The sequence below is a fragment of the Nelumbo nucifera genome, chromosome 1, assembly GCF_055504915.1.
Source record: "Nelumbo nucifera cultivar China Antique chromosome 1, China Antique-T2T, whole genome shotgun sequence".
Classification (NCBI taxonomy): Eukaryota; Viridiplantae; Streptophyta; class Magnoliopsida; order Proteales; family Nelumbonaceae; genus Nelumbo; species Nelumbo nucifera.
Window position 1 is genome coordinate 211096803 of NC_142649.1, and position 144179 is coordinate 211240981.

Genomic DNA, 144179 nt, shown 5'->3' on the forward strand with positions numbered 1-144179 from the left:
ACTTCAGATTTACTTTCCATTCTTCTTATCCTGCTCCAATTATATGGGTTACATCTTTTTTTTTTTTTTTGTAATTTCTCTTTTGTCATGAATTACCAACCAAAACTAAAGAATGAGGTTACAATTAGTTGCTTCTTTATCTCCAAGTCTTACTCTTGTTATCATCGAAGCGGGTAATTTACAAACACTCTGTACTTAGGGGTCATGGCACACACCTAATCCGTTGTGTATCATTCTGCAACAAAGATCTTATATTTCTAGACTCCAGCACTTACCCATTGCTATTACCTTTCCTTAAATTAACCATGTGGAATATTGCACTTGGTAACCGCTAGCTACTTGTGGCGGAGACTTGAGATCAAATCCCTTTGCCACCACCATGATTGGGGTTTGCTACCCCCTGTTGTGAAACCCTATGAGCTACGAAACCCCCCTAAAAAAAGTATGGAATATTGCAATTAGATTGTCATGTGCAGGTTTATACATTTTTAGAACCCTAAATTGTTCTTGCAGCATAGATTTTTAGAACCCCGCTAGATACTTGCACCTAACCCCTTGGGAGAACCCTAAATTCTCCCTCTCCCTGATCATTGCATTTGGTCTCTTACCTCCACTGGAACCTTTTCCACTTTAATTTGGCCATCGCATCTAACACTAATGCAAATCCTTTCCTTTCCTTGAGAGAAGACTAGCTTTTGTCGATTTCACCTAGAGTGTTCTTTTTGTTTGGGTAGCTTTATGTAGGTGAACCAAAAATTTTTGACAATAAAGTAGCTTCCTTTTAAGCATTGGTGGTGGTGGTGGTGGTGGGGGTGCTACCCAACATTAATTCTTGGATCTGGCCACCAAGAAACATAGAGATATTTCTGCAATGGCCTTAGAAAAAGGAACTACCTAACATTCTGCTATTCCCCCATCGAAGTAGAAGAGAAAAAACATATCACTTCCCAGGATTAGGGTTTTCTCACCACTCACCTTACAACTAACAACGATCCAGCACCGGACGTGGGAGGGAGAGAATTGGAATAAAGAGTACAACGGTCGCGGTAATTCTTACAGGATGAAATAAGACAGATGAATCTCGTTGCGAATACAGAAGATCTCTCACTTATCAAAGGAATTAATAATATGGTACAACCACATCAGGATAAAACCGTAGGACATTTCATGGTTTACACCAGGACCGTTGATCTCTTTCAGCCCCAACAACGTCTCATTACCTATTATCAGTTTGGCCCACCCCGAAGTGCTAAACTTAAAGAGGCTTAGATGGTTGAGAGAGTTACTGTAAAATGGGCCAGAGTTGTCAATGGGTCGGGTCTGGTTCAAGATAGCGTGTAGATTGTACAAGTTCAAAAACCATAATTTCTACATGAATCAGTTTATAAAATACTAGCAGAAAGGGCACGGGCTACACACGTGTATATATATAATTATTAATGTGAAAGATAATTTCTTAAAATAAAATCAATAAGTCACAATGTAGTGGTTTTATGATGACACCAAGTATTGTCCGATATGCTTTTTCTGATCTATATTTAATTATTATTTTAATTTTTTTAGGAAAAAATTTCGTTTATTACAACTCTGTACTTTTGGCCTAGTGCTACTTTGATTCCAAACTTTAAAATATGATAATTCAGTACCCAAACTTTAAAAATGTATCAATTCTGTACTTGTCATTAACTAGTTCGTTAATCAGCTATTAATTGGCATTTGAAAAGACATAAATATCCTTCGAGTGTCATCTAATTCTCTTTATCAACTATTCAAACTTGACAAAAAAACAATACAGTCCAAAATTCTTATATTTTCTATTCAAGAAAGTTGGGGTCATGTCTCAATGGGCATTCTGGTGACCCAACTTTTTTAATAGAAGATGCAAAGATTTGGGACTGATGATTTTTTATCAATGTTTGGATGGTTGATAAAGAAAATTAGATGACACTCAAATGGCATTTATGTCTTTTCAAATGCTACTTAACAGCTTGTTAATGGCAGGTACTGGATTGACACTTTTTGAAAGTTTGAGTGTTGAATTATTGCATTTTAAGGTTTAGGGACCAAAGTGTCATTAATCCCAAAGTACAGGGTACTAATCGGGATTTTCCCTTTGTTAATTGAAAAAAGATGCAGAAGACAAAAGCTTATTCTAACATGCTCTGCCAAAATAGTTTACCTTGGACAGTTGGACTACGTTTGGAAAATATCAGCATTTCCTTGAAAATCTTTGCCTCAAAAAATTTCAGTTACATTGCCTCCATATTACACGTAAACAACCTCAGCTAATAACAATGCAGTTTAAAGGAGGGTGTTCGCCTATGTGAATGAATGGTTTTAGTTTTTACAAAATGAAATTATTAAGGATCGGGAAACAAAGTCTATCAATATTACACAGATTTAGTCTTCATAAAATCTGTCCTCACACCATCTTTACAGCCTTTGAATTAGGGATGTTCATGTGAATCGCATAATCCTAGTCTGAAGGGTTTTTATTTTGGATCTTGGGATTTCAATTTAAATAACAAAGTTTTTGATGAGGGGTAATCTGGTCCTCCCAATCGCATAGAGACACGTGGCCTCCGACTGACACGTTGACGCTGAATCAGCAGGCCGGCTCAAAAAGTTGGCTCGAAGCACCTCGCCCAAGTTGGTTGACCTTCGTCTCGGCAAGGCCGAACTGATAGATCTTGTAAGATTACGACGACCTGCCTTAGGAGTTGGCTGAGCTGAGAGGACCTAAGGCGACCTATGGAGAAGAGCTCGCCAACTGTTCCTGGCAGCACGCTACCAGGAGCGTTGAGGTCTCGACCGTTATAACAGCCCGCCGTGCCGCATGCCTCGACCTCGCTCGGGAATCATAACCTCCGTGAGGATCTCGCAACTAACAAATTAACACGCTAGGCAAAACGGAAACAGCTTCGCAAAGAGCTCAAACCCGTTACCAAGAAGACCTTGAGTGCTGGTGCCTATAAAAGGCACCAGTCTCCACTCTGAAGAAGCCCTGGGATCAAGGTCCGAGCTGTTCGGGAAGAAAAAGCGAACAGAGGAAGAAGCAAGTAGCAGCAAGACCAAGAGGAGAAGCAAGTCACCAAAGAGTAGATGCAACAACTCGCCGTGAAGGAAGAGCAAGTCACCAACTAGGGGTTCAAGCAAGCGATCAGGGACCCCATCTTTGTACACCAGAACCTCCACTCCCTAAATGCAAAAAGGGGGGAAATGTTAATGCAAATAAAATCTAACAATTATGTAAAGTGGCCGCTTAGGATGAGAGGCGGCCCAACTACCAGAAATCCTAACAAATAATGCCACTTCCACAGGGATGTTGACCATGATATAGAGAATTGTTGAAATCCCAAGAATGAAATTGAAGACCTCATCAAAAGATGATACCTGAGGCAATTCATCAAGGACGAGCAACGACCCGAAGAAGAGTCGAGCAGGGATGCACCCCAAGCCAGCAGGGAGCAGGAAGTGGCTCCCAGAAATCAACAGCAGCAAGAGACACCTGTCCTGGGGACCATTAACATGATCACCGGGGGGTCAATCATCGCCGGATGCACCACCTCGACAAGCAAGAATCCAGTCAGAGAGTTGGAGAAAGAGGATAACAATCCGTTGAAGCGTCCCAAAAGAGAAGAGGTAAACTATTTTACCGAGGACGACATGAGCAGGATCCAATACCCACATGACAATGCCTTAGTAGTTAGGTTACTCATCAATGATTTTAGGGTGAAGAGAATTCTTGTTGACTCTGACAGCTCGGCTAACATCTTATTTTTGGAGGCCTTTGAGCGCATGGAGCTCGGCAAGGCAGATTTACAACCTGCCGATATTCCCCTGATAGGCTTTAGTGGAGAAGTAGTTCGGCCCGTTGGCAAGGTAAGAGTTCTAGTCGAGGTGGGCTCTCCTCATACAATGTGGTTTGAGCATGACTTTCTAGTAGTCACCACCCCGTCTCCATATAATGCGATATTAGGCCGACCTATCTTACATACCCTCTGAACTGTGGAAATGGGATCGGCTACGAACATAGCGTGCTCCACTGCCCATCTCCTCCATGCATTGGAAATATCTCCTCATCACAAGCCAGTTTGAGTTGGGCTTCAGTTAGGGCAAAGCCCGTTTGAATAGTCTTTACAGCCTTGTATTAAGAATACCTCCATACTTGTGTGATTTATTTTATGAAGAGATATTGTGCATGGAGGGGATGGGTTGTTGGGTGTTTGTGGGGCACGCTTTGTAGGAAGCCAATCCCGATCACATATGTTATTGACCAACATCTCAACAAAAGACCTTACCACTTGAGACAATTTTTTTCTTTTTTTGATAACTAAAGAAAATACATTAAATGACCAGAATAAAGTTTGGTACAGGAGGTAACCAAGAAGGAGAGTAGTTCATACCTACAGACACAACATTTTTTGAATATTGACAGACATTAGTCACATTACCAAGTGAGTCGGTTGGAACCATCAAATATTTATGGAAAAGCTTTGATTGTTTGGGAAACTTAGCGTTGACTGTTTGGAAGCTTACTATGCAATATGCATGATATACGTTCCCATGAGTGTCAGGCAGAAGAGTATTTGCAACCAATTTTCTTTTAACCAAGAAGACAAACAAGAAATTGAATGGGATAATGTGATGTCATGTGCAAGAAGCTTCTTGATGATGCACAATCCGGCCGGTCTTAGCTGTCAATGACCTTGCCTCTGAATCGAGTAGTGGGGACCTGAAACGTAGGAGATGAAGAAGCTCCGGGGAGAAGCCGGTGTAAAGGCTCCGAAGCTTAAGTTAGGATCTTTCAAAGGCAAGATAAACCAGATAGCGCAAGGTTTGCATACCTCCTCTTTGGGGGTGGAGCGCCTTTTATAACCACCTCGCGCACTCACTCCTAGACTCCTGTCAGGTCGGGAATGAGTATTTCCGTGCTTCTGTCAGTCCGGGCGCCATCGCCTCTGCTGAGGCAGAACCGTCGCTGCTCCTTTTGTCAGAGCCGTCTCTGTAACTGGAGGCAGTGGTGACAGGTGACGGTGGCAGGTGTCCGTTGGAAATGCGGCCGTCAAGCGTCAGATCCCAAGTCAATCAGTGCGCCGCCCCTGGATACGGACTCCTTCGGTGTCAGGTACGGCATGGTTCGTCCAGTTCAATGCTCCGGAAGCGACGTGCCTGGAGTCATGCGTAAGGCAAAGTCTCGAGTTTGGAGAAGGGGAGGCCCCAAATTGTCATAAGACGGGCCCGTTCGGGTCTCTGCTTTGTGTGACGGGGTCAAAAGGGAGAGTTCGGGCTCCTCGCAGGGAGTCCGGTCACTAAGTAGAGAGTTCGGGCCTCTTACTAGGGAGTTCGAACTCTAGGTAGGGAGCTCGGGCCTCTTGCTAGGGAGTTCGAGCTCTAAGTAGGGAGCTCAGGCCTCTTGCCAGGGAGTTCGAGCTCTAAGTAGGGAGCTTGGGCCTCTTGTAGGGAGTCCGAGCTCTAAGTAGGGAGTTCGAACTCTAGGTAGGGAGCTCGGGCACTAAGTAGGGAGCTCGGGCCTCTTGCTAGGGAGTTCGAGCTCTAAATAGGGAGCTCGGGCCTGCTGGTCCCTTCCCTTTGGTGTTTGTACCCTCGGTATGCTGTCTTGAGTTCCGAGCTGCTTGCCTTTTTTGCCACGTGCCGTGATTTTCGAGGTCGGGCCAAATCTTCCTTCATCAATTGCCCCCCACTCCTCGTGCTAAGGTCTTGCCCTGGCGCGGGGAGTTCGCAAGGTGTCAGGTAGATTTGTCCTGCACTCTGAACCTTGGTTCTGCTGGCGCGAGGTGCATTTGTCAAGGTTTCTTGGGTTTCTTCGAACGTCCATTTATGCGGGAAGCGTGTTGGCCTGTCTGAATGTTGCTAGATGTGGCGGTGCACGCGCTTTGCTTCGAATTTTGAAAAAAAAGGGGGGCGCGCCACTTGGGGGCGCGGAAGCGGGCGCTTTTTCAAATTTGAAAAGACATGCCGCTGCCGCCTTTTCTGAGATGTGCGCTGACGTTCCGTCAGTTTCGAAAAGATGCGCGCCGTCGCTGTCAGTTTCAGAAAGACGTGCGCCAATCACATCTCGGTTTCGGGCGACGTGCGGTCAGGGCGGTCGTAGGCCATCGGATTGGCCTTGATCTGAGCCGTTGCCTTCTGGTCACTGTGTGCCTAAATAGCGGGGGGGGGGGGGGGGGAGGGGACCCCGTTTCGTTGTCGCTTTTGTATCTCTCGAGCTCGCGTCTGAGTTTCAGCTCACATCCAGTTCGCGTCCAAGTTTTTTCAGTTCGCGCTCAAGGTCTTCCGTTCGTCCGAGCTCCTGTGGTCTACAGCTTTCGTCCGGGTGAGTACTTTCCTGGTCTACTCCCAATGTCTAGCTCGGATGGCTCAGATAGTCATTTCAGCGGGTCTGATGCAGGTTCTACGAACCAAGTTGCATCCCCCGATAGCCATAGCGAGCCAGAGGTAGAGCTCGAGGAAGAGTTCGAGCCTGTAGGCCGTGGTGCTTCGGGTAGTTTGGCGTCCACCTCTCGCCGGGGTCGGATGTTAGACAAGTTCGGCCCTTCGACCATGACGCCTGAGGGGCTCCAATCCCTCATTACTTACTATAACTTGCCCGAGGAGTATGCTTATTTCATACCATCGCGTAGCTTTCCTTGGGAACATGGTCCTGATGAGATCATAATATTCCAGGAGCAGCTCGCCGCGGGGCTGCGATTGCCTTTCCACCCCCTCTTCGTCGAAGTCTTGAACTACTTCGGCGTGACAGTCGGTCAGCTTCACCCGAACTCTATTCGGAACTTGGTGGGGACAATCTCCCTTTTCTGTGACGAGAGCTTTCCGTTGGACTTGGAGATTTTTTCTTCAATCTTGATGCTCAAGAAGCAAGCGGGTCCTCTCCCCGGGCGCAGGCGGGCTTACTACCTGTCTCCTTGCCCGGGTTTTAAGCTTTTACACGAGCTCCCCAACAAGGTCCCAGCATGGAAGCGGGACTATTTCGGGGTGCGAAGTGTACTGGGGTGGCCTTTTCAGACCGGGTGGGGAATGACCGCTTCCGACTCCGGGGTTACGCTTGATAAGGAGACGGCGAAGGGCCTCCGGCAATGGGCGTGGCTTGGGCTGAAGTGTGAACAGTATCTGACGGAGGCCAAGCTTATTGTGGCCGGCCTGAGCTCGGGTAGGTCCTTCACTTAGAGACTCTTATCTTGCTGTCTTTCTTGCTTTTTTATTGATGGCGAACCTCTTTTCGCAGGTGTGATGGATTCGCGAGGGACCCGAGGTGGACACTTGTTTCAAGGTATGAAGAGGAGAAAGCGGGTTGCCAAGCGAACTCGCACCGAGGTGCCTCAGGATGTGGAGCCCGAGGTGCCGGGCTACCAGCCAGAAGATCCGCACAGGGGGCCCGAGATGGTCCCTCTGATGCAGAAGCCAGCGGGGGGCCCTTATGCTGAGACTACATACACAGGGGCTCCTACATACTCCGGTGCTCTTGCTTACTCCGGGTCTGCTCATACGCGAGCTGGTCCTTCGGGCTCGGGGGCCCCGGGGGATTTCAGGAGCGTGTTGACGCCGACCTACGCTCTTCAAAAGAGTAAAGAGGCCATCTTCCCCGAGGAGGTCGCGGCATGGACTGATCTCCCTCTGCATCAAGTGGCCTGCCGTGCTGTTACCCACGCTATGGTGGTAAGTGTTCTCCTTTTTTAGCTCTTTGGCTTTTGTTTTGTTGGTTCTTTTGATCATTCAGTCTCTCTTTTGGCAGGTAAATTCTTCCATTCACGCCTTGGCGGCTCAGGTGGAGAGGAACTCGAGGCAGGCGCGAGCTTCCGAAGAGGCTCGTCGTGCAGCCGAGGAAGCTGCTCGTGCTGCTGAAGAGACTGCTCGTGCTGCTGAAGAGACTACTCGTGCTGCTGAAGAGACTGCACGTGCTGCCGAAGAGACTGCTCGTTTTTCCCAGATTAGGCAGGCGAGGTCTCAGAGAGATGCCGAGGCCATGGGTGTGGTGGTGAAGCACATGGCGGACTTGAGGCTGGATCTGTAGCATCAGGTCGAGTATCTTCAGGAGGACATCAGGGAGAGGACGCAGATCTTCTCCCAAGGTATTGAAGATGCCAAGAAGAAGGCCGTCGAAGAGTACATCGCTTCGCCGGGTTTTGACGATCTGATGGTGGATTCATATAGGAGGGGTTTTAAGCTAAGCCGGTGGATGATTTGGAATACATACCCCGAGCTCGATGTTAGCGCCATATCCACTTCGCGCATAACTCAGGAGATGGCTAATGCTGTTGACGCCGAGCCAGACTCCGAGGGTGAGGCGGGGCCTTCGGGTTTTGTCGAAGTGCCTTCAGACGATGATGAAATAGCTCCTGGTTGTAAATATTTATTTTTTATTTTTTATTACCCTACTTTTGGAATAGAATGATTTGTTTAAGTGCTTGTTGTTCTCTCCTAAACTGAGCATATTTGCTGAACTGAATGTATTTGCCGAACTGACTATACGTCCGGTCTGTTTTCTTTGCTTGTGCCGAGATTCCTTCGTTAGCTCGACATTCTAGCCCGTAGGCTTTGGTGGTGATTTTACCCATTTCGCTTGGCGTTCTATAGGTAGTATCGCCTTAGGTTGACAATGTTCCATGCTCGGGGTACTTGTTTTCCCTCTAGGGTTTCGAGCTCGTATGCCCCCCCGAGTGCTTTCTTTACTCTGTAGGGTCCTTCCCAATTTGGTCCAAGTTTCCCTACGCCGGGTTCGGGCACCATGACCTTACGGAGAACCAGGTTGCCGACGCGGAAGTTCCTCTTCTTTACTCGCGCGTTATAATACCGAGCTACTTTTGCTGGTAGGCCGCAGCTCGGATGTGCGCGAGGTCTCTCACCTCGTCCAGTTGGTACGTAACTCGTCTTCGTTTGTCTGTTCGTCGTATGCTTCTAGTCGTAGCGTAGGTACTTCGATTTCTGCCGGGATTACCGCCTCGGTGCCGTAGGTGAGGTTAAAGGGGGTTTCTCCTGTGGCGGTTTTTTCTGTGGTTCGGTGAGCCCATAGAACACTTGGTAGCTCGTCTGCCCACAACCCTTTAGCTCGGTCTAGTCGTGCTTTCAGTCCACGGAGGATGGCTCTGTTCATTACTTCTGTCTGACCGTTTGCCTACGGGTGTGCGACCGACGTGAAGTTCTGACGAATTCCCATATTTTGGCACCATTCTTGGAACTTGATATCCTCGAATTGTTTGCCGTTGTCGGAGATCAGTATCCTTGTCGAAGTGCTTTTTGGGCAAGGGCTCTGCCCCCCAGGTGTCCGCCGCACAAGCCTCCATGAGTGTCACGGAGTACCAGCTCGGCTTCGGCTGGGCGCAAGCATCACAGGTAGGTGAGCGTGTAGGATCGTCGGTACAACCGTTCGTCTATCATGACGTATTTGGCTGCCTGGCGCTGCACCATCTTGGCTGCGTTGCGGTCCGCGGGGAGGGTTCCATTTAACAGGAAGCTCGCGAGTGGGTCGATCTAGCTCGGCTCTGCTTCAGTGACGGGAGCGACCTCTTCTGCCCCATCGAGAATGCTGGGCCGAGGTAAGTTCTCTACATACACGGTCCTCATGGCGTTGTGGCTCGTGCTGGCTAGTCAGGACAGGGCGTCGGCCTCAGTGTTCTCCGACCTCGGGATTTGCTTGATGAAGTGTGACTGGAAGTTGAGCAGAGCCTCCTTTACCTTTGCCAAGTATGCAATCATTGTGAGCTCGCGCGCTTCGTATTCGCCTGTAACTTGGTTGGCCACGAGCTGAGAATCATTGCAGATAACTACGTGCTTTGCTCCAACCTTGTGCGCTAGGTTCAGCCCGGCTATCAATGCCTCGTACTCCACCTCGTTGTTGGATGCCGCGAACTCAAAGTGTAGTGCGTATTCCAACTTTGTTCCACTCGGGCCGCGTAGCATTATTCCAGCCCCGCTGCCTTGCTGGTTCGAGGAGCCATCTACATGAAGGATCCAGGGCTCCTCATCCCAGTTCGCGCTTGGTCTAACCAGGAGGGATGCTACACTGGCTGCTACTTCACGGGGTTCAGACTCGATTGGCTTGGGAGCTCCGAGCTCGCCCGAACTAGGGATCTCGGGCTCATCCGGCTCGGGGGCTTCGAGGCTAAACGTGCATTCTGCGATAAAATCTGCCAAGGCTTGGGCCTTAATGGCAGTTCTTGGCTTGTACTGGAGATCCTACTCGCTGAGTTCGATGGCCCATTTCGTCAGTCGACCGGAAACCTCGGGTTTGAGTAAAACTTGTCTTAGAGGTTTGTCGGTCAGGACAATGACAGTGTGAGCCTGGAAGTACGGGCGGAGTTTCCGAGCTGCTATCACCAGTGCATAGGCTAGCTTTTCTATCTGCGGGTATCTTGTCTCTGCTCCCTACAAAATTTTACTAACATAATATATGGGTCGCTGGACCCGGTCTGTTTCCTTTATTAGTACCGAACTGACCACCTTGTCGTTTGCCGATAGGTATAGTTCTAAGACCTCACCCTCCTCGGGCCGAGCTAAGGTTGGCACACTGGCGAAGTAACCTTTTAGCTCGTCAAGCGCGAGCTGGCAGTCTTGGGTCCACTCGAACCCTTTGCCTTTGATTGCTGTGAAGAAAGGTAGGCAGCGGTCTGCTGATTTGGACATGAAGCGGCTTAGGGCGGCTATGCGGCCGTTTAGCCTCTGAACTTCTTTTACTTTCCGAGGTGATTTCATATCTAGGATGACTTTTATCTTGTCCGGGTTGGCCTCAATACCGCGCCGATTGACAATGTAGCCTAGGAATTTACCCGAGGTGACGCCAAAGACGCATTTGTTGGGGTTCAATTTCATGCTAAACTGACGCAGGATTTGGAAGACAGAATCTAAGTCTTGTATTAATTCTTGTGAAAACTGTGTCTTGATGACCATGTCGTCTACATAACATTCTATCTTCGTGTCAATCAGGGGCCAAAACAACCTATTTACAAGTCTTTGGAAGGTCGCCCCGGCATTCTTTAATCCAAAGGGCATGACCTTGTAACAGTACAGACCGAACTCGGTTATGAAGCTGGTTTTTTCCTCATCGGACTGGTCCATCTGGATTTGGTTGTAGCCTGTGTAGGCGTCTAGGAAGCTTAGCAACTCATGTCCCGAGGTCGCGTCTAGGAAGCTTAGCAACTCCTCGCAGGGAGTCCGATCACTAAGTAGGGAGTTCGGGCCTCTTGCTAGGGAGTTCGAACTCTAGGTAGGGAGCTCGGGCCTCTTGCTAGGGTGTTCAAGCTCTAAGTAGGGAGCTCGGGCCTCTTGCTAGGGAGTTCGAGCTCTAAGTAGGGAGCTCGAGCCTCTTGCTAGGGAGTCCGAGCTCTAAGTAGGGAGCTCGGGCCTCTTGCTAGGGAGTCCGAGCTCTAAGTAGGGAACTCGGGCCTCTTGGTAGGGAGTTCGAGCTCTAAGTAGGGAGCTCGGGCCTGCTGGTCCCTTCCCTTTGGCGTTTGTACCCTCGGTATGCTGTCTTGAGTTCCGAGCTGCTTGCCTTTTTTGCCACGTGCCGTGATTTGCGAGGTCGGGACAAATCTTCCTTCATCACTTCTCAAACAACCAAAATTTTTCAATACTAAGGGTTCATTAGTTTCATGGACACTTGGAATTGAGTCAGGGGATGGCCATGTTGTCCCAAAACACTGGATTGTGGATTGAAGCAAGACCCCTATCTCAGACCCAAATAGGTATTGGAATCATCTTGAATTTGTTAATTGACAAATTGAACTGCAAAACATATGTTGGGAATGATCCCTATGTTTTTTCTTGTGCAAAACAAATAGATTTTAACAACAAATAGCAAGCATGCAGTAATGAAACAAATAGTCAAACACAAAGCAAGCAACAGTAGTAGACACCAAAATTTATATGGAAAACCCCTCAATGTGAGGGTAAAAACCACGGGACCGAAATCCAAATCATCCACTATCAACAATGAAAATAGGATACAATGTTTTTCTATCTAGCCATGACTAGGTGATAAATATCAAGAAGGTTCTTGGATTCCAACAACAAAACCATCAACAAAATGGATAGCAAACAAGATGTTTCTCACCAATAGTGGAAGCACAACAAGGAAGCAAGAAGAGATGCTGAAAAACGGATGTCTTCTTTGTTTCAGCCCTTGTAAATCTTTTTCCCAAAACCTTTTTTCAATACCCTTTTCTTTCTCTAATATTTTCCCTTAGAGAGCTGTTGGAGTTTAAAGAGTTATAAATAAGCTATTCCAATTCGTTAGGTAGCCAAAGCCGTGTTGGCTTTGTGTTTATTGATTTATGGGTCCTTTTATACCTTTTCTATTTCCCTTTTTTGTCCTTTTATACCTTTTCTCTTTTTTTGTGTTTATTGATTTATGGGTCCCACCTCATGAGAAGGACAACCCAACAAATCTCCCCCTCCGACTCATGAGGAGGTCTTCTTCATACTTAAACCCGCCAAGCCTATACAGAAATCAAACTTGTTATTGGGTAAACATTTAGTCATCATATATGAACCATTCTTTTCCGTATGGATTTTCTATAGTTATAATTGATTCTCAAGAGCATCTCTAATCCAATGATACCTGACATCAATGTGCTTGGACTTGAAATAAAAATTTGGATTCTTAGCTAAGTGGATAACACTTTGACTATCACAAAGAACATCATATTCATCTTGTTGTATACCCAATTCTTTAAAGAATCGCTTCATCCATAAAATTCCTTGCAAACTTCGGTTGTTGTAATGTATTCAGCTTCTGTAGTGGATAAAGCAACACATTTCTGTATTTTGGATTGCCATGACATTGCTCCCCTATAAAAGTAAGTAAAAATCCTGATGTGGACTTTCTAGAGTTATTGTCCCCTGCCATGTTTGCATCAGTATAGCATTTCAACACCATTTTACCATTACAAAAACATAAACACAAGTCAGAAGTGCCATTGTGATACCTAAAAATCCATGTAACTGCTTTCTAATGCTCTTTGCTTAGATTAGTAGGAAATATGCTAACTACACCAACTACATATGCAATGTCAGGCCTAATACAAACCATAACACACATTAAACTTCCTATGACTGAAGAGTATGACACATTCATCATTTCTTCTTTTTCTTTCTCACTTGAAGGACTTTGTTTAAGAATCAACTTGAAGTGACTTATAAGTGGAGTGCTAACTAATTTGGCTTTGTCCATGTTGAGTCTTTCCAATACTTTCTCAATGTACCTTTCTTAAGATAGCCATAGCTTTTTAGCTTTCCTATCACAAGAGATTTGAATTCCTAATATTTGTTGTGTTGAATCCAAGTCTTTCATAGCAAAACATTTGCTTAACTCCTTCAACTTGTTAATCTTGCTTATGTCCTGCCCAATAATTAACATATCATCAACATAGAGCAAGAGAATAATAAAATCATCATTAGAAATTTTTTTAATGAATACACAATGATCTGTAGTTGTTATCTTGTACCCATTATCCACCATGAAGGACTCAAATTTGTTGTACCATTACCTAGGTACTTGTTTTAACCCATACAAGTTCTTTCTTAGTTTACAAACCATGTGTTCTTTTCCCTTGACTTCAAACCCTTTCGATTGCTTCATGTAAATGTCTTCTTCCAAATAACCATGAAGAAATGTAGTTTTGACATCAAGCAACTCAACCTTTAAATTCATACTTGCTTCTAGGCCCAACAATACTCTGATTCACAACTAGAGAGAAAATTTCATTAAAATCAATGCCCTTTTTTCTAACCAAAATCTTTCACAACCAACCTTGCTTTATACCTTGGTTATGAGCCTTTTTATTCTGTTTTCAACCTAAATACCCATTTATTCTTGAGTGTCTTTTTGCCTTTTAGTAAATCTACTAAGTCATAAGTGCAGTTCTTATGCAATGAATATAGTTCTTCTTGCATAGTTTTCAACCATTTTTCTTTTTCTTTATTTTCTACAGCTTCCTCATAATATTGTGGTTCACCTACATCATTGAGCATAACATAATCATGATGAAAGTATTTTTTTGATGATACCCATTCCCTAGTAGACCTTCTCAATTGTGGTTCTTCTTCTTGAGTTTGAAGTTGCTCTTGTGGTACTTGAGGAGCTTCTATGGGCTGCTCCCCCTCTTCTTCATGATCATCATCACCTAATTTTTCACTTGAAGTGCTACCATCATTAACCGTATTGTATTGCAAATCTTCTTGTTTTCACTATGCACAACAGAGGAAGGAATCGGATCCAAATCAGTAAAGCTTTCAAATTTTGATTATGACTTTATAATGTTCTCAAGCTAAACTATTTGATCTTCAAGAAAGATTACATCTCTATTTCTTATTAGCTTCCTAACAATTGGATCCTGTAACCTGTACCCAAAATTTTCATCTGCGTAACCCAAGAAAATGCATTGCTTGGACTTTCCATCAAGATTGGACCTTTCAGCTTTGGGAATATGCATAAATGCATTGCAACCAAACACTCGTAAGTGGTCATATGAGACATCTCTTCCTGTTCATACCTTTTCTAGTACATCTCCATCCAAAACAATTAAATGAGACAAGTTAATTAAGTAACAAGCAGTACGTATTGCCTCTCTCCAAAAAGATTTTGGTAATTTAGCATGTGAAAGCATATACCTAACTCTTTTCTTAATGGTGCGGTTCATCCATTTATTCACACCATCATGTTGTGGAGTATTGGGAATTGACTATTTATGGCGAATACCATAGTTTTTGCAATATTCCTCAAATGGACCAATGTACACCTCCATTGTCTATACGGATGTATTTGAAAAATTTTCCTGTTTCTCTTTCAACTCTAGTATGAAAATGTTTGAATATCTCCAAGACCTCATTTTTATGTTTATACTTTTTTAGATCCATCATCAATGAATGTAACAAAGTAAGAGGCACCGACAAGAGACTTGGCTTTTATGTCACATACATTGGAATGAACCAATTCTAAAACATTTTGATTCTTATGAGGGTTTCTTTGAAAAGAAATTCTATGTTGTTTATTAGCAAAGCAATGAACACATGAATCTAAATGTGTATCTTAGCTCGGGAGGAGTTATTTTTTGGCAAGAACTTGAAGTCATTTCTCACTCACGTGAATAAGCCGCTTATGCCATAGATTGGAGGAGTCTTTTTCTATAAAATTCAATTTCTCTTTGCATAACTAAACATTCATTTTGTAAAGAGTACAACATATTCACCCCTTTGCCACTACAAGAAATCATTTGGTGAGCTTTCATTTTCCTTCACCAAAATTATTGTTGTAGCCTTATTTATCTAATTTTCCTACAAAAATTAAGTTGAAGAGAAGATCTGGTACATGTCACACATCTTTGAGAACCAATTTAAAATCAACACCGGTCTTTATTTGTACATCACCTAACCACACAATTTTTTATGTGTCAATATTACCCATTCTTACAACTCCAAAATTACATGATTTGTAAATAACAAAGAATTCCTTGTGTGGAGTAGCATGGTATGAAGCATTGGTGTCAATAATCCAATTTATGTCTTGGCATGTAAGGCTAAAATAAGATTCTTCACATCCTGCAAAAATCATAACCTCACCATTTAAAACAACTGCAGTCGTCTCCTTTCCTTATTTTCACCTTTTTCTTTCTTTTTGTCACTTTTTAATTTTTTGCATTCTCTTGAAGTGTCTTGGCTTATTGCAATAATGGAAAGTGGTATCCTTTCCTGACTTGGATTTACCTTTGGACTTGTCACGGTTGTATGGACCTCGGCTTTGACTTTTACCCCGACTTTATGTAAGAAGTGCATCTAATTTGCTAGTGTCCAATTATTTCCTTCTTATTTCCTCATTGAGCAAACTGCATCTTACCATACTCATTGTGGCATTTCCTTCAGGTGTAGAGTTGCTAAGAGACACCACAAGTGTCTCCCAACTTTCCGGTAATAAACTCAGTAATAATAAGGCTTGGAGTTCATCAACACCATTTTCATTGAAGCCAATTGATTTACAACATCTTGCATCTAGTTCAATTGTTCGGTAATGGACGAACCCTCCTTGTACTTTAAATTTATGAGTTTTCTTATTAAGAAAGCCTTATTACCGGTGGTTTTCTTCTCATACAACTCTTTCAACTTGTTCCAAATCAGAAATTAAAGTTACATTTGCCACAAGATGATAAATACTATCATCCAACCATTGTCGAATGTTTGTAATGGTTTTCAAGTCAATAATTTCCCATTGGTCACTTGATATATCCTTGGCTTTCCTTGCCACAAGATGATTCCTATGTTTTTCTTTGTGCAAATCAAATAGATTTTAACAACAAATAGCAAGCATGAAGTAATGAAACAAACGGTCAATCACAAAGCAAGAAACAGTAGTAGACACCGAGATTTATGTGGAAAACCCCTCAATGTGAGGGTAAAAACTACGAGACTGAAATCCAAATCATTCATTATCAAAAATGAAAATGGGATACAATGTTTTTTTATTTAGTCACAACTAGATGATGAACATCAAGAAGGCTCTTGGATTCCAACAATAAATCATCAACAAAATGGATAGTAAACAAGATGTTTCTCACCAAGAGTGGAAGCACAACAAGGAAGTAGGAAAAGATGCTGAAAAATGGATTCGTCTTTCTCAAGGCCCTTTTCTTTCTCTAATTTTTTCCTTAGAGAGCTATTGGGGTTTAAAGAGTCGTAAGTGAGCTGTTCCAATTTGTTGGGTAACCGACGTATTGGCTTGTAAGACAAGCCAAAAATACAAAGTCATTTTTTTTTCTTTTTTTTGTCATTTTACACCTTTTTCTTCTTTTTGTGTTTATTGATTTGTGGGTCCCACTCCATAAGGATGACAAACCAACAACATAGGCTTAGAAGGCTAGCTGTTAGTTTGATACTCATTCTAGGACCCAAATTGCGACTTCGTAACCTCATTAACAATATATATTACAAGATATATAACAAATATTACAAGTTAAAACAACTTGGTAGGGGTGCAAGTTGGGCGGGTTGGGTCGGGTTTATGGTCAACACGGGCTCGACCCTAAAATTTGGACTTAAGGCTCGAGCCCAATCTTTCCAACCTAAGCCTAGCCCACACTATAATTTGATGCACTCGGGTTGGGCTCAGGCCTAGGCCCGGCTCAGGCTGGTCAATGAACCCACTCTAAATTATACATGCATATATATATATATATATATATATATATATTTGTATGTATGTATGCATGTATATGCATGTATGTATGTAAATATGAACGCAAAATGTACATATATATACATATGTATGTATTAATGTGTATCTGACTACCTGAGGGCTAAGCTTGGGCCCAACCCAAAAATTAAAAGCTTGACTTCTTGCCTTCTTCAGCCCGAACCCGATCCAAGAAGTAACTTATTCTACATTTACCACCTTAAAACTAAAAGAACAAAGCACCTGGTAAATCATAGACAAATAAAATCCCAAGACTATACAAAGATATTTACAAAATTTTAGTCAATTAGGATCAACCCATGTGCAAGTGCAGGTTTGGAAGGCTCCTCACCTGATGCAGCTTCTAGTGACTCAAAGAGGTGAACCCAACCAAGCATAGTCCTCCATAATTCCTCTTTTATGTTCCTCTTCAACCATGCCAACCTTCTTTCTTGCTTTTTTACACCTCTCCTGCTTCCTTAGCAACTTTATTGAAAGCACCAGTTACCTATGAAGCCCTAGTTAACACATACCCTGTGTCCATGTTCTTTGTCATGATAGCAGATCCTACACTACTGCCTTTTTACTTAGAAGTTGCAAAGGCAGATTTAGTCTTCTCTGAAACCTAGAACTTCTGGTTACTGGAGTTGGAGCAAAAGCAATAAGTGGCAACTGGTAATCTGGGTCTGGAGTTAATGTGACAAACATATCAACAATTGTTTCTCCTTGTGATTTAGGAAAGATAGAATTATATCATAAGATGAACTATCTAATGATCCATAACCAATCATCCAAAAAATCCTGAATGCTAGATAATTTTCAACCAACTAACTATATCATCCAATAAATAGAATTTTAAAGAACAACTGCATCAAACTTTAGCCAACGACAATAAGATTAGATGGTTATGATAATCTAATCGGATAACATTTGAGATAGTAGATCTCATAGCTAGAAGAACTCAAATGGACGAACCTGATACCTGAGTGCAACATGAGGAAGACAAAACTTCTTAATTCTCCTAATGCGAGGAACAACATTGGAAGCTAACTAGACAATGATTATGGTTTCATTATATGACATATTGGGAATATTAATTCAAATATAACATTTCTTATTGCAATTTTAGTGGTAATATAAAAGGAGTCAAATAGTTAATGGATTTAATTAGAGCAAAGTATCTAAGAGGCAAGGATTTTTTGAATGATAATTTTCCAAAGAGAGGCTCCTGGAGTTGGCAAAGGTTGCTTGCAGGAAAGGGCATTCTTAGACTAGGTGCTTGTTGGGATGTTAATACTGGTGAAAAAGTCAAGATTTGGAAAGATCCATGGTTAGGGGATATCCCGAGCTTCAGGTTAATGGGCCCAGGACCTTTGAGACCCAACCCAATCTTTGTTAGTGATCTCATTGATCAAGATAGGAGATGCTGTAATGTGAATTTAATCAGAAATGCTTTCTCGGAATTTATTTCAAACAAAATTCTGAAGATTAATCTAGCTCAAGGTAACTGGGAAGAAGGCTAATTTGGGAAGAAAGCTCATCTGGCAAATTCTCAGTTAAGTCAGCTTACTTTTTGGCCAAGAACTTCATAAATCAAGATCCAAACTCTTCTCTAGAAAGTCAAAATAGCCTAAACAAGAAGCTATGGAAAGAAATTTGGAAAATAAAAATTGATCCAAAAATTAAAATGTTTGTTTGGAAGAGTTGTTGGAATGTTGTAGCTTTGGGAGAAAATATTGCATCTGTTTGGGTTATTGTTGAGCTAGCCCCGGGTGCCATGTGTTACCTCCGCAACCATCTTATCTCTTCGGTCACGTTAGCACCACGTCATTTGGATAAGCGCAAGCAAGACAAGAGAGGATCGTATGGATAAGGAGACAGCTTCACCAGGGATTAAGTCTTATTTCGAAGACCTCATCGAATAACCTCATCTCGACAACCCAGAAGCCTCATCCAATCAAGATATGGATCTTCGGCTATAAAAAGGTAACCCCCGCTCAAAGTAAGGGATTCAAAATTTTGACTTTCTAACACTCTGTTACTCTGCTCTGACCAACATTGTCTTCAACTACTCGGTCCGACCACCCACCATTCTTGACTAACTTGAGCATTGGAGTACCTACCCGGGGAATAACTCCTCGGGCCTTTGACCAGTTTCTTGTTTCAGTTCTTGGAGCATGACTTCATCCTTCCACCTCGGCTTTGCCAGTTGGCAGGATTATCTGACTATGGCCTTGGTTCGGGACATCTCGGATCGAACAACATCAAATTGGCGCCGTCTGTGGGAATCACACAAAAAGCCAATCCAAACCCTCTTTCTGTGCAATCAAGAAAGATGCCAAGAAACACATCCGATTGCTCCATAGGCCAATCCCCATCTCGAGGATCCTGTTCTCACCACAACCCTCTGCATCGCGAATCCCAGCAACAACCTCAACCATAGACTACAATCGACCATGCCCAGTTCCAAGTGATGCAACAGAAGGTTGACCAGATCTTGGCGATGATGTAGACACTGGGATCTATAGTGCAACCTACTCAGACTATCCCCCCTCCTTCCCTAACGCTTACCATGACCGATCCTCGCCTTGAGGACCCCGAAAAGCACGGTCAAACAAGGATAGGGTACGGTCTAACCAAGAAAGGCAGCAACCATCAAGAAAACCGGACTCCTCAACCCGGTCCCGTGAACGCGATGACCGCAACAAAATACACTGATCTACCCGAGTACTAGCCAAAGAAAGGCTCGGCAAATGGGCACTGCATTAGTCGGTCTTAGTCTAGTTCAGTCAAGACTGCCCAACAGTTCCCAAGAAAGAAAAGGTCATGCCCATAGTACCAAACAATAGGGATGCAGAGATTAGGGAACTCAGACAACGCCTGACCGAGTTGGAGCGTAGCCAGGTTGACAGAAGTGCGGCTCCTCCTGCGGTCCGAACCACTGAACCAAACAACCAGCCTGCCAAGGAGCTCCCCCCTAGCCGGCTGGCGACCTCTGCAGTTTGAAAAGTATGACAGAGCCATGGACCCCAACGATCACATTGAAGGCTTTGATGATGTTGCACGGCTCGTCCGAAGGCTTGATGTGCAAGGCTTTCATAGTGACCCTCAAGGGAGTTGCTTGGACATGGTAATCATCCCTTTCCCCGCGTTCCATCTCCTCTTGGGATCTCAGTTGGAGAGCCAGTTCCTGGTACACAGTTCATGGTCATCCAGAGACATTGGAAGACTTCGGCAAGTCTCATGCAAGTGCAGTAGAGGAAGGGAGAGTTCCTTACAGAGTACTTGGTGAGTTTAACGTCGAGGCCCTACAAGTCCGAGACCTTAACCAATTGGTGGCAGTCACATTCGTCATGCAGGGCTTGCGTTCCTCCCCTTTCAACTTCTCATTATCAAAGAACCCCCTCAGATCGTGGCCGTGCTGAAGATTCATGCCTAAAAGTACATCAACGCTGAAGAAGAACAAGCACAACTATCAACACACGATTTTTGCTCGGTTCGTCACCTGAACCTCCAACTCATCCTGAACCACTGATCAGACCCTTATGATCCTTCCGAAACACCCAAAAACCTAAAAACCTCAACTTTCAGCCCTAAAGCCCTTAGATCCATCGTCAAACCTACCCGATACCTATGCGATGGCCCCAATCGCCCCCTACTTACGCCTCAACCATTAGATCAGACACAACCATCAGACCCAAAACCTCCCAAAACACCTACCCATGAAATTTGAACTCAAGGTTCCTCCGTTCACTCATCCATCAAACAAAGATTCCATTTCGCCCCTTCTCACACCCTCAACTCGTATCCACTTGATCCGAACGCATCTAAACCAATCAAACCTTTCCAATCACCTCAGACTGCCTAAGAACCCTACCCTGTGAAAATTTTCTCAAAAATGCCTTTGTTTGCCCCTTCATCGCACAAAGATTCCATTTCGAGCCATCAAATCAACCGAATCGAGCCCTTTCCAGATCTGCCCAATCTGGACCTCATTGGGCCAATCTGACCCCACCAATCAACTCAGAATGTCCGAAAACCCCATCCTATAAAATGTTAGCCAAACATACCCTCATTTGCCCTTCCATCCAAAAATATTCCATTTTGGCTAATCTTGTTAGCCCATATACGCAAACCCACCCTCTGTGGTCAGACCCATCTCAACCCTCCATTTTTTACCCAAAATCGCAGCCATCCATCCAGAACGCCGGTTTGAGCATCCGTCGAACCGGTTTGACCTGACTTTTTCGAAAATACAAAAATGCCCCTCCGATTCCCCAAAATTACGATATTGACCCTTCCTCCCATATAAATTCAAGGAATCGACTATTCACTGTCCCTTCGAACGAAGAAACCAGCAGCGGTAGCCCTTTCAGCTCCGGCGTTTCCTCTCCCCTCTCTAGTTGCCTCCTCTCCCATTCACTCCCTCGGTCCCTCCCTCTCATTCTCTCTCTCCGACGAGATAAATCAAGCGAGAACCGCTGTTCATCGTCTTCAACCTCTTGACAGAGGCGGTGAATCAGTGGCGATTCTCTCCCCTCCGGCCTCTCTCCTCTTCCATTTCGTCAACCTCTGCGCTCCTCTCTCTTTCTCCTCAATCCCCTATTCTTTTTAATGTATCTCCACCACTGAACCACCGATCACCATTGGTCACCACTGTCGACTGAAGAAATCAGACTACGGTACCCCCTGTTGCATCATTTGAATTTCGGCCAACATCTCAACTCAGGTAAATCCTGTTTTACTTGCGATTCTTCTTTCTTTCTTTCTTTTTTTTTTTATTATTGTATTCGCTCTCTGCTGGTTTTGGGGATGACAATGAAGCTCTACGGAGTCATCCACTGCATCATCCCTTACCAGCGACAAATGTGGTGATGGAAGGAGTTAACGAATGGATCGTCTCCTAAATATCTTGTGGATGGATCAGCTCTTTAATTATTTTGTTTGATTTAACTTTCTCTGTCGCTGATGTCTTTCATTGATAAATTTCTTCAATAACGAAGCATTCGTTTGTTAGGCAGTAAGCTCCTAATTTCCGTTTTCTTTTTTTTTTATTCCTTATATTCAAGACAATGTTAAATTCAATGCTCGATTAGTTCAGTTGTGGTTTGACCTATGCAGGCTATTGGTTTTTTTTTTCTTTCTTTTTTTTTTTTAACTTCATATTACCTGAGTTCGGACTGAACAAACGTTGAATCGGGTCTCTAGAGTTCAAGACCGAAGACCCTCTTTCCCTTTATTTTATTCTTCAATATCTTTGATGCCGATGTTGGAGAAGACGACCGGCCCGATCTTTCCCGCAAAGATTTCTTGTTATAGTAAGTAAAATTTTGATTTAGCATGAGATTGTGTGAGATTTTGGGTGGCTTACATTCTTGAAGGCATGACATGATGAGGTGATAATGGGATACTTTTACATGCTAAAAATTTCAGGTTGCACACTGTTTTTGGAATCTAATATTTGATGAGTTTGAATGGTTATAGTAATGGGTCCATGTGAGAATGTCATTTGCTTTGTGTGGATTGTCAACTCAATATGACGAATTTTATCTTTTTTGGAAGCACACCCTTGCCGATTTTTTTTCCTGATTTTGGGATTTTCTTTGGACCCCAACATGTGAAAATGTTGATTCTAAAAGCTTCTCTAGTGCTGAAATTTCTGATTTTGGGGTTTCCTTTGGGTCTTAACATGTGAAAAGATTGATTTTAAAAGCTTTCATAATGCTGGATTTTTTTCTGATTTTGGGATTTCCTTTGAACCCCAACATGTGAAAATGTTGATTCTAAAAGCTTTTCTAGTGCTGAAATTTCTGATTTTGGGGTTTCCTTTGGGTCCTAGCATGTGAAAAGATTGATTTTAAAAAGCTTTCTTAGTGTTGAAATTTCTGATTTTGGGACTTCCCTTTGGACTCCAATATGTGAAAAGATTGATTTTGAAAGCATCCTCATTGCTGAAATCTCTAAGTTTTAGGGACTCTTTTGGTCTCAAGAAAATGATAGTTTGGAAAGCCTTTTCATTGAGTATTTTAACATTATCTATTTATATTGCTATTCTTCTACACCACTAATAGATCTAAAAGGAAGCAATGCTACATAACTAAGATATGTTTGAGCAACTGAAATTGATTACAAGTCAGTTACTAGACTAATCATTACTATGAAAGAATGAATTGTATAGAAAGAGGTAACAGATTTCTAGCCATATCTTCTGTTGTTAGACTAGCCTCAGTGTTGTCTTTAATTCTCCCTCTCCCTGATCATTGCATTTGGTCTCTTACCTCCACTGGAACCTTTTCCACTTTAATTTGGCTATCACATCTGACACTGATGCAAATCTTTTGCTTGAGAGAAGACTGGCTTTTGTCGATTCCACCTAGAGTGTTCTTTTTGTTTGGGTAGCTTTATGTGGGCGAACCAAAACTTGTGAGTTGTGCGTTGGTAAATAAAAAGGATCTGACGATCTTTCATTGTGGTGTATTTGGGAAGAAAGGAATAGAAAATTTTTGACAATAAAGTATTCCTTTGAAGCATTGGTGGGGGGGGGGCTGGGGGGTGCTACCCAACATTAATTCTTGGATCTGGCCACCAAGAAACATAGAGATATTTTTGCAATGGCCTTAGAAAAAGGAACTACCTCACATTCTGCTATTCCCTCATGTGAATCATTCCTTGAGGGTCCCATGGCTTCCCTGAATTTTTGGCAGGGATAGGCTTCAACTTGATGTCAAGAGGGAACCATGACCCGTTGGGATTGGTTGGTTGTTTTGTAGAGCAGATGCAACTATGGATTTGGTGTTCAGTTGGCTAATAGTGGATGCCAATTCCATAGAAGCAGGGCTTTGTTTTTGCGGAGTTTGTATGGATAAACAATTCCATATCTCTTACTAAGTAATTCATGGTGTACTCTAAAATTGCAATTATGTGGTGCCAATAGGTGGGCAGCCAAGCAATCCAGGTTGGGACAGGAAACACTGACTTGATGAAATTTGAGAATTAATGGACATGATTAATACCCATACTAGCTGGATTCCTAGAGAACTTGGTGCCAAGGCCAATTTTGCTTGCCAAATCAATGATTGATGAGGTCCTTTTGTATGGTGACAGCACCTTGATGTTTAGATGGGGCTACCTTTATCCACGTTCTGTGCAATCCATACATCAACTTATCTACATCTTTTATTATTTCAAATACAAATTTTTTATTCTTCTAAAAAATTATATTCTCTGGGATCAAATTGGATTTCTTTATTTTCAAAGATACGATTCATCTAGATGTGAATTGCAGCTTTATATATTTATTTGTATATTTTCTTTTTAGGGACTGATAAAACTTAGTATGGTTGGGTACATGCCTTGGTTGTTAGACTCGTAAAAAAGGTTGGGGGCCTACGAGGAAATTGATTGGACAGGCAAAAGAGTGGAATGGTGGAACAAGCTTTAACAAACATCCATATAGTTGGGACAAGGCTTACTTGAGCTGAGCTGGGTTGAATTTTACACATTAATAAGCTCAACTGATTTTATTTTGGGTTCTTAAAAGTTATACAAAGAGTGTTTGAGTGGTTCTCAGGAAACAAATCGTTAGAGAGAAATGATAGATGACCTAACCAATTGTGCCCTCAATAGATTTGCTTTTATTATAATGACTGATTGACTAACTAATGAAACTAGTAGATTTAGTTGCCTTAGAAACAGTCACTTGGTCTAACATGTAGTGATGTAGTATTTATCTGCCACGATTTCTCTCCCAAGCATCCTCCTGGTGGTCAAATGGTCAAAAACACAGGAATCAAGAAGAAAAGATACACAATAATTTAAGGATTTTTTAATGCTAATGATGAGAGGAGATTAATAGGAAGTTTTGGAGATGGGACAAAGTTATTGGATTAGACCAAGAGGGAGAGAGAATACTCCTTGACCAGCAATGGTGGACAATGAAACAGCTAATTTCACTTTTTCTTTACTTGATAATAAATGATATGAAGATAAAATGCTAGACTTTACTTTTTGAGGGCTTTGCCAGTTAGTAGTAGATAGCTGAATATTGATGTTGGCTTACAATTTACGTTTTGAGGAATTTGCTTCATGAACTTGAAGCATTTGTATTTGGCCTTGGTAATATTGATTAACTTGTAAAATAGTAATAATCTAATTAAAAATATTTGACTTGTTCTTTGTTTACACCTTGCAATATTCATTTCTTTTTGTGGTAGTTTGTTTACAAGTACTATGCTCTAGATAGAAATTCCTTGGGGAAATGTTAGAGGAAAGATGTAGGGAACTAGGAGAGATGCGATTGTTGCAGGTCTGTGACAAGTTATGTTTAGAGTAATGAGCCATATATTGCTGATTTTTTGTAGAAACCCATGTTCGGGTCAACCCCTTTCCCACCCTAATTTTTATGAGATCTTCAACACTGGAGCAGAATGGTATTGTTAACAAAAGAGAAAACAGAATAATAAGCTCCACTTTGGCATAGTTTGTCCTTATCCTTTCTATCTTGGGGATAACTTAAATGATACAAATTTTCAGTTCTATGATTAATTTTTTCCTCTTATATTTTCTAGAATTTTATGAAGTAAATGACTCACATAATTTTTTCTATAGGTGAAGACTATAAATAACACCATGGAGTTGGCAGACAGGGCAGTAGGGTTTCTGTTATCTGTTATCAGCTTATCTATATTCACTTATTATACATTTTGGGTCATCATCCTGGTTAGTTCCCCAATTTCCGTTCTATTTAGGTTATGTATTTTAACCATATTCCTATTTGTAATTTTCTTTGGTTCTATTATTTTGCAGCCCTTTGTAGACGGTGATCATTTTATCCACAAGTACTTTCTCCCTCGAGAATATGCTATATTGATACCTGTGGTTGCTGGTGTGGCACTTCTCTGCTTCTTATGTGCCTTTATTGGACTTGTGATGCTTAAATCGAAAAAGAAGGCTTGAGGAATTTACAATTTCCTTCCTCGTTAACTAACATGAGCCTGGATTATTTATTTCTGGTTGGTTGTATACATATCGTAGCTGCTTTGAAGTGATAACAGATTACACATTTTATATTCTTTGTCAATTATTGACACCCTGCTATTTCTGTTCCTTTGAGACATTAAATCTTAAATTTGCCCTTGTGGTTTTTGATATTTAGCTTGTTGCCTTGTTGGTGCATGAATTGGATATGATTGTAATTTGTGAAGTTGTTCTTGTAAAGAGGAAAATCTTTCACCCAATTCTACTTCTTATGTGGCATTCGGGAAACATTCTAATGGGATATCTGATGTTCCAGGAACAGAACATTTCTTGTCTGCTCCCAGAACAGTAGAAACATTTCTTGTTATGCCGAATATTGTTGTAACTTTAGGCAACACCCATGATAAGCTGGATCATATGATGTCCTTGGTCCTCAATGGAGCTGCTTCCCAATTATCGAAATTTGCATATTTATTTGAACTACCTTTCTCCATAAACTTTACTTTTCCCCATTTCTCTATGACCACTTGCTGAGGAGAGCTTGATTCATCTTTTCTAGGGAGCGAATGCAAAATGCCACCCAGCCTTTTCAGTTGGCAGACCTTGGACCATGCCACAAAGATTAATACTTTGAATGCCAACCTTGGAGGTGAAACCCAAATTCATTATCCAGTCTTTTTGTTGATGATCTCATTGACGCAAGAAGCCAAGCCAAAACTTATCGCAGAAGTGGCACAGGTTGGTCTAATTCGTAATTAACAGCTTTATATCCTCCACATTTAGGTTCTACTTTTTCTCTTGATCCTCCATTTTTTTTTTCAGTTTGCAAGTTGATGATACTTCTGGTCTGTTCCAATATTCTAGGTCATGCTTCAATGGGAGGAAGCGGGACCATGATCTGTTCATCTACATTAGATTTGATAAGCACTGTGGATCGAAAGGAATACTTCAGTTATTCCACTCAAGTTTTGTATTTGATCCTCATCTACGTGATGAACTGATGATGTGGTGCTAGCAACTTTGCAAGGGATAGAAGAGTTGTTCCAGCAACCTGCCCTGCTTGGGTTAGTAGTAATGCCCGAGAGAACTGGCTATTGATTCTATATGATTATATTTATAAATCCTAAAACGCCCATATTTATTTGGGAGAATGACTTCAGCCCACTCTCAGAATTCTTAGTCCTATCGCACAGTTGGGGTAGGTACCAGCTTGGAATTGATGTCAACATAGGGCGGGTATTAGTGTTTAGGGTGGGGGTGTTTGACATTTTGAATTGTTGTAGGTCTGCAATAGAATTCAGAATTCTGCAGTGGATTGCAGTGCATTTTTTTATATTCATTTTGGTGAAAATACTGGATATAAGTGTTCTTGGGTGGAGATTTCACCCAATGATGGATTTCATGTCAAAAGTTAAAACAGACTCGAAACTAAACCAGGAAGGGAAAGGGATACGATTGGAGCCGTTAATGGGTTTGGTTTATTAGAAAGAGCCAAACCGAAAACCAAGTGGGTGTTTGGCACTGGTGCATTTCACAAGCAATTCGTTTTTGCTGATGTGGCATGAATCACACATCAGCAAATAAATGGAACCGGTACGAGTGTTTGGCACCGTGTTTTTCTTAGAAGCAATCAAAACATTTTTGCCTCGGAATTCCCAATTTCACCTTTTAATTCGAAACACCTTTTTGACGTTTCTTGAATCGACAACGTAATCCAATATGGCTCCAACTGCTATCCAAATTGGCAATTTGCCACACCGGATAAACTTGATCAACCTTGTCGGCTGTTCAGCTTTCTCTTCCACATTTCTTGCTGCCGTTGAGGGCTCCTCTTCATCGACATTCGCTTTAGTGAGACCACTGTTTGAACACCATTTTCTTCTCATGACACTGTTTTTTTAGCCTCCAATGCATCCCATTGCAGACGGTCACCGGAAGGGATTTCTTCTTGCTCTTGCCTTCATCGAGCAGTGTCCAGTGTTCTTGCAAGGTAAATGACGAGATCTGTTAGCAGATGAACCCCTGTTAAAGTGTTTTCTAGCTTTTTGTTAATAAAATATTGCTTTACAAAACTAGTTTATTCAGTAATTAAGTACCAAGGGTTAGGTTTTTTGGGTTAATAGGCATGCGCCTCTTGGTATTAACTTTCGGCCCACCTATGTAAACATATATGTCAATTGGAACTCATGTGCAAAATAGTTTGTATGTATTAGCAGAATTATGTTTTATTTTTTATGAATTATTTAAGTGCTACACTATCCCATGTTAAATCTAAGGATGTTACTTATTTAGAATTCTTAAAAATTTTTTAAGTTTTTAAACCTTTTTTTTTTTTAATTTTCTATTCTTTAAACTATTAATATAGTTATTTATTTGAAATTTTGTTTATATTTAATGTGGATATTTGAACCCATGTCCAAGTTATTTTTAATAAAATAATGTCTTTTGAATAAACTTTTTCTATGTATCTATAATTGAATGAAGTTTTTTTTTTTTTCTAATTTTCCATGCCGTAAAATTATGTTTTATTTACTTCAAACTTTTTAATCCCACCTCTTTATTTGTAATTTTAATGTTTGTGGAAGTATTCATGCAAATAGAAGTAATTTTTTTTATGTGCTTATTGCAAAAGGTTTATGCTTGTTCCTTTTAGTATTATTTTAATAAAATAACTTTTTTTTATTTATTTTAAGCTATTTTTGTGTATCTTTAAATCTAGTTTGTTTCTAATTTTCTATGATTTAATTCATATTTAATTAAGTTTATGTTTTATTTGCTCACAACTTTTTTAAACATTGCTATTTATTTGCAAATATTTATTAAATTATTTATTCAGATTTTGAGTTATGTTATATATATGGCGTTGGATTATAATAAAATTATGCATTTTTATTCAGTAAATTTATATGTATTAAATCATGCCTTTTTTCTAATTTTCTATGCCCTAAATCTATGATGTTGGATTAGAATAATAGCGTGCATCATATGCACATGCATTGCATGAAGTCATGTTAGAGACAAATCGCTATGGAGAAACACCACACTGCCAAAATACATTTATGGGAAAAACGTTTTTTCTTGATGAATGTGGCATGAAACAGAATCAAATGCATTTTTCTGTGAAACGATGATAGAACATTTTTCAACCGTTAGGTGATTCTCTGAGAAACGAATCCCTAATGAAACACACCGGTGCCAAACACCATCCAAACTAACCAATTATGTCAGTTTTGGTTATGAGTTTTGTGTCTCAATTTTAATTTGTTGGAACCTGTTTTTGCTGTTCAGAACCAGTTAAGTCCTGAGCCGATTATGTAATTAATATGTAAAGGTCTATTTTTTTTTTTGTAATTTTTGTTATATTTTATATTTAAAAGGATGAAATCATAGGCATAACAAGATAACTTTGGTTAAAGACACTTGTTTTATCAATATATAAACTAGTTTATTATTTACTGTCATTTTCATTAACAATATATTTATAAAAAATGGAAATTCCAAGTAATATTTCAAGTCTAATCGGATCCTGATTAATAACTGATTTGGATTTAGGTCTATTTTATAGCACTCCGGATCTGTTACCTACAAGCTATTCCCACATCACCACCCACAGAATATCACCATTGTGTATTGCAAACATCTCTCCATGAATGATAGAGTCTTACGGTCTAACACGGGCTTAGCCTTGTCTACGCTTGGCGGGCTTACGTTAAGGGACACCTCTAAAAGCTTGTAAAATAGACCTAAATCCAAATCATTTTCGCCTGTAAGATTTTTGGGAGAATTGATGTCATCTTCAGGCAGACCTCTAAAAGTTTGACGTATTCTTTGAGGAGGGGTGGTCGACCTCCTTGGGTGCCTAACCTTGGCACTCCTAGATCAACTTCCCTTGTGAGGTGGCCCTGGTTAATGGCTAGCATGACTACCAGGGTTCCTCATGGGGACAATGCATGGATTGACACTGCGCTACCGACACTCAAGGGAGGCTTGGCATGCGGGCCTGGCTCAAGCATGACCCTTCACCACGCCAACCCCTTGCCCAAGCTGAATGAGCTATCCCGTTGCCCCTAACGCATGGGTGTGTTCTGACCCAAGTGGTTGCCTATCATCATGGCACACAGGTACCTACATCATCGGCATATAGGAGACCCTTCACATTGGTGCCAAGTCACCTCTCATCGGCGCCTAGGCGCCTCTCATTATGGCCGTCCCCCTTTACCATGTAAGAGGTGCCTCCCATGGGCCGGCCAGAGCCATCTCATCGGGCAACTCCTAGCCTCCAAGCATACAAAGGCTTGTCTTGGCCTACCTTGGCCTGGACGCCGTACGGGTTTCTTCCGCTATAGAACCACCCCCATGACAAGAGGCTCCCATGCTCTGCTTAATTGTCCCAATTGGTTCAGGACTGGTCCCATTGAAAGATCTACGCAGGATCTCTTCATGTCCTTAATGACAACTCCGAGGGATTAACTAACCCCTTGTTTGATGAAGCTGGTCGGAAATTCTCATGGCAAGACACAGACACGGAGCATTTAGTAAATAGATTGGATTTTGGATTGTATTTCTTTTAAAAGAAACCGTGACATGAATAAGGCTCTATTTAAGAAGACTGCAAATACAAATGATGTAGAATGCATTTTAAGAGGCTCCATTTGGAAAGAGTGCAAATACAAGTATGTAGAGTGCATTCTGGTCCATACAAATGCAAAATTGATTTAATATTGCAGTGATAGTGATAGATTGAAATGGATATAAACACAAATTCTTAGATTCCAATGTACCTTTTTTTTACATTGACCAACTTTATATCCATTTTTTGGATGCAAACTTTGCTCTCATTTTAGATGCAAACATGCATCGAAATTTGTGAAAGCTGTCACTTTTTGATACATAAATGCATTCTTACCAGAAACCAACAAAACTGAATCAGAATACATATAAACTACACAATTAATAGAAAGCATAGATTTGGCGGAGAGCACAAACTGGTAAATTTGATCTACATAAAAGATATTATGGTGGAAATTGGTAGTATTGTTTCTTAACTTCGCTAGGGATTCTCACAAAGAAAAATTTTGGTACTAGTTCTCCCAGTGTGGGAAGTTGGTAGCATTGTTGTTAGTGATTATTGAAAATAAGAAAAAAAATCAAACCTGGGGTAGATTCTAGTATAACTTTTCCGCATGATATTGTTTTCAATGGGAATGGTTGTTTTGAAATTTCTGTTCTTCTGGATGATTCATATTCCTCTTTCACCATTAAAAATAAAGAAAAGAATAATGTAAAAGCACATTGGTCCGTAATGAAAGTTTTTTCTGTTGCATTTTTTTTATTACACCAATTTGTGCATAAGAAAATATTAGAGAATCCTGTTGTCATTTTCAAAAACGAAAACAACATAATCCAACATCAATACAAATGCAATGCATTGATTTTTTTTTTCCAGTTCGGATCTGTAAATGTTCAACGTTGGCTTCACACCTAGATGCTCCTCTAAGTATATAACCTTGAAATCAACATTGAAACTTGAAAGTTCAAACATCCATTTGTGTGATCTTCAACATTGAAACTTGAAAGTTCAAACATCCATTTGTCTCTGCTCAACAACAACCGATCGACTCTTGGCCGATTCCAGGCAATTTCACAGAGAACCCGAATGATTGTACGCTTGAAACAAACAATAGAGGAAAGAAAAGAACGGTGTGAAAAGGGGGAAGGAGAGAATGATGAGAAGAAGAACACACACCAGCAACGTCAAATGCTTTCAAGTCCATGAGTTGTCAAAAGCGGCAGCAGTGATAGCCTGAGAGAATTCCTGGAAGTTAATACGGCCATCGCCATTAGTGTCGGCCTCCTTAATCATTCCTGTCAATTCCGTTGCCGTAAGGGCATGACCAAGCTTGGCCATGGAATGGGCCAATTCTGCCGCTGTAATGTATCCATTGCCATCACGGTCAAACATCCGGAATAGCTGCCGGAGTTGCTCTTCTGTGTACGGAGATTTCGTAGTGAGGAGCTCCGGCGACACCAGGGCGACGAATTCAGAGAATTCAACAAAACCATTGTTGTTCATATCAGCCCTCTGGATTAGAGCGTCGAGCTGTTCCTGACTCGGTTTGAGTCCAAGTGATCTCAATAATGACCCAAGCTCAAGCTGGGTTAGGCTGCCATCATTGTTCCGATCAAATGATCGGAAGATCTCCCTCAGTTCTGCAATCTGCTCATCATCGAGTTTCAACGGTTCGTCACCGCTCATTTTTACACTGTATCTTCCTATAAATCCAATCAATCCTCTATCTCCCTCAGAATCCCTACTTTCAAACTGCAATTATACGAAAATCCGGCTCCTACTTTCCATCGGATTCACAAGCTTGTATTCACCTTTTTCTCCATGCGTCTTTATTTCCCGTCAACCGATTCCGAGTTCTCTTCTCTAACTACCAAAATTGAACGCTTTTACAAGATCGTGATCAAATCTTTGTTTCCTGTGATCGATCACCAAACCATTTCTCTCAATCCCTAAGAACTTACATAGAAGAACTTCGAATTCATCTATTGATCCTTTCCTTTCTTGCCTTCCTCTGCTTCTGGGATCAAAATCTATCTTCCTGGGTTTCGACCTTCATGGATCCGGAGCTCATCTCTCCCCGCGGATTCTCCTATCAAGGACGAAGAAGAAAACTAGAATCCGTGTGAAATGCCCTCGTCAACCAAAACACGCGTAGAATTTGTTTAATTATTTTTTTTTTAATTTATCTCTTGCACCATTAATGGAGACGGTCGGCCTTTAGGTCGCGCGTCAACAACAAGAACAACTTGCTGCTACTTGATTCTTCATCACCAAAAACCTAACCCTAACCCTAATGACTAATCCCGTCTATCCTCCAAGCACCGAAACCGGCGGGAGATCCGTGACAGTTGTTTCCTCTCTGGAGGACTTCGTCAACAGCTTTTTGAAATTTCACATAAGCCTTATAATAAAATGCAACGCGCTGCATGATCTCTGTGCGGTCCTCTTCTTCTTTGACCGAACGATGACCTGGGTCCCACGCATTTGAGCATCTGACGCTTTATCAAAGCGTGAATTTGGCTGTGAAAGCACCATATGCACAACGCTTGTGATAAAAAAACCTGTGGGGCAGTAGGGACTTGAGAGTTGAGACGAATCCGGATTTCTTCCTTACACAATTTTCCTCACAATCATCACTTGCTTGCAGCCGTGAATTGGGAACATCTAAACATAAGATGTTACGATGTGCGGCTGCAACGTAGCCTGTGACAGTGAGGTGGGTGTTCGAAATATTTATGAGAAGGAAATCTGAATTCGTGAGCCGGCGATATTAATGACGTGGCGAGAGTTGTTTTTGGCTAAAATATTTTGCGCTAATTTAATATCTGTAATATATCTAGTATATATATATTAAAGAAACTATTCAGTGGCTTTTTCAAATTTAGTCATATCGTATTCTTTGAGAATCCATAACTGGTAATTTATGAGAAATTCCTAAATCCCACAATCCATTACTAGGCTACAACTTCTCACCATTTAGACACATGGTCTTTTCATTTTTTTTTGGAAAATTAGACACGACATTTTCTGAGAAGTTAATGTTAAAGTCCACAATCCACTACCACCATTTTCAATCTATTCTTAAAAAAATGCATAAAATACAAAAGTGGTTATCCACAAACACTTTCAATCAATATTTTAATAATTATTGAAAAATTATTTTTTGAAATAAATATTTCTTGAAATTTTAATAATTATTTAAAATATTAATAAATATAAATTTAACATTACTAATTTCCCGTACTTAGTACGGGGTCATTCACTAGTATATATTAGAAGAAGGTTTTCAGGATACAATCCCCACCATTCAGACACGTGGCTTTTCAAATTTAGACATACGACATTTTCTAAAAAGTTGTTATTAAAGCCCAAAACCTATTATCACCATTTAGAAAAGTGGCATTCTTATTTTCTAGAAAGCTAGACACATGACAATGAGAAATTCTTGGTAAAGCCCACAACCCACTACAGGCTACAGCCTCCTACCATTCAGATTTTAGACACATGGCCTTCTCATTTTTATGGAAAAAGCTAGACACATGATATTTTTGAGAAGTTGCTGCTAAAGCCCACAACCCACTACCGCCATTTTCAATTCATTCCTAAATAATGCAAAAAATGAAAAAGTGGTTATCCACAAACCCTCTACGTATCATAACAAAAGAAAATTATCCATATTCTAATAATTATTGAAAAACTATTTTTGAATATAAATATTTCTTGAAATTTTAATAATTATTTAAAATATTAATAATTATAAATTTAACAGCATTGATTCCATAATGTAAATTTAACATTACTGATTCCCCATACTTAGTACGGGGTCATTCACTAGTGAATATTGATATCGGGAAGAGAACACGATATCGAGAAGATAACACATCAACTGGATGGGGTTGATGTGTTCATTCCTTTTGTTATTTTTATTCTTCATGTGAAGCAGTCTGAGTGAGCCATGTCCATGATGCAAGTGGCATCGAGGTTGATACGTATCATATTCAGGACTTTTCGATACGTTCTTACAGGGGTGTTTTGGGGTCTTGACCAGTTCAAAGGGTGGATGGACCTTAAACTGACCCCTTCTGAACCAATGTATCGGGTGTATCGATATTTTGAATCTTGGGTGGCATGAAAGAAAGTTAGGGTCTCTTTATTTCCTCTGCTTTCTTAAGAAAATGCTTTCAATTTTAAGAAGAAAATGGGTGTTCCTTTCCTCTTATTTCTTAAAGAGGAGTCTTAAATCTTTTTATTTTTTAATGGTATCTTCAAAATATGAACAAAAATTTTTGAATATGAAATTAAAATAAATATTTAATAATTTTCAGAATTCAAAATTCAAAATTTAAAATAACATAATACCTTTTAATGTAATTATATGCCACTCTCAGAACAAATGAACAGAGTTTTAGTGTTTAAACAATCAGAAATCAGAAAATGGAAAAGAAATAATCTTTTTCCCTAAAATACAAAAAATTGCCTTTATACCTATTAGATTTTTCATCTTCCATGCACTAGTGTCTAGTGGCTAGTGGGCTTGAGAACGTAGTAGGTTGAAATCATCTGTTGACAGTAGGCATAAACATTGTTCATGACAACCAGTCCCATTAAACGAGAGAGAGAGAGAGACAGAAAGGGACAAAGGGTAGGGGCATTTTGGCAATTCTTCTCGTGGGACCTTTTCGGCTGTTCAGAGCTTGATAGACTAAAAATTTGGTCTTTCTCCTTTCGCTAAAATATGCCAGAAAACCAAAAAGATCCATAAAGCTTACAGATGCCCAAAATGATGAAAATCATAAAGCTTCCACTAAAAAGATCCATAAAGCTTACAGATGCCCAAAAATTCGATATTGCCAAACAGCTCCATCCATATATATTATTTTCTCCACCCACCAATACCGAGTGATAATAAATATTAAATTATTTTGGTGTAAGCATCCATTTTTTTGCTCCATGTTCCATACTGATGAGAGTAGAATTTATCATATTTTTATCCCCAATTATTCTGTCTTTTATACTAAATTAACATCTAATTGGACTCATATCTCTTGTATTTTGGTCCAGGATATGAAAGAAGGCATCAAGAGCAAAGAAAGACAAATCGGATGATTTTTCACAGTTTCGACAATGTTCAGTGATTTGGGTCTAACTCGCGTCTCCGAATTCCGAATGGATTGATACAAGATCCACTGGAAAGATAAGAGAAAAATCCACAACTTTCATGTTTTGGGCTTTTGCAGATTCGGCCTGCATCGAAGTCAATTCCGGGACCGAAGTCGGGGAAATTTCGTAGGAAGGCCCAATCCGCAGCTGAAGCCCAACTCGCAGAAAAGTCTGGCTGAAGCCCAATTCGCAGAGGAGGTCTATTACGAATCCAAGAACAAGAAACTAAGAAGAATCCTTCTAGATCTAAATTCTTGATGTGATCTTAGAGTGAAAAAGGGATTGAGTTCAAGAGATAAAAAGATAGGATTAGAATTAGGATAGGACTTTTTATTTCTTGTAAAGATCAACTTCAAGAGAAAGTAGGAGACCACCCCCTTCCCTTTAATCTATATAAAGGAGGGGGCGGACCAGCTTTAGGCATCACTTGATCACTGACTCATTCAATCATTCAACTTCTGATCTGAATCAAGAAGCAAGGAGCAATCAGTCAAGAAGGGTTCAAGAAAGGTTCAAGAATTCAAGAAACTTGAAGAAGAAGAGATCTCAGCACTATGGGTGAATTCAAGAGTTCTTTCTTCCCCTTTGTTTGTTTTAATTCTTCCATTATGAACTGATTTGTTTCTTGTTAGGGCTGTGGAAAGCCTAACCATGTTAATGAATATATTTTTATCTTCTTGATTTATCCAAGATTGTGATTTCCATATAGTCTATGAATTATTGTGCTTAATGCAATTAAGAGCTTGGCCACCTCTTAATTGATTTGGGTTATGTGAATGAATTGAGAGAGGAATTCACATAATTGACAAAATAATTCATAGTGTGAATTGAATGGTATATAGAGATATATATACATGATTCATCTGAATTTAATGGTTTTCTTGGACTTAATGCACTTCCATCTTGAGAGCTCTACTCGAGAGATCGAAGGGTTACCTGATGGGCGTAGGTTTAGTATATCTCGAGAGAGAATATTAAATAGATTTGTGAAAATCTCAGCTTATGGGAATAACAATTAGTCTTGGATAATTGGACCCATCAATATTCATTACATTGGTTAGGTGGACCTAAAGTCCTAGCGATTCCATCCTTTGCAGATTCGATTAGTGATCACCTTCGCTTTTATTTTCTTATGCTAATTTTTATTCTCAATAGTCCTTGCTCAATTCTGAATTTTGGTTGCCCAAATAATTAAGGAAGACTGTGGTTCTAATACTTATTTTGTTAAATCCTCGTGGGAACGATATTTTATACTACTTGATAACTAGTGCACTTGCTAGGGTTATATATTCATAGCTATCAAGTTTTTGGCGCCGTTGCCGGGGATTTAATCCTAAAATAATATTAGAATTTGTTAACCTTGATTAATTTGAACCTTTTATTTCTGTTATTATTTTTTATTCTTTTTCCTTTTATTTCTGTTATTATTTTTATTTTTATTTGTTTGTTCAAATTTTTTTTTGTTGGTTTAGATTTACTAGTGCATGACACGCACTAGACAGGAAGGGTTAGCTGAATTCGATCCAGAAATTGAAAGGACCCTTCGTTTGTTGCAAAGGGCCAAAAAAGGAAAATCAAGAGAAGATGTTGTTATTTGCGAACCAGCCATAAAGATAGAAGGAGAGATGGCAGAAGGAAATCGCACCCTCTTGGACTATGCTTGTCCAAACATTGATGGGGTGACATCCAGCATTTGCAAGCCTACCATCCACGCCAATAATTTTGAAATAAAACCTGTAATAATTCAAATGATCCAAACTAGTATTCAGTTTAGTGGGTTACCAAGTGATGACCCTAATGCACACATCGTTAACTTCCTTGAAATATGTGATACATTTAAACACAATGGAGTTAGTGATGATGCAATTAGGTTAAGATTATTTCCTTTTTCATTGCGTGATAGAGCTAAAGATTGGCTCAACTCACTCCCTGCAGGAAGCATCACCACTTGGAATGATTTAACCCATAAATTTTTGGCTAAATATTTCCCACCCTCCAAAACAGCAAAATTAATTAATGATATTACCACTTTTGCTCAATTTGAGAGGGAGTCCTTGTATGAAGCATGGGAACGATTCAAGGAAATGCTTAGGAAGTGTCCTCACCATGGGATACCAACTTGGCGACAGATTCAGACTTTTTACAATGGCATTAACCCCTCTAATCGATTTATTATTGATGCAGCTGCAGGTGGTACGATCATGAGGAAAACACCGGAAGAAGCTTATGACCTAATAGAGGAGATGGTGTCAAACAGCTACCAGTGGAGCAATGATCGAACCAATCAGAGGGGAGTACACCATATCGATTCCCTTGTAGCCATATCTGCACAACTTGCTAGTCCGAATAAGAAGTTTGATGCTTTTAATATTGCAGCCATTAATACACCATCTAGCATCTCATGCGATTTATGTGGTCAAATAGGACATACTAATTCTGATTGTCAATTAAATAGTCCTTGTATTTCCCATGAAAATGCTAATTTTATCTCTCATGCTGGCAGGTCAAACTTCAACCCATACTCCAATACATACAACCCAGGGTGGAGGAGTCATCCCAACTTCTTTTGGAGCAACAATCATCAAAAGGCACCCATGGGATTCCAACCACAACCGCCCCCACAAGAGAAAAAGAGCAATCTGGAGGAGATGATTTCTAAGTTCATCAACACTGCTGAAGCAAAATTCCAAAGCCATGAAACAACAATTAAGAACTTAGAAGTTCAAATGGGGCAGGTTGTGAGCATGTTATCAGAGAGGAAAGAAGGAAGGCTGCCCAACAACACAGAAAAAATCCCAGAGAACATGTGAATGCCATAGCCCTAAGAAGCGGGAAGACAATCGGTGAAACCCAAGAAGACGACAAGGAAGCTGAATCGGCCAATCTGCAAAAGGAGAATGAGGGAAGTACCCCTGAACTAAATTTACATGAAATCCAACTCCCTATTCCCTACCCAAGAAGAGTTTTGAAGGCCAAATTAGATAAACAATTTGAAAAATTTTTGGAAGTGTTTAAAAAGATTCACATTAACCTTCATCTTCTTGATGTGTTATCGCAGATGCCCAAGTATGCAAAATTCCTGAAGGAGGTGATGTCCAACAAAAGAAAATGGGAGGATTGCGAGATGGTAAAATTAAACGAAGAATGTTCAGCCATTCTTCAAAATAAGCTACCACCAAAACTGAAGGATCCAGGGAGTTTCTCTATACCTTGCACCATAGGAAATGCTGAATTCGATAAAGCCTTATGTGATCTTGGTGCTAGTATAAATTTAATGCCCTATTCTATTTTAAAGAGACTTGGATTACATGAACTAACATCTACCACCATTACCCTACAACTGGCTGATCGAAGTATCAAATACCCTAGGGGAATAGTGGAAGATGTCTTAGTTAAAGTAGGGAATTTCATCATCCCTGCTGATTTCATTGTGTTGGATATGGAGGAGGATAGATCGATACCATTAATTCTAGGGAGACCCTTTCTTGCAACCGGTAATGCTTTAATTGATGTACAAAATGGTCAACTTACTCTTAGGATTAATGGAGAAGAAATGATATTTAATGTTTTTCAAACCCTGAAGTATCCTAACACTAAAGAATATGAAGTTTATGTAATCGAATCCATTGATGTGGTGGCAGCAGAAATTAATAAAACAAAGATAGATGACCCACTTGCAAACTGTCTCATTAATTTTGGTAATAAGATGCAGGTAGTGGAGGACGAAGTAGATGAGGTAATAAACTATTTAGAGGCCGACCAAGAAGAATGCAAGCCAAGAAAAGGGAAGTTTCTACCATTAGATGTGCCGATCCCCTCTAAACAACTATTATCCTCCATCAAAGCACCTCCAGCTTTGGAACTCAAACCCTTACCTTTTCATTTAAAATATATGTTTTTGGGAGACAGTTCCACCTTACCTGTAATCATCTCTTCTGATTTGACAGGCCTCCAAGAGGAAAAGCTTGTGAGGGTACTCAAAAAACACATATCGGCCATAGGATGGAGCATTGCAGACATAAAAGGAATCAGCCCGTTGGTATGTACACACAAAATTCTGATGGAGGAAGGCTGCAGTCCCAAGGCACAACCACAAAGGAGGCTAAATCCAAAAATACAACAGGTGGTAAAGGCAGAAATTCTGAAATGGCTCAAAGCAGGTATTATTTATCCAATTTCAGATTCATCATGGGTAAGGTCCCGTTCAAGTCGTACCAAAGAAAGGTGGGATGACTGTAATCATAAATGAAAATAATGAATCAACTCCCACAAGAATAATAACTGGCTGGAGGGTGTGCATAGACTATCGAAAATTAAATGAGGCCACCAGGAAAGATCACTTTCCACTACCATTTATTGATCAGATGATAGAGAGACTTGCAGGGCACGAATATTATTGCTTCCTGGACAGCTACTCCGGGTACCTTCAAGTACCCATTGCACTAATAGATCAGGAAAAAACCACTTTTACTTGCCCTTACGGGACCTTTGCCTTTAGGAGAATGCCTTTTGGACAGTGTAATGCCTCTGCCATTTCCAATGGTGTATGATGTCATTATTTGGTGACTTCATGGAAGTCTTCATGGACGATTTCTCTATTTATGGATCATCATTCGATGAATGCTTGATTAATTTGGAAAAGGTACTCCAAAGGTGTGAGGAATCTAACATTGTTTTAAACTGTGAAAAATGCCATTTCATGGTTAGAGAAGGAATCGTTCTAGGGCATAAGGTGTCCTCCCGGGGCATCGAGGTTGATAAAGCTAAAATAGAACTGATTGAAAAATTAACTCCACCACAATCAATAAAAGATGTTAGGGGCTTTCTCGGGCATGCCAGTTTTTATAGGCGGTTCATCAAAGATTTCTCCAAAACCGCCAGGCCCCTAACAAATCTGCTAGTTAAGGATGCGCCTTTTGATTTCACTGATGATTGTTTGCAAGCATTCAAAATAATGTGTGATGCAAGCAATGATACCTTAGGCGCAGTTTTAGGGCAAAGAAAGGATAAGAAATTTCATACCATTTACTATGCAAGTAGGACCATGAATGAAGCACAAAAAAATTATTCCACTACCGAAAAAGAACTACTTGCAGTAGTATTTGCTATTGAAAAATTCAGATCCTATTTACTCTTATCTAAAGTCATCATATTCACTGACCATGCTGCCCTGAGGTATCTGCTTGCTAAGAAGGATGCAAAACCTAGGTTGCTACGATGGATCTTGCTGTTACAAGAATTTGATTTAGAAATTAAGGATAAGAAGGGTAGTGAGAATACGGTAGTTGACCATTTATCAAGGCTGGATGAAAAGTATGTTGAAAACATTGATAATTCAGCCTTATATGATGAATTCCCAGATGAGCAACTCTATGTGATTAATGATAAAAATGAACCTTGGTTTGCTGATTTGGCTAATTTCTTGGCAGGGAATGTGATGCCTCTTCACCTGACATATCAACAGAGTAAGAAATTTTTCTCTGATGTGAAATATTACTTGTGGGATGAACCCTACTTGTATAAAATCTGCAGGGACGGCTTGATAAAAAGATGTATTCCTGAGGAGGAAGTACAAAGTGTCATACAATTCTGCCATGACAAAGAAGCTGGAGGTCACCATGGAGCATCAAGAACTGCTTCAAAAATTCTTCAAAGCAGTTTATATTGGCCATCACACTTCAAGGACGTATTCAAATATGTAAGTGCTTGCGATCATTGCCAAAGGACAAGTAATATCTCCCGAAGAAATGAGATGCCCTTGAGCAACATACTTGTCTGCGAAATGTTTGATGTGTGGGGCATCGATTTCATGGGACCTTTTCCAAAGTCTGTTAATAATTCTTATATGCTTGTGGCTGTGGACTATGTGAGCAAATGGGTGGAAGCATGTGCCTACCCTACTAATGATGCTCGAGTTGTCATTAAATTCATGAAAAATCGTTTTGGAACACCTCGAGCCATCATAAGTGATGGGGGAAAGCACTTTTGCAATAGGCAATTTGAACAACTGTTAAATAAGTATGGTGTTACACACCGAATTGCAACCCCTTACCACCCTCAGACCAGCGGCCAAGTAGAGGTTTCTAATAGGGAATTAAAGCAGATTTTAGAAAAAACGGTTACCACATCCAGAAGAGATTGGTCCTTAAAGTTAGATGATGCACTTTGGGCTTACCGTACTGCATTTAAAACCCCAATTGGTATGTCGCCCTACCAACTAGTTTTCGGCAAAGCATGCCATCTACCCATTGAGTTGGAACATAAAGCTTATTAGGCTACCAAATTTCTGAATTTTGAATTAAGCAATGCAGGTGAGGCAAGGAAACTTCAGCTCAAAGAGTTAGTATGAGATGGAGCATAAAATGCACTCATCCCTAGATCCCAAACCCTAATTCACCTTTTGATGCATTGCACTCATGATAAGTGGTGGAGATGTGATACATGAGCAAGCTTATGGTAATAACATTCATTGTTTCGTTCTGAAGAATCATGAGAGGGTATTTTTTTGAATCTTGCCACATGTGATTATGAAAACAAAAAGGGCTTACTCTAGCCCTAAATTATTCATGCGAAGAGATGCCTGCTTCCCTTAATTGTCGATCTCACTTGGGGACATGAGAATTGACGATTTAAGATTATTCCTTGACAAGTTAAAAAGGAAAAGAAGTGGATGAATGGGAGGACCATTAATATTGAATCAAGGCATGCGGGAGAACAAATACCCTATTGAGAGAATTCCAAAACAAATCTTTTAGTTAGTTTGTTCTTGTTTTAAGTTTGTTTTGAGTTTTGTCTTGCTCGAGGACGGACAAGAGTTTAAGTGTGGGGGATTTGATGAGAGTAGAATTTATCATATCTTTATCCCCAATTATTCCGTCTTTTATACTAAATTAACATCTAATTGGACTCATATCTCTTGTATTTTGGTCCAGGGTATGAAAGAAGGCATCAAGAGCAAAGAAAGACAAATCGGATGATTTTTCATAGTTTCGACAATGTTCAGTGATTTGGGTCTAACTCGCGTCTCCGAATTCCGAATGGATTGATACAAGATCCACTGGAAAGATAAGAGAAAAATCCACAACTTTCATGTTTTGGGCTTTTGCAGATTCGGCCTGCATCGAAGTCAATTCCGGGACCGAAGTCGGGGAAATTTCGTAGGAAGGCCCAATCCGCAGCTGAAGCCCAACTCGCAGAAAAGTCTGGCTGAAGCCCAATTCGCAGAGGAGGTCTATTACGAATCCAAGAACAAGAAACTAAGAAGAATCCTTCTAGATCTAAATTCTTGATGTGATCTTAGAGTGAAAAAGGGATTGAGTTCAAGAGATAAAAAGATAGGATTAGAATTAGGATAGGACTTTTTATTTCTTGTAAAGATCAACTTCAAGAGAAAGTAGGAGACCACCCCCTTCCCTTTAATCTATATAAAGGAGGGGGCGGACCAGCTTTAGGCATCACTTGATCACTGACTCATTCAATCATTCAACTTCTGATCTGAATCAAGAAGCAAGGAGCAATCAGTCAAGAAGGGTTCAAGAAAGGTTCAAGAATTCAAGAAACTTGAAGAAGAAGAGATCTCAGCACTATGGGTGAATTCAAGAGTTCTTTCTTCCCCTTTGTTTGTTTTAATTCTTCCATTATGAACTGATTTGTTTCTTGTTAGGGCTGTGGAAAGCCTAACCATGTTAATGAATATATTTTTATCTTCTTGATTTATCCAAGATTGTGATTTCCATATAGTCTATGAATTATTGTGCTTAATGCAATTAAGAGCTTGGCCACCTCTTAATTGATTTGGGTTATGTGAATGAATTGAGAGAGGAATTCACATAATTGACAAAATAATTCATAGTGTGAATTGAATGGTATATAGAGATATATATACATGATTCATCTGAATTTAATGGTTTTCTTGGACTTAATGCACTTCCATCTTGAGAGCTCTACTCGAGAGATCGAAGGGTTACCTGATGGGCGTAGGTTTAGTATATCTCGAGAGAGAATATTAAATAGATTTGTGAAAATCTCAGCTTATGGGAATAACAATTAGTCTTGGATAATTGGACCCATCAATATTCATTACATTGGTTAGGTGGACCTAAAGTCCTAGCGATTCCATCCTTTGCAGATTCGATTAGTGATCACCTTCGCTTTTATTTTCTTATGCTAATTTTTATTCTCAATAGTCCTTGCTCAATTCTGAATTTTGGTTGCCCAAATAATTAAGGAAGACTGTGGTTCTAATACTTATTTTGTTAAATCCTCGCGGGAACGATATTTTATACTACTTGATAACTAGTGCACTTGGTAGGGTTATATATTCATAGCTATCACATACATAATACGTGTATATACATGGGCACTGTAGTTTAAGCTCGTTCAATTAAACCAAAGATCCAAAACATACAGATCCAGATCCAGCTCAACAAAAATCAATTGGGGCTCGTTTGGCTTATGGGAATAGGGTCTAGGATTAGGATCGAAACAAACCATTCCAATTCTAGTTGTTTGGTTGAGCAGAATCAACCCTGATGAGGGCAGATTTGGCCCTCCAGTGAAATTCTGACACCTGGCACCTCATGACAGCCAAGGAACTCGCCAAGGAGCTCGGCAGCTCACCAAGGAGCTCGCCACCAAGGAGCTCGGCAGCTCGCCAAGGAGCTCGGCAGCTCTCCAAGGAGCTCGCCAAGGAACTCGCCACCAAGGAGCTCGGCAGCTCTCCAAGGAGCTCGCTAATGAGCTTGCCACCAAGGAGCTCGGCAGCTCACCAAGGAGCTTGCCACCAAGGAGCTCGGTAGCTCTCCAAGGAGCTCGCCACCAAGGAGCTCGCCACCAAGGAGCTCGGCAGCTCACCAAGGAACTCGCAAAGGAACTCGCCAAGGAGCTCGGCAGCTCACCAAGGAGCTCGCCACCAAGGAGCTAGGTAGCTCTCCAAGGAGCTCACTAAGGAGCTTGGTAGCTCACAAAGGAGCTTGGTAGCTCACAAAGGAGCTCGTCAAGGAGCTTGCCACCAAGGAGCTAGGCAGCTCTCCAAGGAGCTCACCAAGGAGCTAGGCAGCTCGCCAAGGAGCTCGCCACCAAGGAGAATCAGAGGCGGTTACCTGATCAGCTCGGCACGCGGTCAACCCAACACCTCAGAGGTAGCTCGACACCTAGTCAGCTCGGCGCCTCACAGGCAGCTCGGTACCTCACAGGCAGAGACCTCGACACAACTGCTTAAGACCCAGTCGCCTCTTCGGCATGGGAAAAGTGAAGAAGAGTGGACTACGAGTCGTTCCCAAAGCCTATGGGCAACGTTACTACTGAAAAACCCAGTCGCCTCTACGGCATGGGCAACACAACCGCTTAAGACCCAGTTGCGTCTCCGGCATGGGCAAAGTCAAGAAGAGTGGACAATGAGTCGCTCCCAAAGCCTACGGGCCACATTATTGCTTAAGACCCAGTCGCTTCTTCAGCATGGGCAAAATCAACAAAAGTGGACTATAAGTTGCCCCTAGAGCCTAAGGGCTATAGTACTGAATTGGCATAGACCTCCTCACCTTACAGGCAGCTTGCCAATTACAAGCAGCTCCCAGAGCTTAAGAAATTAGATCAACACTTACTAGCTTGTCGACTTACGGGCCAAAAGGAGAAATCTACTCCCTTCGCCGAGTTACCCTCAACTCGGGAGTGGGGGGCAAATGATGAGGGCAGATTTGGCCCTCCAGTGGAATTATGACACCTGGCACCTTAAGACAACCATGGAACTTGCCAAGGAGCTCGGCAGCTCACCAAGGAGCTCGCCAAGGAGCTCGCCACCGAGGAGCTAGGCAGCTCTTCAAGGAGCTCGCCAAGGAGCTAGGCAGCTTGCCAAGGAGCTCGCCACCAAGGAGCTAGGCAGCTCTCCAAGGAGCTCACCACCAAGGAGCTAGGCAGCTCTCCAAGGAGCTCGCCACCAGGTAGCTCGGAGCTCATCACGAAGGAGCTCGCTACCAGGCTGCCCGAAGCTCGCCACCAGGCAGCTCGGAGCTCATCACCAAGGAGCTCGTCTGAGGCCTCATGAGAAGCATTCTGTTTGATAGCCGTACCAAAAGACTGTACCCACACCTCTTGCCTGACGGCACCGCACTTGCCAGCTCTAGTGGTTGCTTACTGCCCGATAGGACCATACCCTACAACGGTTACCTGCGCCCACCAGCTCAGCCCTGGCAAATAACGGTTGCGACGGAGAATTAGAGGTGGTTACATGTTAGATCACCAATATATAAAGACCTCACCCCCCTAGGGAAAGGGGGATGAAAAAATGGAGGTAACCCCTGCTCTCTAGCTCTCTCATTTCTCTAATATCATCGTCAAGCTCTCTACAATCAGAGTGCTAACTTAAGCATTAGAGAGTCCCCGTCGTGTAAACACCCTCGGGTCCTCTGATTCAGTTCTCGCAGGTTCCTCAGCTCCTGTCGTCTATAAAGAGGAGAAGATCACCTGATGCAGAGGGCAGTCGGGTTGCGCTACACCAAGGAGCTCCACCATCCTCTGAGTCACAAGCCACCTGGGAGCAGGTCAAATGACGAGCTCATCGAGGTAGCTCACCACCAGGGAGCTCATCACCAAGTAGCTCACCACCAGGGAGCTTGTCACCAAGTAGCTCACCACCAGGGAGCTCGTCACCAAGTAGCACACCACCAGGGAGCTCATCACCAAGTAGCTCACCACCAGGGAGCTCATCATCAAGTAGCTCACCACCTGGGAGCTCGTCACCAAGCAGCTCACCACCAGGGAGCTCGTCACCAAGTAGCTCACCACTAGGAGCTCATCACCAAGTAGCTCACCACTAGGGAGCTCGTCACCAAGTAGCTCACCACTAGGGAGTTTGCCACCAAGTAGCTCACCACCAGGGAGTTCGTCACTAAGTAGTTCACCACCAGGTAGTTCACCACTAGGGAGCTCCATCATCCTCTGAGTCACAGGCCACCTAGGAGCATGTCAAATGACGAGGTACTTAGCCAAAAAATTGATACATCAGAAAAAAATTGGTACGTGACCAACAACGGTTACATGAATTGGCATCGTCTGTGGGAAAATGCTACAAAAAGCTAAGTTCTCATCCTACAAAATCTAAGTTCTCATCCTACAAAAAGCTGAGTCCTCTTCTCCCAGAAAGCTAAGTCCTCACTCTTTAGAAACCGAAGCTCTCGCTTTGTAGTTTCCATTTTTTATGAACTCGAAGACTATGTAGGGAGCTAACAAACTAAGCAGGTCTACCAACTTTACTTTCAATTCAGATAAAACCTCATCAGACCTCTTCGCAAGGTCCTCTCTACAAATATGAGCTCTTCCCGGCTTCCGCAGGAGTTGGTGGCCAACAGGCTACATAGGCACCCTTGCTGGTCGAGCCTTCCAAGGCTCTCGTGTGAGCTGGCGACCTAAAGTTAGTAGTGTTGCCCTCGAAGGTCGAGTTCCTAGTAACTTCTTGTAGGAGTGGGTGACCGGCATTACGAGGCTGATGCAGTGCAATCATAGCTTTGAGGCACCCACCTAGTCAGCTCGGCACCTCACATGTAGCTCGGCACCCGGCCAGCCCGACACCTCACAGACAGCTCGACACCTGGTCAGCTCGGCACCTCACAGGTAGCTCGGCACCCGGTCAGCCCGACACCTCACAGGCAGCTCGACACCTGGTCAGCTCAGTACTTCACAGGCAGCTCGACACCTGGTCAACCCGACACCTCATAGGTAGCTCGGCACCTGGTCAGCTCGGCACCCGGTCAGCCTGACACCTCACAGGCAGCTCGACACCTGGTCAGCTCGACACCTCACAGGTAGCTTGGCACCCGGTCACCCCGACACCTTACAGGTAGCTCGGCGCCTCACAGGCAGAGACCTTGACACAACTGCTTAAGACCCAATCGCCTCTTTGACATGGGCAAAGTCAAGAAGAGTGGACTACGAGTCGCTCCCAAAGCCTATGGGCCATGTTACTGCTGAAAAACCCAGTCGCCTCTACGGCATGGGCAACACAACCGCTTAATACCTAGTTGCCTCTCCGGCATGGGCAAAGTCAAGAAGAGTGGACTATGAGTCGCTCCCAAAGCCTACGGGCCACATTATTGCTTAAGACCCAGTCACTTCTTCAGCATGGGCAAAATCACCAAAAGTGGACTATAAGTTGCCCCCCCAGAGCCTAAGGGCTATAGTACTAAACTGGCGGAGACCTCCTCACCTTACAGGTAGCTCGCCACTTACAGGTAGCTTGCCACTTACAGGCAGCTCCCAGAGCCTAAGAATTAGATCAGTGCTTACTAGCTCGTCGACTTACGGGCCAAAAGGAGAAATCTACTCCCTTCGCCGAGTTACTCTCAACTCGGGAATGGGGGGCAAATGATGAGGGCAGATTTGGCCCTCCAGTGGAATTATGACACCTGACACCTCATGACAGCCAAGGAACTCGCCAAGGAGCTCGGCAACTCACCAAGGAGCTCGCCACCAAGGAGCTAGGCAGCTCTCTAAGGAGCTCGCCAAGGAGCTCGCCACCAAGGAGCTCAGCAGCTCACCAAGGAACTCGCCAAGGAGCTCGGTAGCTCACCAAGGAGCTCGCCAAGGAGATCGCCACCAAGGAGCTCGGCAGTTCTCCAAGGAGCTCGGCAGCTCTCCAAGGAGCTCGCCACCAAGGAGCTCGACAGCTCTCCAAGGAGCTCACCACCAAGGAGCTCGCCAGCTCTCCAAGGAGCTCACCACCAAGGAGCTCACTAGCTCACCAAGGAACTTGCCAAGGAGCTTGCCAAGGAGCTCGACAGCTCACCAAGGAGCTAGGCAGCTCTGCAAGGAGCTTGGCAGCTCACCAAGGAGCTCGCCAAGGAGCTCGCCACCAAGGAGCTCGCCACCAAGGAGCTAGGCAGCTCTCCAAGGAACTCACTACTAAGGAGCTAGGTTGCTCTGCAAGGAGCTAGGCAGCTCTCCAAGGAGCTCGCCACCAGGTAGCCCAGAGCTCATCACCAAGGATCTCGCCACCAGGCAGTCCAGAGCTCATCACCAAGGAGCTCGCCACCAGGCAGCTCTGAGCTCATCATCAAGGAGCTCGTCCAGGGCCTCACGAGAAGCATTTTGTCTAACAACCGTACCAGAAGACTGTACCCATGCCTCTCGCCTGACGGAACCGCACCTGCCAGCTCTGGTGGTTGCTTACTGCCTGACAGGACCCTACCCTGCAACGGTTACCTGCACCCACCAGCTCAGCCCTGGAAAATAACAGCTGCGGTAGAGAATCAGAGGCGGTTACATGTCAGATCACCAGTATATAAAGACCTCACCCCCCCTAGGGAAAGGGGGATGAAAAAATGGAGGTAACCCCTGCTCTCTAGCTCTCTCATTTCTCTAATATCATCTTCAAGCTCTCTACAATGAGAGTGCTAACTTAAGCATCGGAGAGTCCCCGCCGGGTAAACACCCCCGGGTCCTCTGATTCAGTTCTCGTAGGTTCCTCAGCTCCTACCGTCTACAAAGAGGAGAAGATCACCTGATGCAGAGGGCAGTCGGGTTGCGCTACACTAGGGAGCTCCACCATCCTCTGAGTCATAGGCCACTTAGGAGCAGGTTAAATGACGAGCTCACCAAGGTAGCTCACCACCAGGGAACTCGTCACCAAGTAGCTCACCACCAGGGAGCTCGTCACCAAGTAATTCACCACCAGGGAGCTCGTCACCAAGTAGCTCACCACCAAGGAGCTCGTCACCAAGTAGCTCACCACCAGGGAGCTCGCCACCAAGTAGCTCACCACTAGGGAGTTCGCCACCAAGTAGTTCACCACTAGACAATTCGCCACCAGGGAGCTCCATCATCCTCTGAGTCACAGGCCACCTAGGAGCAGGTCAAGTGACAAGGTATTTAGCCAAAAAATTGATACATCACAAAAAAAATTGGTACGTGACCAGCAACGATTACATCAAACCCCATTGTTTATGACTATTCCCTTCCCCTTCTTTGGGAATGAAATTCTATTCTAACTGATTCTAATTTCCATTTAGATTCTTGTATGAATGAAACAAACTATAAAAATAGACATTCCAATTCCAATTTTGACTGTGAACAAAACGGACCCTTAGTGTATATAATATAACGGCATAATGCACCAGGGCTCCATTAATGACCATAACTGACGCCAAATACACCGGCATTCATGGCCAAGCCAAGAACTTATTTTAAAATTTTTGGGCTGGTTAATTGCAGCTTGTTTGTGAAAAAAATAAAAGCCCAGTTTAACAAGGCACACCTCTCATTTGTCACAGTATGTTGAGCAAGCCAAACTCCAAAACCCAATACAAAGCTATTTATCCCAAATCCAATCTCTTTTGGATATGACTTTCGGAAAATTAGGCTACTTGACTCTTGTTGCTTTTGTATATATTTGGCATCGATTCTGCAGATACGGCACTGAGAAAACGGTGCTGCCAATGATGGATTAGAATCACTGTTTTCTGAAAAAATGACGTCTTTTTTTGTTTAGAAATGTTATTGTCAGATAGTACATTATTTATTGGAGCAACAGCAATACTTTTTGTTTGGTACCTATGCTCTATATCTGTTTTCAACACTGATACCCATTATAGGAAGTCTATATACGAGTTCCAATCTGAGAAAATGTCAAATCGACATTACTCCATACCATGCTTTTTCAATTTCTATGGCGTAGCTTAGAACACCGTTTTTTATAGAAAAACAGTTCTAAAACAAACAGACATTTCCTAGAGAACCGTTTTTTTGACGTGGCGCTGATGTATCACCGTTTTCTAAAGGAACGACATCGATGCCAAACAGACGATTTGTTTCCTTCGACTGAAGACCCTTTCTTTGGCTTTTTCCTCTATACTATTTACACATCTGACCAGGCTTTAATCCAATCTGTTAAAACCAGTGGCTGGGTTCAGTCAAGAGGTCAGGTTTCAAAAGTTATTTATGGTAAATTGTAAACCGAAGATGAGGTCCTAGAAGAGGTCAAGTTAATAAGGAGAATCCCGACCAAGAATTCAGGAAAATGTGGTAAAGGAATTCTTTTTGTCCATTGATGCCTAATAGAAAACTTACAGATGTACATTACAGTACACAGCAATAGAAAAACCATAGATGTATAGAACACAACAGTACAATGGAATACACAAAATTTATTGGATTTCAGCAGAGACAGGGGGGGGGGGGGTTACATGAAATTGATGGCTACTGATCTAGCAGGGAACTACCTTCTTTTGCAAGAATAAACAAGCCACCATCGCCTCTTGATATCCGAAGATCTTTATCCAGGTATGTTATTATCAACCAGGACTGAGACCTTTCCCCTGGAATTGGAAGCTTGAGAGGTGGCTGGCCAGAGATTGCCCGAGAAATGCTTGCTACAGCATCTTGCAGAGGCTTGAGAGACTGCTGTATGGGTGCTAAGTCAATCTTCTGCCCAAAAATTTCTACATTTTCAGGAAGATCAACAGTAGACTTTATTTCTGGTGGCTGGAAGGCCCCTTCCGTGAATTTGACCTGCAGATTAAAAGTCAAGGGATAACTATTCACAGACATGGTCTCTAATGGAGGAGGTTTATGCGTTCCTTTTGAGGATAGAAGCAATGCTCCTTATCCAGTAACTGAAACAATTCTGAAGACTTGAAATTCTATTTGAACAACCCTTAAAAGGATGTGAGAAATTGTTCAACTGATTACAAACTAAATCTATCTAATCAAGTTACTCTTTATGTTTTATGCAATCTAATTCATCTGAACTCGCATGTGGCTTGTGATAGTACCTGCATTTTTGAAGGACCTCGGACTTCAAAAGTAGCAGACGCACTAAAGGAGAAAGTAGCAAAAGGACTAGAGAGTGCAGTGGAGTTCTCTATGGCGAGGCTTTTGGTGTCGATCTTTTGGCATATCCTTTTAATCTTAAATAATGGAGTTGTCCCAGCTGCCAGAAGAGGCAAGAGCTCGGAAAATGCCGTGTACCTAATGAACCAAACAAACCAACATAAGATCATCATCAACATTATCTATTAAGAATTATCCCGAGTCCCAATAATGCGGGGTTGACCACACGATTCAAGGACCCTACTCATAAAACATCACAACAGCTGTTAAAATACCGCTATTTTATTTTGATTAGTACAAATAAAAGTTTATAAATGAATGGCAGACAAATCCAGAGAAAATCTTCAATTCAAATCTCACAGACCTCTCACTGGAACATAAACAAAAAAGTCTACTGAACGTTTCCCCCAATATTGTTCCATAATACTAAACCTTTCTAGATTCCTCTTTCAATGAAGATTATTGATCACTTTTGGGTCATAGCTCAAACACACTTAACCCTTACTGTCACACCATATATTTAATGTATTCTTTCTCATTGCCTCAATATTCCAATACAATGACAATAGAAAATTGATGCCATCAATCAACTTGGGGTGGAGGGGGAGGGGGAGATCAGCTATATGGATCCTGTTGATTCACTCTATCACGGGCTATGACCTCTATCAAATTGTGAGCTCCCAGATCATTTCTCACTACCACAACCCATGTCCCTTTTGGCCTTCCTGAGCTTTTCTTTCATAAACAATTCCATCCTGCTGGTGCAATAGCTGGTCTTCTAAGCAGATGGTCAAACCCTTCTAGTTAGTTTTCTTCTTTATTTTATCACCTGTTGGGGTTACTACTAGAGTAGCACAAATGAAATAATTTATAATCCTATTTTTATCTAAGGTTGCAAACTGTCCATGTAAACATCTTCATCTTTGCTATAATCATTTATTGATCAGATGATTCTTCATTGCTCGACATTACTCCATAGAGCATTTCTGGAGCAGCCACGGGTTAAAATTCCAAAAGGTCAAGCTCATCACAGATATTATAAAGAGAGAAAAAACTATATATAATTTTTAAATGATGATTTTACTTCAACTAAGAAAAGAAGATTGTCTGATTGGCAGAATAACTAGCAAATGAGATTGGAGTGAAAAGTAGTATAATAATGTATATACATATCTATCATGCCTTTCAGATCAATGGCAATTAAATTTAACTCAGAAGATTTTGACAATAATATATATGTAAAAGACTAAAAGTAAAGGAATAAAATAAACTAAACTATAATTGATACTTTAAAAGGCTTCAAGATAAGGATCATCATTTAAAGAATATATATTTGCAACACAGAGTGCAAAAAAGCGTTATACGCTGTACTTAATATAGTTTCTAAGTACAATTAGTAATGGATCTAGTGCAGGGGCGGAGACAGGAATTATTTATGAGGGGGGGAAAAACCTAAGTAGATTGGTGGTTGGGGGGGGGGGAATAAATATGGATGTGCCCATAGGGGGAGCCAACCATTGGGGTGGGGGGTGGGGGGAGAGGGGAAATTTACATGGAAAATTGTATTCCTGAGGGGATTTCTGAACCATAGGGGGGGCCGTGGTGCATTTCTCCAGTTGCCCTTCTTCTAATGGTGTAATACTTTACAATACTTTCTTTGAAGGACAAAACTATGTTAATTGTTAGAAAGGGAAAGATGAGAACTTAATTAAATATTTAATGTACAAACTACGTGCACCAAAATTCATATTTTACATATGATTCCTCTATGCTTTTGTACTTGTAAGGAGAGTGAGGCAACAGAATTGTCAACATGTAGAGATGGCAATTTTCCCCATCCCCGATGGGGACCCGACTTCCCCGACCCCACCCTGACCCTGATTATATATATATATATATATATATATATATATATATAACATTATTTAGATTTTAAAATTTTTATTTATTTTAAGTAAATTTATTTTTCAAAAAATACTGTTATCTAAAAAAATTTCGGGGATTCAGGTCCCGTGGGGAACCCGCCCCGTCGGGGATTGGGGATGGAGGACAACTTTTATCCCCGGCAGAGATTGGGGATGGGGATGGGGATGGGGATTAATTTCAAAATTGGGGTCGGGGATGGGGAATATGATCCCCACCCGTTGTCATTCCTATCAACATGCAGCAAGAAGCCCCTTTGAAGGAGTAATAGAATTGAAAAAGTATTCTTCAGGCAATAGCACATGTAAAATGGAAACAAAGATGTAGAACCCTCTTAGGAGGACTTTCAGATGGGTAAGTTAAACAACATTTTTATTCAGTAGGAATTTAGATACGCACCATTTTTAAAGGTGATTTGTTACATAGAGCATTCCTCCAACCAACTGTACTTTATTTTGCTCTATTTTAAATAATGCACTATCATTTTGTAGGTTCTCAACTATCTTACTTCCACTTGGAATTCTCAAACATGTTAATGACTACAATGTTTACATCTGATGATATTCTAAGCACAGTATTAGTAAGAATAAAAGTAGTCAATGATAAAAAAAAAATCATAGTAGTCAATACCATTAACATGATAAGAAGAAAGTAATAAGAAGTCTTGAGATGAAATGGATGTATTATGACAAAACATAACAGATATGAGAAGGGCATTCATAGGAGGCTACTTGTGGGTGAAGTGGATCGCTTCCACGGGATATACTTCATCAAATTGTAGTTTGGGAGAAGTGGACTGAGAGTGATAGTTATTCAGCACAGTGAGTCTGGGGGTCACTAGTCAATTGGATGCACCATTAAATTAACATTTTGTTCAGTTTTGAGTCTCCACAGGAGAGGAAGGCCAAGCTGGAGAAAATTTCGTTTTGAAGTTTCATTAACTACTTGGAGGAAAATGACCAATTAGGATAAGAACAAAAGGTTGTAAGTAGGGACAGAGGACGTGACAGTACAACTGAGTGTATTGGAGGATAGGACACTTTAATTGAGAAAAGGAGATGTTGGATTGGTTTTATTCATTCGAACTGATGGTGAGGCCTAGCAGGGGGAGGGGGTAAGGATGAAAAGAGAGGTGTTAAAATTTCATTTTATTCTTGTGGTTCAGGGCGTGCTGTTAGTGTTTGATAGTGGAGCTGAGTGCATTGGAGAATAGGAAACTTTAATTGACAGGAGATGTCAAATTGGCTTATTCATTGAAACTGGGAGGCCAAAGCATCATAGATATGAGAGGGAGGGGGAGAAGGATGAAAAGAGTGCTTCTAAAAACTGCTTTTGTTATGGTAGTTAAGGAAATGCTGTTGGTGTTTGGGTGTGGGTGCAGGGGGAGTAGGTCTTGATGTTGATGTTTATTTTTCTGGTTTTTGTTGCATTTGCTTCTTGTATCCGAGGCACATTAATCTAGAAAACCTCTTTTTGGGAATGGTAATTATATCGTTTGTTTTAATAGCATATCTACGATGAATAAATGTATGAGAAGTGCTGGAGCACATTGGAACTACATGGTAATTATATCTTTTTATTATTATAATTATTATTATTTTGTTCTTTTAATACCTCATCTGGGAAAATTGACTTCTCATACATGATACATGATAGAATAACTGTCAGTAAAAGAATCCAGAACAAGCAAAATAACAAATGATGAGGAAGCGAGTCTCTCTGATCCTCTCTCGCTAACCCTTATTTTAAATTTAAAACAGAAACATTTATAGATGAAGCTCTATTCTTTCTAAGTAATCAAATTCCATTTGTTTTCCCAGTTTCATTTTCTCCTGCAGTTTTGCATCTTCAACAAACAATTATATGCATTTACCATTAGCGATTCACTTCTTATTTACTTCCAGCTTCTTTACTACAAGATGGTAGATGCTAGCCGAAGAACAGAAAACACAAGAGAGAGAGAGAGAGAGAGAGAGAGAGAGAGATTCATGTTTTGAAGCAGCGGTTATCTCTTTCCTTTTCTAACAGGTACTTGGTATCAATAATAAAAAGAAAATAAACTAATTTATCGTATAGAGAAGATAATTTTCCCTCCAAGTACTTACTACTGATCTTTTACTCAGTATAATTAGATAATTTTCCCTATTCTTTTTCAGACAATGGGTTTCTCCTATTGCATGACTCTTGTTTAATCACTCTTGTTGTCCAGATGCCCTTCTCACTTTACCAATTCATTGAACTCCCCTCTGCTTCAATCAAACAACTAGCTGGCTCCAACTGCATGTTACTGCGTTCCCCGCAAACAAGAAACCATTTTATTATCAACCAGAATCTGCGCCATATCTTATTGTGTCCCATTATTCAATTGCTCTTTGGTGTTGTCATTTGTGTATGATTCTAATACTGGATTAATATGACCATTTCCCGTTCCACAGACAAGTCGATAATATTAAAATCAATTCAAAGAACAGCACCTCTTCACATGCAAGCCGTTGACAACTAGAACCAAGAAAATTAAGAAAAGAAATTAAAACCAAGAAAACCCACTTACAGTAATATCCAGTTTCCATCAAGAAGGGATGTAGCCTCCAAGGGAGCAGGAGTGGGATTCGAAGATTCCAGCTGATTAACCAATTCCAAAACCTCCGCTCTAACTTCTGCAGACGCTTGGAACCCAAAATCAGTACCATAAACAGTATCAACCAAGCTCCGCTTCAAGTCCCCAAGCTTATCGTACAAGGCCGCACTGCCATTCCCTGACGCGCTCTCCTTATTTCCTTCCCATTCGTCTTCATCTTTGGGAGGATCAGCATCAGAGAACTTCGTGTACGAAGTCTCTGCTTCGGGCTCAGCTTTCTCTCCCCATTCGTCGGTAATGCCCGCAGAAGAAGTCCCATCATCTTTCTGCTCAGCGTAGATCTTCCCGGAAGATTTGGCAGAGGATTTCTTATTGGAAATTTGATTTTTTGGAGGCTTGTTTACTGAATATCGACCGGGGAATTGATCGGGAGTTTCGCCGGATAATGAAGAACGGACACGAAGGAAAGAGAATTTGGAGCTTGGGGAGGTTAGGGAGAAGGATAAAGAAGGATTTAGGGAACGGAGAGAGTAGAGACGAAGCGTTTTGGGGTGTTTGAGGAGAAGCGAAGGATGTGAGGTTAGCAGCAGCGCCATTTCCGGTTCGCGGGAGCCGGAACGGGAGGAGAGAGAGAAAGAGAGGAGTCGCTTGGCTTGGGTGCATTATCTCCGCTTATACATGTATTTTGATTCTTTTGAAATTAGTAAAGGACAAACGTTCCCTAACCAAAACTAACTCCCACGTGTACAATTCAGCGATTTAATTGTCCCACGTAAGATATTAAAACCAGCTTCGTGTCGAATTAAAAGGTAAGGGCATCTTTGGTTGATGAGTGCTAGTCAGGACCCGTTGCGAATGCAGCGCTTTATTTATAAGCAAAATTGAAGATGGAATTATATGACATTTCTAATTAAGGGGATGTTTGGAACTGAGGCCATTTTTCAAAAAAACAGTCATACGTCGGATTTATATAAGTGTTTCAATAAATGTTCATGTATTTTATTGTTTGGTTTAGCTGATTATTAAAAAATTGGATATGTCTCGAAAATCGGGACTCCATTGATGTATATTGGTGAATCATTTCTTCCAACAGTTGATTGATGTATATCCTATGTGGTGGTTACCTGTCAGCACATACATGAAAAACAGTGATGAAAATCATCTTACCAAACAACATAATGTTGCTCATTGCCTACGTGGTAGAAGCATTTTTTTTTTTTGTGTGAAAAGTGGGTTTTGGAAGCATGGACGTTTTTTCTTGAAAATCGGTCCCAAAAATAGCCCACACTTCCAAACACCATATAAGTGGTGTCCATCTAAGTTCAATTCAAGTATTATCTTTTGGGATTATGTCTAAAGAAAACAAAAGGGATGCTTGATCAAATCCAGTGGCGGTAGTTGTAGATTGGTTGGACTGTTTGTAGGAACCCCTCTTGACAAGATCTGGGCGTCCTTCCCTTCTACAACCCTTGAACTCTTCAAGAAACCTTAGCCTTGTGAATTGGGTGAATTGACCAACCCCTTCTCAAGGGCCCCTTGGGTCATTTTTACAGAGAAGGGTGGACATAACTGGGATTAGAGAGGAAGAAATGGGCAGCTCTTGGGTTTATGCAAAAATATGGGCGCCCTAAGGTTTGAGAATGGAGGGTTAGGATTGTTCTAAGGAGATCCTAAGGCTGAAAAGAGGAGGAGAGGGCGCCCAATATTATGTAGGACTGAGATTTGGGCGCCCAGAATGGAGGGTGCAGATTTAGGCGCCTATAGCTGGAGAAAGGTGATTGGTCTGTGATGTGGCACCCTAAGGTGATTGGTTGAGGTTTAAGGAGTGAGGTGTAAGGCTAGGATGTTGTATAGGGAGAGAGCTAAGGGTATGAGGGGCTGCTAAGGCTTGGATCGTTGAGATTAGAGGTTAGGAGAGAGTGGAGGGTGGAGATTTGATAGCCTAGGGCGGATAGGGTTTGTTAGAGGTGCCCTCCTGTGCTCAGTTTTTTACAGAAACACCCATTCTCTTAGCTGGAATTCACACCGGCTTCCCAAAAACTGCATTTTAGCCCTGAAACTTCCATTGTTTTCCCCAAGATCTGCATAGGAACCCTCAAAGGTCACAATACTGAATTTAACTAGGATAAAGACACATTTTGACTATTCTAAGTTCTAAAATACCACTGAAATGATGCCCCTTAAGGCATCAAAATTCAGAGTTATCACACCCCCAACTTGATCATTACTAGTCCCTTAGCAATGCAGCCTTAAAATCCTACCGAGTATAAAAAGAAGTCATTCCCTTAGCAAGATCATCCTTGACAAAATCAGCCAAGTATCCTGATTCCAGAATTCTCAAACTTTGTATACGTCAGTATTGGGCTTAAGGGGTAAAACTGTCTTGCTTTGAATATTTCAGAAACTTAGCTTAAAAATCTTATATACTCTTCCATTTGCAGTTTGTCAAGAAAATATGAGATTGATTTCAAAATCGGACAGGTATTCTTCTTACCATTTCTGACAATGGATTTCTACCCTTGAACTTTGAGATGCACACTTATTTTTATTGCTACTTTCCACCATTTGATGTGAATCATGACACTTGCCTTAGGTGAAGAGACCTGGTTACTAAGTGTTAGGTAATTGTTTTTGGCATTCCTTTTTCCGTTTGACGCGAATATCAACACTTGACTTAGGTGAAGAGTCCCGGTTACTAAGTGTAGGTTTTTTTTTTTTTTGGAAACACTATTCAGGATAGTCTACTATTTCTAATGACTTGAAGAATTTTTGTCTAATTTCTCAATCTTTCTCTTCTTATCCTTCTAGGGGCAAACTTGGGAGTATTTTCCAATTTTAAATGGTTTCGACAATATTCAAACAAGACCAATTTTGACTCTTATAACTTGCTATCAATTTCTACAAAATTCAATATTCTTCTACCAGTTTCCTCAACTTTTTTTATTTGGGAATCTCTTTTAATGGAAAAACTTAACAATTTCTTAGTAAAATTTTTAGTTCTACATTTCTAAAGGCTTATCTCTTATTATTATTATTATTATTATTATTATTATTATTATTATTATTTTCTTTTTCCTCACCCCCAACTTAAGTGCCATTATCCCTAATGGCATGACTAGAATGTTGCAAAGGGACTTGGGCCAAAGGGATCAATCAAGAGGGTTTTCCCAAGGGGTTCAAGGTCTGCCAAGTAGTCTCGAATCAAGAAAAGAAACAAAAACTCTAATTATAAAAACAAAAACAACTGAAAACTACGTTGGGTTGCCTCCCAACCAGTGCTAAGTTTAACGTCTTCAACCATACACCATTTTCTCTGGATCACTTAAGCCTATTTTCTCAATCTTTCTGCTCTCAGAGACTCCTTCCACATATGGTTTAAGTCTTTGACGATTTACTTTGAACGTGCTTCCATTCTTTGGATCAACAATTTTAATTGCACCATACAGAAACACTTTTTTCCACAATAAATGGCCTGCCCTACCTAGACCTTAATTTACCAAGGAACAAACGCAACCTAGAATTAAAAAGCCAGACCTTTTGATTCGGTTCAAAAGTTTTTCATGACAGAAGTACCTCGGGATCTTCATAGAAGTAGTATTTGAGTTGAGAAAATAATTTGTCTTTCTCATTCTTAGACCACCCCTTGGGAATTTTACCTACTACTAAGTAATTGACAATATGAGTGTACCACGGGGGAGCATTATGAGAGATAGGTAAGAGGTGCTCATCTAGGAAGGAATAGTTATGGACGGGCTTGCTTTTTTCAATTTGAATTCGGGACAGATGGTCAGCTACCACATTTCTGGACCCCTTTGTCCCGAATCTCATGGTCAAATTCTTGTAATAGAAAGATCCATCTGATGAGCCTGGGTTTCGCCTCTTTCTTTGAAAACAAATGTCTTAGGGCCAAGTGATTAGAATATACAACAACCTTAGTGCTTAATAGGTAAGGGCGGAATTTTTCCAAAGCAAATACAAAAGCTAACAGTTGTTTCTTTGTGGTGGTATAATTCAATTGGTCGTCTGAGAGGGTACGACTTGCATAATAGATTACCATAGGATGTTAAATCACCCTTTGTCCCAAAACAGCTCCGATGGCATAGTCGAAGGCAGCACACATGATTTCAAAGGGCAAAGACCAGTCAGGAGGTTGCAGAATTGGAGCCTTGGTCAGTGCCTCTTTCAAGTACTCAAAAGCTTTAAGACATGCTTCATTAAAACTAAATGGGACATCTTTTGCTAGAAGGTTGCACAATGGCCTAGAGATCTGGGAGAAGTCGTTAACAAATCGTTAGTAGAAGCTGGCATGTCCAAGAAAAGAACAAATTTGCTTGATAGAAGTGGGGGGTGGAAGTTTAGAAATTAGGTTAATTTTTGCTTTATCCACCTCAATACCCCATTTGGAAACTATGTGACCTAACACAATGCCTTCTTTGACCATAAAACGGCTCTTCTCCCAACTGAGGACCAAGTTTCTCTTGATACATCATTAAAGAACTTTTCATAAGTGTTCGAGACATGTTTCGAAGGAATCCCTAAAGATAGAGAAATCATCCATAAATATTTCCAGGAAATCACCCACCATTTCCGAAAAAATTTCCGTCATACACCTCTGAAAGGTTGCTGGTGCATTACATAATTCAAATGGCATTCGTCGGAAGGCGAATGTTCCATAAGGGCAGGTAAATGTAGTTTTCTCTTGGTTTTCGAGGTAAATGACTACTTGGTTATACCCAGAATAACCATCTAAGAAGCAGAAATATTTTTGCCCAACAAGTTTTTCCAAAATTTGGTCAATGAAGGGCAAAGGAAAGTGGTCTTTTTTCGTGACTACGTTAAGTTTCCTAAAATCGATGCACACTTGCCATCCTGTGGTAAGTTGGGTAAGGATTATTTCACCTTGATCATTACTGACCACGGTGAGTCTAGCTTTCTTAGGCACCACTTGCGTAGGGCTTACTTAATTACTATCTGAAATCAGGTAGATAATACCCGCATCTAACCACTTAACTACTTCTTGCTTGACCACCTCTCTCATATTTGGGTTCAACTTTTTTGTATCTCCCTACTTGGTTTTGCACCCTCCTCTGTGTAAATATGGTGCATACAAATGGACAAACTAATCCCCTTCAGATCAGCTACAGACTAACCAGTGGCACTCTTATACTCCTTTAATACCTCGATCAGTTTCTCTTCCTGTCTAGGGGTTAAGTCCGCGACTATGATCACCAGTAGTGTTTGGTCGGGTCCTGAAAACACATACTTAAGGAAGTTTGATAAGGGCTTTAGTTCTAGTTGCGGGGGAGATTCAAGAGAAGGCACAGGTGGTTCACTCTTTAGTTCTGGTAGAGGTTCAACAGTAGACCAAGATTGAAATGGGTGAGGAGACTTTATTGAGGCATTAGCTTCTTTCGTCTGGTCATCTACTATGACCAGATTGGTTTCTCTGGGGTTTCTCTTTACATCTATAATACAACAATTCCTATTATGTTCAGGGTATGCAGAAGGACTCCGAGACTCACACAGGTCTTCAAACTTTCCTTCCCTTTAAAGAGTTGAGATTTCTTCAGCATTTTCTAAGTATGGGACATTAGAGGATGTAAGATATTGGTATTGGGGAAGACCTAGGGATTCGTTTTTGGGGTCAACAACTGGTTGACTAAGAATTGAATCATTCTCCCTCTGTAAGTTAGCTTCCATGAGCTGAATTACTTGGCTATCTAATCTTAGGATTGGCTGTTGCTGAGATAAAATTAGCTGTTGGAGCTACAAAAACATATCATCAAGTGAATCGGTTTGATAAGGCTGAGACGAGGTTTGACATAACTGGGTCAGTTGAATCCTAGGGTAATCATTATACTCACAGTGAGTCTTGGCTTCTGGCCTTTGAGAGTGTTCATCTAGTAGTGTGATTACTTAGGCTTAGGCCCAATAAGCACAATAGGGCTGGTTTTTCCACCCAGGGTTATATGGACTAAAGGATGGGTTAGCATTGGGTTGGAAATATCCGTTAACTGCATGTACTTGCTCTAGAATGACTGGTTGACATGGGCCCGCCGTAGGGCACTAGCTAACATGATGGACTAGGCTTACACAGATGGAACATGTTGGACAGGATGACAAGGTTGGGAATGGGCTAAATTGTTGACGAAATGCAAGGACTTGGTCAAATCTTTGGGCCATCCCATTAATCTTATACAGTTGTTGAGACACATGGTTCCAATCTATTCGTGGCTTAGGTTGAAAGTAGTTTTACATTCCCCAAACTCTGGCCATTGAATTTATTTTATTTTATTTTTTATTTTTTTATCTTTTTATTTTTTTAAATGCAAGCAATTCAAACACCCGACCTACGGGCTGAACTAAGGTTTCCTAAACTAGTGGTTCAACCAATCTGAATCCTCTTAAGTTCACTTGGAATTTCACCACTTCCTTTGGTTAGCCAGGTAAAGAGGTGGGGATGTGGGAGGCTCCTCTTGCTCTCGCATGGACCTAATTAAGTAACCACAAAACCCGCTTAGGCTTAGCCAGTTATGGAAAGTAATTACAAGCTTCCCTAAAATTCATCACACTTTTGAACCAAATGTATGGGGCCCCCTAAAGGATCTTGCTATCCAAATTTTAAATTAAGGTTTAGGGTGAACTGTGCGTGAAAGGGTGGTGGTTTTTGGGCCAAGGAAGGGTGATGAAATCCCCACCTTATCTTATTTAAATTGGATTGCCCTTAAATGGATTAACGGAAAAACACAATAAACAAAATAAATGCAACTAACTACAATGCATTAACAATTATCTCTAATATGTAATTCAACAATAAAATAATAAAACAAATTAATTCAGCAAAGGAGCAATTAAAAATGAAAAATCCTAACACATTAGCAACTAACAAGATAATTTCAGAAAATAAATAATCATATATGATGCATGCTCTAGAACATATCAAACCTTAAACGTTGGAATGCAAATGCAAAAATTTTAAAATATTAATTAATTAATTAAAATTTTTATATATTTTTTGAAATTCAAAATTTTGAAATTTAAATTCAAATTCAAATTCAAATTCAAATCCAACTTATAATTCAATTTTTGAAATTTAAACTCAAATTCAAAATTTTGAATAATTTCCTAATTAACAATCAATTATTCAATTAAATGACTAATTAAGGGAGCAATATATTACAACAACAATTAATCACAGAAATCAAAAAAATAGAGGAACTAATTTTGCAAAAAATTAATACTATGGAAATGAAGATTAAGAAGGGAGTTCGCTACTCTAAAGATTAAACATAATATAAAAAAAGAGTATGCAACAATAAAAATCCAAGAAATGAAAAGAGTTTCTAATCTGAAAACAAAGAAAAAAAACATAACCTAACAACCCTAAAAAAATAGATCTAAGAACAAAACAAAAAATAATCCTAAAAAAATAAATTGGATCTGTCAAGAAAGAAAAATAATTAACTAAGAATTCAAAAACATTACTTTATCAAAAATAATTCAAAAATAAAAACAAAAAAACAGGATTAAATTGGGACGACTACACCTGAATCACAATCCCAATTTCTCTTCTCTTCTCTTTTCTTCAATAGTCCGACAATGCTTTGGTACCCCACCTTTTTCTATTACGTCTTGCAAAATCAAAGAGAAACAAGAATTAAAGTGAGATTACAGATCAAGTAATCAAACTAAAATAAAAAAAATAATGAAACAGATCCGAACAATGCAAATAAATTTTTTTCTCCGTTGCTTCCCCAACAACGATGCCATAAATTTGGTGTGTCTGGAAGTGTGTCGCTAACCACTTTGGAGCACTAGTTTCAATATTTATAAATTTTCTGATTCTCAAAATAACTACAAAACACAGTTAGTGGTGAGAAAGGGGTCGTATCTGTAGGGAAGCGAGGGAAAAATTGTTATGTACTTCAATCTGGACAAAATAACAAGATTTGAGATCGCAAAAACACAAAATTTAATTAACTAATCTAGAATGCATTAAAATAAAATTCTAACAATGCTGAAAGTAAAAATTACAGAAAAATAAATAAATAACAAAAATAAAAAAAACTAAATAAAAAATCTGCAACTCAGTCAGAGGTAGTAGTCTTCGGATCTATCCTTTAACCCTCAAACTCCCCGAGCTAAGCCTTCCGTCTTACTTGACCAGATTTCAGATCTACAGAAAGGAAGACAAAAATTAAATTTGATAAAAATAAATTACAAAAATAAAATGAAAACTGGAAATTAAAGAACAGAAAATAAAAACACGCATAAAAAGTAAATCTAAAACTAATGGAAACTGGTTGGAATCCAGATCCAGAGGTGGTAGTAGTGGCTAGGCGAACTGCAAGCAAGAACCCCTCCTCTTGCCTGGGTGTTCTCCTCTTCCTTTACCCTTGAACTTCTCAAGAACAGTCTTCCATCTTACTTGGGGGTAGAATCCAACCTAAAAGAAAATAGAGAAAACAAAAGGGATGGCTGATCAAATCTAGTGGCGGTAGTTGCAGATTGGCTGAACTGCTTGCAGGAACCCCTCTTGACATGATCTGAGTGTCCTTCCCTTCTACAACCCTTGAACTCTTTAAGAAGCATTAGCCTTGTGAACCGGGTGAATTGACCAACCCCTTCTCAAGGGCCCCTTTGGTCTTTTTATAGAGAAGGGTGAACATAATTTGGATTAGCGAGGAAGAGATGGGCAGCTCTTGGGTTTATGCTAAAATATGGGTGCCCTAGGGTTTGAGAATAGAGGGTTAGGATTGTCCTAAGGAGATCCTAAGGCTAAAAAGGAGAGGAGAGGGTGCCCAATATTATGTAGGGCTGAGATTTGGGCGCCTAGAATGGAGGGTGCAAGATTGGGCGCCTATAGTGGAGAAAGGTGATTGGTCTATGTGATGTGGCGCCCTAAGGTGATTGGTTGAGGTTTAAGGAGTGAGGTGTTACTAAGGCTTGGATGGTTGAGATTAGAGGTTAGGAGAGAGTTGAGGGTGGAGATTTGATAGCCTAGGGCGGCTAGGGTTTGTTAGAGGTGAAAAGAATGAGTGGGGAGGCGCCCTAGAGTTTGATAAGGAGAGGGGAGTATGCTAATACAGGAGGAGGGGTGCCTATCTGGGTTTGGCAGATTGGAGGCGCCCTCTTGTGCTTAGTTTTTCATAGAAACACCCCCTTTCTTAGTTGGAATTCACACCAGCTTCCAAAAAATTGCATTTCAGCCCTAAAACTTCCCCAGTTTTCCCCTGGATTTGCATGGGGACCCTCAGAGGTCTAAAATATTAAATTTAACTGGGAAAAATGCACATTTTGACTATTCTAAGGCCTAAAAGAGCCCTGAAATGATGCCCTTAAGGCATCAAAATACAGAATTATCACACTTCCAACTTGGTCATTGCTAGTCCCTTAGCAATGCAGCTTTAAAATCCTACTGAGTATAAAAAGAAGTCATTCCAATAGCGAAATCATCATTGACAAAACCAACCAAGTATTCCGATTCCAGAATTCTCAAACTTTGTATAGATCAGTATTGGACTTAAGGGGTAAAACTACCTTGCTTTGAATATTTCAGAAACATAGCTTAAAAATCTTGTATACTCTTCCATTTGCAGTTTGTCAAGAAAATCTGAGATTGATTTCAAAATCAGATAGGTATTCTTCTTACCATTTTTGGCAATCGATTTCTACCTTTGAACTTTGAGATGTACACTTATTTTTATTGCTACCTTCTATCATTTGACGTGAATCTCGACACTTGCCTTAGGTGAAGAGACTTGGTTACTAAGTGTTAGGTGATTGTCTTTGGCATTCCCTTTTCCGTTTGGTGCGAATCTCGACACTTGACTTAGGAGGAGAGACCCGGTTGCTTAGTCTAGGGTGTCCATTGACCTTTTTTTTTTGGAAGCACTATTCAGGGTAGTCCACTGTCTCTTTTTACTTGAAGAACTTTTGTCTAATTTCTCAATCATTCTCTTCTTATCCTACTGGGGGAAAAATTGGGAGCATTTTCCAACTTCTAAACAATTTCGACAATATTCAAATAAAACCAATTTTGACTCCTATCACTTGCTACTGATTTCTACAAAATTCAATATTCTTTTATCAGTTTCCTCAACCTTTTCTTTTTGGGGATCTCTTTTGGAAAGACTTAAAAATTTCTCAGTAACATTTTTAGTTATGCATATCTAAATGCTTATTTCTTCTTCTTCTTATTATTGTTGTTGTTGTTGTTGTTGTTTCTTTTTCCTCACCCCCTAATTTAAGTGCCATTGTCCCTAATGGCGTAATTAGAATGTTGCAAAGGGACTTGGGCCAAAGGGATCAATCAAGAGGGTTTCCCAAGGAGTTCAAGGTCTACCAACTGGTATCGAATCAAGAAAAGAAGCAAAAACCTAATCCTGAAAACAAAAACAACTGAAAGTTACATTGGGTTGCCTCCCAACCAGTGCTAAGATTAACGTAATCGGCTAGATGCCATTCCCTCTAGATCACTTAAGCCTATCTTCTCAATCTTTCCTCTCTTAGAGATTCCTTCCAAATATGGTTTAAGTCTTTGACCATTGATTTTGAATGTGCTTCCATTCTTTGGATCAACAATTTTAACTGCACCATACAAAAACACTTTTCCCACAATAAACAGCCCGCCCCACCTAGACCTTAATATCATAGCCTAGAATTAAAAAGCCAGACCATTTGATTCGGTTCAAAAGTTTTTCTTGAAATGTTTTTATCATGGAAGGCTTATGTTTTGGTTTTATAAATGTGCAAGCTTTTGTAGGCCTCATTGCACAATTCCTCTAGTTCACTTAATTACAGGGCTCGAAATTTAGCTTGGGTTAAATCTTGATTGAACTTTCTAATGGCCCAATAAGCCCGATGTTCTAACTCGACGGGAAAGTGACATGCTTTACCAACAACCAGCCTATAAGGAGACATTCCAATGAGAGTTTTGTAGGTAGTCTGATAAGCCCAAAGTGCGTCGTCCAGTCTGTCGGACCAATCTTTTCGGTCGGGTCTAATGGACTTTTGCAGAATACTTTTAATTTCCCTATTAGATACTTCCACTTGACCATTTGTTTGGGGATGGTAAGGGGTTGCTATCTTATGGGTGATTCTGTATTTGCGGTGCAAAGCATGGAGTTGTGCATTAGTAAAGTGTGATCCCCCAATCACTGATGATTGCCTGTGGACACCCAAACCTAGAGGAATTATTCTTTTGAACAAATTTCTTGACGTCTTTGTGATCATTCATTCAAGTTGCCACTGCCTCAATCCACTTTGATACATAATCAACGGCCACCAAGATGTATTCGTGACCAGATGATGGCTGGAATGGTCCCATGAAATCATTACCCCAGACATCAAAGATTTTTATAGCTTGAATAGGGTTAAGTGGCATCATGTCTCTACAGAACATATTCTAGACAGATTGGCATCTACTGTGACCAAATTGGTTTCTCTGGGGTTTTTCTTTACATCTATCGTACAACAATTCCTATTCTGTTCTAGGTATGCAGCAGGACTCCGGGACTTACATAGGTCTTCAAACTTTCCTTCCCTTTGAAGAGCTAAGATTTCTTCAGCATTTTCTAAGTATGGGACATTAGAGGTTGTAAGATCTTGGTATTAGGGATGACCTAGGGATTCGTTTCTAGGGTTGACAACCGGTTGACTAAGCATTGAATCATTCTCCCACTGCAGATTAGCTTCCTTGAGCTGAATTACTTGGCTCTCTAATCTTAGATTGACTGTTGCTGAGCTGAGATCAACTGTTGGAGCTATAGAAACATATCATCAAGTGAATCGGTTTGATAAGGCTGAGAGGAGGTTTGACATGGCTGAGCCGGTTAAGTTCTAGGGTAATCAATATACTCATAGTGTGTTTGGGCTTCTGGCCATTGAGAGTGCTCATCTAGCAGTGTGGTTTCTTGGGCTTGGGCACAATAAGCAAAATTGTGTTGGTCTTTCCACCTAGGGTTATATGGACTAAATGATGGGTTAGCATTGGGTTGGAAAAATCCGTTAGTTGCATGGACTTGCTCTAGAATGACTGGTTGACATGGGCCCGCCGTAGGGCTGGTCTTGCACAGATGGAACATGTTGGGAAAGATGACAAGGTTGGGAATGGGCTAAATTGTTGATGAAATGTAAGGACTTGGTCAAATCTTTGGGCCATCCCATTATTCTTATCCAGTTGTTGAGACACATGGTTCCAATCTATTTGTGGCTTAGGTTGAAAGTAGTTTCTCATTGCCCAAACTCCAACCATTGAATTCATTTTATTTTATTTTAATTTAATTTATTTTTTTTTTATATTTTAAAATTTTATATATATATTTTTTATTTTTTTTAAATGCAAGCAATTCAAATACATGACCTACGGGCTGAACTAAGGTTTCCTAAACTAGTGGTTGAACCAATGTGAATCCTCTTAAGTTCACTTGGAATTACACCACTTCCTTTGATTAGCTAGGTAAGAGGTGGGGATGTGGGTGGGCTCCCTTTGCTCTCGCATGGACCTAAATAATTAACCACAAAACTCGCTTAGGCTTAGCCGGTTAACCTCTTTCCTTAGACACCAACCGCCAATTGTGGAAAATAATTATAAGCTTCCCTAAAATTCAGCACACTTTTGAACCAAATGTATAGGGCCCCCTAAAGGATCTTGCTATCCAAATTTTAAATTAAGGTTTAGGGTAAATCACACGTGAAAGGGTAGTTTTTGGGCCAAGGAAGAGTGATGAAATCCCCACCTTATCTTATTTAAATTGGACTGCCCTTAAATGGATTAAAGGAAAAACACAAGAAACAAAATAAATGCAACTAATTACAATGCATGAACAATTATCTTTAATATGCAATTCAGCAATAAAATAATAAAATAAATTAATTCAGCAAAAGGAGCAATTAAAAATGAAAAACCCTAACACATTAACAACTAACAAGATAATTTTAGTGATTAAATAATCCTATATGGTGCATGCTCTAGAGCATATCAAACCCCAAATGTTGGAATGCATATGCAAAAATTTTAAAATATTAATTTGTTTATTTATTTTATATATATATTTTTTTGAAATTCAAAATTATGAAATTTAAATTCAAATTCAAATTCAAATTCAGATTCAAATTAAAATTAAAATTTTAAAATTTAAACTCAAATTCAGAAATTTGAATAATTTCCTAATTATCAATCAATTATTCAATTAAACCACTAATTAAGGGAGCAATTAATTACAACAACAATTAATCACAGAAAACAGAAAAATAGAGGAACTAATTTTGCAAAAAAATTAATACTACAGAAATGAAGATTAAGAAGGGAGTTTTCTATTGTAAAGATTAAACAAAAAAAAAACATGAGTAAAGCAAGAAAAATCTAAGAAATGAAATGAGTTTCTAATCTGAAAACAAAGAAAAAAAAAAACAGAGAACCTAGCGATCCTATAAAAAATAGTTCTAAGAATGAAACAAAAAATAATGAGAATAAAACATATCATATTTTTATCCCCAAATATTCAGTATTTTATACTTAATTGATGGGGTGCTTCTAACATTTGCAAGCCAACAATCCAAGCCAATAATTTTGAGATCAAGCCTGCAATCATCCAAATGATCCAAACGAGTATTCAGTTTAGTGGGTTGCCGAGTGATGATTCTAATGTACATATTGTTAACTTCTTAGAAATATGTGACACATTCAAGCATAATGGAGTTAGCGATGATGCTATTAGGCTTAGGTTTTTTCCATTCTCATTACGTGATAGTGCTAAGGATTGGCTTAACTCACTCCCTGCAGGAAGTATCACTACTTGGAATGACTTGACTCAAAAATTTTTGGCTAAGTATTTCCCTCCATCTAAAACAACAAAATTGATCAATGATATCATTGCTTTTGTTCAATTAGAGAGGGAATCTTTGTATGAGGCATGGAAACGATTTAAAGAGATGCTTAGGAAGTGTCCTCACCATGGAATACCAGTTTGGCATCAAATTCAAACTTTTTATAATGGTATTACTCCATCTAATCGCTCCATTATTGATGTAGCTGCAGGTGGCACAATCATGAGGAAAACTCCAGAGGAAGCCTATGATCTCGTGGAAGAAATGGTATCAAATAGCTACCAATGGAATAATGACCGAGCTGATCAAAAGGGAGTACACCATATAGATTCTTTTGCAGCTTTATCTACTCAACTTGCTAGTTTGGATACAAAATTAGATAATCTTAATGTCGCAACAATAAATGCATCATCTAGCAATCCATGTGATCTTTGTGGTCAATTAGGACATATTAATTCTAACTGTTTGGTAGGTAATCCTTTTGCTCCACATGAAAGTGCTAATTTTATTTCTCATGGTGGCAGGCCGAATTTCAACCCCTATTTGAACACATACAACCCAGGGTGGAGGAGTCATCCGAATTTTTCGTGGAACAACATGGGATTTCAACAACAACCACCCCCACAAGAAAAGAAGGGTAATTTAGAAGAAATGATTTCTAAGTTCATTAATGTTGCTGAAGCAAAATTCCAAGAACATGAAAAGAGATTCTTAAATCAAGAAGCATCAATTAAGAACTTAGAAGTCCAAGTGGGGTAGATTGTGAATATATTGTCAGAAAGAAGAGAGGGACGACTGCCTAACAATACAGAGAAGAACCCAAGGGAGCAAGTGAATGCCGTTGATTTAATAAGTGGAAAGACTATTGGCGAGACCTAGAATGATGATTAAAAAGCTGAAGTGGCCGATTCACAAAAGGAGACCGAAGGGAGTACGCCTAAACTGAATTTAGATGTTATTAAACTTCCTCTCCCCTACCCTAGAAGAGTTTTGAAAGCTAATTTGGATAAACAATTTGAGAAATTTTTAGAAGTGTTTAAAAAAAATACATATTAACATCCCTCTTCTTGATGTATTGTCACAGATGCCAAAATATGCCAAATTTCTAAAGGAGGTGATGTCAAATAGAAGGAAATGGGAAGAATGTGAGTTGGTGAAATTAAACGAAAAATACTCAGCTATTCTCCAAAATAAGTTGCCCCCAATGCTTAAGGATCCAAGGAATTTTTCTATACCTTGCACCATAGGAAATACTGAATTTGAAAAAGCTTTATGTGATTTAGGTGCCAGTATAAATCTAATGCCATATTCTATTTTTGAAAAACTTAGATTGCATGAACTAACATCTACTACTATTACCCTGCAATTAGCTTATAGAAGCATTAAATATCATAGGGGAATAGTAGAAGATGTTTTAGTCAAAGTGGGCAATTTTATTATTCTTGTTGATTTCATTGTGTTGGACATGGAAGAAGATAAGACAATGCCTTTGATTCTAGGAAGACATTTTCTTGCTACTGGTAATGCTTTAATTGATGTGCAAAAATGTCTACTTACTTTTAGAATCAATGGTGAAGAAGTCATATTTAGTGTATTTAAAACCATAAAATATTCCAACACAATTGAACATGTAATATATGCAATCGATTGCATTGATGTTTGGGCAGCTGAATTTAACGCATCTAAATTAGATGATCCTTTGGAAAGTTGCATTCTTAATTCTTGTAAAAATGTACAGGTCTTGGATGAAGAAATTAAGGAGGTTTTGAATTGTTTGGAGGACGGTCAAGAAGGACGGTCAAGATGGGTTCGAGCCAAGACAAGGTAATGCTCATTATATTATGTTGCCGGTTTTTAATAAGAGACTGTTACCCTCTATTTTGCAGGCCCCTATTCCAGATTTGAACCCACCCATGATGGATGAAAGGGGAGCACACCGAAAGCTGCAACCAGGAGAGTTAGAGGATCCGATTCATCATTATTAAAAATAGGGAAGTTTGTTTTTCCTTTTTCATTTTGTTTTTACATTTCTAGTTTAGTTTTTTTGCCCTTTCTTTGCATTTAACTTCGCATTGGGGACAATGTATGTTTTAAGTGTGGGGGAGGGGATTAGGATTTAGGTTGTGTTCTAAAATTTGATTTAAGTCATGTTTTTCTGCATTTAAAAAAAACTCAACTCTTTTGAAATCAATTGAAATAATATTTTGGGAAAATTCTTGTGAACTGAGTAAAGAAATATGATCAGGGAGCACAAAATGCACCTACCAACCAAGCAATTCAATTGGTAGGATGGAGCATAAAATGCACCTACCAACCAAGCAATTCAATAATAGGATGGAGCATAAAATGCACCTATTGACCAAGTAATCCCAACAGTGGGATGGAGCATAAAATGCACCCACTAACTAAGTCCTAAAAGTGAGATGGAGCATAAAATGCACTCATTTCCACAAATGAGAGAAAAAAAAAAGAAAAAAAGAGAGCAAGTAAAAATGTTTTCCCTATTTTACTACCCGGTTTGTAGTAGTAAAGAAGGGATTGGCTGATAGATGAGTTGAGTATAACTTGGTTGTGTTGACTTAATAGTTCGCAATAACCGACCTAGGATATTTATGGAAAAATATGAAGGAGAGTTGAGTTTACAAATCGGTAGGATAGTTAGTTTGTTCTTGTTTTATTTTTGCTTGAATTTTGTCTTGCCCGGGGACGGGCAAGGTTTAAGTGTGGGGGGATTTGATGAGAATAAAAATTATCATATTTTTATCCAAAAATATTCAGTCTTTTATACTTAATTAGTATTTAATTGGACTCATTATTCTTGTATTTCGATTCAGGGCATGAAAGAAGGTGTCAGGAGAAAAACAAGACTAATCGGGTAATTTTACCTAGTTTCGGCACTACGAGATGATTTGGGCACAACTCTCCCATCCAGAATCCGATTGAGAAGATTCAAGATGCATTGGAAAGATAATGGAGAACTCCACAAGTTTCATGTTTTAGGTTTTAACAGATTCGATTTGAATCGAGTTCAAAATTGGGCCTGAAGTCGAAGTAAATTCGTAGTAAAGCCCAGTTCATAGTTAAAGCCCAATTCGCATAAAAGCCTTGTAGCAACCCAATTTATTAAAGAAGTCCAACTCGAATTCGAGAATAAAGAGTCCTATCAGATTTAAATTTCAATTGTAATTCTAGAAAGATAAAAGATTGAGATTACTAGATAGGATTAGATCTAATTAGGACTTTCTATTTTTAAGAAAGAACTCCTAAGAGGAGTTGGACACAACCCCTCCTCCTAAAGCTATAGAAGGGGGGGGGGGGGGGGACTAGCTTTAGGCATCAAGCATTCAAGCTCTCTTTCTGTAGCAATCAAGAAGACAATCAAGAAAGCTTCAAGAAGGAGATTAACAAGGCAAGAAGGCTTCAAGAAGGAGGTGGCGGCAAGGAGAAGACAAAATCTCAGCTTCAAGGGCGATGTCATGAGTTCTTTCTTACCCCTTGTTTATTTTATTTCCTTTATCATGAATTAATTTATTTGTAGCTAGGGTTGTGGGAAGCCTAACCACGACAATGAATTGATTTTTATTCTGATTTATCCAAGATTGTTATTTTCATATTGTCTATGAGTTATTATGCATAATGCGATTAAGAACTTGGCCACCTCTTAATTGATTTGGTTTATGTGAATGAATCGAGAGAGAAATTCACATAATCGACTGAATAATTCATAGTGTGAATTGAATGCTATATAGAGATATATATACATGATTCATATGATGATATAAGTTTTTCATAGAACTTAGTGCATTTCTATCATGAGAACTCTAGTCGAGAGATCGAAGGGTTACTTGATAGAGGTAGATTTGATATATCCTGAGAGGGGATATTAAATATTTTTGGAAAAACTTCAGCTTATGAAAATAATAAATTATCTTGTTAATCTAATAAATTGATATCCATTGGAATGGTTAGGTGGACCAACAATCGTAGCGCTTCCAATTAGATCGTTGTAAGTTTTGTTATTGATTGCCCTTATTTTTATTTCTTTTTCTTCTATTCTTAATTTTCAGTAGTTCTTATTGTTAGATCTGAAATTCGGTTGTCCAAATAATTAAGGAAGGCTATAGTTCTAATACTTATTTTGTTAAATCCTCGTGGGAAAGGTATCTTTATACTACTTGATAACTAGTGCACTTGGTAGGGTTATATAATTATAGCTATCAATAATCCTAGAAAAAAACAAATCGTATCTATCAAGAAATAAAAATAATTAACTAAGAATTTGAAAACACTACTTTACCAAAAAAAAAAATCGAAAATAAAAACAAAAAAACAGGATTAAATTGGGATGACTACACCTGAATCGCAACCCCAATTTCTCTTCTCTTTTATTCAACAGTCCCACAACACTCCGATACCCGACATTTTGCTATTACGTCTTGCAAAATCAAAGAGAAACAAGAATTAAAATGAGATTATAGATCAAGTAATCAAACAAAAATAAGAAAATAATAATGAAATAGATTCAAACAAAGCAAATAAATTTTTTTCTCCATTGCTTCCTCAGCAACGACGCCAAAAACTTGGTGTGTCCGGAAGTGTGTCATTAACCAATTTGGAGCACCAGTTTCATTATTTATAAATTTTCCGGTTCTGAAAATAACTACAAAACACAGTTAGTGGTGAGAAAGGGGTCGTATCCACTGCGAGGCGAGGGAAAAATTGTTACGTACTTCAATCCAGACAAAAGAACAAGATTTGAGATTGTAGAAACACAAAATTTAATTAATTGAACCGGAATCCATTAAAATAAAATTCTAACAATGCTGAAAGTAAAAATTGAAGAAAAATAAATAAATAACAAAAATAAAAAACTAAATAAAAAAATCTGCAACTTAGCCAGAGGTAGTAGTCTCCGGATCTATCCTTTGACCCTCGAACTCCTTGAGCTGGGCCTTCTATCTTACTTGGCTGAATTTCAGATCTACAGAAGGGAAGACAAAATTTAAATTTGATAAAAATAAATTGTAGAAATAAAATAAAAACTAGAAATTAAAGAACGGAATATAAAAGCATCCGTAAAAAGTAAATCTAAAACTATGGGAAACTGGTTAGGATCCGGATCCAGAGGTGGCAGTAGTGGCTTGGCGAATTATAAGCAGGAACCCCTCCTCTTGCTTGGGCATTCTCCTCTTCCTCTACCCTTGAACTTCTCAAGAACAGGATTCCGTCTTACTTGGGGGCAGAATCCAACCTAAAAGAAAATAAAGAAAACAAAAGGGATGGTTGAATAAATCTAGTGGCAGTAGTTGCAGAATGGCAAGCATCCGTAAAAAGTAAATCTAAAACTATGGGAAACTGGTTAGGATCCGGATCCAGAGGTGGCAGTAGTGGCTTGGCGAATTGCAAACCGGAACCCCTCCTCTTGCTTGGGCGTTCTCCTCTTCCTCTACCCTTGAACTTTTCAAGAACAGGATTCCGCCTTACTTGGGGGCAGAATCCAACCTAAAAGAAAATAAAGAAAACAAAAGGGATGGTTGATCAAATCCAGTGGTAGTAGTTGCAGAATGACTGGACTGTTTGCAAGAACCTCTCCTGAAAAGATCTAGGCATCCTTCCCTTCTACAGCCCTTGAACTCCTCAAGAAACCTTAGCCTTGTGAACTGTGTGAATTGACCATCCCCTTCTCAAGGGCCCCTTGGGTCCTTTTTACAAAGAAGGGTGGACATAATTGGGATTAGAGAGGAAGAGATGGGCAACTCTTGGGTTTATGCAAAAATATGGGCACCCTAGGGTTTGAGAATGGAGAGTTAGGATTGTTCTAAGGAAGTCCTAAGGCTGAAAAGAATAGGAAAGGGAGCCCAATATTATGTAGGGCTGAGATTTAGGCACCCAGAATGGAGAGTGCAGATTTGGATGCCTATAGCTGGAGAAAGGTGATTGGCCTGTGCGATGTAGTGCCCTAAGGTGATTGGTTAAGGTTTAAGGAATGAGGTGTAAGGCTAGGATGTTGTATAGGGAGAGATCTAAGGGTATGAGGGGCTGCTAAGGCTTGGATGGTAGAGATTAGAGGTTAGGAGAGAGTAGAGGGTGGAGATTTGATAGCCTAGGGTGGCTAGGGTTTGTTAGAGGTGAAAAGAATGAGTGGGAGGCGCCCTAGGTTTGCTAAGGAGAGGGAGTATGCTAATATAGTAGGAGGGGCGCCTATCTGGGTTTGGCAGATAGGAGGCACCCTCTTGTGCTCAGTTTTGCACAGAAACACCCATCTCTCAGTTGGAACTCACACCAGCTTCTCAAAAACTGCATTTCATCCTTGAAATTTCTCCAGTTTTCCCCAGAGTTTGCATAGGAACCCTTAGAGATCACAATATTGAATTTAACTGGGGAAAGGAAACATTTTGACTATTTTAAAGCCTAAAATACCCTTGAAATAATGCCCATAAGACATCAAAATACAGAGTTATCAACTATCTTGAACCAGACCCGACCCGTTGACAACACTAAATATTGGGCTCAAGGGGAGAGAATAATTTGTTAGTAAATTATTTCTAAATAAATAAATAATTGAGTAAAATAAATAAATAAATGTTTATTGAAATCTAACTCTTAATGTCGCATCTCTTTTATTCTATTGATTTATTTTATTAAAATAAATAATTTATTTAATTTTATTAAATAAATAAATATTTAGATAATAATAATAATAATAAATAAATAAATAAATGAATAAATAAAAGTTGAGATAGAGAATAGGAGAGAGAGAGAGAGAGCTGAGAAAGAAGAGGAATGACATTTTATTTATAGGATGTCATAATCATAAATAATTGTGTGTGGCACTACTATATTTATCTTATATGTGGCGTTGCTGTAATTTTAGATATTATAGAGGCAATTATATAGGGAGCTTTGTCTTATATGTAGCTAAATAATTTACTTAACCATTAAATATTTGGGATTATTGAAAACATCATTATAAATTCAAAACTTTCATGACATCAAATCTAAACCAAAAGAATAGGATTTCTTTTATTTTATTAGGAAACTTTATAAGATCATAACACTTATAAAGGGAACTTGATAATTAATTAAAAATCATATTGCACATTTAAATGAAGACAAGATTTAAGAAATCCCTGGTATACCATGAGAATAGACTACCAACAGGAACTAATAGACAAGATGCATATGCGGAGAGATGTCGCCATTTTGATATATCAGGATTGTAAGATAAGATCATACAATCAAACTCATAATAGATTTTTGGCAGAAACCCATGGAATGTTGGGTTTGAACTCTTATCTATATTTATTACATAGTTCCACATGGTTACATACACAACATGATGGATAATAATAGTTGCTCCTACAACTCCATATGGTATAACAGAAGTTTATACCAAATCAAAATTCTTTAATATACATTATTGTTTTTCCTTTTACTTTTTCAGATCCAATGTTTACATAAAAATGAGGCATAAGCCTCATGCCTCACCACAACCGCTGTTCCCAAAGAATTGATTTGTAGGACTCTAATGTTCCTATCATCTGAATATTAAATATTGAATGAACAAGAAAATAAGACTTAGGTCCATGGTTTGTTCAATCGCAACCATCTGAAAGCCAATGGTGTGTGCTAGTCAATTGAAGTTTTGATTTGTTCTTTGGATTCAGACTTGCATATCAGGATGTCTTCACAACCAACTAAAGGGGATGGGTCCGAAAGTGGGGTAGATAGTGCAGTGTGATCAGACATGGAGGAAGAAACCTTTATAAAGTTGATGGTTGAATGGTAAGGGCCAATAACAGGCCTACAGGAACATTCAACACAGAAGGATGGAATTATATAAGGACCAAATTTAATGAACAAGTTTCATGCACTAAAGAAGAGACGATTGGAGTATTTGTCTCTTATTAACCACATTGGCTCTACAATGGATCCATTGATGATGATGCCTATAATCAGTGAAGAAGTGTGGGACGAATTCTGCAAAACTTGAAAATTTTCATATAATATACATCAATAAATATCAATTTCACACTTTGAGGACCTATACCACACATTTCTACTGTCAGATGTGGTTTGCATCAAATCCACCATTGGATCTGAAAATCGGTCATTAAATGCAAGCATGGGTAATTTGGGCCATTGGATTTACTAATGGCTCCTACACATCCAAGTGAAAGTGTCACACTGAAACACCCGTATGGTTGTTTCTTGAAACACGCCACCAAACAACAAATATGAGAAAACGTTTATTCTATTGAGTTGTAAAGTAAGATTTATGGGGCATTTCTTGAAACGCCCAAAATAGGCCCAACCAAACAACCAAATGAAAAATGTTTAAAGTGAGTGTTTATCATATAAACATTAATTTGATAAACGCCCTTCCAATAAACACAAACGGAATCAAACATAGCGCCATATCAGGGCTGTTTGGTTTTGTTTACATTTATTGGAAAAACATTGCCACCTCAGCGCCATATCATCATTTGGCGCAATAAGCGTTTATTCACATTGAAACAACTGTTTGGTATGAACGTTTATTGAAAAAACGTTGTTTTTCATTGGTTTTCGTGAAAAAAGCCATTGGGGAGAAATTCTTGCTTCCCCCAATGGCTGTGCGTTTCATGAAACGCACAAGTGATGTGGCACTTATGTGTCATCTGATGTGGCATTTTAAAATTTTGATCCAGTGCAACTCGGATCTATCGTCCCATAAGAACTTCATCTTTGTCTTACCATCTAGTGAAACCCTAATCACGAGTAGAGTTTTGACGCCGCCCACAGACGATTGGTGGAGTTCTTTCTTGGAACACAGACACTGACCAGTGGACGCCGGTAAGTTCGCTGACAACACCCGTTAATCCGCCTTGCCATTGACAAGGTTTCTTTTTTTCAAATAAATCGTGACTTTTCTCTTGTTTTACCATCGGCAAGGTGCTCGTCTGCAGTTCTTCGGCTTGCAAATCATTCACCGTTCTTCATCGACAAGGTGATTGTTCTTTGTCCGCCATTCTTCATCGGCAAGGTGATCGTTATTCCTTGAACTTTGCCTTTGATTCATTGTACTTGAAAGAATGAAGGATGCTTTGTTTTAATTCGGCAACACATTTTTCCCTGATCTTTCTTTGATTGTTTAATCTTAGGCTTAAATCTTAACAATGGCTTGTTAATTTTCACTTTGATTGTTAATTGTTTGAATGAACCTCATGGTCCTGAAACATCAAAAGGAAACAAGGTTCCAATGAATGGCAACCTTACGTCAAGAACCCCACCCTGCTCCAAGTATCTGAAACTTAGCCATAGAATAACATATGTACTTTGGACAATTAGCAATGACCAAATTGATGAGCATTAATAACTTCATACAAACAATATTATACAAGACATATGAAGAAAATAAAAAAATATTTGGCATAAAGTCAAACTGCAAGAGAGCACTTACTAGGCTCTGGATTAGAAATTCAGGCAGCGGGAATGGTGGGAGAAAATTGGAAGATCCTAAACGGTAGGCATTAGAGTTTTCATATGAAAAGGCAACAACACGGTAGGCACCATTATCTGCCAGTTTTGCTCCACTGTCTGGTTCTGAATGATGAAAAGTAGACTTTTAAAACAAGTTTGCACAGGCAAGGTTCAGTGTCAACAGATTGGTGAGTATGCATCAAAGCAATACACTACAGAGATATTAAGAAGAAAAAAAGAAAATATGAAATAGTGGAGTCGGGCGAAGCGATTCTTGCTTGCCCCAAGAGAGATGTAAATGTTGCAAATTAGGAATCCTTCCTACAACTTGGAAATGTATTGCAAATAATACACTACCCTGATACAGAACATAAACTAGAATGGCTTTTTGTATAGAGCCCAAGTTAAAGGGGTGATATAGTATTTTAGAAATGTTTCCAAATACTAGAACAACCCACAACATGCTCTCCAATGGAGATTCGAATTGAATGCAGTTATTGTGGTTACAGAAACAAGCATCTTGGGTGGCAGGTTCATGTAAGCATGTTTGTATTGTTGGTTGCAATGAACTGAATGACGAATGGGCATGAGTCCTGTAGCTAAGAAAGAAATATAACTTTAGCTCTAGAGATAGGGTGGGCAAAAATGGAGATAGTTTGGGATGCTCCCAGGGTAGGGGTACTTCAGGCTACCTGACATGTAAATTGAAATGGATGTGGTTACCTGCTACAACCAACATAACCTCCACACACTAGGTGGGATCTGGGACGGTATTGTCCACTCACATGTGTGTCCAAATTAATGAGACACCTATCATCGAGTACAGTGCAGCAGAGCAGATCTGAACTCAAGGTTTGGCACTTGGACAGAGCTTAGTGGCAGGGGGGAGCTTATTTGGTAGGTATCGAGTTAAACATAGAGGGCTGCTCCATGGGCAACCCAGGCCCCTTGGGTGCGAGTGGTGTCTATAGAAGAACAAATCGGGGTATCATTTTACAATATTCAAGACCTATAGATGAAGGTAATGCAATAAGGGAATAATAGCTGATCTCTATTCTTCCAGAGAGTGTTGTCAATGCAGTAAGTTGATAACTAGCCATCTTGGTCTCCCTACTCAATCTCATCACTAATGACTGGTTAGTGCCTGGGTGCACACTACTCATCGAAAAAAATTTCAAAATTTAATATAATGATGCAACCCTCATATATAAGGGAAAAAATTGCAACTACAATGAAGCCATGGCTTAGAGTATGGCAGATAGCATTAATATTGGCAAAAAGTCTACAAGATGTTGAAGCCATTACATGGTGAATGAGTTAGCAGTTAGCACCATGAAGAAAATATGTGTATACACAAAATACTTTATATGTGCTTCAATCAACACAACTCTTTGTGGATAAAAAACCCAGAAAACCTGCTGCCACTCAATTCTCCCAATCACTGTCAAGGTTGGACATGCTTTTCCATCAAAGAAACACCTGTTTTGTTCCTTCCACTAATTCCAGCAAATTGAGAAAGGGCTCAGATTCCCCATGGTCTTGGACTGAAACAAATAGCTGGCCATGAGGATATTAGAATAGGAAGATCCTAAGGTAATACCCAACTTCTATTGAAAAAATCATCGGAAAGTGTTCACACCACAAGAAACAAAGCACAATGGTGTGGTAAATAGGGCACGCTCCTTTTGTTCTCCAAACAATGAACAAATAGCTGGCCATGAGGACATGATCATGTACTATTAATAACAACCCTTTTGGTAAGGCATGAACATGATTCAATAGTCATATTTTACTGCTCTCTCTCTCTCTCTCTCTCTCTCATCATTGTGAACATTTTACACTACTTCGGTCCCCGGCTTGGGGCTGGGCCCATTTCCCATGAAAAGATCTGATTGTGGCATAATGATCCAAGTTCCTTATTAATTACATTGTGTTAGCTTTCTGCATTTTTGAGTTCCAATTGCATCATGATGGTGGCAATTGGTTTTATCTGTTCTAACTCGATAAGAAAAAAAAAAACCCAATTAATTATGTGAGAAGCCAACTTTTCTGCCCTTCGTCTCTTGACATGGATAGCTACTAAAGTGGAGAAGTTATTAATCATATTGCTTTCCTCAAATATTAGGGTTCAATTAGGAGCAAACAGGAATTGTAGAGCAGAGAAGGTTCCTTGGGATATATATATATATATATATAAAGAGAGAGAGAGAATAGTTCCCATTCCTAATCTAGGGAAAATTCCATAGAAAAGTATTTCCAAAAAAGAATATCATTTTTTTACTCCATCAAATTAAAAACAGAGTCTAGTAACAAAAATAAAGCCCATGTCAGATTTTAACTCCATCAAATTGTTAGAAAAGTATTTCCAAAAAAGAGAATCATTTTTTTACTAGTTTTCTTAGGGAACCACAGATTATTGATTAGAGATTAACTTCGATAACTATTTTCCAAACATATCATTATTCATTGGTTGGCTTTTCCTAAAACCCAAGTCTCCTAGGGCACATTGCCAATAAACATAATACTTGATTTTCCATAGTTGATGTTGATTTTCCTAAAACCCAAGTAGCCATTTTGATCATTGAGCCAGATGTGGAGGAGGATTTTATTTAGATGCAAGAGTTTAATTAGATAGGGTTGCATATGTATTTTTGTATACAGGGTTGCATACTAGAATGTCTTTACAACCAATTAAAGGGGATGGGTCCAAAAGCCGGGTAGATAGTGCAGCGTGGTCAGACATGGAGGAAGAAACATTTATAAAGTTGATGGTTGAAATGGTAAGGGCCAATAACAAGCCTACTAGAACATTCAACACTGAGTGATGGAATTATATAAGGACCAAATTTAATGAGATTCACAAGAAGATTTATCATCATCACCAATTCAAAAACAAGTTTCATGCACTAAAGAAGAGACGATCAGAGTATTTGTTTCTTATTAACCACATTGGCCTTGCAATGGATCCACTGATGGTGATGCCTATAGTCAGTGAAGAAGTGTGGGATGAATTCTACAAAGCAAGTAGTATTTGAGTTGATTCATTTCACATATGAGTGTAGTGGTGAATGTTGATTTTGTGCATATGTTTGCAGAATAATAGATGGGCTAAGAAGTACCGAATGAAGGTTTATCATCACTGGGATGAATTGCATTATATTTTTGAGGGGACACATGCAACCGGTGAACACAGGTATAGTAATGATGAAGACCCAGACATTGTGGTTGAGCAATCACAACGTGTGCACTATTCACCCACATTTAGCGATCAAGAGCGTGGCACACCCTATACAGGTGAATCTCAAGCTAGTCCGCACATTGTAGATCCTGGCAGCAATGTCACATCTACACAAGGGGGGGACAAGCACAAAAGAGTTGGCAACCCCCCTTCATCCATGAGGAAAGGAAAGAATATTTGTCTGCCATCGAGCACTGAGAAAGCCCTTAGTAATTGGGCAAAGGCTAGTAAGCTAAAGTATGAGATGCAGAATGAACACATAGAAGCAGTAATTGACACTGGAAACTTGGAGACATGCATAAAGATGCTTAATGATGTGTTCTGAGTACATGTCTTACCCGTTACTTGCTACGTTGGTGTGTTCAGAAGTGTGTCGTTAAGCATTTTGGAATACCAGTTTAATATTTATAAAATTTTAATAATTCTCAAACAATTACAAACGCAATAAAATGATGAGAACGGGTCATATCCATAGGGAAGCGAGGGAAAAATTAATACGTACTCAAATCCAGACAAGAGAACACAAGAGGGAAGTGCAGAAATATAAAACTTAATTAATTAAACTGAAAATGATAGAATTCGAACATTACTGAAAATTAAAAGTGCAAAAAAATAAATAAGTACAAAAATAAATAAATGAAATAAAGAATCTGTAATCCGATCAAAGGTAGAAGTCTCAAGATCTCTCCCTACCCTCTTGGTGTCTTCTTTGGGCGTGAACACCAACTTTGGGAGATACTGCTTCTCTGGATCATGTATAATTCCTCCCTACCCTTTTGATTCAGATCTGGTTCGATTATGGTACAAGTAGGATCCTTGAATATTGTATTCTAAATTTAGGGAATATGATTCCGAGTTGGAAGAAGGTAGGAAAACTTTTGAAATTCGCCCACCCATTCTGCAACATTTATGGTGTCCATTAGATGGATCCTACCATTCTTTCCATGGTATTAGAGCCATAGGTTTGAATCTTGAACCAAAAGAAAATCAGATCTGAACCTGCGTAGATGGACAGAAGATGTTCTGCCAAGATTTGCATAGATTACTTTCTTTATTTCAAGAAATTGTTTCTTGTTAAGGGCGATTAATCTGAAATTAATTTCTGTTAAATCCAAAATTTATTTAGAACTATTATTTATTTATTTTGATTTAATGGACTATTCGAACCTGGAGATCGCAGTGCAGATTTGGCGTAGATGGTTTGCGCAACCTTTTTCTTTCATTATTATTCATTCAATTCGGTCTGTAAATAATTTTTTTATTTTCTAGACTGAATGTATAGGATTAGATCAAGAATGTAATTAATTAATAGAAATGGGATTTCTGTTTCTTTTTATTTTCTTGGTTGAAGAAGAAGGAAGAAGAAGGCGGTGCTGGAGATTTGCAGATGGAGAAATCGCTTTCTGCGATTTGCAGTTTATGAAACTGCAACCCTAGTGTTTAACCTTTGTTTTGCAGGTGGTGCGAACAATCCATATTTGATTTGTGATTGTCTAAAATTAAAATTATTAATTTCAGATCTTTCATGTATTAACTCTTGAATTGAAAATCAGTTTCGGACAATTTCGAACTAGATTGGACCAAAACTGTTTGAACCGAATCTAGGGTTCGAAGGGGACTGTTTTCAGTCCAATTTTTCTCACACTTGCTGTTCCAAATCTGATGTTCAATTACAGGGATTAATTCGGCCCACCTGTAAAGCCCAGTTTTAAATGGTTAAAACTACAAAAGCCCACTCTCGTGAGAAAAGTTGTATGGGCCGAACTGCTAACTGTGATTCAGCCCATATACCTAATCAACATTAATTGTTAATGTTATGTATTTTAAATGGGCTGTTCAATGGGCTTTACAATAGTTAATTGATTGGATCAATTCTTCCTTTACATGTGATGTTTGGATGTTGGATGTGCTGCGACCATGGGCCATAAGCACTTGGCAGTGACCATGGGCCATAAGCACTTGGCCCATGATGACTCGTTAGTGGCTCTTACGCACACCATGGCTGAATGCACATCATTGCCATGGTGCCCCATAAGGTCATTGGATGACCCCTCCTAACTTGGTGGGCCCCACAACCCTGAAAAGGAATGCATACGGAACCCCTAGCCGATTAAGGCCCACCAGAAATCTGACTTTATGAAAGTCAGTGGGAGCCACTCTGGTTTGATTTAAAATTAGAACTAGGGCGTAATTTGGTTCCCTCTAGCAAATACGAGTGCATGTGATAGGAAGATCCATATGATGGACTCTCTAAAGACCTTCCGTCATTAGCACAATGATGGGTCCTTCAGTAATGAGGAAACGCACCATAAAATTGGGCTATCCATTTGCTGTTGGATCTGTCAGAGTGTTTCATAAGATGATAGGGGCGTCATAGACCGATGTGGGAGGGGCTTCACCAGAAAATGTGAATTTTCTCACGATGCCTTGGCATAACCTGAATATGATGGGTGAGCACTTACTGGACAGAAAGGTTCACATAAAAACGGCTCTGAACCTTGTCTGACAGAGGCCAAAGGGAAACTCATTTGATGAGTGGATATGATCCGTCACAGAAAGGTGGTGGGGTTATGCAGCTGAAACAGTTGGCTTCATGCACCCTATGTGATTTCCCACATTTCTAGAGACATTTCGCCGTCTCCGTCACTGAGAAAGGAGGGAAATCTCAGAGATGAACAAATGGGAATGGAACATAGATTAAAAACCATATCTATGTAGGTAACATGAATCAAATTAAGGTTGTGGACTAACGTCTTTGTTGTTTTATCAGAAAATGGAAAACGGTCAATTTGCAAAGCTTCTAGATGATAACAAGCTTAAGGGCCCAAACTATGCCGACTGGTACAAAAATCTTATGCTGGTCCTAACTTCCGAAAAGTTAGATAAGGTGGTGAAAAATCCTGCCCCGGAGCATCCGGGTGATAGGGCTTCTGAGGCCCGTAGGAGGGACAACCAAGATTGGGAGGATAAGAACTCCCTAGCCTGTTGCTTTGTCATTGCCTCACTGGACAACTCAATACAAAGGCAGTTCGATCAGATCGAACAAGCCAAGGACATATTGGATAGTCTAAAGACAATGTATGAAGAGCAGAACCGTTCTACTCGACAGAAGGTCCTGAAACTGTTCATGACCGCGCAGATGTCCAAAGGGTAGAAAGTTCATGACCATTGTCTTCGGATGATGGGCTACATTAACGAACTCGAAGCCCTTGGATCCGGGCTAGATCTTGTAACGTAAGTGGATGCCATCCTGAATTTTTTGCCCTCTTCCTTCAATGCGTTGACAATGAACTACAACATGAACAAGCTGAAAGTTAGCATCCAGGAACTCAACAATATGTTGTAGAGGACCGAGGATCTACTTAAGAAGGATGAGCCTATGGTTATGCTTGCTGAAACTAACAAATCGGGAAAGAAAAAGAAAAAGTCAAAGAAGCCCCAGAAGAAAGCTACCAAGCCCAAGAAGCAGAAGAAGAACAAGGCATCTGATGTCTATCACTTTTGCAAGCAGACCGGCCACTGGAAGAGGAACTGTCCTACCTACCTGGAATCTAAGAAAGGTAACGTCGAAACTTGTGTCATAGAAACTAATATGTTTGTTACTTCTGTGTCCTGGTGTGTTGACTCTGGGGCTTCAACTCATGCGTTTAACTCACTGCAGGAGTTCAAAGTTAGCAGAAGATTGAGTGAAGGCGAAGTGACACTATTTTTGGGAACGACTGCAAGTGTTGCAGCTGCGGCAATAGGAACCGTAGAATTAGTCTTTAGAGAAGGAGTGCTTGTACTTAAAGATTGTCTTTATGTACAGAACTTGAGAAGAAATTTAATTTTTGTTTCTAAACTATGTGTTGATGGATATACTGTTTATTTTAGTAATATGATTATTGTTAAATGGAACAACGAATTCATCACATGTGGGGAACTAGAGAACGGTCTCTATGTTCTACATCCTTCTTTGGAAACTAACTTGACCGAAACTACGTCGGTCAAAAATCCCAAGAAAAGAACTCGTGATATAGTAAATCCCACGTGCCTCTGGCATTACCGACTTGGCCATATCGGTGTTGACCGAATCACAAGACTGGTAAAGGATGGTCCTTTGGATTTTCTAACCGTAGAAAATCTTCCCACTTGTGAGCCTTGCCTCCAAGGTAAGATGACTAAGCGGCCATTTGAGGGTAAGCTTGAAAGATGTGTAGGCACACTTGACCTAATACATACTAATGTATGTGGTCCCCTGAGTGTTAGGACATGGAACCAATACGTGTATTTCATCACCTTTACAGATGATTTTTCACGATATGGTTATGTGTACCTAATGAGACACAAGTCAGAATCCTTTGAAAAGTTCAAAGAGTTCAGATATGAAGTCGAGAAACGGTTAGGAAGAGAAATTAAGGCCCTTCAATTGGATCGAGGTGGCGAGTATCTCTTTGACGTATTCAGGGACTACTTGAAGGTCAATGGGATAGTGTCACAATTAGCTCCTCCTGCCACACCTCAACTCAACGGTGTTTCAGAGAGGAGGAATAGGACCTTGTTGGAGATGGTCTGGTCACTTCTTGTACGCTTAGAATTACCCACATCCTTTTGGGGATATGCATTAGAGACTGTTATCTATGTGCTGAATCGGGTTCCAACCAAATCGATTCCGAAGACTCCATATGAATTATGGACTGAAAGGAAGCCAAGTGTAAGACAGTTGAAGATTTGGGGTTGTCCTGCTCACGTTAAAAGAATGAGTGTAGACAAGTTGGAATCCAAAACCAGTCGTTGCCTATTTATAGGCTACCCAAAAGATTCGGTGGGTTATCTATTCTATGTCTCAAGTGAGCAGAAAGTGTTCTGTAGTCGAAACGCCCAATTCTTAGAAACCGAATACATCTTGAACACCCATCGTCAGGAAATAGTTCTTGATGAGGAGAGCTCAGGAGCAGTGGGAGATGTCCCACAAGTTCCAGGTAGTGACCAACCTAGAAAATCCACTCGGATATCCAGGCCACTAGTCCGATATGGTTATGACCAGGATAGTTACCTGGTGGAAGCCTTGACTAGGGAGGAGGATCCCGTAACTTATGCGGAAGCTATGTTAGACATAGATTCCCAGAAGTGGGTGGAGGCCATGAGAGCTGAAATGGACTCGATGGAGACCAATGGAGTCTAGAATCTAGTAGATCCGCCCTCCGGGGTAAAAGCAATTGCTTGCAAATGGATCTACAAGAGGAAGAAGGGCCCCGATGGCAGGATTGAGACCTACAAAGCTCGTTTGGTGGCGAAAGGGTATACTCAGAAAGAAGGCATCGATTATGAGGAAACCTTTTCGCCCGTGGCCATGCTCAAATCCATTAGAATCCTGCTAGCTGTAGCAGCATACCATGACTATGAGATTTGGCAGATTGATGTCAAAACCGCATTCCTGAATGGAGATCTTAGTGAAGATATCTACATGCAGTAGCCGCAAGGATTCATTGCTACTGGTCAGGAACACATGGTATGTAAACTTAATAGATCCATATATGGGCTTAAGCAGGCTTCTAGGAGTTGGAACATCCGTTTTGATTCTGCCATCAAAATGTTTGACTTTGAGTAGAATCCAGATGAGCCCTGTGTTTACAGGAAGTCCAGTGGGGATAAGATCACCTTTTTGGTGTTGTACATGGACGATAACCTACTCATTGGGAATGATGTAGGAATGTTGACTTCGGTCAAGGTATGGCTATCATAGCAGTTCTCCATGAAAGATCTTGGAGAAGCTTCATATATACTGGGTTTTCAACTCTATGAAGATAGATCGAAGTGGATAATTGGATTATCCAAGGCTCCTTACATTGACAAAATTGTCAAAAGATACAGCATGGAGAACTCCAAGAAAGGAAACGTTCCTCTCAGGCACGGAGTCACTCTCTCCAAGAAGATGTCTCCCAAAACTTTTGAGGAGATTAAGGGCATGAGAGATGTTCCCTATGCCTCAGCCGTAGGGAGCATCATGTATGCCATGTTGTGCATTCGCCCGGACATTGCTCAAGTGGTGAGTGTGGTAAGTAGATTCCAGGCCAACCCAGGGCAGGAGCATTGGACTGTTGTGAAAAACATACTCAAATACCTTCGAAAGACAAAAGAGTTTTGTCTGGTATTCGATGGTAGTTCACTACAAGCTCTAGGGTATATTGATGCCGATTTCTAGTTGGATCCAGATGGTAGAAAGTCTACATCTGAGTATGTTTTCACGATAGGATTGTGTGCTGTTTGCTGGAAAAGCAGCAAACAGGGGTCCACTGCAGATTCCACAACCGAGGTCGAGTACATTGCCGCAAGTGAAGTTGCCAAGGAAGCCGTATGGATGAAGAAATTCATACACAAATTGGGAGTGATTCCATCCAGCATATCACCCATGCCGTTGTTGTGTGACAACATTGGAGTGATTGCCCAGGCTAAAGAGCCTCGGGCCCACTCAAAGTCAAAGTACATCGAGAGGAAGTACCACGTATTGTGGGAGATCGTTGGTGGAGGGGACACCCTAATTCAGAAGGTAGCATCAGCGGATAATGAGGTAGACCCATTGATTAAGCCACTGACACAGAAGGTGTTTGAGAAACATGTGGAGAGTATGGGACTCCGGCTTGTACCAGATTGGACCTAAGTGCAAGTGGGAGCTATTGGACAGTTTTGTATGCCCTTAGCTTCAATATGATTTGATGTACTTTTGATATTTAGTGTAAATAAATAAAGTGCATGTTTGATTCATGTTGTTTGGTATAATTCTGTGTAAGACCCTAAAACTGGACACTTATTGAGACTCGTGTTAGTTTTAAATGTTCACAGCCATTGGATAAGTCTAGGGAGATTTATCCTGCCAAGGCTGATATGGTGTGCCACCAAGTGTTGGGATGGCCTGTCTCAGCCACTAGGGTAAGACCCAAGGCACATGCAGTATGGGATTACTCGAATCGTTGAACCGGACCAGATTTCCAGTATTGCCCTGGACCTTGGAGACAGATGGGCAAAACTGGAAAGTTACACCTGACCCCTAGACTTGATTATGACACTTCACTAGGTGTCAGATCAGGCTGTATTTGATATGCCAATCAGTGAGATCCTTAGCGGGGATCACAACCTGGGTATGTTGGGACAGTTTGAGAATTCATCTGAGTGGGTGATCATAGTGACAGGATCAGCCCCTTTGTCTGAAAAAGGTAATGATCGGGAATGCACTCTCTCTGATGAAAACCAAACTGCCGATAATTGATTTCAATTGTTGGAATTTTGTTTTGCAAAATTTATATATGATATATACATATGGTTTTGAAATGTTTGCAAATGGTTTTAATTCTCCGGATCCATGTAAGTAGAGATTGCGACACTATTCCTTGCAGCTGAGGGAGATGTCCTCTCTTGTCGGGCAGTGCTTGATCATTAAGGGCTGAGAGGTTAAGTGTAAGACCATTTAGGATAGTACCTGATGGGCTAATCTTGCACATGCCCATAGTCCCTGGGTTTTTATAAGATAGCTTGGCCCAAGGACCACTTAATGTAAGTGTTGGGCCCATAGGGTCCATGTGATGGGCTCAGGGGTTCATTGAGCTTTTCAGTGAATTCGGCTGGGCCTTGTAATAATGGCTGGGCCAAACCCATGTGGCTGGTGTGTAGATCGATGCTTGGGTCCCACGTCATACAAAGAAGCCCAACTGGGCAGCAGATTGGAAACTAGTTAAGCACTGAACACTTAATGGGCCAAAAGTCCATTTCGAGCTGGGCTGATATGATCACCCATCTGTGGGGCGGATCTGGGATTAAAATTACCAAAAGGATTGGGCCTTTAACCTTATCCACTCTGCGAGACCAAATTCAAAACAGATTTGAATCTGGTAACCTCCTGATAAGATCAGGAGTAAGCTAACTTAATCTGCAGATAGGATTAAGATCATCCCCAATCCAAATACTGATTTGGATTGGGATAACTCCTAATTAGGAGGCTTCTTAATCAAGAAGAAAAGAGGAGAAACCCTAAGAGAGAACAACAATCAGATTTTGAACCTAGGGTTTTTGGCAAGAAAACATCCTGCGAATTGAGATTGAATCTCATACACACTCCGGAGAGAAGAAGAGCAAATTCAGCCATCTTCGTCTCAGAAGTTCTCCTCCAGCCACCGCCTTTCTTTCTTACAAGATTCGATCTTTGAAGAAGAAAGAAGTCAGAAATTGGTTCTTGACATCAGTCTTGCAGAAAAGACTGAAAAGATTTGGTGCTCAGATGATAGAAAGTCTACATCTGGATATGGTTTCACGATAGGATCGTGTGTTGTTTCCTGAATGTCAGCAAACAGGGGTCCTAAGTAACAAATTAATAGTCCACAACCCAAGCCGAAAGCATTGCCGTAAGTGAGGCTGCCTTATGAATGAAGGTGTTCATTCCTGAATTTGGAATTCAGCACATCACCCATTCCACTGTTGTATGACAATGCTGGACCTACGGGAGGATAGTGTAAAGAGGTAGCATCAGCGGAGAATGTGGTAGACCCATTGACAAAGCCACTATCACAGAAAGTGTTTGAGAAACACGTGGAAAGCATGGGACTCCGGCTAGTACCTGATTGGACCTAAGTGCAAGTGGGAGCTGTTAGACAGTTTTGTGTGCCCTTAGCTTCAATCAGAATGATGTACTTTATGAGTTTATTGTAAATGAATAAAGATACATATTTGATTCATGTTCCCTTGGTATGTTTCTGTGTAATACCCTTAAACTGGACACTTAATGAGACTCGTGTTAGTTTAGAATGTTCACAGCCAGTGGGTCGGTCTGGGGAGACCTATCCTGACAAGGCTGACACTGTGGTGCCACCAAGTCGGTTGGGGTGGCCTGTCTCAGCTGCCAGGGTGAGACCCTAGGCACATACAGTGTAGGATTAATTGAATCTTTGAACTGGACCAGATTTCCAGTATTGCCCTGGACCTTGGAGATTGATGGGCAAAACTGGAAAGTTACACCCGACCCCTAGACTCGATTATGATACTACACTAGGTGTCGGATTGGGCTGTCTTTGATGTACCAATCAGTGAGATCCTTAGCGGGGGTCAAAACCTGGGTATGTTGGGGCAGTCCGAGAATTCATCTGAGTGGGTGATCATAGTGACAGGATCAGCCCCTTTGTCGGACAAAGGTAATGATCGGGGATGCACTCTCACTGATGGAAACCAAGACTGCCGGCAGCCGATTTCAACCGTTGAGATTTGTTTTGCAAAATATATTTTATATAAGATATAAAAGTATATATGTATGGTTTCTAAATTGTTTGCAAGAAGGTTTTAATTCCCGGGGTCCATATAAGTGGAGAGTGCAACACTGTTCCTTGCAGCCGAGGGAGAGGTCCTCTCTTGTCGGGCAGTGTATGATCATTATGGGCTGAGAGGTTAAGTGTAAGACCATTGAGGATAATGCCTGATGGGCTAATCTTGCATCTGCCCACAGTCCCTGGGTGTTACAAGGTGGCTTGGCCCAGGGACCACTTAGTGTAAGTGTTGGGCCCATAGAGCTCATTTGATGGGTTTTAGGGGGTACACTGTCTTCAGCAGTGCATTCGGCCAGGCCTTGTAACAAAGGCTGGGCTGAACCCATGTGGCTGATGTGTAGATCAATGCTTGGGTCCCACGCCATACAAGGAAGCCCAACTGGGCAGCAATTTGGAAGCCTTTTGAGTACATAACCTTAAATGGGCCTTAAGCCCATTTCGAACTGGGCTGATTTGATCAGTCATTTAAAGGGGGCGAATTCTAAAAAGGGTCAGCTGAAAGGATTGGGCTTGGACCCTATCCACTCAGAGAGTCCAAGATCTAAATGGGATTTAGATCTGGAAACCTCCTAATTAGATTAGGAGACAGATGATCTTATCTGCAGATAAGGTAAAGGTTATCCCTTATCACTAAGGGACTTCTAACCCAAATATGATTTGGATTAGCAGCTCCTAATCTGATTAGGAGCTGATCCCTTTTTGAGATTATAAAAGGGGAAGGGGGCGGCAGCCTTGAAGCACACAAGATCATCAACAGCATTCTTCTCTTAAAGAAAGAGAGATTGAGAGATTTCCTGCATACTGCGAATTCTCTCCTGCCGCCACCTTCCTGCCATTGCCATTCCTTCAGTTCGATCTCCAGTTCTTGGGTGCAATCAAGATTGGATCTTGATTTCAATCTTTTGTGAAAAGATTGGTTGGAGCTGTACTCAAGTCGTCCAGTTGATCCTTACGAAGGATCAAGTTCTTTTGAAGAACGTTGCTGATTCTACTCCACCCTGCACTGCGCCATCTTCGGTGGGAGCAGATTTTGGATCCTTCCTTGGGAGTGAACACCTCCATTGGGAGATAGTATTTCTCCGTATTAGGTATAATCCTCTCCCACTCCTTTTGGTTCAGATCTAGTTCAGTTTATGGTTCAAGATTGATCATTGAAAATATGATTTTCTAAATGGGGAATACGATTCCCAGTTGAAGGGAGAGATAAAATTTTGAAATTCGCCCCTTATTCCGCAATCTTTGGGCGTCCATAGGATGGATCTCTCATCCCTTCAATTTAGTGGAAATAAATAAAGTGCATGTTTGACTCATGTTGTTTGGTTTAATTCTGTGTATGACCCTAAAACTGGACACTTATAGAGACTCGTGTTAGTTTTAAATATTCACAGCCGTTGGATAAGTCTGAGGAGATTTATCTTGTCAAGGCTGATACTGGTGTGCCACCAAGTGTTGGGATGGCCTGTCTCAACCACCAGGGTAAGACCCGAGGCACATGCAGTATGGGATTACTTGAATCCTTGAATCGGACCAAATTTCCAGTATTGCCCTGGACCTTTGAGACAGATGGGAAAAATTGGAAAGTAACACCTGACCCCTAGACTCGATTATGACATTTCACTAGGTATCGGATCGGGCTGTCTTTGATATGCCAATCAGTGAGATCCTTAGATGGGGATCAAAACTTGGGTATGTTGGGACAGTCTGAGAATTCATCTGAGTGGGTGATCATAGTGACAGGATCAGCCCCTTTGTCGGACAAAGGGTAATGATCGGGAATGCACTCTCTCTGATGGAAACCAAACTGCCAGCAGTTGATTTCAATCGTTGGAATTTTGTTTTGCAAATTTAATATATTTATATATATATATATGTACGGTTTCGAATTGTTTGCAAATGGTTTTAATTCCCGGGATCCATGTGAGTGGAGAGTGCGACACTGTTCCTTGCAGCCGAGGGAGAGGTCCTCTCTTGTCGGGCAGTGCTTGATCATTAAGGGCTGAGAGGTTAAGTGTAAGATCATTTAGAATAGTACCTGATGGGCTAATCTTGCACCTGCCCACAGTCCCTGGGTTTTTATAAGATGGCTTGGCCCAGGGACCACTTAATGTAGGTGTTGGGCCCATAGGGTACATATGATGGGCTCAGTCTCACAATAGTGGGCTTTTGCAGTTTTAACCATTTAAAACTGGGCTTTACAGGTGGGCCGAATTAATTCCTGTAATTGAACATCAGATTTGGAACAACAAGTGTGAGAAAATTGGACTGAAAGACAATCCCCTTCGAACCCTAGATTTGGTCCAATCTAGTTCAAAATGGTCTGAAACTGATTTTCAATTCAAGAATTAATTCATGAAAGATCTGAAATTAATAATCTTGATTTCAAGCAATCACAAATCAACTATGGACTGTTCGCACCACCTGCAATTAATAATCCATATTAAGTTAGCTTACTCCTGATCTTATCAGGAGGTTACCAGATTCAAATCTGATTTGAATTTGGTCTCCCATAGTGGATAATGTTAAAATCTCAATCCTTTGGCTAACATTAATCTCAGATCCGCCCCATAGATGGGTGATCATATCAGCCCAGCTCGAATTGGGCTTTTGGCCCATTAAGTGTTCAGTGCTTAACTAGTTTCCAATCTGCTGCCCAGTTGGGCTTCTTTGTATGGCGTAGGACCTAAGCATTGATCTACACACCAGCCACATGGGTTCGGCCCAGCCGAATTCACTAAAAAGCTTAATGAACCCCTGAGCCCATCACATGGATCCTATGGGCCCAACACTTACATTAAGTGGTCCCTGGGCCAAGCCATCTTATAAAAACCCAGGGACTGTGGGCAGGTGCAAGATTAGCCCATCAGGTACTATCCTAAATGGTCTTACACTTAACCTCTCAGCCCTTAATGATCAAACACTGCCCGACAAGAGAGGACCTCTCCCTCGGCTGCAAGGAACAGTGCTGCACTCTCCACTCACATGGATCCCGGGAATTAAAACCATTTGCAAACATTTCGAAACCGTACATATACATATATATATATATATTTATTAATTTTGCAAAACAAAATTCCAACGATTGAAATCAACTGCCGGCAGTTTGGTTTCCATCAGAGAGAGTGCATTCCCGATCATTACCCTTGTCCGACAAAGGGGCTGATCCTGTCACTATGATCACCCACTCAGATGAATTCTCAAACAGTCCCAACATACCCAGGTTTTGATCCCCATCTAAGGATCTCACTGATTGGCATATCAAAGATAGCCTGATCCGATACCTTGTGAAGTGTTATAATCGAGTCTACGGGTCAGGTGTAACTTTCCAGTTTTGCCCATCTGTCTCCAAGGTCCAGGGCAATACTGGAAATCTGGTCCGGTTCAAGGATTCGAGTAATCCCATACTGCATGTGCCTTGGGTCTTACCCTGGTGGCCAAGACAGGCCATCCCAACACTTGGTGGCACACCAGTATCAGCCTTGGCAGGATAAATCTCCCCAGACTTATCCAATGGATGTGAACATTTAAAACTAACACGAATCTCTATAAGTGTCCAGTTTTAGGGTCTTACACAGAATTATACCAAACAACATGAATCAAACATGCACTTTATTTATTTACACTAAATGTCAAAAGTACATCAAATCGGATTGAAGCTAAGGGCATACAAAACTGTCTAACAAAAACAAATTTCAATGGTTGAAATCAATTGCCCACAATTTAGGTTTCCATCAGAGAGAGTGCATTCCCTGATCATTCACTTTGTCCGATAAAGGGGCTGATCCTATCACTATGATCACCCACTCAGGTGAATTTTCAGACTGTCCCAACATACCCAGGTTTTGACCCCCTATAAGGATCTCATTGATTGGCATATCAAAGACAGCCCAATCCGACACCTAGTGTAGCACCATAATCGAGTCTAGGGGCCAGGTGTAACATCCCAGTTTTTCCCATCTATCTTCAAGGTCCAGAGCAATACTTGAATTTTGGTCTAGTTCATGGTTTCAAGAAAACCCACACTACATGTACCTCAGGTTTCACCCGGGCAGCTGAGACAAGCCACCCCATCTAACTTGGCGGCACATCAATGTCAGTCTTGGCAGGATAGATCTCCCCAGATCTATCCAATGGCTGTGAAGATTCTAAAGTAACACGAGTCTCATAAGTGTCCAGTTTAAGGGTATTACACAGAACCACACCACAATGAAATGAATCAATTATGTACTTTATTCATTTATAAGAAATGCCAAACGGTACATCAATCTAATTGGAGCTAAGGGCATAATTTTCTAACAGTTTCTACACTATATGATGTTGTACTAACTAGCTCCTTGTCACATGCAGGTGTTGAGATTGTGAGTCATGAAGACATCATATGTTGCATGAGGGTTGGGCAAGATAAGTGTAGCCGAGGTGTTTAGGGGTCCTAGCCCCAGTTCGAGAGGGTGCAACTGAGGTCTGCCGAGTGGACTCCTTGGCATCAGAATAGGGCAAGGCAGGTTAAGGAAGAGGTCGTGGTGGTTGACCCCGAGAAGGGCAGCCAAGTCGTTCACCCCCTTCCCCGCAAAACAACATGCCAAAGAGTGGTAGTCCGACCATTCGCATACCACAGTGGAACGTCTGGATCGAGGACAGATTAGGAACAAAGGGCGTGGGCGAGCAACTTCTCCATAGCTTGTTGACACCGGCCATGAGGAGAGAGGTGGTGGAGTCTATGAGTAGCGTCTGAGAGAGCGTGCTTGTGCTTCAAGCCGTGTCGGTAAGTCCTTTCTTGTGCTGGTTATTCTACTTTGGTCAATTAATGTTGTTGTACTGGTACTTAGTTTCCTTTTTGCGAATGCTTTCTCAGTGATCATGGTGGTTGATTGTCTTTAGTCCATGTGGCGCCTCTACGACTATAGTTAAGCCAAGGTTGAAAACTTGAGGACTCGGGTGTGCATATGGCCGCGCTGGAGGTTGAGAATACCTAGCTAAAGCACGGAATCGAGGAGTGATCCAAAACCGTCCCCAAGCTAAAGGGGCACATCTCTGAGCTGAAGGAGGTGTGGGAGAAGCTGCAGAAAGAGGAAGGCGAAAGGGTATCCCGGGTAAGGGAGGAAGCCATTGCCGAGTTCAAGGCTTCGGTGGAGTACTAGAATGAGATGGATGACTTCGCTGCACTCTCCTAGGAGACAGGGTTCTCTCTTTGTTGGTAGAGGGTTATTCTCCGGTGCCCCGACACTATTGAGGTCATGTAGGGCTTGGGCCCTTACGATCCCAACACCCCTCCCGCCGAGGATAACACGGCCATAGTTAATGTACCTGAGGAGGCTGAAGAGGTTGAGGACTTCCTTGGCAAGGATTGGAGTGTTTGTCTGTTGCTGCTACTTCTGATGTTTTGTTCTTGCTTTGTTGATGTCGTTCCTTTTTCTTTTTTGTTATGTATTCAGCTCAGTATGCCGAGCTTTACACTTCTAAATATTTATGGAATTAATGGAAAAACACTTTTTGTTCTGAGCTTGTTGTATCCCACTCCTCTTTTATCTTATCAAACATAGTTGTGAGCCTCGGCCTTCTCCTGGCCAAGGTCTAGGGTTGCCGAGGTCTTCAGTCCTTGGCTTTTGTTTGTCGAGACGCTTCCGAGCTCTCGTCGTTTGGGGATGCTCAGTTTGCATTTGGTCTCGGGGAGCTTCATGCTCTTCGTGGGCTGGCCATTCATCATCTAGTTCTAATCTAACGGTTCATTTGCAAAGTGTGCAGAGTATAGTGATCGCCCTCTGGCCTTTGGAGACGAGAGTATAGTGACCGGTCAAGTTGGCTTGCTTGGTCGGCTATGCGCTATCGGGATAGCACATGGCTATTCGTTGTGGGCTTTGGACGTTGTGGGTTGGCCAAGTCAGTGCATAGATGGTCCAGTCGTTAGGGGTCAGTGGGCGGTGCTCGTCGTGTGGGGTGTACTATGTGGTATGTGTTGTGCCGTGTGTGTCGTGTAGTGTGTGTTGAACAACTGATTGTAGAAAAGGCTCTCTTTATTGATGTAGATTCACTAACAATACATTCTCAAAATCCTGATTTTCCTACTCCTTGGTACAGGCCTTCTGTCGAGGTGTTCTAGTTTGTAGGTTCCAAGTTCGAGCACTTTGGTGACTCTGTAAGGTCTTTCCAGTTCTGTCCAAGCTTCTCTAGGTGTAGGTAAATAGTGCTCGCTCAGTCCCTTAGAGCACAAAAAACACTGGTTGATACGTCATGGACGCCTGCAAACAGCCCATAGCTGATCTTTCCCTACGATGAACCTACAACATATCACAAGTTTACAATGAACCTACGGTGCATCGCAGGTCTGTGATGAACCCATTCCTAGCGCAATCTCAAAGCAAATTCAGGTGGAACCCATGAAGAGGTTCACAGGACCTAGCCCCAAGTTGAACCCTGGATCATTACGAAGCTGCGGTTCACCAAAACCGAGTCCAAATATTGGTTGCCCGTGAAACTTTAAGTTACACACGTGACCAGGCGCCACGTAGGTTTAATAAGAGGCTACCCATTAATCGATGACACCACTAATGCCACGTCAGTTAAGTGAGATGCAAAACACGGTAGTACACGTGGGTTATGAGGATCTTCGGGTGAAAGGAAAGTCAACTTTTGAGAGATCCCATATGAACACGTGGTGAAACCCTAGCAATGCTCCTTAATGGTCGACAACAAATCTAATACTCTCCTTCCTAGTAGAAAACAAATGCTTTTGTCTCCTTCCATTCAGGAACTCGGGATCCTCCCTTTAAATAGGGATCCCCCTCATAACGAAAGGGATTCGTTCAACTCTCAATCAACCCTATCATCTGACCCTCTATTCAACCGCCTCCCCACTTCCTTCACCCTACCTCTTGGTTGATTCTCTATTCCTGGTCTTCCTCTGTCTTTCAAGGACACCACTCTCCTAGCCTAACCACTCCCTACTTACACCTAGCGCGAGGTCTGGACACCTCGAAGGTCATCCTCTATGGAGGTGATCGGGTCCTCCCACCCTTTCTGCTCCCCATCATCGATCTTGAGCAACCACGCTTACACCTTGCGACCCAAGCTACTTTCCTCTTCAATGGCCATCCCTCGTGAGATTACTGCGATGACCCCAGCTGGAGGAGCTCGGGAAGGAGACCTAGCTGTCTGGCATAGTTCTTCCTTTGCCTTCTCGTCCTTGTTGTCAAGGAACCCATTGAGGTACCTATGCCTGATTAGGTCCTCAATGTGGTGGCATAGATCGTAACAGTTGTCTATGTTGTGGTTGTGGTCCCGGTGGAACATGTAGTACTCTTCCTAGTTTCCCTTGTTGCTCTAGTGCTTCATCCTCTCCGGCCATCTGACGTAATTGCGGTTACGAATCTGCATCAGAATTTCAAACCATGGTGTGCTCAGTGGTGTAAAATTTCTATAGGTCAGCTGTGGCGACCTCGGTCTTCTATCTGATCAGCGGTCTTGTCTTTTGTTGTCCCTATCTGCCCTTTCAGCCTTGTGGTCGAGCTACTCCTCACTCCTTTGTTGCACCTGCGCTTATTCGGCGTTGATGTATTTTTGGGCATGGTTCACCAGTGTGACAATAGTCTAAGGAGGATTATTGGAGATTGAAAAGTTGAACGGCGATGGGTGTTGATTGCGCTGAATGGCTGTGATGGCCACCGACTGGTTTAATGACCGAACCTATAGGGCTTCGATGTTGAACCTGGCAAGGTATTCTCTGAGGAACTCTCCTGATAGCTATAAATATATAACCCTAGCAAGTGCACTAGTTATCAAGTAGTATAATAATATCGTTCCCACGGGGATTTAATAAAATAAGTATTAGAATCACAGTCTTCCCTAATTATTTGGATAGTCAAAATTTAGATTTGAGGAAACAAGAACTATTGAAAATAAAGACTGGAACAAAGAAAATAAAAACAAGGGTGATCACTAATCGAATATGCAAATAATGGAATCGCTAGGACTTTAGGTCCACCTAACCAATGTAATGAATATTGATGGGTCCAATTATCCAAGACTAATTGTTATTCCCATAAGCTGAGATTTTCACAAATCTATTTAATATTCTCTCTCGAGATATACTAAACCTACGCCCATCAGGTAACCCTTCGATCTCTCGAGTAGAGCTCTCAAGATGGAAGTGCATTAAGTCCAAGAAAACCATTAAATTCAAATGAATCATGTATATATATCTCTATATACCATTCAATTCACACTATGAATTATTCAGTCAATTATGTGAATTCCTCTCTCAATTCATTAACATAACCCAAATCAATTAAGAGGTGGCCAAGCTCTTAATTGCATTAAGCACAATAATTCATAGACTATATGGAAATCACAATCTTGGATAAATCAAGAAGATAAAAATATATTCATTAACATGGTTAGGCTTTCCACAGCCCTAGCTAGAAAACAAATCAGTTCATAATGGAAGAATTAAAACAAAGAAAGGGGAAGAAAGAACTCTTGAATTCGCCCATGGTGCTGAGATCTCCTCTTCTTGAACCTTTCTTGAACCCTTCTTGACTGATTGCTCCTTGCTCCTTGATTCAAATCAGAAGTTGAATGATTAAATGATTCAGTGATCAAGTGATACCTAAAGCTGGTCCGCCCCCTCCTTTATATAGATTACAGGGGAGGGGGTGGTCTCCTACTTTCTCTTTAAGTTTATCTTACAAGAATAGAAAGTCATATTCTAATCCTATTCTTATCTCTTTATCTAATGAACTCAATCCTTTTATCTTTCTAAAATTACATCAAGAATTTAGATCTGGAAGGACTCTTCTCAGTTTCTTGTTCTTGGATTCGTAATAGACCTCCTCTACAAATTGGGCTTCAGCCAAGCTTTTCTACGAGTTGGGCTTCAGCTGCGGATTGGGCCTTCCTACGAAATTGCCCCAACTTCGGGCCCGGATTTGACTTCGATGCAGGCCAAATCTGTGAAAGCCCAAAACAGGAAAGTTGTGGCTTTTTCTCTTATCTTTCCAGTGGATCTTGAATCAGCCCATTAAGAGTTCGGAGACGCAAGTTAGGCCTAGATCACTGAACAATGTCGAAACTGTGAAAAATCATCCGATTTGTCTTTCTTTGCTCTTGATGCCTTCTTCCATACCCTGGACCAAAATACAAGAGATATGAGTCCAATTAGATGCTAATTTAGTATAAAAGACAGAATAATTGGGGATAAAAATATGATAAATTCTACTCTCATCATCTCCCTTTCTCTGTCGCACTTGCATGACACTTTCTGAAGTTCTCCAATGCTTCTTACTAGTTGTGAACTGTGCCAGGAATTGGCTCTCTAGTTGTTGCCATGAGGAGATGGAGTGCAAGGGGAGGAGTACCAAGTCAAAGCTACTCCTTTAAGAGTCACTATGAATGTTTTGCACATCAAGTCTTCGGACGAGCCATGTAGCATGATTTGGGCTTTGAAGGCTTTGATATGGTCGCTAGGGTCCATGGATATGTCGTACCTCTCAAGCTACGGTGCTCGCCATCCAGCTGGGGGAGATCATCCACAATGTCCATGGGTGGGTTGTTTGTTCAGCTCTATGGGTTGGATCATGGGAGGGGCTGCTCTCCTTTGAGCTTAGCTGCACTCTAACTCTATCAGGCATTGTAGGAGTCCTCTGATTTCTACATCCTTGTTGTTCGGGGGCACAACAGGCATGTCCCTTTCTTTCTTGGGCGGTTCTAGGCAATCTTTGACTGAACTGGACTCAACAATGGAGATCGATTGCTGTTGCATCCGACCACTGAATCTTTCTTTTGCCAGAACCCAAGCAGATTGATATGTCTTGGTACGATCATCATGTTCACGAGACCGGGCTGAGGAGCCTGATCTTCTTGATGTCTGTCTTTCTTCCTCGAACCGCGCCTTCCCCTAGTCCGACCAGCACCTTTTTGGGTCCTCAGGGGGAGGATCAGCCATAGTAAGTGTAGGGGCAAAATGAGGGACGGTCTGTGTAGGTTGTGTCGCGGAGCCTAGTGTCTACATCATGACCAAGATCTGGTCGACCTTCTATTGCATCACCTGAAATTGGGCAGGATTGATTGCAACTTGAGGTTGAGGTTGCTACTGAGACTCATGCGGTCAAGGGTTGTGGTGAGAGCGGGATCCCCAAGATGGGGATCGGCCTGTTGAGCATTCAGATGTGTTTCTTGGCATCGTTCTTTATTGCACTGTAAGAAGAGAACTTTGGAAAGACTTTTTGTATGTTTCCCATAGATGGCACCAATCTGATGCTGCTCGATCCAAGGTAGTTCTTGAATCGAGGTCGCAGTCAAATAATCCTGCCTTTTGGGCAGAGCTGAGGTCGAAGGAAAAAGCCACTCTCAAAGATCTGAAATCAAGAAAATAGTTAGAGGCCCGAGGAGTTATCCTTGGGTAGGTACTTCGACGCTCAATTCAGTCGAGAATAATGGTCGGTTGGGCTGAGCAGTTAGAGAACAGTGCTGGTCCAAGAAGAGTAACAAGAAGGAAGTCCAAGTTTGGATTCCTTACCTTGAGTGGGAGGTACCTTTTTATAGCTAAAGATCCGTATCCTGTCCGGATGAGGCTTCTGGGGTTGTTGTGATGAGGTTGCCCGCCGAGGTCTTCGGGATAAGTCCTAATCTCTAGTAGAGTTGTCCCCATCCATACGATGATCTCCTATCTTGGTCGCGCTTAGCCACATGATGTGGTGCTGACATGATTGAAAAGATAAGACAAGCCACAGAGGTGACATGGCACTGATGTGGCCGATGAGATAAGGTGGTCATGGAGGCGACAGTCGCTGTCTCTTTTTCAAAGACCCTAACACAATCTGATGCCAACAGTCATAGTGATTTCTTTGTCCCTCGATACTATGTTGAGACAATCTTCCCCCGCCTCAACTATTCTATAGATCCTCCTGTGCAAACTGTTCTTGCCAAGGAGGTTCATAGTGAGGTTTGGAAATTCAGACATATTTATAGGGTACACCACATCGCCCCCTCCTGACAACAAGATGAAGTACCTTTGTGAACCAAAAGAAGCTCATGGAAAGGGATTCAATCGTCTTCCTAAGAGCAGAGAATGGTGAGCTCTGTGTTGGAATCCGAAGGGCAAAAAGAGGTGTTGGCAGCGGACCAAAATCCCCATCTGAATGGAATCCAGCTACTAGAAACTATGTCTCGCCATATGAGAGGGTTTTCTATCTTCTCAAGGGAAGATAAAAACAAACTAACAAGAAATGTCAATGGTGGGAATTCATGTTCTAGTTTGGGTTTGAGAATATTGGGGAGTGAGGGCTGAATCTATCATTGGTAACCCTTTGAGGTCATTTACTACCGAAGAGCAAGCACTCCAAAGTTCTGTGTGAAGGCCTTAGTTGTAAAGGCAGCAATGTGGATCCAATAGTGTCTAGGAATGAGGTTCAAGATGGCATTTGAGACTGGAGATTATTCACGGATAAGCTGGTTCATGGGGACTGTATCTTCTGTTCAGGTTGTTGATCCTATTCATTGACCTAATTCACCTTAGAGGCTACTTCAAGTATACTGTTGCCAATTATATTGTCATTTAAACTTGATGAGGGTAGATTGGGCCCTCCACTAACATCATGACATGTGGCATCTCAAAACAGCTGGATGACACCAAGGCACCACGTAGACGATGACTTACCTTATCCAAAATGATGGAGACCTACATCTAGAGACCTACTGGAGACCTGGAGACCTACCTCCAAAGACCTGTTGGAGACCAACCTTCGCCGACCTAGCGGCCTACCTATGGAGACCTATTGGAAACTTGGAGACCTACCACCAGAGACACATGGCATCCAAGTAACACCTCGATATTGAGTAAGTAAATCACCCCAGCAACTCAGCTAGTAGCACCTTGCCTACGGCTGACCTAAAGTACCTTGGCCTGGCCGACCTAAAGGACCTCCTCTTAAGGAGCGACCTCCTTTGGAGAATGGCCGAGCTAAGTAGGGTACAAGTGACAACCTACAAGGTGTGTTTGCCGACCTATTACACAAATTTGTTATCAAGATCAAGTTCTCCAGAGTAATAACGCTCGACCGTTAGGCCGACCTACCCATGCCAGAGTTATTCGGGTGAGCAGTAACGCCCGTGTAGATCATGTAACCAACATAATAACTCAACTAACTTTGAGGAAATGGCTCCGCGAGAAGATGGGACTCGTTACAGGAGGTCTCTAATCCCTCACACCTATATAAAGGCACCATTTTCCTTAGAGACGTTATGTGTGATTACAAGCTCTCAAGCACTCTCACTTTCTAAAATACTTTCAAAACACTCTCTGACTTAAGCATTGGAGAGCCCTCCCCAGGTAAAGACACCTGGGCACTCTCAGAAAACAGTTTGGCCATCTCCAGCTCGGCCCAACACAGTTCGGCTAATATTGTTTCCCTACAGGTCTCTCAAAAAATTACATAGCTCTCTGTTATATATCTTGGTCATCTCCAGCTCGGCCCAGACAAGGGAACCATCCAAATCAGCTTCTGAGTCATTAGCCAGCAGGGGAGTTGATAGATTGTGCATCATCAATTAGTGCCGTCTATGGGAAACCAACACAAAAGGTAAGTTCTCAGCCGTTCTTTTATCCTCAAGTAATGGCATCCTCAAGCAAAAAACAACAACGCCTGGATCAAAGGAATCCCCCAAGGGGGCAAAATCAAAATGATTAGCCCATACAAGTTCTCGCAGTTTTTACCGAGCAGAATCTCCCTAACTGTGAGGCCACCCCCATAGGTTGAGCCCTACATGCTCTTTGCGAGAGTTGATGGCCAAAAGAATGTGAGGCCACCTCCGCAGGTTGAGCCCTCTGTGGTTCCTAGGGGAGTTGATAGCCAACAAACTGTGAGGCCACCCCGTAGGTCGAGCCCTCCATAATCTATGTGGGAGTTGATGGCCAGTAGGTTGTAGAGCCGCCCTCGTAGGTCAACCCTACCGAGCTAATGAGGTGTCTGTAGTCCGAGGCTAAGAGAATACTGGATTGTTAAAATTTTGATGACCTGACAAAGACTCACTTTGGCAACCTGAATGAGCAATCCCGGACGAGCCTCATCTGCCTTGTTCGTGAGGTCTCCCCTACAAGTCGAGCCCTTTGCGACTCCCGCAGGAGTCAGCAGCGAATGGACTACAGTCGCCCTTATGGGTCAAGCCTTTCATGGTTCCCATGCGAGTTGGCAACCTGCAATTAGTAGAGCTGCCTCCGCAGGTTCAGCTCCCTGTGGCTTATCATAGGAGTAGACGACCAGCACCTCCGGGGAATAATGTAGTACAACTATGACACTGACTTTCTATTCAAATGCCAAAGCGACACATGTATCACAAGGGGAAGCCAAACTGCTTTCAGCATCAAGACCCCCTAAGTTGACCTCAAAATGTCTTTGTAACTAGTAGGCCAACCTATGCAGCTCGGCCCCCATCTATCCAGCTCGGCATCATTTTAACAGCCGAAATTATAACTGCTTTGTTGACCTAGGCCGATACTTATGAGCTTATCAAACTAGTCACTCCAAACCAAAGGACCTACAATAAGCTACACCCTTCACCAAGCTGACCTCAGATCGGGAGGGGGGGCAAATGATGAGGCCAGATTTGGCCCTCCATTAGCCAAAATGATGGAGACCTAACTCTAGAGACCTATTGGAGACCTGGAGACCTACCTCCAGAGACCTACTAGAGACCTGGAGACCTACCTCCAAAGATTTACTAGAAACCTGGAGACTTACATCCAGAGACCTATTGGAGACCTGGCGACCAACCTCCAGAGATCTACTAGAGACCTACCTTCACTGACCTGGCAGCCTACCTTCATAGACCTATTGGATACCTAGAAACCTACCTCCAGAGACACATGGCATCCAAGTAACACCTCGACATTGAGTAAGCAGATCACCCCAGCAGGTCGGCTAGTAGCACCTCGCCTATGGCCAACCTAAAGTACCTCAACCTGGCCGACCTAAAGGACCTCTGCTTAAGGAGTGACCTCCTTTGGAGATTGGCCAAGCTAAGTAGGGTATAAGTGATGACCTACAAGGCATGCTCGCCAACCTATTACATAGATCTGTTATCAAGACCAAGTTCTTCAGAGTAATAACGCTCGACCTATAGGCTGATCTACCCACGCCAGAGTTATTCGAGCAAGTCGTAATGCCCACGCAAATCATGTAACCACCATAATAACTCAGCTAACTATATAGAAACGACTCTACGAGAAGATGGGACATGTTACAGGAGGTCTCTAATCCCTCACACTTATATAAAGGCACCATTTTCCTGAGAGAAGGTATGCGCGACTACAATCTCTCAAGCTCTCTCAATTTCTAAAATACTTTCAAAACACTCTCTGACTTAAGCATCGGAGTGCCCTCCCCGAGTAAAGACACATGGGCACTCTAACTCTCTCTCTTGTAGAACAAAATAGCTCGGCCATCTCCAGCTCAACTACTATTGTTTCCCTACAGGTCTCTCAGAAAATTATACAGCTCTTTGTTATATAGCTCGGCCCAAACAAGGGAACCATCCAAATCAGCTTCTGAGTCATCAGCCATCAGGGGAGCTGCCAGATCGCGCATCATCAAAACTAATTGTGCATTTTCTCTGATTTTTCTTTCTATTAACTTTGGACTATTGCCATCTGTTATTTTTTCAAGGATAGTGACATTTACTTTTTATTATTAATTAAAAAATTAGAAAACAATAGTGGTTTTACACCTCAATCGATTTAGTATCAAGGTAGAAGACAAGGAAAAGTGTCTTTTTTAAGGGTAGTTTTGATATTTTCAAAAATTTTAAGTTGCACATGTCATCATGTTGTCAGATAACTAACGGTCGGTTAATGGCAGGAACCAACTTGACACTTTTTGAAAGTTTGGGTACTGTAGTGACACATTTGAAAGTTCAAGTACTAACTTGACATTATCCCCAAAGTTTAGGGTACTAAAGTGCAATTTTTCCATTTCTTATTTGTTCTATTTTTATGGTTTCATTCAATGTTTTTAACCCATTGTTGGCTCGGCTGGTCGAACCGTTTGGACCATCACCTAGCCAGGATTTTGAGTCTGGTTCAATCAAGACCCATCAGACAGTCAAAAATTGTTGACTTGGTCAAGAATCGTTTAACTCATCTGGTTTGACCATTGACCCATTCGACCCGATGACCAGGTTGCAGGTTGTACACAATATATACAAACTTTCGGAGGCCATAACTTTGCACTACAATGTTTAACTGGGGTAATTTTTTTATTTTGGGTAATTTTTTGAGACCTATGCATCCCAAGGGTCGTAGGCACCTTGCCCCACTACTTTTGTGAAACAAAAACCCCTTTTTTGCCTCAAATTGAAACTTTTAATATTTTTTTATAAATAAAAAACTAAAAACTGAATTAAAAACATATATTAAATATAAAATAATACATATAACATGTCTAAAACATATACTAAGTACAAAATATAATATAAGATAATGCATATAACATATCTAAAACATATTAAAAACTGACATGGCACGATCTGAATTGTTCGGCCCAGCCGGTCGAACCAACAACCCGCAACCCGGAGGCAAAAACGGTTTGATCTCCGGGTCAGTTTTTAAAACATTGACTTCATTTCATAAAGCTACACAACTGCACTAGGAAGAACTGGGATTTGCTCCTTGCTCTTCACAAAATACAGTTAAAACCAACTTCACAGCATGTTGCAGTTTTCCATTGATATTATCTTCCCATAAATCACAATATACAAATATGAAAGATATTCCCAATGTATCCAATTCCTCCACGAGGGGTAGTTTATTCAGATAACCATAACCCAGCCAGAGACCCTATCAACTGTTATGTCTTAAAAAATTTTGCACAAATCAGATTTTTATTCAATCCGCCTCTCCTAAGATACTGGAATCAACATTGGTTAGTGGCCCTTTAGGAAGCTGGCATGAAATTCAAAGTTAGAACATCCCTTTCCCCATGAAATTAATTAGAATTCAATTTTGACCTGAAAGTTAGGCTGCAAATACTTGCAATTTAGGACCAATACCATGCCCAATTCCAATTATACTTCAAAAATAGATGTCAAATGCAGCGTTAAACTTTAAACAAATGGAATAAGATTGAATTTATTCCAACTTTACAATATTTTCAAGATCATTTACCTGTATATTTATATACTGTTGAATTTCCATGGGCTAGGTTCGGAGTTAGGCCCAATTCGTAGGGGTCCTAAATCTATAGGCCTGAGTTAAACTCGGTGCTTGTGGGCCTAAACGTTACCATTCCGTAACAAGTTATGCCCCAGCTTCATATGGTACGGATAATTAGAGACTCTGCCACAGGCCAATGCTTAGAGCGATCCAAGGGCAACCCAAGATGTCCAGCTAGAGCTCAACCAGACCTCAATCTTTGAACAACCCAAGAGAGAGAGGGGGGGGGGGGGTATGGCATAATGACACTTAGATAGCACCTTATATAAATACAATATGTAATTACAAGTTTATACACATTATATGCTATATTTCTAACATCTAAGAGCTTATTGTCCTAGACTTGGGTTCTGTCTTCTGTCTGACCTGAACTAGGATTTGTTTGGGCTACCTGAAGCTTCAACTCAAGCCCAACTTGGGTCAGGCCCATACCATTATCCACAGGCCTAACATATCAAATCGAACATGTGCAAAGGTTGAGATTGGACTAGCTAGAGTCCGAAGACTCCGAACTGAGTCACGACACTAGATAGTTTCACTCAAATACAAAATGCTGTACATTAGATAGAGTAATAGAGATGCTTCCTGTAATTAAAAGACTACAACACCTTTAACAAACAAGATGGACAGAAGAAGAGAAATTCTATTGAGACATCATCATCATCACCACCACCAGGACAGTATTTGATGCATTGGTCAACAGAACTACTCACTAGTGGCAAAAGACATACATGGACCATATTACACATCTCTCTCTCTCTCCCCCATATCTATCTACATAGTAGTCTTCTCCCAATGGGAAAAAATGCTAATTGTTGCATCTGAACATCTGAACACAGGAGCAAGCTTTCTAAACAGATCAGTTTGGTCTCATCTATGGAGTATAGGGACAGTTGACATCCTCATCTGGTGTTAGTTCTTAGTTCTAATCAGTGAAGTATACTATAGCTAGGTAGCCGCTTCTCAAGTAATGCTAGCCTTAAAATTTCATTAGGAGAGAAACATTTCACTATCATTATAAATGTTGTACTATCTAGCTTTTTTAGACCACTGGTGGAAGATTCGAGCTGTCCAAATACAAATTAAACCCCAGCTGTATAAGATTCAATTGACACAAAAATCAGATTGACTTTATGCCTCTATCCTTTAAAATAAATACACCTTTCTCAAGAGACAATTGTAGTCCTTACCATTCAAGAACAATTTCATCTTATGGCCTAATGTTAATTACTATCTCCAGTACATGCCCAAATAAACAAGTGATGATGAGATTTGTGGAGGCAGCTGAGTTAAAAAAAAAAAATTCTAGTTGAGTTTAAATGTGTTACATCAAAAGAGGTTGCTGTGCATGGTGAATAGCTGAAGCCCTACTAGTACGTACTGGCTACATGAGATGAGAGAGAAACCTAGAATGGATACTTCCATTCTCTGTTCATCATGTGTTCAATGTTCTGCCACATCGATCTGGGTCAAGAGTCAAGAGATGCGCCAATCTTCCATATTAAAAACCAATAAGAAAAAATGGTGATGAGCTGTTGTCAAGCGTGACTTACGTAGCTTTATGTCCATGACCCACGGAGCAAATGTGTCAAGTTGTGGCCAGTGCCAGTGGTGGTCTAATTAGGGACCAAAGAGGATGGATGCATGGTCTAACAGATTAGCCGTCCAAAGCTACAATGTACCATGCAATTAATAATTCATACATCCAAACAATACTGGGGGAGAAGTCTACATGTTTGGGTTGGCAATTGCCCAATTCCAATCTTGACCTTATCTTTGCATAATTTTCGGAGGAATTCCAAGGTAAAACCGGTAGTTGCAACCAAGGTTCAAAATATTAATATATCCGATATGTTGGTAGGGGCGTATCAGGTGATATCGATATTGTTTCTTTCATTTTATTTTTATTTTTTTTTTCAAAGTTGGTTTAGGGGGTTAATTTAGAGTTCTCCCACCCCCTGAACCAATCAGAACCCCGATACATGTACTGTAAGGATATATTGGAAAGGTCTCGAAATAATATGTATTAACCGATACAACCCGATATGTATAAATACTTTGAACCTCGATTGCAACAAAAAATACCCCGACCCACAGAGGGGGTGATGTGTAATTAATTAATTTAATTTTGATTAACTGCACCAGAATCGCACAATTAATTAATACTCCTCTTGTGTGGGAAATTTGTAGCACCTAGGATACCTACACGAGTTGGACTAGCTAATTAGCTTATTATTAATCTCAAGGGTGGTATTTGCTCATAAGCAGACATCAATGCCAAATTAACATCATATCTAACTATATATTGACCAAAACTAATATGCACCAACTGTACATATACCGCCTTATGAGTAGGAAAGCTGATACAACATAGAAGCAACAATTTAATTACCAAAAGCAAAGTAATTGTTGTAAGAAAATGACATTCCTTCTAATTTTCCATGTCAATTTTCAAACAGAGCGTGAATATTCTCAATTCAAGTGTTGCAACAACCGGGTATTTCTCAACTATTGAAGTTTCTTTTCCAAGCTAAAAAATCAAACACTAATGAAACTTTAGGCTGTGTTTGGCTGCAGTGCAAATTTATTTGCATTAGTATAAATGTAAAAAATATATATAAATTCTTGCTTAATTTTGTTTTGGTTTTTACTTTATTCTGCTTTATGTCTTAATTTACTTCATTTACACTGCAATCAAACAAAATTAATTATTTAAGCTGTGTCATCTTTAGTGGATGGAGGATTTGGTACTCTCTTTGGGCATGAACACCTATGTTGGGAGGAGCATTCTTGCGTGGATTCCGTATCAGGTATATCTCTCCCTTATTTTTGTTTCAAATTTGTTCCGGTTTGGTTATAAGAACGAACCTTGAAAATGTAGTTTTTTAAATTGGGAATAGGATTCTCAGATGGGAATAAAAAAAATTTTGAAAATTTGCCCAACCTTCCTGCAGGGTTCGGCCATGCATATGATGGATCTCCCATCCCTTCAGTGGTATCAAAGCCAAGTTCAAGTCTTGAACCAAATTAGGACAGATCCGAATCTGTGCAAATGGACAGAAAGCGTTCTACCTGATTTGCGCAGTTAGCATTTTTTCTGGGAATTGGCTCCTAGATTATGGGCAGATGATCTGGAAAATAAATCTTTATTATTCTCTGAAATTTATAGAATTGTTCTGTGAATTTTTCTTGAATTTTTAGGCTGCACATGTGATGGAGATCAAATCTTTATGGTGCTAGGATTGGCACACTGCGATTTCTATTCTATTCAATTTTGGTCTGTAAATAATTTTTTTTAGACAAATTGTAGAGGATTTTGATGTAATGTAATAAAAGAAAAATTAGGTTTTTCTATTTTATTTCCATCTAGAGATCGTTGGAGAGTGCAACAGAGGAGAAGAAATTTTCACAGAAACAAGTTTTGCGATCTGCGACTTTACAGATATCGATTCGGCAATCTATGATTAACTGTTCTTTGCAAGTTTGCAAGATATCCAAGAAAATCACAATGCAGCCCTCTGATATTAGTATCTTGATAATTTGATTATATTGAATTAATTTTTTTTCAGATCATTATTCTTAAATTAAATCTTGAACTGGACACCAAAACTTGGGCCGATTTACACCAGATTTGGTCCAAACTGGTTGGACCAAATTGTTGGTCCGATGGTGTTTCCTTTTCTAACCATAATTCGATTCAGGCTAGAGAGTTGATGGCCCACTTCAATCTTTAATTCGGCCCACCTCTGCAAAACCTAATTTTAATATGGTAATGACTGAATCAGCCCTAAATTATCTACATGGGTTGAACTGCTTTTTGTAGTACAACCCATGTACCTAGATAATGTTATATGATAACATTATGGGCTTTGTTGGGATGATACTGATTTAATCTAATTAATTAAGGTTTTTACAGATATTCTAATTGATTGGATCAATTTATTTCATGCATGTGATGTATGGATGTGTGATGTGCTACGTACATGGACCATAGGTACTTGGCCCATGATTATTTCAATAGTGGCTCTTACGCATACCATGGTTGAATGCATATCATTGCCATGGTGTCCATAAGATCATTGGATGATCTCCTTGTTTGGTGGGCCCCACATCATCTTCCTCCCTAAGAGGAACCGTGCGGAACCCTAACTGTTTAGGGCCCATTTAAATCTGGCTTTGAGAAAATCAGTGGGAGCTACTTTGGTTTGACCTAAATAAAACTAGGGCGTAATATTTCGTTCCCTCCACTAAAATATGAATGCATGTGATAGGGAGATTCATATGATGAACACTCTAAAGGCCTTCCATCATTAACATGAAGATGGGTCCTTCAGTAATGAGGAAATGCACCATAAAATTGGGTTATCCATTTGCTGCTGGATCTGTTGGATTGTTTCATAAGATGATAGGGGCATCATAGACCGATGTGGGAGGGGCCTATCCTAAAATGGAAGACTCTCTCACGGTACCTTGGCTTTCATTAATATGATGGGTAAGCACTCACTGGATAGAAAGGTTTAACCTAAAATGGCAATGAACCTTGTTTGACAGAGGCCAAAGGGAAAGCTCATGAGATGAGTGGATGTGATCCTTCATAGAAGGTGGTGGGGTTATGTAGCTGAAATATTTGGCTCCGCGCACCCTAAAAAGTTCAAAGAGTTCAAGCAAGAGGTCGAGAAACAATTGAGGAGACACATTAAGGCCCTTCGATCAGATCGATGAGGTGAATATCTCTCTGATGAATTCAGGAACTACTTAAAGGAAAATGGGATAGTATCACAACTAGCTCCTCCTGCTACACCACAATTAAACGGTGTGTCAGAAAGGAGGAACCAGACTTTATTGGATATAGTCCGATCACTTATCGTACACTTAAAATTACCCACATCATTTTTGGGTTACACATTAGAGACTGCGATATACGTACTGAACCAGGTTCCAACCAAATCTGTTCCAAAGACTCCCTATGAGCTTTGGACAAATTAGAAACCAAGTGTAAGACACTTAAAGATTTGGGGTTGTCTGGCACATGTTAAAAGAACAAGTGCTCACAAATTGGAATCTAAGACCAGCCATTGTCTATTTGTAGGTTACCCAAAAGGCTTTGTAGGGTATTTATTCTATGACCCAGGAGAGCAGAAGGTGTTTTATAGTCGAAATGCCAATTTCTTGGAGGAAGATTACATCCTGAACAATCATTGTCAAGAAGTTGTTCTTGATGAGGAGAGCTCAAGAGTAGTGGGAGATATCCCACAAGCTCTAGTTAATAACCAACCTAGGAGATCTATCTGGGAATTCAGGCCTCTAGTTCGTTACGACTATGACCAAGAAAGTTATTTGGTGGAAGCCACAACTAGTGAGGAGGATCCCGTAATTTATACGTAAACTATGTTGGACATAAATTCCTTGATGTAGGTAGATATCATGAGAGCTGAGATGGACTCAATGAAGACCAATGGAGTTTGGACTCTGGTAGATTTGTCCCCTGGGGTAAAAGCAATTAGTTGCAAATGGATCTATAAGAGGAAGAAGGGCCCCGATGGTAAGGTTGAGACTTACAAGGCTCGTCTTGTGGCGAAAGGGTACACTCAAAAAGAATGAATCGATTATGAGGAAACCTTTTCGCATGTGGCCATGCTTAAATCCATTAGGATCCTGCTAGCTGTATCAGCATACCATGACTACAAAATTTGGAAAATGGATGTCAAAACCGCGTTCCTAAATGAAAATCTTACTAAAGATATCTATATGCAGCAACCGCAAGGTTTCATAACTATAGGTCAGGAACACATGGTATGTAAACTTAATTAATCCATATATGGACTTAAGCAAACTTCTAGGAGCTAGAACATCTGGTTTGACTTTACTGTCAAACATTTTGACTTTGAACAGAATCCGGATGAGCCCTGTGTTTACAGGAAGACTAGTGGGGATAAGGTTACGTTCTTGGTTCTGTATTTAGACGACATTCTACTCTTATATCTTCGGACTTCGACTCTATAAAGATAGATCGAAGAGGATTATAGGATTATCCCAATCTACTTACATTGACAAGATAGTCAAAAGATACAGTATGAAACAAGATAGTCAAAAGATACAGTATGGAGAACTCCAAGAAAGGAAATGTTCCTTTCAGGCATGGAGTCACTCTCTCCAAGGGTATGTCTCCCAAGGCACCTGAGGAGATTGAGGGCATGAAGGAAGTTCCCTATGCCTCTGTCGTAGGGAGCATCATGTATGTCATGTTGTGCACTCGGCAAGACATTGCTCAGGCCGTGAGTGTGGTAAGTATATACCAATCTAACCCAAGACAAGAGCATTTGACCGCTGTGAAAAACATATTGAAATACCTTCAAAGGACAAAAGAGTTTTGTCTGGTATTCGATGGTAGCTCACTACAGATCCTTGGGTATACCGATGTCGATTTCCAGTCAGACCTATATGATAGAAAGTCTACATCTGGATACATCTTTACGATGGGGTCCTGTGTAGTTACCTGGAAAAGCAGCAAACAAGGGTCCACTACAGATTCCACAACCGAGGCCGAGTACATTGCCGCAAGTGAAACTACCAAGGAAGCTGTATGAATGAAGAAATTCATTCAGGAGTTAGGAGTAGTTCCATCCAGCACATCACCCATTCCATTGTTGTGTGACAACACTTGAGCCATTGCTCAGGCTAAGGAGCCACGAGCCAACTCGAAGTCAAAGCACATCGAAAGGAAGTACCATGAACTACGGGAGATAGTTGGAAGAGAGGATGTCCTGATCCATAAGGTAGCATCAGCGGAAAATGTAGCAGACCATTGACTAAGCCACTAACACAGAAAGTGTTTGAGAAACACGTGGAAAGTATGGGACTCTAGCTTATACCCGATTGGACCTAAGTGCAAGTGGGAGTTGTTAGACGGTGTATGCCCTTAGCTCCAATCAGCATGATGTACATTATGACATTTATTGTAAATGAATAAAGTACATATTTGATTCATGTTATTATGGTGTGTTTCTGGGTAATACCCTCAAACTAGACACATATAAGACTCGTGTTAGTTTAGAATCTTCATAGTCGTTGGATAGATCTGGGGAGATTTATCCTGCCAAGACTGAAACTGGTGTACTGCCAAGTTGGTTGGGGTGGTTTGCCTCAGTTGCCAGGGTGAGACCTGAGGTACATGTAGTGTGGGTTTTCTTGAAACCCTGAACCTTGGAGATAGATGGGCAAAAATGGAATGTTACACCAGACCCCTAGACTCGATTATGATACTGCACTAGATGTCGGATTGGGTTGTCTTTGATATGCCAATCAGTGAGATCCTTAGAGGGGGTCAAAACCTGGGTATGTTGGGGCAGTCCAAGAATTCATCTGAGTGGGTGATCATAGTGACAGGATCAGCCCCTTTGTCGGACAAAGTGAATGATCAAGGACGCATTCTCTCTTATGAAAACCTAAACTGCCGGTGGTTGATTTTAACCGTTGAAATTTGTTTTGCAAAATATATTTATATATAGAGATATACATATACATTATGGTTTCAAAATGTTTGCAAAAGGTTTTAATTCTCGGGATCCATGTGAGTAGAGAGTGCAGCATTGCACCTTGCAGTCGAGGGAGAGGTCCTCTCTTGTCGGGTAGTGTTTGATCATTATGGGCTGAGAGGTTAAGTGTAAGACTATTTAGGGATAATAAACCTGATGGGCTAATCTTACATCTGCCCACAGTCCTTGGGCCTTCATAAGATGGATGGACTCAAGGACCATTTAGTGTAAATGTTGGGCCCATTAAGAGCCCATAGTGATTGACTCGGGGGTTCACTGCACTCAGCAGTGAATCCAGCCAGGCCTTGTAATAAAGGTTAGGCTAAACCCATGTGGCTGATGTGTAGATCAATGATAGGGTCCCACATCATACAAAGAAAGCCAAGCTAGCCAGCATTAAAGAGGAAGTGAACCTGAAAGCTTAATGGGCCTAAAAGCCCATTTCGAACTATGTTAATTAGATTAATTAAATAAGGGTGGATCTGGGATTTGGATCAGCAGATAAGATAAGGGATTGTCCTTAACCACTTAAAGAGTCTCGATCCAAATAAAGATTTGGATCAAAGGAACTCCTAATTTGATTAGGAAGGTTGATCTTTATCTACAGATAAGATAAGGGATTATCCTTATCACTTAAAGAGTCCAGATCCAAATATAAGATTTGAATTAGGAAACTCTTAATGGGATTAGGAAATTTTCTCTTTAAGGCTATAAATAAGAGAGCAGAGCGAACCTCCAAAGACACATTCACTGAATATAGAGAGAATACAACACAGTTAGACTGCTCTTACCTTCTGCTCTTTTTCTTCTTGCTCTTGCCACCCCACCCTGTTCGATATTCAGTTCTTGGATTGGATCAAGATTTGATCTTGATATTGTTTCTTGCCAGAAAAAACAATTTAGAAGTTGTGCTCATTGTTCCATTCGATTCTTGCTGAAGAATCACTAGTTCTTGGTGAAGAACTACCTGTTGATCCTGTCTCACCCTAAGCTATGTCATCTTCAGTGGAGGGAGGATTTGGTACTCTCTTTGAGCATGAACACCTAAGTTGGGAGGAGCATTCTTGCATGGACCGTATCAGGTATATCCCTCCCTTACTTTGGTTTCAAATTTGGTCCGGTTTAGTTACAAGAATGAACCTTGAAAATGCAGTTTTCTAAATTGAGAATATGATTCTTGGATGAGACTAAAGAAATTTTTGAAATTTCGCCCAACCTTCCTGCAGGGTTTGACCATCCATATGATGGATCTCCCATCCCTTCATATTCAATCATAATCTTAAATTTCGGAGATAGCTACTAAATAGGTTAACCAGAATTTTAGGAAAATAAATTTTAAAGAATAATGTGATTATGATTATTCACTTGTCTTTTATTAGGACTATCGCATATGGTAGAATACAATGAATTGGACCAAAATTTATTAAGCTCAAACAATAATCTAATTCTGATAAGGAACTATTGCTTTTTCAAGACAATGATATTCCTTGATTAATACAACTGCATGCAGTCCTCTCTCTCTCCATGCAAACGATTTGGTTGGTTTGATTATTAGACCTTCAATGATTCCATCAACACTATGATCATTGGTTTAATTCAAACTATATTTGTCTTTTATGCATTTTCTTTAGAGCAGTTGAAGGGTGAATCAGAAACCAAATCTTTTCTAAAGTAAAATAAGGTGGCTAACATATTTTAAGTTCACACAACAGATAAAAGCAAATATAATTGAAAGCTCAACCAATCCTACCCCCCCCCCACCCCCACCCACCCACCTTTTTAGGAACTAAATCTGGTGTTAAAAGGCAATTTTTGTACAGCAATGATAGTATGCCCTGAATTCAAATTTTTCCATATATAACCTGTTCCTTCCTTATTAGTAATATAACACCTTGTGATTTCTCAATCAAAAAAATTCTTGAAACCTCCCCTGAAGTTGAATAATTATAATCATCTCCCCTAAATTTTTTTATATAATTGCAAGTATACCTCATATGCTTTTTTTTTTTAATATTTTCAGTATTTGGTGCTATGCACCATTAACAACTTCCCCCCAACCTTTTTCTCCAAAGTGCTGGTTGCGGGATTTAACTCCGCGTCAACACTGGAACAAACCAGCTAACAGACTAACGAGTCAGTCCTCGATTGGTGCATAACAAGATGCACGAAAATGTTCAAACTACCCATACAATTACTTTGACCAAAATGTTTATATCCCAAATTTTCTTTTCATATCAATTGCTACTCCAAATCCTTCCAATATCATTTTCGAAATTATTTTTTTTCTAAATTTATCCTTCATATCAATTCCTCAAGAGGTAAAACTCTAATTTCATAAAATTTGTATTTTATTTATTTTTGAGAATTTATCTAAATCTCATTATGACTTTTCAGCATTTCTCTTAAACTTACCATAACTTTTCAAAATGTCCAAAAAACCCCACGTTAGTGACTTGACGTTAAAAGGACTAATATATATTAATAAATTACCATTTTACCTTTCATTACATTCAACCCATTATTCAATATTTCAAAAAAAACGCACCTATTTTCATCAAATTCAAAACTGTGCGGGAAAATAAATTCTCCGTCACGTACTCGTGTCATTTTTCTCTATCATAACTTTTTCCGATAGAGACATTCCTTGAGAGAAATATTACACCATCCCAGTTCGTATCTTGTACCTCCAGGTTGCTTGTTGAACATTCCAATCAACAAGCAACGTGTCTGTTATGTTTAGCTTTCCCTCATCATTTAATAATCCCTCCATACCCCCAAACTCGCTAGATGGGAATCGCAGTCACTTAATCCCTTTTCTTCGCTCTATTTCTCCAAATGCGCAACCAGTGGGTCGGACCCTTGCGAGTTGCGACAAGTAACAGAGATGATGAGGAAGACGACGAAGGCGGTGGCCAAAATGGGATAGACCACAGCCTTTGTCATCTTCCCCGCGAGTTTTTGCGCACCTGCAATTCTGATGTACTGTACATTTGGTAACTAAAAAAAATAAGGCTGACATTGACTCGGCATTTAGGGACAGTTTGGTCATAATAATTTTATTTATGCTGGTTTGGATAAGTTTTGTCAATGTAAACTAACAGTTCTCTGATGAATGGTGAGTTTTGGAAAATAAAAATTCACTATGAACGTTTTCAAAAGTTATAATGAGTTTAAGGGGGCATTTTGAGAGGGGGGGAAATTGGTCAATGGGATTTTAGTTTCCACTAAGCAAAAATCCTATGTTTCTTTTTTTAATTTATGTGAGGATTAGGGAAAGTTTATTTTCCTAGGTACCACTTACCCAAGTAGGTGATAACCATCTCCTAGGCGGGTAAATAACTTTCCCACCTAAAGGGGGAATTTCCAAAACTTGAATGGAACAAAAGTGTCCCTTTTAATAATGGATTTTTATGATTAAAATGGCCATTGTCTTATTAAATGAAAAATAAAAGAACATGAGTAAATGCACATATCCGAGTAAGTGTTTCCTAGAAAAAAAAATTTACCCAGATAAATGCATTTATCCAAGTAAATAACTTACTAAAAATCGAACAGGCTGAAAAGTTATAGTGAATTTTAAATAATTTTCCTTTATTTTTTATTTTATAGAAACTGACTTCGATATTAACTATATGGATATTTTGAATACTTTTTGTAAAAGGACTTGCAACTGTATTAAAAAGTTTTTAAGGGGAGGTGATGGCAATTACCAAGCTTGAAGACTCGGCAATTTACCCAAAAAAAAAAAAGGGTAGGAGGTTGTTGGGTATATTGGATGCTAACTTTTCCCTTTAATGAAAGTGTCTCTTTGTCGTATAGGAGAAAATAGTTAAGTATGAAATGAATAAAAGAAGGGAGGTTGTTGTTAGATATTGGGGGGATGCTATAACTTAGCTCACCCATTAAGTTTCCTTTTTGTCCTACACGTGATAACGGGGCTCAATTCCCATTCACACAATCACACTCCTATCTTCCCTTCTTTCTTCCTCGCTATTCTCAAATAAAATAAAGAAAAGAAATAATTAAGGAAAAGGGGGAAAAAGTTAATTTGTATAGTTCCACCTTTGCTCAATAATCTACATGTCCCCATCCTGAAAGATTAGAAGTGATGTCTCATAAATATAGCTTTTGTTTTATCTTTGGGTTGCACTTTGATTGTCAAACACCTTGATGAATAAGATGTTATTTTCCTTTTACTTGTAGACTTGTTTTGTCCCAACAAATCTGCTAGGTGGGACATTAAACTATAGGCTTTACAATTGAAAAAAAAAAATTCCTTATCAAGAGCCTACATGTGCTCTAATTGTTTCTATAAATTTAGAAGTCACTTACGCCTTAACACCCGCAAAACTAATGAATCCTTTCATTTAACCAGACCTACCTATATATATGAAACGCCTGGCTGGAAGAACAGTGTAGTTGAAGTCAATTTCAATCTATACCGTCCATTTTAATTGGACTTGATTTGGTCCAATCTGATCCAGTCCAATGTAAATTCATTATAAATGCAGTAGGTTTAATGCAATCCAATGAATATTTTAGATCGGCCCAATTCACTGTCTAGATCGTTCAAATTTGTTTTAATTTAGAGAAATTCTAATTCAAATCTGGTCCATTGACATCTATGTTCTTATCTTCTATCAATAGACCAGATATTGGCTCAATCCAATATAAATTCATTACAGATGGCATCTAATCCAAAACTGGTCCATTAGCACTCCTAGTATAAACTATAGACTATAGTAGGCTGCAAAGCACCTGTACAACAGCCCTGTTGATCAACTCAAGTTTTCAACTGCATTATCAGTTCTTCCTCACAAACTAACAAATAAAAATAAATGAGAAGAAGAAGAAGAAACTCAACTGGCTGATGCACTAATATAATTCAGTTCTGAGTGTATGTGTCTGTGCATGTGTGGCTTGTGATTACACAATCTCTTAAATCTTCTCTATAGCTAGGGCTGTCAGTTGGTGGGGTTCTGGGCTGGGTCAGAGTAGAGCCTGATCCCAAATTGATTAAAAACAGTGTGTCCTTATAGGGACAATCGGACTATATATATAAAACCCAATTATAACTGAAAAGCCTTTGCGCTCTCTCTCTCTCTTTTGTCAAAGTATCTTAGGGTCCGTTTGGTTTATAGTCGGAATCAGAATCGAAATGATCTATTCCTATAGTCTGTTTGATTCAGACAAGAATAAGAATGAAAATTAAAATCACCAAGAATGGGATTTCATTCCCAAAAAAGGGACAGGGCAGGGAATGACCATTCCCTCAAATGGGAGAATCCCATTCCAGCAGGAATAAAAATGGGATTTCAATTCCACTCAACTAAACAGTTGGAATCGGAATAACCCATTCTAATTCTTACTCCAGACCCTTATTCCTGCAAAGCAAATGGAGCCTTATATCTCATTTACAAAATGATTATAATAGGAAATTGCTAAACATAGATATATTTGGGGACCCAAAATATAGCTGAAAAACCTTTGTTATAGTGTTGAATATGTTTGGGTTTGTCAGCTGGAAACAGACAATTGACAATCTATTACTGCACACATATAAAGAAGATTTGAGTGCCCCAAAATTAGATTTTATCCTCCATTTGTTGACATTATGAGTGATCATTGAAAATTGGTTCTTTGGTGCAAAACCTAACCACTCGGTTCATGTATAGTTGGTTGGATGGACACATCTAAGTGATTTTTTATGCAGAAAGTAGTATGGTTGGATGATCTTTGAATTTTGATTGTTTATTAAATTATCTTGTTTAATAGTTAGGGTTGATTTTTTTCATTAAAAAGGAAAGAAAGAAAGAAATTAAATAATCAAACAGCTAATTTGAATAATGACTTTGATTAAATATAGGATCCCCACCACAGGCACGGGGGATCCAGCTAGCAGTGCTCTATCTTGATGATGAGTCTTGAATACAGCCAATGTATAACAGTACAAAGGCCATGAACATTAAATGGGTTCCACTATTTGCGTGGTTCATTGATTCCTTAATTGACTCTTTGACTGTTAAATACTGAATGCTACCAACTATTTTTATTCTTCCAAGTCAAATGACGACTGACGACTCTTTAGCACTTGACTCTACAAAACAACAAACCAAAAACAAATTTAATATATCCATCAATAATTTGTATCAGGAATGCTACTATGCTAGCAACAAACTCCATTAACACCTTTGTTTTTTGAATTCAGCGCCCTATAGATGGTGGGACATGCCTTTATTTTAATGGATTTCATCTTGTATGCAGGGAGGGATTGGAATTCAAGGTGTAGTTGGCTTGACTTGTTCATTTATCTCTTCTCTTATTCTTCCTAAAACCCTAAAATTGAAAGCTCCCCCCTTAATGCCCATATATCCAAAATCTTCAAGGATAAATAAAAATTACCTCTATTAATTTTATTATTTACTTCAGTTTGGATTATTCTAATATTTAGATCTATTTATTGTTTTATATCCAAAGTGGATTTTATTAGATGTCTTAGAAATTTTGTATATATTATAAGTTAATTAATCATATTAAACTTGATGAACAAATCAAATAGAAAAGCAAAATTGATGGTTGAGGTCATCACATCATGGTGATCCTATGTGATTCACATTCTTATTAACAAAGTGCAAGATATAAACAGCTATATAGGGAACAGTCTTAAATAACCTTATTTAAAATCAACATTTTTTTGCATAAAAAAAGAAAAAAATCTTTTGTAGGGGGGAGTATCCTTTTTCACCTCATTTATGAGAGAGTCTTATTTCATTTCCACCAGCCAATTGGTGTCAGTTGAACCAATTGATGGTGGCTTTGTAGTTTCTTGTTCACCATGGTTTTCAAAATCGGACTGGAAAAATTGGGAATGGTTATTTGACTGGTTTCGTTTTTTCTTAAAATTGCTTTTTTCCTTAAAATCGTTGATTTTAGTCAATAAATCGCTAAATCGGTTAATTAATCGTTCGAACAGTTTTAATCGTTTTTCAATTTTTTTTATTTGTCAGAACAGGCCAATCGTTCGGATCAGACGATCGGACTGCTCCAACTGGTAACCGGACCCCTGACCAGTTCAGTCACCGAGTCGATTTTAAAAACCATGAAAAAAAATATGCTGCATGATACCATAAAGGCTTGGACCAATTAAAATTCCCCATGATTGCAGACGATGGGCTAACCCTATCGTCTAACTCCCCCTTGATTCGGGTCGCCGAGTTTTCGCCTTCCGCCAACGTTCTCCCTTCCTCCCAAACACTTCCTTTCTCAGTCCCACTACTATTGCCGGGACACACGCTGGAAACAGAATGCTGGGTTTCCCGGCGCGAGTTCCTTCTTGACTGCTGAAACTCCTCTCTCCTTAGTGACTTTGGATCGTCAATTTTCCTTGAACTTTTCTTTTTCTGATTGTGTGATTGGCTTGCTTCGGATCAGAGATCATCCGAGCAGCGGGCCATATTGTACCTTGGCAGAACTTGCTTCTCCTATCAGTTTCATTGTCAATACGCTCGTCCATATCAGCCTTGAAAGTGCAAGCCTCGATCAAATGACCAATTCTGCCACAGAAAAAACAGAATCTGAGCAGCCTCTTATATCTGTAAGAGACATCGATTATCTCACCATTTAGGAGTTTGTATTTCCTTTGTTTAACCAGCTCCTTGTTAATACCCATCTTGACTCTGATTCGAATATATTTACTCCAAAGCTCAGCCTCCTCCAGTTTTGACTCACAAGGTTTCTCCACTTCAGCTGTAAGCTTCATGCCGACATTGAAGGTGAGGTAATCAATGGCGAGACCATAGATTTGAATCCAATAGTCAATAGAACCCAATCTGTATTTCTCCGGGGGCTTATCCGCACGACATCTCTCAATAAAGATAGCATCGTCATTGAAATTCTAAGGAATAATTCCCTGGCCTCTCTAGATTTGCATCTTACAAGATAAGAATCCACCACAAACTATGTAATTTCTTTGTTGTCTTTAAGCTTCCAAGCTTTCACCAGATAATTTTTTAGCCCTGCAACACGAACCTGTTTATTTGATAGCACTCTAAAAACCAATGACATCCTCAGCTTTTGCCTCGAAGATCTTTCCTTCGTCTTCTTTCAACACGTCGTCCATAGATTTCTTCTGTAGGGCCGCCATCTCTTAGTCACAGAAACTCAGAGATAGGTGAAACTAGTAAGAGCAAGAGACAACTCTTGGTGAGTATGTTGCGGAGCCAAACTTCCCCGACTGGATTTTTTAGAGTGAGCTGTTAATAATTCTATCTATTGTATCTCAATAATAGCCACTCAACAGAATCAATGCCATTACAATGTTTCTTTTATCACATTAAATAGGGCTAAACCTTGTTTGTATGGTCCTTATCCATCATTCTAATCCCTAATTACAAGTTAATGCAATTATCTCCTGTTGGTCAAAAATTGTTGTTTTTGTATATATTTGGCATCGATGCCAGAGATGCAGAGAAAACGGTACTGTTGATGTGTGGTTGGAAACACCATTTTCTCCGAAAATGGTGTTTTTATTTTTGTTTGGAATCGTTGCTGTCAGGTAGGATGTTTCCTGGAGCAATAATAACTTTTTTTGTTTGGTACCAATGCTCTAGTAAACGTTTTCAGCATCGGTACCCATTATCCAATGCCACATCACAGTCCTATGTTGCTCCAAGCTATGACTTCTTGATTTCTGAGACATGACTTAGAGCACTATTTTTTATAAAAAAAAAAAAAAAATCTAAACAAATGTCTTTTTCCTGGAACACCATTTTTTCCAATGTAAAGTTGATGACTCCGGAAAACGGCAACGATGCCAAATAGACGCTTTATTTGTATTGGATCAGTGGTTGGTATTGGCTCTAGGCTTAGGGAAGGGAAGGGGATGATGGGAGATGGAGAAAGGATTTGGAATCCATGTTGTTGTTAAGAGGATTACACTCTTTTGATCTTTTACACATGGGCACGGAGGAGCCGAGGATTGATAGAATATGTTGTGTTACAAGTTATTAATTGCAGCCACTGAACAATATCAATGCATCAAAACCCTATCTATGTATTAGAATTCTTCCTTTTTTTTATCTCATCAAAGTGGGCTATCACACTATGGCCCTAATCCATCATTCTAATTCCAACAAAAAGATTCCAATCCGGTGAGTCTAACCCACATACAAACATCACAACTAGTACAAGTAGATTCCTATCTAGCGATGGTGGAACAACATTCACATATAAAAAGAAACAGAAAAGAAAAGAATAAATATAAAGAACCGAAGATGGAAAGGTTAGAAAAGGACTCAAAAGGTTGACTTTTCACCCTTCAGAAAAACGCTTCCTCTTCCACTGAAACAGCTCCACGTGTTCGCGGGCAGCATTGACGGATTAACTGGCGTTATCGGTTTCTGTCAACCGTAGTTAAGGTCGCATTTACCCCGTACGGTAACTAATTATTACCGAGAGTTATGGTGGGGTGGGGAGAGTGAAATTACAAAGACAGAGAGAGAAAGAGGGAGGAGAGAAGGAAAGAAGAGTGGAGACTGTGAGTCGGTCTCAGAAATTCAGCAACCAGACAACCTATAATCTTGCTTCAACTTCTCCGACTTCTCCATTTCCGAAAAACACCGACACCGGTATTTATTTTCTCTCACTCTGCTTTCTCTTTAATCGAATTATTTTCTTCTTCTACATCTTTGCCTCTTCTTTTTCATCTTTTCGAGCTTCGATGGCGGTTTTGGAACTCAAAATACTTCTAAGTTTCTTCAACCTTTCAGGAGAAATCAATCGTTGAGGTATCAGTGCTTTTATGCGATTCTGGTTCATATTCTCGATCTGGGTTTTGGTCATCTTTCTTTTTTGGGTTGGTTTTATTTACTGCATGCTTTGGATTTGGTGATTCTAGCTAGCTAGAGGATTTTTCGGGCTTATTCTTGGGATCGTCCCACTCTTCTATAAATCCTTTTTCTTCTTCTTCTTTTCAGTTTACTCAGTCTAGGTGGATTGCTATTGTTTAAAGATCTGCTCGATCTTTCGGAGCGATTCCAGACTATTTCCTATTTGTTTTGGCTAATTTTGGAGGCTGTTTTTTGGGTTCTAAAAGCAGTAACCTTCTTCAGTATGTAACCGTTCATGTTTCGTTTCTGGACAAAAAGAGAACCGCAGGTCTGCTTCGATCGAGTGATGCAAAAAAGAACATAACAACATCTGATAGTATCTTTTCTGGGTTAAGTTCTGGCTGGGAGCAAGAATGTATGGCGGAGGAGATTGTCAGGTTCTGTCATCGATAGGAGGAAACGTAGTCTCTTCAGACCCACTCTTCTCGTCGCCGATCCGAAACTCTAATCTCAATTTCATGTCAAACCTCCCTTTCCATCCTTTCTCTGCCATCATTCCGGTAACTTTCCTTACTTGCTCGAGCAAAATCAGTCAAGTCCCCTTTCCACGATTTCATTCCATGCTAAAATGTTCCGGCCAGAAGGCTAACTGGGTACATTTTGCTTTGTTGCAGAAAGAAGAAGTCGAGGTGGTTAGAGGGAAGGAGGAGGAGATGGAGAGAAGCGGGTCTGGTAGTGGGCATGTAGAAGGCGTCTCTGGCGATGAACAAGAGAACAAGCAGCAGCCTAAGAAGAAACGTTATCACAGACACACTGCTCGGCAGATTCAAGAAATGGAAGCGTAGGATTTCTCACTCCAAGTCTAAACCCTCATTTGCTATCTTACTCACTTTAGAACCTAAACTTCTGCTTCACTCACTGGCTATATATGTCTTTGTCTCAGGATCTCTTATTCTTCTGAATTATATAATTGTTTATTTCGTTTGTTTCTAGTACATATTTTTTACGTTAATGTTGTGGATTTAGTCTATTCAAGGAATGTCCGCACCCTGACGACAAGCAAAGGATGAAACTAAGCCAAGAGCTCGGTCTCAAACCTCGCCAAGTCAAGTTCTGGTTCCAGAACCGGAGGACACAGATGAAGGTGCGCACGTTAGCATCCTACTTCTCTGGTTTTTACCCTAACCCTAATTCACCTTGTGATGTTGCTATACTGTTGACACACGCAACTTTGATTTTCGAGGACGGATTTAAGTGCTTACGTAGAGGTAGAGCTACGCGTTAACTATCAACATATGCGCACTGTAGAGAAAAAGCGCATTTATTCTGGTTGGAAAACTCCTTAAATACACACTGGGGAGCGCAATAAACCCTACCTGTTCATGTCTTTCCTCAGTTGCAGAACCAGTACTGTAAGCTGTAAGGTTCTTAGCTGTGGAGTCCAGCCCAAACTTTTAAAGAGTTCTCTCAAGGTTGAAGAATAAAATACACTAGTATGCGTAGGATAAGACTTAAAATCCCATATTAATAATATAGACTATACTATTTGTTTTCTTTTTTTATCTTTCTTCTTCCTTCATTAATCTGTTGTTTCTACCTCTCTGGTATATATAACAGGCTCAACAGGACCGAGCAGATAACGTGTTACTTAGAGCAGAAAATGAGAACTTAAAGAACGAGAACTTCCGCCTGCAAGCAGCCCTGAGAAATGTTATCTGCCCAAACTGTGGAGGTCCAGCCATTCTCGGAGAGATGTCCTTCGACGAACAGCACCTTCGCCTTGAAAATGCCAGACTCAAAGAGGAGGTATTGCCCTGCTGCAGACTATCTGAACGTAATTATGTAAACAATTAATCATTTCCAAAAATCGTTGTTTGCCTCGTAGACAAACAGTGGAATTGATCATCAGCTTCGTATGTATATGGATGGGTTCTCGCTATTCAAGTCATTTACAGTAGCTTCTGTTGATTCGAAAATAAATCAAAATTAAAAATTGGCTGGGCTTTCTACTTTTGCAGCTCGAACGTATCACTTGCGTCGCTTCACGATACAGTAGCCGGCCATTACAAGCACTACCACCGGCGGGACCTCATCTTATGCTGCCCTCATTGGACCTTGATATGGGCATCTACTCGAGGCATTTCCATGAACCTATAAACAACTGCACTGACATAATTCCAGTACCCCCAATGCTGGAGAACCAATTCATTGCAGCTGGGGGCTGTATGATCATGGAACAGGAGAAGCCTCTAGCTCTGGAACTTGCCATGACAGCCATGGATGAACTATTAAAGATGTGTCATGCGACTGATCCTCTCTGGGTTCGAAGCAGCAATGGTAGCAAGGAAGTTCTCAACCTAGAAGAGCATGCGAGAATGTTTCCATGGCCACTGAACGTCAAGCAGCAAAGTAGTGAGTTCAGGACGGAAGCCACTAGAGATAGCGCTCTCGTTATAATGAACAGCATCACTCTGGTGGATGCATTCTTAGATGCTGTAAGTCCCGATTTAAATAACTACGAACTTAGACGCTGTTTGAAGGTTTAATCACTTCCTTGTGAAGTAAAATATTTGAGGCAGGCCGCAAAGATTGTTTTTAATCCCATTTCTAGCTATGTTAATCAAATATTAATATTTATTGAATTGTTGTCATATGTTCTCTAATAAAAAAAAAGGAAAATCCAAATTAGATTTTGAGCTTAACTATTTGTACTCTGTCTTTTCGCACTCTAATTCAAAACTTCTTCTTTGTTTATTTTCCAGAACAAATGGATGGAACTGTTTCCGTCTATTGTGTCTAAAGCAAGAACTGTTCAGATTATAACTTCTGGGGTTTCTGGCCATTTAAGCGGTTCCCTTCACCTGGTAATTGTGATCCTAATTTTATTTTATTCTTTAGCGTAAATTTGTTCTTTTTAAAATATGATTTTTGAAGTCTTAACCTTTTGTTTTTTTTGTTTTTTCTTTCGGGTAGATGTATGCAGAGTTGCAGGTTCAGTCACCCTTGGTGCCAACGCGAGAAGCTCATTTTCTTCGTTACTGCCAACAAAATGTGGAAGAGGGGACTTGGGCAATTGTTGATTTCCCTGTTGATAATTTCCATGACAATCTTCAAACTTGCTTCCCCAGATACAGAAGACGACCTTCTGGCTGCATTATTCAAGATATGCCAAATGGATACTCAAGGGTGACGATCCAACCTTAACATATTGTTTTTTTTTTTAAACAAAAAAAAAACACTGAATTTCTGTTGATTCTCTCAATGTAAGTCATTTGTATGCATGCAGGTGACATGGATAGAACATGCAGAGATAGAAGATAAACCAGTACACAAAATATTTAACGACTTCGTGAACAGTGGGTTGGCATTCGGTGCTCAGCGCTGGTTGGCAGTGCTACAGCGGCAATGTGAGAGATTTGCAAGCCTCATGGCTAGAAATATATCTGATCTCGGAGGTGCTACTTTTCTTCCAATATGCATGAGTTATGTATACATGAATAACAAACATCTGTATATGTATGTATGCATGTATTAACTTGGGATAATGAAGCAGCTAACCTTCTTAATTTGTCTTCTTCTATGTAGTACGTCGTTACTTATCTTTGGTAGGCTTTGGTTTACTTGCAGTGATACCTTCTCCCGAAGCAAGAAAGAATATGATGAAGCTGGCGCATAGAATGATAAGAACTTTCTGCATCAATGTTAGCACTTCTGGAGGCCATTCATGGACGGCCCTCTCTGATTCAGTGGATGACACTGTTCGGATAACAACTAGAAAGAACACAGAAGCCGGACAACCGAATGGAATGATTCTTTGTGCCGTCTCCACAACATGGCTACCATTTCCCCATCACCAAGTGTTCGACCTTTTGAGGGATGAACGCCGCAGATCTCAGGTATTTTAACGATGTTGTTAATTCTTTTCGTCCTCTCAATTTCATGGAATAGAAAAGAATATAGTAGGGCCCGGCTCGAGGAGCCTCAGATAACTAATTAACGATGTTGTCCCGCAGTTGGATGTTCTCTCCGGTGGAAATTCATTACATGAAGTTGCTCACATTGCCAATGGCTCTCATCCTGGGAATTGCATTTCACTTCTTCGTATAAACGTAAGATTCTTTCCAACGCTTTTTGAATTTTTGGGATCCTTGATCAGATGCACCCGGTTTTCAATGATTCATCGGTAGCTTTTTTTTTCTTTTCTGAAAATCTAAATGCTTCGTATGCTACTGTCCTAACATGAAATCTATAACTCATCAGTAGTAGCATTTGTTAGTTGAAATAATGATGGTTAAACGATTAGAACCCATGAATCCATGCAACCTTTCTTTAGAATCAACAACTGTTTTTCTGAAGGAGATTCCCAGCAAATTGAAGGGTATTCCCAGCAAATTGAAGGAGATTCCCATCCATTTCTTATTTCTATTTCCATTATTTCTAGTCTAGAGATATGAACATTTTGGTTAATTTTGCATGCATGCAGGCATCGAGCAACTCATCACAGAACGTAGAGCTCATGCTGCAGGAGAGTTGCACCGATCCATCTGGGAGCCTCATTGTCTATACTACCATGGATGTTGATGCCGTTCAGCTGGCAATGAGCGGCGAGGATCCATCGTACATTCCCCTTCTTCCCATAGGGTTTGTCGTATTTCCAGTAGGGTCGGCCGGCGTCGGTGGAAGCATTAGCTGCAACGGGAGCGGTATACCATCAGAGGGCGCAAACGGACCATCTCCAGGCTGCTTACTTACCGTAGGGCTCCAGGTGTTAGCAAGCACAGTGCCATCCGCGAAGCTCAACCTCTCGAGCGTCACAGCAATCAATAACCATATATGCAATACTGTGCAGCAAATCAATGCAGCTCTGAGCAACAGCAGCAGCACTGATGGTGGCGTTGCGGGCGCCGGTGTCGGAGGCGGAGGCGGAGGCTCCACTGAGCCAGCTGCAGCATCTAGTTGATTGTGAAAATCACCACCGAAGTTACCCGAAGCCTCCCTCCCTCGCCATCAAAAGAACCCCACCACCCCGTTAACAAGAAAAAAAAAAGGTATTGCCACTCAAGACGTCGTGTACCCAAGAAGCAAGGAGATCGGTGAGAGGCAAATGTGATCAAATGACCATAATACCCTCCAATCAAGAAAAGGGGGGCATTATTGTCATTTGCATGCTGCTGGTCTTGCCAAGAAGAGAAAAGAATAGGGACCCAAAAGGACAAAAAAAGGACCTTGCTTCATGGGTAATGCTACCTCAATGTTATTAGGGTCATCTTCTGTTTTGACTCTCCTCTGGGTTTTCTCTTTAATGGAAAGAGATCGATGGGAGGCTTCTGGTAATTTGCAGGCGGAAAAGCAGTAGTAAATGGAAATTGTGAAGGAAAATATGGTAGAAATTAAATAATATTAAGGGGGAAAAAAAGAAAGGAATTAGATTCAAGATTGTAGTAGGGAAGTGTGTTGTGTAAAGAGAAGTGAAATGGTTAGAGGAAGTCAAGAGCGCACCAGATGAGATCCTCGCTTCCTGGTAAGGCTAATCCGCGCATTAATGTGGAATTCACTGGCTTCACCAGTATGCAAGGGTGTTGGTTCGGGAATTGACTTCTCCTTGTGTGTTGGGTCCCCTCCTTTAATTTGTTTTTCTTCTTCTTCTCTTTCCGGCCCGACTAATTGTGTTTATTCTTATTATAGTTGTTGTTCTTCTTGCTTCTTACTGTTGTCTTTCTATTGCCATTTCCATTTTCTGTTTTCTCTGTTTTAACTAAAACAGACGGACAGAGCCAGTCCGGCGACGCCAATATAGGCTTTTTTTTTCTCAAGGGATTCCCTGAGTTTGAATGCACTCCGAAAAGATGGTGGATTTAGGGAATCACTGTGAACTGGAATTGCTATATTGGTGGCTGACCGATGACCCTATTGCTAGATTGGTATCTGCCCCTTTTTTATATCTAAAAAAAACTAAACTATTCTAAAAATTATATTGAAAAGATTATTTTTATTGATATTAGTAGGGCTGTTCATAATAAGACCCAACCCGACCAAATCGACCAACTCGGACCGACCCAACCCGAGTCAGTCAGGTTTTCTTCAATACCGGTCGGTTTCGGGTAAACTGATGGTTCAGGTAGGTTTCGGTTTTCATGTGTGAAAACCATGAAAACCGAAATCGACCTGACCCGAACCGACTTAGTAGTTAGTAGTTAGTTCCTAATTAATAGTTACAACCTACTTAGTTCCTACTTAACTAAGTTGTCTCTATCCTAGTTACAACCTAACTTAATATCTAGTCTTCTAGTTAGGAATGACATTAATAGCAAGTATTGTAAGACAGCTAGACAAGTACTTTTTTTGGAAAAGTTTAAAGAAAATAATCAAAGGATCGTAGTTTCTATGGTCTTTTACACCAAATAGGCAATCAATTACAATTATAATTAGGTGTCATTTTTTACTTCGATTATAAGGTTTCTTGAAATATACAAATTTCAGTCTTCTTTCTCTAATACAGTTTGACTTTCTATTTTCTTGATAACTTCTATTCTAACTTGGTCCACCCCCCTTAGCCTCTCAACTCAAGCATAATCTCTAATACAATTTGACTCTCAAGCATGGTTGAACTTAGAGCCGATTCAAATCGACTAGGTTGGTTTTGCTTAACACAGGGTCGGTTTTGGTTTCAATTTTAGGTAACCCGACCAGGTCGGGTCAGTTGGAAAAATCTCAATAAACCAACCCAACCCGACCCATGAACAGCCCTAGATATTATGACCCAAAAATTGCCCCATCAACTAAAATTCCAAAGAAAAACCTATTAAAAATTAATGGAATCATAAAGCTGTAAAGTGGGCCTGGAAGCCCGTGGGCTGGCACTCCCCAGCACGACTTGGACCGTGCCAAGGTCCATGGCCCAAGCTGCATCCATTACACCCAAAACTCAGGTCAAAAGATGACTTGCAAACGGAACCATAGAGCTGTACATACCAACTCAGGTTGTGTCATGGCACATGGACCCATCCACAAGGCTTGAGTTCGATTTGAGTTAGAGACTTGAGATATATGATTTTTTTTTTTATTATTGAAGAAAGGAGTGGATAATTTTTTATTATCCTATTGGGCTTTTAGTCTTCATGGGCCCAATGCAAGTTTAAGGCGATCTCAGAATTCAAACTGTAAAGGGACCATCGTGGATGAGGTGTTGGGCCCGCACCGACTCAAAGGATAGGGTCCCGAAACTGATTGGGCCTGGGGCTAGGCCCAGAAGCCACCACAGTTGAGTGACCCGTAGGGGTGAGCACTATTCGGTTAAAACTGAAAAACTGAACCGATATTTTGGTTTCAGTTGAATCGGTTCGGTTTATTCGGTTGTTCAATCGGGTTTGGTGTTTTATCTGGTTTTTATACTTTTCGGTTTTCGGTTTTCGACTACCATGTTTTATAAATCGGTTAACCAAATTAATTGAATTAGTTTTGTAATTATATATTATTAATATTATTTATATTATAATTTATTATTTTATATTAATATTTAATAAATTAATAGATATACAATATACAATATATATCGTCGAAGAGACGAGATGAATTTGGCTATAAGACAAATTTCCTTATTAAGCAATAACATAAACATTCATATTTCCTTATTACTCACGAAAACAGTTCTAAACAAAACAGGAAAGAGACTGACTCTTCGACTACTCTTCGTCTTCTTCCACACTCCACCATCTCCACGTCCTATCCTAACTCCTGAGTCTCTCACTCTCAATCTCCTACTCTCCACTCTCCAGTTTCTTGGTCTCTCTTAAGTCCAGATGTCCAGTCGTCCACAGTTAGTCTTGCCGTCTCGGTCCACACAAAGTTCGTCGTCTAGTCATCCACAATCGGCAGTCCATAGTTTGGACTTTGGCGCTTATAGTTACAGAGTACAGAGACTCTTCCTCTTCACCGGCTCACCAGCACGACGGCGCCAGGTAACTCCGAAACCTCCTCCTCCTCCTCCTCCTCCTCCTCCTCCTCCTCCTCCTTCTTCTTCTTCTTCTTCTTCTCAGAGTACAGAGTACAAAGACTCTTCCTCTTCACTGGCAAACCGGCACGGCAACGCTTGCATCCTTGCATTCTGATATTCTAATATTCTAATATCAGCAAGAATGAATGGACTTACTTGATGCTAGTTTGTTATTCTGGTAACAACAAAAAAGTAGACTATTTTGTTCCATCCTTGCATCTTGTTCCTAACGGACAAGTGATAATTTGGAAGGAAGGAAAATACCAGAATGAATGGAGTCAAGCACTCAAGCTCATGTGATATTTTGTCACTTTGTCAGTTTTTACAATTTTCAGTTTAATAAAAAAAAAAACGAATTAACTGAAAAAAATTTTGATTTGGTTTGTTCGGTTTAACCTAAATTTGGTTTCGGTTCAGTTTCCACCATTCACAGTTTGGTTTCTGAAAGTTCGGTTTATTCAGTTTGCTCACCCCTAGTGACCCGAACTACGAACCAAGCTTGCCACCTGTTTAATCCAATATCCAACAGCCCTCGTTGACCCAAGCAGCTGCATATCCGACGTCAAACCTAGAAGCCACCGAGTTTGGATCAGCTTCTCACAAAGCACACCTCACACTGACCTCACAAACCTAGTTCCACAGAAAGGAACAACATTAAAGCCTTCCCATGCAATATTCATAGCTCTACAATGACTCCCAGTACCAATATAGAAAACCACTATATTGTACCTTAGAATTCATGATATTTTAAATATGCTTTTAGTTCGAGAGCACGGAGGAAATAGGAATTCATATTATTAAAGCTTTGGGCAAATTTTTAAAGGAGCTTGCATTACCACTCTTACTATAAGGATCATCACTGTGGTATATCAAGTTCTCTATAATAGCCATAGATTAGGCTGTTTTGCACACCCTAAAGTTGTGTTCCAAAATATAAGTAAAATAAGTAAAAATTTAACAAATAAGAAGAACTAATAAGCTAACTTAAGTGTTCAAGCATTTTGCTTATATATATTCAGAGGATTTATTGCTATTATATTTTCAAAAGTAAATATTTTGAGATTAGCAAATAGGAAAACTAGGAAAGATAAGATCGGGGATGAACTTATTCGAAGAAATCTAGGAATAATTCCAATAGGTGCTAAAATGAGGGAAACTGAAGATGGTTTGATCAGATGCAGAGAAAACCAATAATAACACCAATATAAAGAAGTGGTTAGTTACAAGCCGATGGGACTAGAAGATCGAGCAAGGGGCACGCCATAAAAGAAACGGAGAAGTACGGATAGGCCTAATGCAGAATTCTGAATTTTTCTACAACTCTATAAACATTCAAAAGTTCAAAAACCCACACCCTATGCACCCATATCTGCTTGTGAATTGGCATCAATATCGAGCTGACACCTACCCCAACTGTACTTTAGGCCTATGAATTCTGACCCTGGGTTGAATGGTCATTCTCCCTAAAAGAAATAGATTGAAGCTGTGGAAAATCATTTTGAGAGATCATAGTTTAACAATGGATATGACACAGAACATAATAGAATGGAAGAGCAGGATTCATGTAGCCAACCCCATGCTAGACAGTTTTGTATGCCCTTAGCTTCAATCAGAATGATGTACTTTATGAGTTTATTGTAAATGAATAAAAGTACATATTTGATTCATGTTCCCTTGGTATGTTTCTGTGTAATACCCTTAAACTGGACACTTAATGAGACTCGTGCTAGTTTAGAATGTTCACAGCCAGTGGGTCAGTCTGGGGAGACCTATCCTGATAAGGCTGACACTGTGGTGCCACCAAGTCGGTTGGGGTGGCCTGTCTCAGCTGTCAGGGTGAGACCCTAGGCACATACAGTGTAGGATTAAGGTCCAGTATTGCCCTGGACCTTAGATATTGATGGGCAAAACTGAAAAGTTACACCCGACCCCTAGACTCGATTATGATACTGCACTAGGTGTCGGATTGGGCTGTTTTTGATGTACCAATCAGTGAAATCCTTAGCGGGGGTCAAAACCTGGGTATGTTGGGACAGTTTGAGAATTCATCTGAGTGGGTGATTGTAGTGACAGGATCAGCCCATTTGTCGGACAAAGGTAATGATCGGGGATGCACTCTCACTGATGAAAACCAAGACTGCTGGCAGCCGATTTCAATCGTTGAGATTTGTCTTGCAAAATATATTTTATATGAGATATAAAAGTATATATATTATGGTTTCTAAAAATATTTGCAAAAGGTTTTAATTCCCGGGATCCATACAAGTAGAGAATGCAACACTGTTCCTTGCTGCCGAGGGAGAGATCCTCTCTTGTCGAGCAGTGTACGATCATTATGGGCTAAGAGGTTAAGTGTAAGACCATTAAGGATAATACATGATGGGTTAATCTTGCATCTGCCCACAGTCCCTGGGTGTTACAAAGTGGCTTGGCTTAGGGACCACTTAGGGTAAGTGTTGGGCCCATAGAGCCCATTTGATGGGTTTCAGGGGGTGCACTATCCATAACAGTGTATTCGGCCAGGCCTTATAACAAAGGCTGGGTCGAACCCATGTGGCTGATGTGTAGATTAATGCTTGGGTCCCACGCCATATAAGGAAGCCCAATTGGGCAGCAGTTAGGAAGGTTAAGTGAGCACATAAGTTTGATGGGCCTAAAGCCCATTTCAAACTGGGCTATTTAATTAGTTAATTATGGGGCGAATTCTGAGATGGATTAGCAAATAGGATAGGGTTAAGACCCTATCCACTCAGAGAGTCCAGATCTGAATGTGATTCAGATCTAGAAACCTCCTAATGAGATTAGGAGAAGGCTGATCTAATCTGCAGATAAGATAAGGGTTTATCCTTATCACCTGAAGAGAGGTCTGATCCAAATCATATTTGGATCAGCAGCTCCTAATTGGATTAAGAGTTGATCTTTTACGTTAACAAAAGGAGGGGGCGGCAGCCTTTAGAAGAATCACATAATCAGATCCTCTTCGGAGCTGAAATCACAGAAGAAAGATTTATGCAATCCCTGCAAAGATCTTTCTTGTCAGCTCCTTCCTGCAGTCGCCAGACATCTAGTTCGATCTCCAGTTGTGGGAGAAGTCAAGATTCGATCTTGACATCAGTTCTTTGAGAAAGAATTGACAGGAGGTTGTGCTCACATGCCATCCTGTTGTTTCTTGCGAAGGATAGAGTTCTTTGAGAAGAACACTATTGATTCTGCTCCATCCTGCACTGCGCCATCTTCAGTGGGAGCAGTCTTTGGATCCTTCCTTGGGCGTGAACACCTTCGTTGGGAGATATTATTTCTCCGTATCAGGTATAATCCTCTCCTAGTCTTTTTGGTTCAGATCTGGTTCAAGATTGATCCTTGAAAATATGATTTTCTAAATAGGGAATGCGATTCCCAGTTGAAGGGAGAGAAAAATTTTTTGAAATTCGCCCCTTTATTCCACAAGTTTTGGGCGTCCATATGATGGATCTCTCATCCCCTTCACCCCATATAGTTGGGACAAGGCATGGATGATCATTAAGATGATATTAAGATTTTTTACTTTCTGTCTTCCATTATGTGACATGTCTATTGCTTGTTAGTCCTACTCATCAAGGATTAGCTTATGATGCCTATACTTCATTTCTAGCTTGAGTGTTTGGGTACAAGTCGACTTGGCCCAAGTTAACAGTTTCCATTGTTTCGGGCTCAAGCTTCAGGTTGGGCCCATTGAAATTTTGACAAAATCCCAACCCTAACCCACAAAAGTTGCACCCCTACTTTGAGTGTCATCAATGCATCATCATGAACGATTCTTTTAGATTGGCAATCAACCACCTACATATTGGGAGCGGGTGGTATTCATCCCACCATTCATTAAGACAATGGCCAAAAAAGGCCACAATAGGAGTAGCCAAGATGAAATTCCTAAGGCCATGTTTGGTTCATTTTTCATTTTCTCATTCTTATCCAAGATGAAATTCTAAAATGGACAAGAATGGTAAAAATAGGCAGAATGAGAAAATATTGCTATGAACCAAACGCTTTTTTCCTAAAAATGAATTCTTTTCAGATTGACAAGTGTCCTATGTAAAAGTGCCTTTATAAAAGTACTTTCGTAAAAGTGCTTTTATAAAAGTACTTCTATAAAAGTGCTTTTATTAAAGTATTTTCGTGTAAAAGTACTTTTATAAAAGTGCTTTCATAGAAGTACTTTCATAGTAGTCGGCTAGTAAACATCTATGGCAACAGTTTTGTAGGTAGAGTTTCCTCAAAGAATGAAAATGAGTTGTTTTTGTGTAAAAGTACTTTTATAAAAGTGCTTTCGTAAAAGTACTTCCACAATAGTTAGCTATTAAACATCTATGGCAGCAATTTTGTAGGTAGAGCTTCCTCAAAGAATGAAAATGAGCAAGATGGGACATGATTATTTTTCATGCTACAGGCTACCTCAATTTTTGTGCTATGGGTTGACTTTTCATTCTAAAAAGAATGAGGCCCTTGGCAAGAATTTTATAACCAAACACTTTAATGTTATTCATTCTTACTCATTTTATTGAGAATGAGCAAGAATTAAAAGAACGGAGAAGTACGAATACACCCGATGCAGAATTTTGAATTCCAGCCCCCCTACTACAAGCCCTCTCCCCCCTATAAACCACATCCTGCCCGTGAATTTGGCATCAATTCACGGTTAGGATGCATTCCCCCTGTACTATGGGGCTATAAAATTCTAATATGGGCTGATTGGTCATTTTCTCTTAAAAGGATGGGGCCAAAAGCAATGAACCAAGCATGACCTAAAATGGACATGAGTGGGTAAAACATGGTCTAATACTTCTACTTGAGGAAACTTGTTTTGGCATTTCTTGTGGCTAGGAACCTTCTCCCCCTTCATCAGAGCATAACCAATAGGGAAAATTCCCCTATAGTATCCTATACTTTGGGCCTAGTGCCACTTTGGTCCCCAGACTTTAAAACGCAACAATTCAATACCCGAACTTTCAAAAATATTCCATTTAGTACCTATCGTTAACCAATCGTTAAGTGGCATTTGAAAAGACACAAATGCCCTTTGAGTGTCATCTAATTTTCTTTGTCAACCATCCATATGTTAATAAAAAATGAACAGTCCCAAATCATTGCCCCTTCTATTCAAGAAAGTTATGGTCAATAAAATGACCACTAAGACGAGATCTCAACTTTCTTGAATAGAAGAGGCAAAGATTTGGGACCGTTCATTTTATGTTAACATTTGGATGGTTAATAAAGAGAATTAGATGGAACTCAAAGAGCATTTGTGTCTTTTCAAATGCCACTTAACGACTAATTAACGGTAGGTACTAGATTGGCACATTTTGAAAGTTTGGATACTGAATTATTGTGTTTTAAAATTTGGGGACCAAAGTGGCATTAGGCCCAAAGTACAAGGCACTAATTGGAAAATTTCCCTAACAAATAATGTAGGAAAACTTCCCACACCAGCATGAGAGGAAGAATCATTTGACAAGCAAAAAACAACCACAAGAGATGATCCCTATTTGTATCTGCTTTACAAGTATTATCACCTTGGAAATCCCATTCCTTAGTACAGATTTCTTTCTCATTACCCCAACCCTTACTCTAATCCATTTGTTAATGAGTATGTTGATTTCTGTATCCAGATGAATGAGGTGGTTTGAGGACCTATACCAGCTATTTTGACCGTTGGATGTAGTTTGCATCCGAGATCCACCGTTGGATCTCAAAATCGGCCGTTATGTGTAAGTATGAGTAATTTGAACCATTGGTTCAACTTAATGACACTAAGATATCGAGTAAATATGTCACACAGAATCACCCATATGATTATTTCTTGAAATGCCCCACTAAACTGCCAAACATGAATTGGAAAGTAACTTTATGAGAATGTTTCTTGTTTCTTGAAACGCCCAAATCAGGCCCAACCAAATAATAAATGTTTAAAGTAGCATTTATCAAATAAATGTTTATAGGATAAACCCCCACCAAACATCTTCTTTTGAGTTTTCTTGAACCCCTCTTCCTTTTTGCATTTTTTTTGTTGGGATTATATTTGATAAAGGCATCTATTATGTCATATTATCAATAAAAATAACCTAACATAATTTCTAGAATAAGGTAATTTAAAAAATGTATATATCAAAAAAGGGTAGAAACACTTCATCTCCTTCCTCGTTCAGACCATCGAACAAATGTCCCCACCTCTGGTCTCTATCTTTCTCTTTCCTGAGTTTGCATCCTATGAACCCACCAATAAGAATGAACCACGTTGGCATTTTGAACCAGAAGAACAAATTAGAAATGACTCTTCTTCTCAATGTTGTTCTTTGCTTCAGGGCTTTCTTTTGGATGTGCTCCAAAAGGCATAATGGCGATCCTCTCTTTTTTCCGCTTTTGGCACAAGTTCAGGATCGGTGGTGACTACCCACTTTTTGCCACGACTATTTCCGAGTATACCAACAAGAAGACTCGTAACACCTTCATTGTTGCCATTTTCACCATGCAAGTATTTGGGATCTTAGCTGGTGGGATGGTTCCAATCATCATCTGTTGCAATCAAGGCCAAGTACTCCTCTCTAGCTTATGAAATTGACGCCGGTGCCTCAACTGTCTCACAAGCTGATTATATATGGCACTTTGTTTTGATGTTTGGTATATTGCTTGCTGCTCTAACTTACTACTGGCTTATGAAAATGCCCAAGACTACATAGCCCTTGTCGCCAAGAATGCGAAGTAAGATGCATCTGACATGTCCAAGGTCTTGCAAGTTGAGATTGTAGCCAAACAAAAGGTGGAGCACATTACGGAGGACAGCGGCAACTCCTTTGGCCTATTCTCCACGGAGTTTCTTTGTCAACGTCACCATGGCCTTCTTCTACTCGGAATCACCAGCACATGCTTCTTAGAGGTCTTTAGAATTGCAACGACATAGACTCTCGTCACTCCGTGCAATATTATTCTAGGATACTGTTTCACGGTGGCCTTCATCGATGAATGAAAAGGTTTGCAATTCGATTGATGGATTTCTTCTTCGATATAGTGTTTAATCTATTAAAATCTTATTTGCATACCAAAACTGTGGTTGGGGCTTTCGGGAATTATTTAAAAAAAGTCTTGAAATAAAGAAAAAAAAATAACCTATTTTAAATATTATATTAAAAGAATTATTTTTATTGATATTTAAACTTAAAATATGCAAGAGGAATGCTAGTAATCTAGGGTATCGTGCAACATAAGGTGGGTCCTCTCTGTGCTGTCAAAAAGGATCTCACTCACAGTATTCCAGATGTACGGTGTTACGATGGATATTATGTGAACATTTGAGGCACAGGCGAGATGGCAATGGCGGTTTTTGTGACGTGCAACCTGTGAGCTGCGAGTGCTTGTTTCTTCTCAGAAACCTCCAAAGTTGGAGGGATTTCTGAGAAAATGGCGAGGGGTCTGATATGGGCGACGGCCGAGGACATGGCAAGGAACAGAGGGAGAGTTCTCTCATTGTACCGCCAAATACTACGGAGCCTCAATTCGCCAAAGCTTCCACTAAGCTTAGCGGCTAGACTGGCCAGGAAAGCGGAGGTCCGTACTATCTTCATGCTGGGTTCCGAGGAGCGATCTCTTCACAACATCACCGACCTTATCGATGCTGCTGAGTACTCACTCTCCCTTCTAAGAAAAGGCGAAATTCCCAGATATATACAATGACAGTGAGAGAGTGAGTTTACTTCATTTCTCCCAAAACCCTTGTTATCTTCTTTAATCTCTGGTTGATTTTTAATCTGATTTTAGCTCGATTTGTAGTGAAATTTTAGACTTGGAGAGAAGTTAGGAATTAGGATTGGTGTTTTCCTGTTTGGATTCTGCATATATTTTTTTTTTTATTGGCCCCTCTAGCTGTTTTGCAGTCTGTTTTTCTTGTGGTTGGATCCTTTTGCTGTTTGCTCCTTTTTTTTTTTTACTTAAATCTATTATTTATTTTGCCGTATATACTTTTGGGTATCTCCCAGTTTTTGTGCTATACAATTATGAAACCATCTGTAGTGAGTTCTGATTCTGCAAATTGTACAGGCATTCGTCTGGTTTGATGGTTCATCCATTTTTTTTTGAACAGTTGCTGATGAAAAAAGTGGCTTAGTTGGGCCTCATGTAAAGCTTTGTATGTTGATCTCTGGTGATATAATAATGATTTTGTATGTATGTCATTTATTATTTCCAAAAATATCAATTGTTACTCTTAACATTTGGTGATATTTCCCAACATTCCACAATTCTACAATTTTTAGACATATAAGTTGATTCACACATTTTCAGCATTTTGTTCTATTTTAACTTACCAATATTTCCACCCAAAGTAACCCTTTAGACCTTGTCTATATTGGGTATTTTCTATTTAGGTGCTTAGTCATGGGATGAAATATAAGTTTCCATCCAGGTACAACATATCTATGTATAAGCTAAACAAACAAGATTGTTTATGTTGGGTAGCTACTAGCTAGGTAGCAGGAGAGATCACCCAGGACTTGTAGGCCTCGGGGGTCTAGTTTCACCATTGAACCATTTAATGTCTTTGAGCATTAACATCACATGACAGTGAGGACATTTTCAAGAGAACTCTCTGAAGGATGCTGATTTTGGCACATTCCATTTTTGGACCGGGTACATGCCTATTAAAATCAAAAGATACTCTTATTTTCATTGATGAAAAAGAATAGAAATACTTTTTGACTGTTAATTATGGATTTCCAGTTTATCAAAACTAATTTATCCAAAGTACCACCCTCCAAAAGCAGAAAACATAAAGAACAATAAATGAAGAAGTTGGAAAGGAATTTTAAAGAAAAAAGTTCCTACTTTTTATTAATGGGTTTAATTTCTCATTAAGCAGTAAATAGTCCCTATATAATATTCTATCAGTACTGTATGCTTTCTGACTAAATATTGTAGAGCAGTAGAGGGCATTCACCAACATGAGTGATTTGTTCTCCTTGTTTTCAAATATCAATATCACTCATAAATGACCAAAACTTGTTCGCTTCTGATGTTGTGCTGCCAAGTTTTGAAATCTACCCATTGAAGATAAGTTGGTGAACACCCACGTAGTTATTGTACAATCCTGACAATAAAAGGAAAGAAGAAAATATGCAGAAACCCAAATAATAGAAATCAAGACTGCATTAGACAAGCTATGTCCCTATATAATATTCTATCAGTACTGTATGCTTTCTGACTAAATATTGTAGAGCAGTAGAGGGCATTCACCAACATGAGTGATTTGTTCTCCTTGTTTTCAAATATCAATATCACTCATAAATGACCAAAACTTGTTCGCTTCTGATGTTGTGCTGCCAAGTTTTGAAATCTACCCATTGAAGATAAGTTGGTGAACACCCACGTAGTTATTGTACAATCCTGACAATAAAAGGAAAGAAGAAAATATGCAGAAACCCAAATAATAGAAATCAAGACTGCATTAGACAAGCTATGTCCCTATATAATATTCTATCAGTACTGTATGCTTTCTGACTAAATATTGTAGAGCAGTAGAGGGCATTCACCAACATGAGTGATTTGTTCTCCTTGTTTTCAAATATCAATATCACTCATAAATGACCAAAACTTGTTCGCTTCTGATGTTGTGCTGCCAAGTTTTGAAATCTACCCATTGAAGATAAGTTGGTGAACACCCACGTAGTTATTGTACAATCCTGACAATAAAAGGAAAGAAGAAAATATGCAGAAACCCAAATAATAGAAATCAAGACTGCATTAGACAAGCTATGAAAACAGTGAAGTAATTACCACTACTACAAGTAAAGGAAATTTTTGTACATTATATATACACTGCCCCAATGGGCTTTCATGGACAATATTCATATTGGTCAGTAGTGGTGCAAGTCAGGTACCCAATTTGAAGAATTTACACTGCATCAGGCCTGGGGCCTCTCCAGCTGGAACCCATCAAATTCTAACAATTACTCAACCTGGGCCCATCAAATTGCATCCCCATTGGCCTGGAACCCCATGTATCTGTTATCAATACATCTATTGCCTCAAGGAAGACTGATGCATGAACGACAGTGATCTGCACTTTTACTCTTCTTGCTTGTTTTTAGAAAAATGATGTCAAGGAGTTACCAGAACCTGTAGTTAAATGGGATAGCTCCAAATTTGTCTGTTATTCTGTATATATTCACAGTTCCATACGAATAATGATATAATTCTGCTTATCACAATCTAGAAAGAGCCCATATCATTGTTGGTCCTGTCTATCTGGGGTCTTGGGAGGGGCGGACTAGAGATATACCTAACCTTTGGCATTCCTGCAGGAAGTGTCTGTTCTTAAACTTGGACCTACATTCCTGCAAGAATGGCTGCCCCTAACCTATAGTATACTAACATATACAACATTAAGAATGCTTAGCTGGGTGAGAAGGGAAAAAAATTCAAAGCAAACTTGTTGCTTTGAAAGCAAATATGTGCCTTGCATATACTTGGTAATTATATAAGTTTTCCTGCACATGTTTTCTCCACACATTTGTTCACTTTTGACTCATCTAGGACAATATTCTTTCTACAATTTTATTTGACTAAACACAAGATGGAGGTCACTT

The 144179-nt window shown here is 40.3% G+C and overlaps 6 protein-coding genes, 1 long non-coding RNA gene and 2 other non-coding genes across 16 annotated transcripts in view; 5 read left to right on the forward strand and 4 right to left on the reverse strand.

Moving 5' to 3' along the window:
• The first annotated feature begins 21510 nt into the window (after positions 1-21510).
• LOC104588815 (dolichol-phosphate mannose synthase subunit 2-like) lies at positions 21511-27545 on the forward strand. Of its 5 annotated transcripts, none has more exons than XM_088896078.1 (6): positions 21511-21905; positions 22385-22494; positions 25784-25894; positions 25982-26060; positions 26712-26890; positions 27017-27545. In XM_088896078.1, exons 3-6 carry the CDS (start codon positions 25805-25807, stop codon positions 27047-27049), a joined length of 381 nt encoding a protein of 126 aa, XP_088752204.1. In that variant the 5' UTR covers positions 21511-21905; positions 22385-22494; positions 25784-25804; the 3' UTR covers positions 27050-27545. The 5 variants fall into 5 exon arrangements, 4 of the variants coding, with proteins under 4 accessions (XP_088752204.1, XP_088752203.1, XP_010245207.1 ...); XM_088896079.1 differs by lacking the exon at positions 21511-21905 and adding an exon at positions 21913-22196; XR_016081013.1 differs by lacking the exon at positions 22385-22494 and having other exon boundaries at positions 25982-26187.
• A 3815-nt stretch (positions 27546-31360) lies between these two features.
• On the reverse strand, positions 31361-33086 carry LOC104588816 (putative calcium-binding protein CML18). The gene has a single exon (XM_010246906.3). The coding sequence runs from the start codon at positions 32406-32408 to the stop codon at positions 31917-31919; it is 492 nt and encodes a 163-aa protein (XP_010245208.1). The 5' UTR covers positions 32409-33086; the 3' UTR covers positions 31361-31916.
• Positions 33087-37888: 4802 nt separating this feature from the next.
• On the reverse strand, positions 37889-37995 carry LOC148804469 (small nucleolar RNA R71). Its single transcript, XR_016081608.1, has one exon. It is a non-coding gene; the product is annotated as a small nucleolar RNA R71 (small nucleolar RNA).
• A 945-nt stretch (positions 37996-38940) lies between these two features.
• On the forward strand, positions 38941-40131 carry LOC148804470 (uncharacterized). The gene has a single exon (XM_088901454.1). The coding sequence runs from the start codon at positions 38941-38943 to the stop codon at positions 40129-40131; it is 1191 nt and encodes a 396-aa protein (XP_088757580.1).
• A 10761-nt stretch (positions 40132-50892) lies between these two features.
• Positions 50893-56873, reverse strand: LOC104588817 (plastid lipid-associated protein 3, chloroplastic-like). Its single transcript, XM_010246907.3, has 3 exons — positions 56176-56873; positions 51644-51839; positions 50893-51380 (listed from the first exon to the last, which is right to left on the reverse strand). Exons 1-3 carry the CDS (start codon positions 56796-56798, stop codon positions 51069-51071), a joined length of 1131 nt encoding a protein of 376 aa, XP_010245209.1. The 5' UTR covers positions 56799-56873; the 3' UTR covers positions 50893-51068.
• Positions 56874-70059: 13186 nt separating this feature from the next.
• On the reverse strand, positions 70060-70166 carry LOC148804471 (small nucleolar RNA R71). The gene has a single exon (XR_016081697.1). It is a non-coding gene; the product is annotated as a small nucleolar RNA R71 (small nucleolar RNA).
• An 8574-nt stretch (positions 70167-78740) lies between these two features.
• LOC148804472 (uncharacterized) lies at positions 78741-97512 on the forward strand. The gene is made up of 4 exons (XR_016081014.1): positions 78741-78867; positions 78967-79057; positions 96364-96778; positions 96869-97512. It is a non-coding gene; the product is annotated as an uncharacterized LOC148804472 (long non-coding RNA).
• A 27703-nt stretch (positions 97513-125215) lies between these two features.
• On the forward strand, positions 125216-131297 carry LOC104588819 (homeobox-leucine zipper protein ROC3-like). 4 transcript variants are annotated; one of them, XM_010246909.3, is made up of 13 exons: positions 125277-125375; positions 125463-125534; positions 125895-126136; positions 126251-126417; positions 126603-126720; positions 127194-127382; positions 127595-128071; positions 128339-128440; positions 128550-128762; positions 128863-129031; positions 129204-129472; positions 129590-129685; positions 130060-131297. In XM_010246909.3, exons 3-13 carry the CDS (start codon positions 125990-125992, stop codon positions 130534-130536), a joined length of 2424 nt encoding a protein of 807 aa, XP_010245211.1. In that variant the 5' UTR covers positions 125277-125375; positions 125463-125534; positions 125895-125989; the 3' UTR covers positions 130537-131297. The 4 variants fall into 4 exon arrangements, with proteins under 4 accessions (XP_010245210.1, XP_010245213.1, XP_010245211.1 ...); XM_010246908.3 differs by lacking the exon at positions 125463-125534 and having other exon boundaries at positions 125216-125375; XM_088896080.1 differs by lacking the exon at positions 125277-125375 and having other exon boundaries at positions 125382-125534; positions 125724-126136.
• Positions 131298-139939: 8642 nt separating this feature from the next.
• The window catches only part of LOC104588820 (low affinity inorganic phosphate transporter 1), a 10441-nt gene continuing 6201 nt past the window's right edge, over positions 139940-144179 (forward strand). The window contains 4 exon segments of the mRNA XM_010246915.3: positions 139940-140115; positions 140117-140271; positions 140274-140573; positions 140858-141283. Of these exon segments, the coding sequence (XP_010245217.2) occupies positions 139940-140115; positions 140117-140271; positions 140274-140503 (561 nt within the window). The 3' untranslated portion in view covers positions 140504-140573; positions 140858-141283.

What these genes read in the sequence shown, in the direction of transcription:
- LOC104588815 (XM_088896078.1), top strand. Translation starts at nt 25,805, where the DNA reads ATGGAGTTGGCAGACAGGGCAGTAGGGTTTCTGTTATCTGTTATCAGC. An exon ending in CATTTTGGGTCATCATCCTG is followed by an intron (nt 25,895 to 25,981) that starts GTTAGTTCCCCA and finishes ATTATTTTGCAG; the next exon opens with CCCTTTGTAGACGGTGATCA. An exon ending in ATTGATACCTGTGGTTGCTG is followed by an intron (nt 26,061 to 26,711) that starts GTGTGGCACTTC and finishes CATCTTTTCTAG; the next exon opens with GGAGCGAATGCAAAATGCCA.
- LOC104588816 (XM_010246906.3), bottom strand. Translation starts at nt 32,408, where the DNA reads ATGAGCGGTGACGAACCGTTGAAACTCGATGATGAGCAGATTGCAGAA.
- LOC148804470 (XM_088901454.1), top strand. Translation starts at nt 38,941, where the DNA reads ATGCCCAAGTATGCAAAATTCCTGAAGGAGGTGATGTCCAACAAAAGA.
- LOC104588817 (XM_010246907.3), bottom strand. Translation starts at nt 56,798, where the DNA reads ATGGCGCTGCTGCTAACCTCACATCCTTCGCTTCTCCTCAAACACCCC. An exon ending in GATGGAAACTGGATATTACT is followed by an intron (nt 51,840 to 56,175) that starts GTAAGTGGGTTT and finishes TTGGTTCATTAG; the next exon opens with GTACACGGCATTTTCCGAGC. An exon ending in GAGGTCCTTCAAAAATGCAG is followed by an intron (nt 51,381 to 51,643) that starts GTACTATCACAA and finishes TTTAATCTGCAG; the next exon opens with GTCAAATTCACGGAAGGGGC.
- LOC104588819 (XM_010246908.3), top strand. Translation starts at nt 125,990, where the DNA reads ATGTATGGCGGAGGAGATTGTCAGGTTCTGTCATCGATAGGAGGAAAC. An exon ending in ATGCCAGACTCAAAGAGGAG is followed by an intron (nt 127,383 to 127,594) that starts GTATTGCCCTGC and finishes CTACTTTTGCAG; the next exon opens with CTCGAACGTATCACTTGCGT. An exon ending in TAAGCGGTTCCCTTCACCTG is followed by an intron (nt 128,441 to 128,549) that starts GTAATTGTGATC and finishes TCTTTCGGGTAG; the next exon opens with ATGTATGCAGAGTTGCAGGT.